Source organism: Gossypium arboreum, chromosome 13 (genome assembly GCF_025698485.1).
Source record: "Gossypium arboreum isolate Shixiya-1 chromosome 13, ASM2569848v2, whole genome shotgun sequence".
Taxonomy (NCBI): domain Eukaryota; kingdom Viridiplantae; phylum Streptophyta; class Magnoliopsida; order Malvales; family Malvaceae; genus Gossypium; species Gossypium arboreum.
This window is the reverse complement of record NC_069082.1, coordinates 12,235,542-12,368,683: the sequence shown is the minus strand read 5'-3', so window position 1 is coordinate 12,368,683 and position 133,142 is coordinate 12,235,542. Positions and strand designations below refer to the sequence as shown.

Here is a 133,142-nt window from a genome sequence, read left to right as displayed (position 1 = left end):
TACAAATTTTATTTAAGTTACCAAGTTGTTAAAATCGACGTTTTATGGCTTTACAGAAACCCTTAAACCTTAAACATTAAACCCTAAACCCTAAATTTTAAATCATAAAACATAAACACTAATCTATAAACTCCAAAACCCTAAACCCCCCCACAAAAAATCATATGGATCATGTTGATGTGTATATATATAGATATTAATGTAAAAGCTTATGTTTATAATAAATTGTGAAAGAAGTACTTAATATTGATTAAATTTATTTTTAGATTTAGGGTTTGGGATTTAAGGTTTAAAGCCTATGGTTTAGGGTTCAATGGTAGAATTAATATATATATTTTAAGTTTATGGTTTAGGCCGGTTCAGTGGTATAGTATATATATTAAGTTAATGGTATGGGCCGGGTTTGTTATCTTGGATTTGGGGTATAGTGTTTTAAATTAGTTTGTTGTTTGGGGTTTGGTACTGTTTTAAAGTATTAATTTAGGGTTTAGGGTCTTAATGTTTAAGGTTATAAGGGTTAGTGTTAGGGTTTAAGGGTTAATTGATTAAATGATGTTCTGGTTGAATCTAGGTTTTGGAGTGCTCGTAGTGTGGTTTAATTAAATACTTGATCTCATGTTTATACATGTATTTACGATGTATATGTTTATATTCCAGATAATTATGCATGGATTTAGTATTATACGAATATATATATATTTTATTTGAATTCATTTCATGTTTTAAATAATTATTAGAAATTATTTACCTAAAATTTAAATATTAAATATTTAAATAATAATTATTCAATATAATTTAATTTTTTTCAAATTAGATATATTGTTTGAAAGTAAACAAAATTACTTTAAAAGGAATTTAAGAAATAATTAAACTATTAAAATTTAAATGCATTAGTGGCGTTTTGTAAAAACGCATAAAAATTTCAAATCAGGCAAAACGAAGTCGTTTTATGATTTGTGTGCAGAGGCATTAGCGGCGTTTTTACAAAAACGCCACTAAAAAATATAGAATTAGTGGCACTTATTGAAAAAAGCCGCAAAAGAGCATCATCTTTTAAACAAAACGGCGCCGTTTTGTAGGATTTATTAGTGGCATTTTTTGTGAAGCGCCGCAATAGGTTTGGATTTAGCGGCGCTAGTGTATAAACGCCGCTAATATTATTTTGTTCAGATCAAAGTGTCGTCGTTTTGTTAGTTTATTAGTGGCGTTTATTTGAAACGCCGCAATAGCTTACCCTTTTAGCGGCGTTATTGCAAAAACGCCGCAAATGTTAAATTAAGTTTGTCAAAACATCGTCGCTTTTGTTGTCTTCATTTTTACTGACGATAACACTTAGAAATTTTGTCTAAGTCTCCCGGTTCATTTCCCCTCCCCTCTCTGCCTTACTCCCAAATCCCTAAAGAATCATCACATTTTTTCCCCAATTCGACATCCGAAAATAGCCCATTCTTCCCCAGTTTGAAATCCCTAAAATCCACCCTTCCCACTGGCCATTGATTTTCCATCTATAGAAAATTGGATTAAGAAAGGAAAGGTTTCAGAAGTTGGCTTCGGGGTTGAAGAAAACAGTTCAAGGTAAGAAAATAGTTCAACGATTAATGATTTTCAAAGTTTGTTTCTTCTATATTAATGATCGGTATTCGAAGTGTCAGGTGTCCTGTAGGCGTTGGATTTAGGTTTCTAACTATCCCTTTTGCCATTTTCGTTTACACCTGTAAGTTCTTCTCTGCTCATCTCCTCGATAATTTTTGGGTTCAACGGAAAAGCATATTTCTTTTCTGCTTCAGATTTCAATTTGACTGGTTATTTTCGTTATTTTCTATGTTATAATCTAAGTTCATTCAAGTTTATTATCTGGGTTTGTGTTGCTTGATTCAGTTTTGTACTAAGTGGAGTTGTATTTTCTTTTAATAGCTCCTGTTGGAAAACTGGAATTTGGAAATTTGAATCTTGTTCTTGGAAAGCTTAATAGGAGTTATATATATATATTTATCCGTGTGTGTGTTCTATAACTTAGTCAGGTTTAGATGTCGTCTTCATGATTGAACTTATATGAATTGTTTGTGTGTTTATATAAATACATAATTCTAAATACATAAATTCTGAAGTTTGTGAATTTTATGAATTATTTGTTTTACCCAAAAATTTTATACTAATAAACTAATATAGTAGGAACATTAGTTTTACTGAATTGAGTTGCTGTTTTTTTTATGATAGAAAATATAACTCAGGCCCAAAACAAAAATAATTACAATTCATCTTGCGAAGAGGTCTAACATATTGATTCTCAAATTGCATCGCATGCCCGGAAAGTCAACATGTAAAACTAAGCTAGCCCTCTAAAAGTCTGCCGATATTTCAAAAATTCGACAAAATCGATTTCACTTACCTTACATTACAAATGCCTCTATTTGTAGCGAAAATTACTATTGGAGATAGTGAGCTCTCTAAAGCACGATTCAAGTATGAAAAGCACTCCATATCCAAAGATATGCACTGCTAACCATGATTTAGGGAACATAAACATGCATGATGTGTAAAATGCTTTGAGCATGTGCAGGTCAAGACCTAAGAAGTATCTTAGATATACATTTGTTTGCATGCTTATTCGCATAGAAACATACATTGCGCCATGTATATAAAGGACATATATCGTATGCTAAAACAGCTCAACTAAAGAAAAGAACAAGACCTCATCAATGAATAGAACTCCGGTACAAGCTATGCAACACCTTCATCAATATACCGGTTAACTACATGTCACAAACAACATTATTTCAATTAAAAGGCATGCCATCTTTCTAAGAAACAATTGAGTATAGCGGTTGAAGTCAATCCCACATCATAAGCTGTTTCCAAATTGGACAGAAGTCCATCGACTCTAAAAGTTTAACCGTGTACTATATTGGTAGCTTCTAGGGAGCTGATCATAACAGGATTCATAGTAATAGTAGGATTAAACCAGAGATTAGCTGATAAGACTTCGACTCTTAAACTGAAGATTCCAAGTAATACTATTAATGTATTGGTGAGAGAAATCACAGCAATGGTAAAACAATACTGCCTATTGTCCATAAAAATCGTCATAAAATGGACCTCAAATAAACTAATATAGTATGCATATGATAGTTACACTTGAGTCTAAATAGCATAGCTTTTTAATTGTCCATTCAGCATTGCTGTGTGCTTTTCTGCATTCATATTACTAGAAAGTTTGAACCGTTTGTTAGCATTTATATGCAGGTATGTTGTTTCTGTTCTTGGTTATTATGCCATCCTTACTATTTATGCTTTGGTTTCTAGCTGTCAGTTGCACTTTGTGGTTTTACTACTTCAAAACACAAGATCTTCTAGAAATCTTCTTAAAAAAATCAATAAGCTAATGATACTCCAAGTGGGCATCAATAAGTTTAGGAACTCAATCATATGCTTCATCTTTCAGTTTGTCATTCAGTTGTCTGGTACATGATGTTTAGCTATATTATTGTGAATCTATGGATTCTTTTTGAGCCTTTAATTCTTAGAACTTATGAAAATATCCGAATACATAAAGCAAGTTTTTTTTTTCTTACATACATTCTAGGTAATGTCCAAGCACCTAAATTAATAGTTGTTGCAAATAAATACACCACAGCCATTGACATCTGTTCTAGGTACATGTTTCGTTGCTTAATTACTTAACTTATTTCTATGCATTTTTCCTTTAAATTACTTAACAAATACTATTTTTTCTGACTCCAGCCTCTGTTTCCTGGTGAGAGTGAAGTAGACCAGCTTGTTGAAATTATTAAGGTACGTTTTAGTTCAAAATTCGCATAAAGAATAGTTTCATCATGATGATTTTGAAAAAAATCATTTTACTTAGATATATGATTTGGTATGAAGTAATGATAAGTATGGTTTATAATTAGCTCATCTTGGTAAGATTGTTAATTGGTATGATATGCATTTGTGGTTGTTATTTTTCTGACTCAAGTGAATTAAGTATGGTTGTTGGATGTACTTTGGGTATGGTTTATTATTGAATTACATTTTGACTGTAATTTGTTTATTCAGTAGTTTCGGAAATGGCAGTGATGAGATGTTATATTTGGTTGATGATAGATAAATAAATACATAAAGTTAATGTTTATGAGTTTTGTGGAGTATGATTCTGCACATGCAAAGTTGGTTTGTTTAAAGCTGTGCATTTTCATGTTTACATACTAATGGTGATTCCATTTTTGTTTTTTAGATGTTCTTTTGGTCTATTTTCATGTTTCTATCCAACTTCTGTGTTTACTGTGCAGTTTTGCCATATTTTGCTAAGGTGTATAGCTTCATTGGCAGTGTCTTTGATCCTGGTACAAGTGGGCACTTGCAAAACTGATATAGGTAAAGTTTCTATATTTGCTTAAACTGAAATATATTTGGTGCTACTCTTATAATCTTACATCTGTTCTAGGTACTTATCTTTTATTTGCAAGAAACAGATTTAGGTAATGGAAGATGTATGCCTGTGTGGTTGTGTCTCTATATATGTATGTATTTGGTACTAGATGAAAGCTTTACTCCAGTTTTGAAATATAGACCAGGTTTTGCATACATTGATCATTTTCTGGCTCTTTTCCTTCGAATACATGGTTCTCTTGAAATTAAATACTCAGTACTTTCGCATATTCGTGATTCTTATTAGATAAGTTATAAATCAACATTATGTTAGTTTTGATCAAGGCCTCTGTAAACATAAAGTTGGTATTCGGTTAGGAGAAGTTAATGTTTATGAGTTTTGTGGAGTATGATTACGCACATGCAAAGTTGGTTTGTTTAAAGCTGTGCATTTTCATGTTTACATACTAATGGTGATTCCATTTTTGTTTTTTAGATGTTCTTTTAGTCTGTTTTCATGTTTCTATCCAACTTATGTGTTTATGTGCAGTTTTACCATATTTTGCTAAGGTGTATAGCTTCATTGGCAGTGTCTTTGATCCTGGTACAAGTGGGCACTTGCAAAACTGATATAGGTAAAGTTTCTATATTTGCTTAAACTGAAATATATTTGGTGCTACTCTTATAATCTTACATCTGTTCTAGGTACTATCGAGCACTGAATTAATATTTGGTGCAACTAAATACACCACGACCATTGGCATTTGTTCTAGGTAATGCATACAAGTTTCGTTGCTAAAATTTTTCCTTAATTCTATGCATTTTCACTTTAAATTACTTAACAAATATTACTTTTTGACTCGACCTCTGTTTCTTTGGTGAGAGTGGAGTAGACCAGGTACGTTTTATTAAGGTAGGCTTTATTTCAAAATTCTAATCAATAATAGTTTTATCATGATGATTTTGGAAAAATTAATATTTTGGGGTTGCGATTTTGTAAAGATTTAATTGCTAGTTCTGTTTGGAGTAGAACTATTTTGTTTCCAAATTAATTTTAAATATTTGGTTCAACTTAATTATTATTTGATTCAACTTAAGTATGAATAGGTATGAATTAATTTTATTACCGTGTAGCTTGCTTGTCCATTAAAATTACAACAATAGTGACTTTCTCTCAACCTTATTTTAAATATTTTAAAGATTCAAAGTATATAGGTTGTAAACTGACGGGTTGCCTTATATCGAGTCAAAGATATAATGGATCCTCCCTAGGTGTAACAACGCCACGTATGATGAATCTTAAAAAATTCAAAAAGACTTGAAAAAAGTTCTATCGAGCTCATTTACTATTGAATATTTATATAACCTTAATTTATTTCCAATTTACTTATAAAAATTAAACTACGATTCTTTTTGATATTATTATATTCAAATTACTATTTTTTATATTAATAATGTTTTATTTTAATATTTAATATTTTTAAATTTCTTTAAAAGTTATAACTACTTTTTATCAAAATTACAACAATAGTGACCTTCTCTCAACCTTATTTTAAATATTTTAAAGATTCAAAGTATATAAATTTGAAACTTTGACGGGTTGCCTTATATCGAGTGCAAGATATAATGGATCCTCCTAGGTGTAACAACGCCACGTATGATGAATCTTAAAAATTCAAATGTTTCAATTTAATATGTCCCATCTAATATACAAATATTTAATAAAATATTTTATATAGTTTTAACTTAAATTTAAATTATTATTGAAATATTCTCGTCCGTTTTATCACAAATATTATTCTCCGTTTTATTACAAATATTATCGTCCGTTTTACCATTTAAGTTAAACTTTTATTCAAACTAAATCATAGCTTTTAAGCTAAATACGGATGTCCACGATTGCTTTAATATGTACTTAAGAAAAGATGACTTGTAAAACATAAATTAAATTAAGTGTGGACTATTTTAACTGCACATGTGATTTGTCAAATAAAAGCGAACGACATGTATATTATTTAATTAAAATAATTTTTATAAATATTATTTAATTAAATATTATTTAATCCCGCTACTTACCTGTAGATACTTGATATTTGATATGTATTATCCATGTGATTTTCCACATCGTGAAATAAAAAACTTACATAATACATAAATATATTTGATATCATGATTTACATAACTTATATAACATTTATAACTTACATAACTTATATAACATACATAACTTATATAACTTATATAACTTAGATAAATATATAACTTACATAACTTATATAACTTAGATAAATATATAATTTACATAAATATATATCATATCATAAATTACATAACTTACATAATACTTAAATATATATCATATCATACATAACTAGTTTACGAAATTTACTTAACTTACATAATACATAAATCTATAGTCGAAAATCCTGCAACTTGCCTAAATTAGTTTATACCCATTAGAGACTTGATATTTAGTATAATGATATGATTTAAATCAATTGAGAACATTTAAGTAACTGTAATATGTTGTCAACTTTAGATTTCAAGAACTACAAAATGGATAGGAGTTGGATGAAATTGTCAAGGGTAAGCAATGCCTATCAAAATGGAGTACAAACTTTTCTAAATTTTGCATTTGCAAGCCAAGAGAATATGATTCTTTGCCCGTGTAAGAAGTGTGGCAACATCTACTGGCATTTTCGTGAAGTTGCCTACGAACATCTAATTGTTGATGGCTTTATTCGGGGGTATAAAAAATGGATTTTCCATGGAGAGTGTACAACTAGTGGAACTTCTTCAACGATTAATCCGACTTATCCCGATCATCGATTACCATCGAGATGTTAGACAAGATGACATGGAAGATATGTTGTGGGATGCATTTAATATGCGTAGTCATGGTGAGCAATCGTTTCCACGACTTTATTATATCGAGGATTGTAATATTGGTGGAAATGTTTTTTCGAAACGGAACAAGTGCACCTAATGAGGAGCCAAATGAAGAAGCGGCTAAGTTCTACAATTTACTTAATGAAATGAATGAAGAACTTTACGAGGATCAAAATATTCAAATTGTCCTTCGCATTCGTCTATTTCATTTAAAATGTTTGGGAGGGTGGACCGGAAACTCTTTTACAATGCTGCTAGAGTTTCTAAGAGAGATGTTTCCGTTTGCAAAAATTCCCCAGTCTTGTCAAGACATGAAGAGACTAATAAAAGATTTGGGCCTTGGGTACGATAAAATTCATAGTTGCCTAAATAACTGCATGTTGTACTGGGGTGATCAAAAAAACCAACAATCTTGTCATGTTTGCGGTAAGTCTCGTTGGATGAATAGTAATACAGAAGATGTGAATATGGATGAAGGTGGGGCACAGTTAAGAAAGAAGCCAGTCAAGGTCTTGCGATATTTTCCCTTGATACCAAGACTTCAAAGGCTTTTCATGTCCTCAAAGACAGCCGAATCTATGACGTGGCATAATGATCAACGGACCGATGATGGATTATTAAGACATCCTGCGGATTCTTTAGCTTGGAAATCATTTGACAGTAAATTTCCAAGCTTTGCAAGTGATCATCGGAATGTGAAGCTTGGGCTAGCAGCTGATGGCTTTAATCCATTTAAAATCATGAGTACTTCGTACAGTACTTGGCCTGTAGTGCTTGTTCCTTACAATTTGCTTCCATGGATTTGCATGAAGCAATCTTCATTTATTTTATCAATGATTATCCCTGGAGAGAAAGGTCCCGGAAATGATATTGACATCTATTTGCAGCCACTTATTGAAGAGTTAAAACAATTATGGCCGGGTGTTGAGACATATGATGTATTGAAAAAGGAGAACTTTAATTTACGTGCAGCTTTATTGTGGACAATTAATGATTTCCCGGCTTATGCTAATTTATCGGGTTGGAGTACTAAAGGACGTTATGCCTATCCTTGTTGTGCTGCGCAAACTTGTTCGAAGTGGTTGTATAATGGGAAGAAGTTCTCTTACATGGGCCATCGTCGGTGGTTAGATGGAAATCATAAATTTAGATTTCAGAGGACTCTATTTGACGGTACTGAAGAGTACAGAGGAGCTCCTCAGCAGACCGTTGGATCTGAAATCTTGTTTATGTTAAAAGATATCAACTTTAGTTATGGGAAGATGAATCAACCACCTAACACGAGATCAAAGAGAATATCGAGGGATGAATCTGATGATGAATCTGACGAAGAGGATGATCCTAATGAGGCACACTTGTGGAAAAAAAGAAGTATTTTTTTTGAGTTACCTTATTGGGAGCATAATATTTTACGTCACAATCTTGATGTCATGCATATTGAGAAGAATGTCTGTGAGAACATAATTGGGACAATTTTGAATGTAGATGGAAAATCAAAAGACAATCTTCAGAGTCGACTTGATTTAGTTGACATGAGAATTCAGCGTGATCTTCATCCTCAAGTACTTCCGAATGGGAAATATCGGTTGCCGCCTTCTATTTTTTCAATGTCAAAGGAAGAGAAAGAGGTGTTTTGTATGGTGTTGAAGGATATAAAGGTCCCAGATGCGTATGCGTCAAATATATCTCGATGTGTGAGTCTTAAAGATCGAAGATTATATTCATTAAAATCACATGATTACCACATCTTGATGCAAGATTTACTCCCAGTTGCTTTACGGTGCTACATGTCAAAAAATGTGACGTCCTGTATAATTGAACTATCAAATATAATGAAAGCTATCTGTGGCAAAGTTTTGAATGTCGAAGAACTTGAGAAAGTACAGGATCGAGCGGCTTTGACTTTATGCAATTTAGAGAAGATCTTTCCACCTTCCTTCTTCACTATTATGGTGCACTTGGTAATCCATCTCCCTCACGAAGCAATCCTTGGTGGACCGGTTTTTTATTGATGGATGTATCCTATAGAAATGTGCTAATTTATTTCTCAAGTATTCATTCATTCACCTCTATACATTTAGTTACTGACTTTTGATAAATATTGTATATCGTGTTTAGGTTCCTAAGCAAATTGAAGTCATATTATCGCAATAAGCGTTATCCGGAAGGATCAATTCTTTGAAGGCTACTTGGCGTAAGAGTGCATGACCTTCATTCTAGATATTTAGAAGATCTTTGAAACACGATTGAATAGACCAAGTAGAAATCTTGGGCTCAATGATAATGACTTGGCGAAACTTATTTATTTCAAAGTTATAGAGAACCAATCGGCAAAGTTGAAATTGTAGAATTAGATGATATATCGTGGATACAGGCACATCGATATGTACTTTTTAACCACGATTCAATTGAACCGTTGCGCAAGTAAGTTATAAAATTGTCTTACATATTCGTTGTTTTGATTTGTTTATCTTCTAACCAATTAAACTTGTTTTTAATATAGTGAGTACAAACAAATTTTGAGATCTCGTGCACGCTCTCGAAGATTACAACATCGAGAGATTAATAAGTTATTCACAGAATCTTTTCATGAATGGTTAAGTCAAACGGTATGTAACTAAAGTTAATAAGTTACATATAATCGCGAAATTTAGTTAATCAAATAAGAATGTTTTTACATAATACATTTTTAATTATTTAATTTACTTTCGATTCAATAGGTTTGGAGTGGGAAGGACGTCAATGACGAAGTTAAATGGCTTTCCCAAGGTCCGAACAGAGTAATAAAAAGATATAGTGCCTTCCTCATCAATGGATACAGATTTCATACAAAGTATCGCGAGAGAATGAGGAGAACTCAAAATTGTGGAGTTGTTAATTCTTCAATTACAAGTTATGCTAGTGCTAGGGATAGTAATCCGGTTGAGGGTAATGTGGAGTATTACGGACTTCTTACCGACATTATTGAGTTGGATTACTATGGCAGATAGAAAGTTATCTTATTTCGGTGTGATTGGGCAGATGTTAATACTGCTCGAGGAATTAAAAAAGATCAATTTGGTTTTACAATGGTGAATTTCTCTCGCTTGATTCACACTGGACAACAATTGATGGACGAGCCATATGTATTTTCCTCTCAAGTGAAACAAGTTTTTTATTCGAAAGATCCAACTGATGAGGGTTGGTATGTTGTACTCCAGAACACCCCTAGAGACTTGTTTGACATGGGTAATGGAAGTAGAGATGACATCGTCGAAAGATCGAAACATTACCTTTTCCGAACAAAACTTAGATGAAAATATCCTAGTACTAATACACAACATCAATGGGTTCGACATGATGTGGATGAAGATATTTACTGAATAATGATGTAGTAAGATTTTACAATTTTTAATTATATGTAATATTATAATTTTAATCTTTGTCATGTTATATAATTTAACTATTTTATATGTACTACTATTGTTGTAATTTGTTACTAAAACTTTAATTATTTTATGTGTATTGCAGGAAAAATGCGTAGAAGAAGAGTACAAGATTTAAGTATTATCCGAATACTCCAAATTCGAAAGAAAGAAATAGTGAACAATGAGACGGTTGTTGGATCTTGAATGTGCGGAGACATTTGATGAGCTGAAGAATTTCAAAGTAATATTATGTTCATTTTACATGTGTTGACTTTTATTATTGAATTATTTGTCAATTTTACTATAATAATAGTATATCATTTTTCAATTTGAAAGTGGTGGGATGGGCGAGTTCGAGGACATACGCTACTTAGAGATTTATCGACTTAGATCCTGTCGAGCGTGTTAAAGTAAGTAGAAATACTCATGGTCACTGTTGGATCTGAAGCTCGACTTTTAGCGAGCTATTTGGGCATTTTAGCACGAAATGCAAATATGTTGCCCATCAACTACGAATCATGGCATCACATGCCCGATAGCAACAAAACCAGGGCTCTCGCTAATATTAAGGTAACAAAATGTGAATGCAATTTATAATACTTTGGTTTAAGTTTCATTTATATTTACATTCTAAACTTATGTTTTTTAGGAGAGATTTGCTTTAGAAGTCTCCGATGATTATATCAAGAAGGCATTAGGTAAAAGATGGAGAGACAATAAAAGCACTTTAAAGAAACAATATTTTAAGAAAGACATAAGCCTCGAGGAAAAAGCGAGAAATGTTCCGCCAGAATCTTGAGGTATCAATGGGAAGATGCGGTTAGATTTTGGAATTCAAAGAAAGGAGAGGTATTGCGTGTTCCAAACTCTTATATATAGTGTTTACTATATACGTAATAATAATTTTATTATGTATGACCGTGAGCGAGTTGGAACAAGCGTGAGCAAAAACAAAAATTCACGCACATGGCGAGTCGAGAAGTTTTGCTTCGTGGTGAGGCCGAGGTATTATGAATTTATTAATTCTTTCAAATATTAATAACTTTCTATTATTAAATAATATTCTTACTACTATATTGTAGGAAGTCAAATCGGGACAAAAGTTGGGCGCCTTCAACTTTTTGAGATTACGATAGGAAGAAAGATGGATCTCCTATGACATCCAAGTGGAGAAATTATGGTATATTCACTTAATAATATTTGATTTATTCTAAATATTTATAATCTTTAATTATAATTGTTTAATTCAATTCATCATTAGTAGTTTTAAAAATGTTAAGTTATGTTGCATTTCTTTTATTATATATTTCGTTTCTAACTCTTTAATTGATTTTTAGGAGAAACTAAAGGAGAAGAAGGCGGAATATGAAGCGATTACTTCAAGTGATAGTTACATTAATCTTGAGAACATTGATAATGAATTATCACTTTGAAGTTTTGGGTCTGAAAGGTACAGTCGGGTTCGATTTCAAGGATCGGTGTTACCTCGACCCAATATTTTGGATCCGGCTCCCAACAATACATGCCTTCGGAAGTCAAGCTCAAGTGAAGTTTAGAGGTTAAGAGACCGATAGCTCGGATGCAAGCGAACACGGTTGAGCAAATTGCCGAGGTTCAACGAAAATATGAAGAACTCCAAGAACAACTTAGAGTAGAGGCGAGAAGGGAGGCGGTAATTGCAGCGAGAGAGCGAGAGGCACGGCGATGGTAGTAGAACGAGCAAAAATACGATGACCTCCACTCTGACTTCAGAGATGATGCATATGTTTCAACAATCAAAAAAGCCGTCTCTTAGACATTAGTTTTCTTGTTGTAAGAATGTTTTTAAGTTTTGTCACGTTCAACATTATTGTAAAAATATTTTAAATTATACTTTATTATTAATTATATCATATATCTTTAGTTAAATTTGAAGTATCATTTAGAATTAATATTTTTGGTTGTATTTTTATGTTAAATTTGTTGTTTTTGGTGCATTTTATATTATATTTGTTGTATTTGGTTGGATTTTAATGCGGGAAGAATTTGGATATTGGTGAAAAAATACTACAAATCTGCTAAATTTAGCGGCGTTTGTAAAAAAGCGCCGCTAAAAGCCTTGACGTTTAGCGGCTTTTCTCAAAAACGCCGCTAAAAGCCTTGACCTTTAGCGCTTTTTCCAAAAACGCTAAAAGCCTTGACCTTTAGCGGCACTTTTCCTCCAAACGCCGCTAAAAGCCTTGACCTTTAGCGGCGTTTTTTTCAATAAACGCCACAAATTTTAATGGCGTTACATATAGCAGCGTTTTTTATGCGGCGTTTAGAGCGCCGCTAAAAGTTTTAGTGGCGCCTAAAAGTGCCGCTAAAGGTTAAAAAAAGCGCCGCTAAAAGGCTGTTTTCCTGTAGTGAGAATAGTAATAATGTGAAATAAGAGAAAATATGGGCTAATATAAGCTTAGTAAAGGCTCAGCTAGGCTTGGGTAAGCAAGAAAATGCATGCATTTCATTTTACAAGTCTAAGGGCCAAAGTGCAAATATTGGAAAGTTTAGGGGTCAAAATATAAAATTTCAAAAGTATGATTAATAGACCCATTTGATCAATGTGAATAATAAATAAGTTAAATTTGACATTATAGATCAAGAAAAACGTGAGCCGGGACTTGATCGAGGAAGGAATTAAGTACACGATGATTAGGCTCGATTATCATCATTTTGTACTGAGGTAAGTACATATGCAAATAATGTGGTGTTGTAGTATGTTTTAATGCTTTAATATATTGTAATAATTGTTTTATTGTAATTATGAGTTATATACTTGCTAATTGTTATGAAAGCATGAATGTTATTATGGTCGTTATCCACGACATTACGAGCAAGTACGATGGAGATACTTTATGTAAGGGAGGAAAAATCCCGTTTGAACCTTAGAAATAGTTTAGGGTACAAGTGACATGTCACTAGGAACTAAGAAGTTCGAACTCGTTGAGTGGTTCTGGTTCGTGAGGTATGTGGTATTTGAGCTTATTGAGAGGTCCGAGTTCATTATGGATGCGAGCATCCGAACTCGTTGAGAGGTCCGAGTTCATTATAGATGTGTTACATGTTATGTGGTAGCCTCAGCTACGTTTGTATATGTGGCACTTATGTGCAAGGTTTCCGCGTATCCAATAATATTCCGAGTGTTCAACGGGTAATGTAATGAATGTAATGAGAGTCCCAATGAGGACATATGAAAGAGCTATGATTATGGATACTTTACGATGAGTACAGGTATGTATGCTAAACTCATGAGTAATGCATTGATAAAGAATGACTTATGGTGAGAATTTTATGTACATGTATATATATGAACATATGATAAGTATACAAAAAGGTTTGAATGATGAATAGTCTTTATGTATATGTTGTTATGTTTTTGTATATTAATTCCTTACTACTATTTCATATTATTTGTATGTGGACTTACTAAGCTTTAATGCTTACTCTCCTCTCTTTCCATCATTTGTAGTTCCACCAAGCTAGCTCGGGGATCAGAAGCTGTCGGAGTATTCGATCATACTATCAAAGGACTATTGGGTATAGTGAAATTATTATTTTGAGTGTGGCATGTATAAGAAACTTGGCCATTTTGTGATATGTGTCATGCTATTTGGCCAAATTGTGAAGGCCTATGATAATGATGATTCATTTTGTAATGGCCATATGATATGGCTCATATTTGATTATTGGGTTGTAATTTAATTACCCATGCATGCATGTGCTAGTGTTTTGATGGTAGAATATGTTATTGCTTGATTAGTGCATGGTAATGGAGTGATATGTTGTTGATCGATGAATGTATGGTAAAGTATGAATCTGGTGTTAAGGGATAAGGGGTGACCTAATAGTTTAAAATGACTATATGCATGAGTGCTCAATTTGAGGTTATGGTAACAAGTTTAATAATACATGAAATTGGTATGGAATGTCTCAAAATGGTGTAGGAAATGAATATGCAATAGGATGACATTATGAAAATGTGAGAGTGTCATGGTGTGGAACATTTGAGTACCTAAATATGTTATGTTGCATGTTATAAAGTATGTTTGAATGATGGGTGATTGTGGGTGACTATTGGCTTGGAAAATAGCCTTTAAGTGGTCCACACGAGCATGTGTCTAGACCGTGTGTCACACACAGTCTACCCCATGGGCATGTTGAATGGCCGTGCGTCCCCTGCACCTAAAATTTCTATGTTAGTATGAATGGTAGTAAACAAACAGGCAGAGACACGGCCGTGTGTCTCAACTGTGTGGAGGACACGGCCTAGCACACGGGCGTGTGCCTTAGCCGTGTGCCCCTAAATGAGCGATGACGTCATAAACAGAATGTCCAGGTTTTTGGACACTGGCGATGACACAGGCATGTCTAGGTCGTGTGAGGGACACGGGCCAGGGACACGGGCGTTTGCTCGGCCATGTAAAAACCCCTGTAGGTTCGAATTGAAAAACAAATTCTAGAAATTCCCCATGGGTATGGGACAAGCCACGGGCGTGTGCAGTACTTCCACACAAGCGTGTGAGGCCTAAAACCTAGAAACTTTGTTAGAATTTTCTTAAGTTCGCGGTTTAGTTCCGGATTGCTTTTAAATGTTTGTTTTGGACCTCGTAGGTCCATAATAAAAATAATATGACCTTTTTGGTCAGTTTTTAATTTGGAATGAAATTTTATGACCCGTATTTTTTGAAAATGCCTCGTACCTTATCCCGGTCTCGGGTATGGGTAAGGGGTGTTACATGTTATCAATTTGTAACCTGTCGTTTGTAAGATTGCTTGTTTAAATAATTAATTTCAGATAATGCAATTAAGACAATTTATCTTGCTAATACTGATGTGTTTATATCTCAATCTTTTATTGATTGAGTTTGAAAAACTTTTGTAAAAGTTTGTGCATTAGAGAAATTATTGATTAAACATCTCTGATTAATGTCTAAACCATTACTTATGAGAACTAAACTTCTTATTTCAACATGAGATTATGTTGATTTACTTGTTGTACGCATCAAGTCAATAAGTTATAAATACTCCCCATTACAATTGGTTTTTAATCAAGAGCTAAATAATTCTCATCTTTGAATTTTTATATGTGTGTATGTGTTCCAATTGCTCCACCATAACGCACAAAGATAAGTGTATCCTCAAAGAAAGTTGAAAATATATATTAATCACAAGTTTCTTTATATTATTAGATGTTTTGAATGTATCCAAGATTCAATTATGACATGACTTCTGATTACAATTTTGATCGATAGTTTTCCCGACATTAAGGGGAGAGAAATAATAACTAGTAATGAGTTAGGGGAGAGTAATTTGAACCAGAAGTTCAATAAGGATAACTCATTACAAGTTAATTGTTAAATGTATTTACAAACTTAATGAGATTAGCCAAGTGATATATGCCATCTAATATTTTATTTGAATCAAAGTTCCAGTAGGACAATCAGTTAGAATAAATAATAGATTGATCGGTTTCAAAGATGAAAATTCTTTTAGATGGTCATATAGTGGAGGTAGGTGCTTTAGAAAAGACTCAGGGCATAACTAATAAGTAAAACTTCAAAAGAGATTCAGGTACCTGAAACTGAATTTTAGAATGATGAAAATAAGAGATCTCGATAAGTTATGTTAATTCGAGAAAATGTGAAATCGAATAATAAAAATAGTCGACAGTGATTTTGCATGCAATATTATTATTGAAATAATGAAATAAAAGGAGGATCTTAAATAAATCTATTGAGAAATATAGATATGAAATAAATTAATCAAAATAGAAAGACGCAACTTAAGTATAATTAAATTTGTGGAGTTTTTGGACCAGTAGTCCAAATATCTAAAGGTATAAAGCCAGTGAAGGTACAATTGAAGTAGTTTTGCAAAAGTGGAATAAAAATATGATGTTTTTCGCTAAATCCTGGTATTAATTATGAAAAGATATAATATTCTTTTGTGGTCAATGCAATAACCTTTAGATATATTATTAAATTGACAATTCATAAAAGATTTAACTTATGCCTAATGGTTATTATTACAACCTTTTATAAATCACTATATAGAAGCATATTGAAATTCTCAAGAAATTGTTCATTTATATGAATTAAAATAATTTGAATATATGTGGTAAATTTGACTTAGTAATAGTAGTTGAAGGAGGATTATAAAATGATCCAAAATACCTATTTTGTTTTTATAAAAGAATCATTATTAAAGTTTGTTATGGCAATTATTGTTGAATCTCCTGAAGAGATCAAAATATACTTCCCCAAATTTCCCTCATTCGTGACTTTTGAAAGAATGGTAATATAAATGCTTAGCAAATACATTTAAATAGTCATTTGAAAAATTAGTATTTAAGATTTAATATGTAGAATATAAGAAAATATGTGATGTTTACATGAGGTGGAGTAAATACGCATTGCACTCTTTTTCCCTTAATTGAGGTTTTGTCCCATTGAGTTTTCCTAGTAAGGTTTTTAATGAGGCATCATATTATGCGTATTATAGATTGTGTACTATTTTTCCTTCATTAGGTTTTAGCGGCACATTATCTATCAATGTACATCTAATGGGGAGTGTTATGAATATCTTATTAAGTGGATGTCCATCATAATCAAGATAAAGTTTGTACTTAAAATTCTAATAGTTATTAAAATTAGATCTCTACTCCTTTTATACTTCTTATGCCTATAAATAGAGACTCAGATAAAGTATTGTAATCATCCCTTTTAATCAATAAAGTACATCGTCTATTGTTTTCATATTTTCTTTGTTCTTTATTCTCTCCATCTCTCTTTATTTTATAACAATTTTATTTTTTACATTTTTAATTTCATCTAATTTCTTTTCAATTATTTTATTTTTTAAATTTAAATTTTTTTATAATTTATGTTTTTTCTTATATTTTACATATAATTTTTGAAATTTTATATACTTATTTCTATTTATTTCTATTTTAATATGTATATACATTTAATAAAAGACATCATGTGAGGCTTTGTGATTGGTTGTAAAAAGAAATTTTAACGCCTATAAAAAAGATGAACTGAAAAATATAATGGAGGCATTCTTTATGTACCAAATTAAAAAAATTGAAGTACCAAAATGAGAAAATAAATATATCTTATAGGCCAAATCATGGATTAAGCCTTTTAAAAATATCTAATAATTTTTTTTGAAATTTGATTTTATAAAGTTTTCTGTTGGATTTTTATATATTTTTAAACTTTTACAAAAATTTATTATATTTTTCTATTTTTGAAAATTTTATTATATTTTTATATGTCAACAAAAAATCAATGACGTGACATTAAGAGAATATTTTTGTCATATGAGTCATATTAACCTCGGTAGTAACTTAAAGCTTAAAGAATAACCGAGATGAAAAAATTAGACAAAACTAATCAATATCGTTTCAGTGCATATATTATTTTTGTTCTTGTATTGGTACATATCGATGTCAATTTATTTTAGTGTAGCATTTTAAATTTATTGATATTTTTGTTTTCACATATATATATATATATATTTTATAGTCTAATATTCAACTTCTTAATAAATAACTAGATAATTTTTCACATGCTTATACGAATGAAAATCACGCATTTAGAACATAGAGGTGTTAAAAATAACATACAATAAATAATGAAACATATGATTTGTAATTGATTAACAAGACCACGTTAAATTTAAACACAATAATACATTAGATTAAAATACTAAATGGGTGCAACTATTTAATATGGTACTACCATTGATCTTGAACTAATATCAAGTTGTAACACCAATTTAATCAATAGCATTATTAATACTAAAAATTCTCGAGTTGCAATAAAATTATATATTTTTATATAAATATTTTCATTCTCCTGCATCGTAGGTATGATAAAACGACAGATAAAATCTATTAACATTCTATTTTGATTTAGTATGATAAAATATTTAGACCGATAATTTTGACAAGAGTGAAAAATATCTGAAAATATATATAAAATTACACAAATTAAACTAAGTTCAACAATCAAAACTCCGATATTTTGTGTTTAAATTTCATTATTTTAGATATAAATTACTTTTTATTAAAAAGATTTGTCATGTTGCAATTGAAACCCATCTACCTCTGGCTTCAATTTTTTAAGGATTAAAAACTTAACTATTTGATTAGTAGGGCACTTAGGAACTTGATGTATGATATATGAGAGAGAATAGAAGACAATGACACATTCAGTAATCTTAAAGCATGGTGTTGATGAATACAAAGGAATTTTAATGAATATGAAATCTCAGCATTGGTGCGTGTAGCCTACGACTATGGAACAATTTCATCATTTACTGTGTTCAAATCAAAATGCAAGGGATCATTATTTCCAATTTCAACTCAATAAACCTGATTTTTCATTCCTAAAACCAGCTTTGAACCTAAACTTTACCATCCCTTGCCTATGAGCCATAACCAGTCAAGTGTGACCCCTGCAAAGATACCTCCTAGGAGAAACAAAACAAGCAAATTCCCCAATGCATTCTGCTCAGGTCCCTTGTATCCCTTGGGTGCAGATGTAAGGACGCATACGGTGAGGTAACCATTACTTAAGCCTAAGATGCTAGTTAGCATGATCATCCAGCCTTGATCACCGTATTTGGACATGAAATAAAATGCCGGGACAAGTAAAACACGAGAAATTATCACCGTTGTCAGAGCTTTCCTTGATTCCAGCTTCAAAGGTTTTATGAGTGGAATGTATCTCCCAATAAGATCCCAAACATTATACATTGATATCAAAACAAGCGCATACCTGAAATGTTATGATAAACCCGGTGTCACTTAGTTATATCTACACACACTGAGAAGGAATAGCAGTGTTTCAGACAAAAAACATACCAGCTTCCTAAACTGTGTTTGCCGGTATCTTCAGACAAGAATCCAGGAAAAATAGATAGTGTCAGCGCATATATCAGGAACATGTCAATTGCATAATCAATATTCTGAAGTAGTAACTCTTTGTTGCTCAGCCTTTCTTGGTTTTTGGACTCTACATCATCCTGATGGAAGACATTGATTGTTGTTAGATAAATCAATTGAAATTTACTAGGATCTTTTTATTTTTATGGATGAATGACATACAGTTTCGGGTAATGCTTGAATGCCACCAGCAGCAAGGTCAGATGCAACGGTTTTAGATCCTTCAGAGGCTGCCTTTGAGCGATAGTACTTCACAACAGGTAATTTTGCAAATACATATGCATAGAGAAGAACACAGAGAAACTCGAAAAATGAAGAGATGGCAAAGAAGAGAACTGCATAGGGGTGAGGGTGTCGAGCAGAGAAAAAAATTATTAGTCTCAAATAAACCAAAACAGCGATAAATCAACATGAAAAATAGACAAACAGAGAGAGAGAAGAATTAAAAGGTTGAATTTGCATTTTTCAGTCAATTGCACTAACAAGAAATGCAAGAGATTGCAGCAGCATAAAGATTTGAAGGAGTAACAGCGTGTTTGCTACCGACCAAATATATGCCAAGAAAACCACATATAACCACTAAAGAACTAATTTTTGAATAATGATTTGAAGTAAAACCATGGAAAGTGATTATCATTCTTTATTGTATGATACACAGGAAATAGTACAAAGCATTTTAAACTTAAATTATTTGCCATAGTCCCAAAATCAATGGTTCATGGAGATAATATTATGCAAGCAAGGGATGCTAATGACTTGCAAGTCAAATAATTGTCAAGCTTAATTCAAATTTCAGATAATTAGACTATAATCAACAAACAAAGAAGGATGGCGATTAGAATGTACTGGCTCCTTTGCGAAGACCGCCCTGTGAATTCTCGAATGCTGCTTTTGTGATTAACCTCAAAGCAGAGGTTATAACTCCCGATGCAGCCAAACCAGCAACATATGACTAATAACAAAAAGAAAAACATAAAGGTTATTCATCAGATAATTCAGCCGAAAGAGAGCTCATTAACATGTAACAATGTTGATCCCTAATACTGACTTGAATAAATTCAGGTCTCATGTAAGAGAGATCTCCAACCATTCCACCTTGCACGTTAGCATCTGCAACCCCAAAAACACCACTGATGATACAAATTCCTATGAAAGTTCCAAGTCCTCCTTTACCAGACGTAGCTAAATCCAACTATACATAAAACGTAGAGGAGAGAAATCATAATCCTCTCAAACGATATAACTTTGAGTTAATGAAACAAAAACATACGATAGTTTCTGAGGATGAGAGAGCAGGCTTCAGTTGCAATTCTCAATGTAAACCTATCATGTACCAAATAAATTGCAAGGGAACTTACAACTAAAATTGCAAGGGAACTTAAGAAAAACAGTATATATCCAAATAAGTTCCTTCTTCTAGTGTTTATTTTTGCCTCATGGTAAGCCAGTATTGCAAGTGTTCCAAGCGCAAATGGCTGATAAACAAGAGTAAGGACCCTTGATGGGTGATAATTCTGCACAAGTAAAAAAAGGAAACTAGGTTACATGATGATAACTTTTTTTACTATCACTATACATGTTTTAAGCTAAAAAAGCAAGATATAATCAGAATATCGCAATCAGTTGAAAAGCTTTGAAATGAAAGGAAAAGCCTCATTCGAAAAGTGAGCTGCGGTATTAAATCTGGTAACAGGTTTTGCATTGTTAGAGTAGGCTATGCAAGTGTATGAGCCGGAAGTGTGAGCTGAAGGTTTAACATTCTGTTATGAATAGGTTGATAGTTTGTTAGGCAGTTTGTATCTAGCATTTATTGAGTTCATTTAGTTTTCAAAACCTTTACCTTGTATATAAAGAAGTTAGACATTCTTTAATATACTGAAAGAACTTTCTCCCTCTTGTTTCTATTGTTTTCTCTCTCATTTTCTTAGCTTTTCTGACGTACCAAACATCATGCATTCATGTTTCTAAAAAAGTATTTGATGAAAGTGAAACATACAGACTGACAATAAAATCTGTTCAAGCCCCAATGTTATGAAGCTCTTTATTGCAGGTTGAAACAAAATCAGGTGCAAATTTCTGTAGGTTAGAGCATCTACATAATCATGGAAGGCAATTAAATTACCACAACCATGAGGAATAGTTTGAAAAAAAAAAAAAGCAGCACAAACAAGTAAAATAAGGATATTGAAATTACCGGAAACAAATAAACATAGTAATCTTCTATTGTCAGCATACTGTTCCAAGAAAAGAGGCAGCCATTTCCAAGAAACCAACACACAACCATTGCTGTGTGCTTCCCCTATATGACAAAAAAAAAGATATTCATCCTGCAAAGTTTCTTAGTTAAGAGGAATAAGAAAAGCTGAATGATTAACCTCAAGCCTTTTAGAAGCTTCATCAGGGAGCTCCATAGTTGCTTTCTATGAAATGCCTTGTACAGCTACTTGGAGTCTAGGTTGCTTAATATCCAACTAACAGTGTTCCGGTTCAAAGCTGCCTACAAAATTATATATATAAAAAAGTCAAGCATTTATGGGGAATTTCCAGGGTATGAAGTGTGAATACTAATTATTTCTGCTTAAGTGTTCACACTTGTACAAATCGTTCTCATTTAATCCAAAAATTTTAAATAAAGACAATTCTAATAAACTCAATAATCTCCTAGCTGAAGTCAAATCAAATAACCCATCACTCCCATTGAGCGCAACACAGCAAATTAAAAGCCTGATATTCATATATCTCACAATCACAAAAGCAGTAGGCTAGGTAGTTCTTATGAACAGGAAAGGCTTACACAAAGCAATAACTATCGAATAATTAAAAACCAGAAGCACCCATGATCAAAATCTTCATGGGAAGAATGAAAAGCATGAGATGATTCCGTACACACAACTAAGACCAGTGTTCAAAAAAAAAATACAAACTTTGCAGAAAAGAAAAATATTGAATTGAAAAAGAAGGTGAATAGTGAAAAGAGATTGAACTTACCTATCGAAGAGATTCTGTTTCACGTTCGCAAGAACTTGGAATCTACAAGTCAGTTACATCAGAAATACAGAATTTTAAAGTAATAAAAACCAATACCATCAAACAGGAACTTGTGATTATGTAAAATTGAGGAAAAAGAAAGGCAGTTTATTTATTGATACTAAGTGGAAAGTGATGGAAAAGACACAGAAAAACCTGCAGGTATAGGCTATGGGGGGGTATTATTTGCTGCGTTGAATTTGAAGAGTTGTGGGTCATTAGTGATACTGCCTTATTTATCTACCTTTTACAAACATGTATTGCGGCATTGGATATGCATTGACCGAAGACTAAATACTTTTACCCACAGATATTATATTCTTCCTTTTCGATTCCACCAACTTTATAATTTATTTTAACAAACTAAAAATTAAAACTTTAAAATATTTTTCATTAGCATGAAGAAAGTTCGATTGCACTTTTGTTACTAAAAAGGAATTATTTGGCAATTTTAAATATAATATATATATATATATATATATATATATATATCTTCTAATTAAATAAGGTTAATATAACATTTGGTATCTAAACTTGATAATTTTTTTAATTTGGTACCTAAACTTTTTGTCTAATTTGATATCCAAACTTGACACTTTTCCTAATTTGGTACCTAAACTTAATAATTCTCTTAAGTTGATACTTAAACCTTTTGAGGATCTAATTTGGTACCTGAACTTGACTCTTTTTCTAATATGGTACCTAATCTTTTTTTTTGCTCAATTTAGTACTTGTTAAATGTTTTACAAATTATTCCAATATACTAACAATGTTATTTTTTTATGAAGCGGCAAAAATAATCAATGCATGATCGACATGTGATAAATGATATGATATTTTTATATTTTATATGTTCAATTATTTTTAGTTTTAATTAATTAATTTATTAATTGAAAATACTGAATTTCTTTTAATTTAGGGTTTTAATTTTTTTCTTATTTAATATTAATTTATTAAGCATAGTTCAATACCTATTTTTTTAGCATGAACTTCTTCTAATCTGGCAGTATTTTTGTAGCATAACAAAAAAATTAATTTGTGTAACATTTAATAAATTTAGGTACCAAATTAAACAAAAAAAAAGTTTAAGCACCAAATTAAAAAAAATGTCAAGTTAAGTACTAACTTGGGCCCAAAAATTTTAGGTACCAAAGTAGAAAAAAGGAGTGCAGGTATCGAATTGGGCCCAAAAAAGAGTTTAGATACCAAATTAAAAAAATATCAAATTTAATTACCAAATATTATATTAATCCAATTAAATATTAAGTTGGTGCAGGTTAAAAGGCGTATATCACAACACATTCTATTGTTATTCATACTCAAAACCAATGCTTACGATACTATATCTTCAACACTTGATTTAAGAATTTAAATATGCATGTATTTAAAATAATTTTAAAATATTATATTTTAATTGTATTAATTACCATAAAATAATATTTTTATTTAAATTATTAAAATAATTAAAATATATAAATTTATCAAATCAAATACCATAATAGAAAATTTTGAATAAAAATTAAAATAAATTTAATATATTCTACCCTAGAATATAATTTTATTTTATGTAATTAGTGCAAAGTAATATTATTTAAAATAATAACTAATCGATATTATTAACTCTAATATTAATAAAGTGATAATTAAGATGCTTAAAATTGTATATAAATAAGATCTCTATTTTACATCAATAAAATTAGCACAACTTTTATTAACTAATAATAGTAATTGAAATTATAATTATTTTTAAATGTCACTTCTATTTTATTTCCAATTTTAATTAATAATTCTAAATTAAATTTAATAATATAATATAAAATAAAAATTGTTGTTGTAAGTAACTCTTGCTTTAATATATATATATATATATATATATATATATAAATTATTTATATTTATCTGAAAATTTCAAATCAAAACAACATCCACTAATCATATATAATTTATATACGTTAAAATTAAAGTAAAAAGGTTCGTCTCTTTTCCGTTTCACATTTTAAAGTTGACTTCGATTTTTGTCATATTTTAAGATTGTATTCCAAACATGCACATGTATGCATTTAATAAATTTGTAACATTTGTTGTATTATTGATGTATAAATTTATATGTTGTTATGGTAGTGAATCACATAATATTATTTTATTAATAGTAATATATTTTTATACGCACAAATTTATTTTTATTATATCATATAAAATTCATTACATAAATTTGAAAATATATTAAGTATAATTTTTGGTAAAATTATTTCGGTAAAATTAAAATCATACGTGATAAACAACCACATTTATCCATTATTTGAATTAATGATTTTTTAATTTTGTTCATCATTGTTATACTTTTATGTCAAGTATCACCTATATCTTAGAAAGTGTAGCATCCCTATACCTGACCCGATTATCGGATTAAGTATAGGAATGTCACATTGATTGGCAGAGTAAAAGACTATTATGTTCTAACAATAGACAAAATGTTATATATTGAATATTTTCATTTAACTATAATAGTTATACTGGTATTACGGTATGAGATGAACTTGGATGAATCTTTTGAATATTTATACAATAAAAATAACTAACTTACAAAAAGCAGGGGCAAACTATAGATATTGGGCATGAAGTATCGGCACCATCGTTGTTGTAATAGCCCATTTTTCAGTGGTGTCAGAACTGCAAATCCGACGAGTAAGTTCGTAAATATTATTATTTAATATTTACGAGACAATTATAACAACATATTGAACTTTGAGTTGATTATTTTTGCTAAGTGAACAAATAGTTAGATACAACTCATTTGTCCCTAAAGTTAAGTGGTTTTGAAAAATGAGGTTTCAGGATCTCGTTTCTATAAACCGAGCTCGTAAATATTAATGTTTTTATTAAATATTTATGGAGTTACCATATAGGTATATTGAAACTTGACCTAGAAATTTTGATGTTGGGATAGTTAATTAAGGATAAATGACTATATTATAAAAGATGTAAAACTTAATTGTTATTGAATTTTATTGATTAAATAGCTTAATAAATGAAAGGGGGAGGACCTAAATTATAATTAGACCTTAATTGATATATGTGGATGGTTAATGCTTTGTTTTTATCTAAATTACATAGTATATGATGAAAGTGATTGATGATTTGAAAAGCTTAATATGTTATATGCCTTATTTGGTTAAATTTATATGTGTGTGCATTGCTTCACCTACTAATCTTGTGAGGTGTTGTGTATAGGAAAATGAAATTTGGATTATATATGGCTAAATGAAATCATTTATAGTTGTTTAATTAATGCACTTGGTAAGTCTAAGTTCCGTTATACAAAGTTGCTAAGCATTAGATGCTTACCTAGTTTATTTTCTTTGTTTCTGTAAGTCATCGAAAAGCTTGATCGGTTGAAAAACATCTCTTATCTATAAAAGGAACAAAATCATATTAAGTTAGGAGATATCACATTATCACAAGTTATAAAATGACATGTATTTTTAAACTCCAATCATGCTACGTTCAGTCTGATAATCGACTAAATCGTAGCTCTGATACCATTAAATATAACATCCCTAACCAATCTCCATCGTTAGATTAAGGTTATGGAGCATTACCATACAAACCAGAACAATTAACTTCAAAACAGATCAACAATGCCGTTTAATATTAATTACCAAAAACTCATTACAAACCTAGCAAACATACATATTTGGGCTTTAAATCAAGCCTTCGAGGCCCTAAAAACAACTAGGGAACAATCCGGGACTAATTTAAAATAATTCAAAAAATTTAGAAAAAAGTTAAAAAATTTGAAAACAAAGGTCACACGACTGCGTGACATAGCCCAAATCGTGTGGACATTCAAAATTAGGACACATGGTCGTGTCTCAACTAGTGTGTCCACCCGTGTGTGTATACGAAGTTGGGTCACACAGTCGTTTCGTCAGGCCGTGTAACTCTCTGAGTTGATATGGTTCACCCTGCACCTAAAATTTAAATGACCCACACACGGTCGTGTCACAGCCTGTATGCAGCAAAAGTTGCCCCTAAATCAAGTCATTTCAGGCCCAAAACTTGCACATAAAGATTTATCAATTCAACCATCGTTAACATATATAATGCATACTTTAAAACATCTATAAACATGCCAAAATCGCGTTCAAGCTATTTCTAACCAATATGCCATTCAAATAGCACCTCAATCATCATTTTATTCCATTCGCCCAAACATGCATTATAATTAAAACATATATTCCTATGCTCACACCATCATTATACCATTTCTACCACATATGAATGAACACAAATCACATATTTACAAGGCATATTAAGATGATCCAAAGTCACAAACATATACAAACATTTACATAACCATATTAACATATGCATAAGTTTGGTAGCAATCCAAACATACCAACTCAAACATCAAAATACTAAGCGGTAACTAGCCTATACATGCCAAATAACCATATCACAACATATCACACAATCATCTTCTTTCTACTCACATGAGGGTATGCATAGTTTCTATCATCTCATATGAATACACATAATTTATAAGCCTTCATTGAAAGATATGAAAATAAATGAACTTGGTACCATTTAAAAACAAACCAATTACCAAGACTACACTTATAACCCTATTACATGCCATTTACAACCATTTTCCAAAATAACCAAACTTTACCAATATGGATTGTTAGATAGTGTGATCATGCTTTTAGGAAATTTCCAACCAATCGAGCTTTTCGATGACCTACAGAAACAGAGAAAATAAACTAGGTAAGCAACTAATGCTTAGTAAACTCGTATAACAAAACTTAAGCTTACCAAGTGCATTAATTAAACAACTATAAATGATTCCATTTAGCCATAGTCCAAATTTTCTTTTCTTATACACAACACTTCACAAGATTAGTAGGTGAAGCAATGCACATATAAATTTAACCAAATAAGGCATATAACATCTTAAGCTTTTCAAATCATCAATCATTTTCATCATATACTATGTACTTTCATTTTCATTACCTTTCACACCTCAAATTTCATATATTATACATACTATAGCATAGTAAATCATAGCATATACCTAATAAGCATTTAGGTTTTATATATCATCCATCACACACAAATATATCCATTTCACATTCTACACATTTGAGTCTACATAGTTAGTAGATAATAAGTAAACATAATATCATGAAACATAACATATATTAAGAAATAAATTCCATGCTTATTTCATCTGTCACATGATAAATTCTCATCCTTTTCATTGCATATGTGCATATCCATCTTTCCATTTCATATGAATATTAGTACATTAAGTTTTTATACTTGCATTTCCATTAACCTTTACTTACCCATTGAACCATCTAGAATTTCATCGGATACTCGAGAATGCTCATACAGTATGCCTTTTCATGTAATCATAACATTTTTTTTTCAATAGTGCTCAGACGAGCGTAAAATGGGCCTACTCACAAGAGTTGTAGGTCGAAATGTTAGCTACACGATACTGCTCACATAAGCTATAGAGAATCCGTAACAAATGTAGGACCTCAGCTATCGGTAGGACATTCAAGACCAGCACCTGAAACCATATAAACCCTAATGACATGTCATTTGTATCCTAAGAATTCTTAAGGTTCAAATGGGATTTTTATGTCTTAAATCATTTACTTCCATTACATTATAACATTTTCATATATCATCACGATTTACACATTTCTCAATTACAAGTTTTAAATAAACTAACCTTACAAATCAAGATTTTAATTCAAGTAATTATTTATAATAACTCATTTAAAACATCATATAAAAATAATTTAACTCTATACAAACTTACCTGTACCAAACCGATGCCTTAACGTGATCCAACGACTAATCCGCTATTTTGGTTTTCTCACGATTAGCGTCCATTTGAGTCATTTCTTAATCTATATAAATATTTATATTCAACTAATCTTGTTCCAACATTTAAAATAATCAATTTAGCTTATAACCTTTAATAATGAAAATTTATGAAATTTCCTTCAAAGTTTCCTTTTATGCAATTTAGTCCCTAAACCCGAAACTTGCAATTTCACCATTTTTTAACCATACATCATGCTAGCTGATTTTTACCTAATCTTATAAAATCCCAAATTTATCAATAATTTACAATATTTTCCTTGAATTTTACCATTTTCATACATAAGTCCCTAAACCTTAAAATCATAAAAAATTACTTAACAACATATGCCTATTTAACAACCAAACTTAACAATCTACCATAAAACTTCAAAAACATATCAAATTTATCAATGACATGATTTAAAACATTTAATAGTTTTACAATTTGACCCCCGGACTAGCTAGATTAAGCTATTACAAGCTCAATGGCATAAAAATCATTAAAAACAGGATCAAAATCACATACCATGCATCATGCCAAGCTTGGCCGAACTTCCAACTCACAAAAATAGTGATTTTTTTCTTTGAAAATTCGGTGGTAATGCCTTTGGAAGATGACAACTTCATTTTGTTTAATTTTGTTTTAGTTTAATTTATTTAATTACCATTTTACCCTTAGTACATCAATTAACAACTAAAACAATCTTGTCCATAAATGTCCACTACCTATATGCATGGTATATTTACCATCTAGGTCCCTCAACTTACATTTCTAAAATCTTTTAACCTATTTAACTAATAAAAATCAACTTTTGCAGTTTTTACTACTCAGTCCTTTTAATTAATTAACTATCTAAACATTAAAATTTCTTAACCAAATTTTAATATGACTCTAATAACACTCTATAAATATTTTATTATATTTACGGGCTCGGTTTATGGAAATGAGGTCCCGATACCTCCTTTTCTAAAACCACTTAACTTTAAGGATTTACCACTTGAACCTAATTATTTGTTCAAATAACATAAATTATCATTATATAAAATTATTAAAATAATATTTTATCATTTAATATTTACGAATTCACTCGTCGAATTTGTAGCCCCGAAACCACTATTTTGACACTACTGAAAAATGAGTTGTTACATTGTGAGACTTGTGATATCTATAAGTTAATAATGAACTCATGATCTTGTTATGGTATTTAGTTGAGAAATTTTAAGTTACAACCGTTACAGTAAGTTAAAATTTATATTCAATACGAACTTACTAAGCTTTACGTAAGCTTACCTTGTGTTGGTTTTTCTTCTTTATAAATCGTCGCATTCGAGCTATCGATTGAATTGATTTTGGAGATCACACTATCCTAAAACTTATTTGGTAATTAATTGTTCATTTTGGTCCAGTTATAAGTGGAATGCAAATAATAGGGCTTTGGTGTATGTAGGTTATGAATATTTGGTTATGTTTTGTGCCATTTGAAATATGTAATATATGTTTTGATGTAAATTCTTAATGGTATTCTGGTTGGTTTGGTATTTGACAGCATAAAAGTGTGTTTGAAATATAATCTACTGTTGGTTTTTTGAATTGGCAGATACATGATAGGTTAATTTATAAACTTCAAATAATGATTTTGGGCATTTGGTGATATATGTTAATTTGGTGAATGTATAAGCATGGAAGCTAATTTGTTCAGGTTTAAATGGTTGATGTTTATGTTTATAATGTGGTACCAATGAGGGTACATTTGGTAGGCAATTAGGTTGAATGATTTGTTATGTTTCTAGCATGTTTGAATGCATTTTGAATAGGTGAAAATAGTTAGAAATGGTATGGCTCGGTATCTAAGAAATGGTGTTTGAAGTAGCTTGGTTTTGAAGTTATTTAGGTATACACAGCTTGTGACACGGTCTGCCACACGATCGTGTGTCCCACACGGTTGTATGACAAAGCCGTGTGGTTTTTTTTTGGTGCAGGACTTTTCACACGGACAATTAGTTACATGGCTTAAGGACATGATTGTGTGACCCTATTTTCGATTTCTACATGGTCTGAGCATACGGACGTGTGAAGTAGCCACACGACCATGCTTAGGGCTACACGGGCTGGCTTTTGTCACACGGCCTGGTTACACGGCCATGTGACCCTTGTTTTCAGTTTTTCTCATATTTAAGTTCCATTTTCGCATATATGCTATGAATAATGATTGACTATTGATTTATGATGATTAAATTAAGCTCTGGATTTTTTTTTGATTTATAATTGAACTAAAAATTTGAAAATATTGTAAATTAATCCTAGTTAAATTTTGGATGGTATTGTTGCATACATAAGCTCGTATATGATTTAAGAAATGACGTATTTGTTAATCATAAATTGAATTTACTATGTTTGGATTTTTTTGTTAAATTTGAGCAATAATTATGCATTTATAAATTATTTTATGTTTGTTTGAGATAATCAATGTGATTTGAATATGTTCTATACTGGTTATGACTGTAGCATTCCGTAACTGAGTTCGATGATCGGATCGGGTTATGGGTGTTACAGTTGTAGGTATCGATACCCTTGTCAAGTATTGATAACAATTTTAGCTTCGATATTTTGAAAATTATTCAACAAATTTAGTAGTACCAATACCACTGAAGAAGTATTGATACCTTTTACTAGATTATCAATACTCTAGTACGGTACTGATACCAAAATTAGTTTCTAAGTTTTAGAAAATCAGATTAAATTCATTCGTATCAACACTAAGGTTGAAGTATTTATACTTGCCACTAAGTACCGATACTTTAATTATGGTATCGATACCAAGATGGGTTTTTGTTGTTTGAAATGTAGGAAAACATGTCACTTTTCCAAAATTTATGCAATTAAGTTCTTCTATCTCAAATCATTCAATACACCCAACAGATTCATTGCCTCAAGCATATAAATCATACATTACAACATTAAGTCATATTTATCATTTTAAGGATTTAAGTAAGTTCTCAAATTAGATAAGGTTTACAAAGCTTGCATTTTAGTCCTACTAACCTACATATCATGCCACATTACCTATGTACATGCCAAACTATACCAAAATTTAGCAACATACTCTTCTTCAACTTGATGATGTGATGAGATGAGTAGCTTATGACCTCGTTCTAACTTGTCGGACCTAGCTTTTACGTACGCGTTAAAATAAGAACGTTAATCCAATGAAGACTTAGTAAGCACTACAAGAAATTTAAAATTTAAAATAAAAATTAAACTTAATTATCTAATATATAATTAAACATATAATAATTCCACATTTATGCGTTAACTACATGAAATCAAAATATACTTTAGAAGGTTTGTCGTCACTTGCTGTAATACTCCTATTACACCTTATATTCATATTTCATATCACTGCTCATAGTAGACCACGTAGAACACTCAAGATATACATAATAGATACATAGGTGCATTGATTTTCACTAACAGAATAGAGAGCACCAATGTGCTAAATAGAGAGCACTGATGTGTAACAGCCTGTTTTTAGTGAAATTGAAATAGTAGTTTTGGGACAACAAATTCGACATGAGAATATTTATTTTATTATTATTTTAATGTCTACAGCATGTTAGTATTACCGTATAAAAAATTCGTTAATAAATTTTACCGTTTGCATGCTTAAATTGATAAAAAGGAATAATTTGCATAAAGTGAAAAAGTTGAGTTCTAATAGCTAAAGGTATCAAATGGCTATAGAATCTTAAAGTATGAGTCTTTATGTGGTAATTAGACCATTAATGAAGATAATGGATGTACATGGCTTGGTATTAATGAAATTGTGAATAATTTTAAAGGATATTTTGGTAAATGGATAATTAAGTTAATTTGTTAAGTAATTAAAGACAAAAGAAAGATGTCATCTTCTTATTTCTTCATTTCCATAACCGAAATTCACCATTGAAGTAGCTAGGGTTCGGCCAACTTATTTCCAATTGCATGTAAGTAGTTTTTGTCTCGTTTTTAATAATTTCTATATTTTCGAGATCGTTGTAGCTTAATCTAGCTAGCCCGGGGACTAATTTGCAAAAATCTTAAAAGATTAAAGTTTTTCCATGAGTGAATTTATGTTTTTTTTTAAATTTTGATGGTAGAAAATAAATCATTGTTGTTAGATAAACAATTCTTGTTAAGAGTTTTTTGATGAATTTTTCAATTTGGGATTAAATTGAAAAATGTTAAATATTCATGGTGTAATTTGTGAAATAATGAAATGTGTAAGCTGCTATGAGCTTGTATGAAATTCGACTAGGCTTAGGTAGGGGTGAAATTGCATGAATTTCATTTTACAAGCATAAGGACTAATTTGTAAAGAAATCAAAACATTAGGGGTAAAAGTGTAATTTTAAAAATATGAATTTAGATTGAATTAAATAGAATAGTTATTAAATTGTTTAAACTTATTCATTTAGATCAAGATAGACCACGTACGGCTCAAGATCAAGGCAAAGAAAAAGCTTCGGATTAATCGACTACATTTCTACATTTATTATCGAGGTAAATTTGTACATTTAAATAATGTTTTAAATTATGTTTTAAATGCTATTATTTGATATTATCAAAGTGTGTCTCGGTGGAAAAATCCAACGGCGTATCGACGATTATTGACTAATGGAAAAGGATAGCTTTGGCTGTTAAAACAATGAAAAAGGATAGCCTCGCCTATCGAATTATGAAAAGGGATGGTGATGACCATCAACAATGAAAAGGGGTGGTGATGACCATCGAACAATGAAAAGGGATATCTTCAGCTATCGAATTATGAACAGGGATAGCTTCAGCTATCAAATTATGAAAAGTGATGGTGGCAACCATCAACAATGAAAAGGGATAGCTTCGGCTATCGTGCTATGAAAAAGGTTGGGGAAACAATCCTGATTTTACTCGTGTGAGCTTCGGTAAGAACTATCGATGCAATTTACCTTATTAATATGGAAGGTAGGAAGTATGTGTTATCCATGGCAATGAGAAGTATAATTTACTTGATTTAAGTTAATGAATCATTTATTCTCATGTTGGATTGATACATATGTATTTTAAGATTATGCAATGTATTGATATGCATAGTTTGTATACTACGAACTTACTAAGCATAACATGCTTATCTTGTGTTTATTTTCTATGTGTTGTAGTTAATCGGAAGCTTGTTCGGGTTGGAAATTGTCGGAAACCTATCACACTATCCATCGGCTATATCTGTAGATTTTGACATTTTTAAGTCTTGGTTATAATGGCATGTATAGGTATTTTGTTTGATGATGTAGCCATTTGTTTTGGCTTGTGTTTTTATAGCATTTTGGATAATGAAGTGGCATCAAGTTGGCATTTATATATTTGGCCTTGTAATGGTTTCTATGTTGATATATGTATGTGGCCTTATGATGGTTGATTTTATAGTCCTTATGATGCTTAGATGATGGAAATTGAACATGGTTAGTTTGGTATGAAAAAAATGTAGTTAGCACATATAGCTTATGATGCTAAATGTTAAAGAGTAAATTGGGTACTTATGGATGTGATTTTGATATGTGAATAAAGTGGTAAGTTTTGGTTAAATTGTGTATATAATTATACATGCTTAAATATTGTGTTTGAGGTGTCTTTGGGCATATTGGTTGAATGCTTATGTACCTTATTTGAATAGCTTGATTATACATGTTTTTAGTGCAATGTGAAGGTTTGTTCATATATGAAAATTTTATTGTAGGTATGTGCTTGAATGGGTGAGAAAAATGGCTTGAAAATGAACTACTTTTTGTCCACACTCATCTACACGGGTAGAGACACGGGCGTGTGTCTCAGTTGTGTGTGACACATGGCAAGACGACATGGCCGTGTGTCTCCTGTAGCTTACAAAGAGTTGCAAGTCAGGCTGTTACACAACCTAGCACTCGGCCTGGCACACGGGGGTGTGGCTTAGCTGTGTGACCCAAGTCAGTGAGTTACATGGGCACGAACACGGGCTGTGAGACAATCGTGAAACACCCCAAACCCGGCCTGGACGTTATGGCCGAATATGGAGGCGTCACATGAGAGTGCTTTAATAAAAGCTTAGTAAGTCAAAATCATTCAGATTATTACCTTTATTTAAATCGTGAAATCTTTATTCCATTAATTATTTGAAAACAGTTCTTTTACGTAGAAGCTAAAACATCATTAATTCATATAACGATAATTTAACAGTTTAAAATCCCAAAATATTTAAAAAAAAAATAGTTCAAGTCTAAAGACATAATGATAATCCCAAAATTTAATATTTAGAATAAATCAGATAAAATAAATGTTACTCAAAATCCATAAAGTGTCCAACAGTGGTCACCATCGAGCCCTTCGTCGCGCCGATCCATCTACTACTGAGGATTACCTGACAGATAAAATAAATAAACGGGTGAGTTTTCGCAAATTCAGTGTGTACATCCCTCATCCCAAACAGCATGCATACAAACAGATAACAGGATACAGATTTCGGCTTTAGCCATGCAGATGCATACAGATCAGATTAGATGTTAGAAATCAAGAATCATAAATCATGCCCACCAACCCTGCACACCATCTCCGTCCAACCCAGCACATCATGTGGGGATAAAATCGACCCACCCAGCCATACACACCAAGTATGGGGATATAATCGACCCGTCTAGCCCTATACACCAAGTGGTACCGAAATACAATACATGCAGATAAGTGCATCATCGCTGCCAGATAACAGGCTAATAGCCTTTCAGACTTCCTTCTCTTCATAACAACCCCACCCCCAATGCAATGCGTCATACATATCATGGTATGCTTATATATAGATAACAGATCAGATCTATCACATGGCAGAACAGATATACGTGCTTATAATCACATACTTGCATACATAACAGTAATCAGTCAGAGTATGGGGTCTATGTAACACTTATCCCCCCTATAAACAGGCCATAGTCGACTTAGGCGTCCCGTGCAACCTTACAGAACATTTCAGACAAATTGGGCTCACATGCCCGTGTGCCCTTCCCGTGTGGCCTCACACGCACGTGTGTCCCACAGGGCTTAACTTGGCTTTGCCCGTGTGGATCACATGTCCTGGCCCAAGACCCACACGCTCGTGTGGTTCACCCGTGTGACCCACACGCCCTTGTGGCCTACACGGCCCAAATGGTCGAGCTTGTGCCTCGCACACGGCCTCGCTAGTCTCACACGCCAGTGTCCATCGCGGCCGTGTGGCACGTACATGGCCTAGTTCGTCTGTCACACACTAGTGTCTCGCACCGCAGGCTACCACTCTGGCGGACCACACGCCCGTGTGGCATCGACAGTAAGCTTTTCGGCTTTCTTTGAAGCTTATTTTCTATGCAATCGGAGTACACACCTGGTTCATTTTCATTGCTAATCCAACCACGAGCAGTCCAAAGCCTAGGATTGACAATACCAAGCCCAAAATCAGTTACTTAAATCGTTTTACCTAAGTATGAACAAATTTCGAAACGCGAGATCTACTTACCTTCAACGAAGAATGGTATTTCCTCATTTGCTAAGAACTCGATTACTGATCTACTGAGCTTTGATTAATCCCTAAATAGCAACCAAAGTCACTCTTAACAATCTCCAACAGAAAACACTTAACTTAATTTAAACGCTACTTACCGAGTTGGCAGAACCGCTTGAACACGCTTAAACTTATCGAAAAAGAAAAGCAAAACGAAAGAGAAGGGAAAGGAAGCAGAGAATTTTTGGCACAAGGGAAATTGGGAAAAAAAAGAAAAACAGCAGAGAAAGCAACTGTTGACAGAAAAAAGGAAAAGAAGAAAACCTTAGGTTTCCCTTAAGCCCACAACTCAGAATTTACTAAAGCCAATCGCTTACTGGAACTTGCAGCAAAAATAATCCCATCGCTACTACAGGGAATCGAACCCCTGACCCTAAGCATAATCCCTTGCCACTTAACCACTAGACCAACAGGCCCATTCTGTTAAGTCTTTACCAACAACTCCTTAAAAGCCCACTGATCTCAAGTCAGGCTTTCTTCACTAAAAATTAAAATAACCAAAAATAACTCGAAACACAGATTCAGACACTTCCAAGCCCAACACTTACAAAAGCCGAAATTATAGAAATTTAAGGCGTTACAGGTTGTATGTCCCTATTTCGAATGTCCACACGGTCTGGCCACATGACCGTGTGACCCCTGCAGCTTAAAAATTTTTATTTTTTTCTTGAAAAATTCTATATGTTTTCGATTTAGTCCCAACTTGTTTCTAACGTGTTTTTAGGGTTTCAGGGGCTCGTATAAGGGACAATATGTATGCTAATGATTGACTTTGCTATGGCTGATGTTATGATATTAAATGTTTAATTTTTTTGGATAGTTTTGAAGTGTAATCTCCAGTAATGCTTTGTAGCCCTATTTCGGTGACAGATACGGGTTAATGGTGTTACATTTATTGGTATCCGAGCTATGATTTAGTCGATTCTCGGACTGAACGTAGCGTGTGCGTGTGTCTAGATATACATGCTATTGTGTAACTTGTGATAGCGTGATAACTCCCGACCGTTTTGAAACTTGTTTTACTTATAGCAATGACATCCAACCGAGCTGACTCTGATGAAGTTGAGAGTAACGCTCAAGCCTCTGTTCACGAAGTGGTGTCGAGCGATACAAGGCCAGTATTTGAAAGTCGGGAAGGAGAGGCTAAGGAAGCATTCTTCCAGATGATGAGTGAATGGTTCACCGAGTTTGTACGTACGAACCCAACTGCTCAACAACCTCTACCCCTCCTGTTCCCTAACCAGTCCCTGTTATTCCTCAAGGTTTAGAACTTTTACAAGTTAATAAGCCACTTATTACTAAGATTCATAAGTACGGGGTTGAAGAATTCAGAGCCACTACTGAGGATGATCTTGAGAGAGCAAATTTTTTGTTAGAAAACACTATTAGGGTTTTTTGACAAACTATCTTGTTCACTGGCCAAATGTGTTAAGTGTGCAGTGTCTTTGTTAAAAGACTAAGCCTACCATTAGTGGAATACATTGATTTCAGTTGTGCTGAGAGAAGTTATAAGTTGCAAATTCTTCCAAATCGAGTTTCGAAAAAAATACATAAGTTAGTGATTCCTTGATCAAAAGCGTAAAGAATTTCTCAAATTAAACAGGGCCGAATGTCAATGTCTGAGTACGAAAGAGAGTTTGTCAGATTGATCAAATATGCTTGAGAATGTATTCCAACCGAGGTCACTAAGTGTAAACGATTTGAGGAAGGGTTAAACGAAGATATGAAACTTCTTTTTAGAATTCTTGAGCTAAAAAAATTTGTTGTACTTATTGATTTAGCTCATAAAGCCGCGGAGCTTAGCAAAGAAAAAGGGAAGGCTGATTTTGAATTTAGAGAGTCAAGAAAGAGATCATCAGGAAATTCATATTAGTCGTCATTGAAGAAATCGAGAGAACATTATAACCATGCAATTACTTCAGTGGGATATCCTGATAGAGACAGAGGCAAACAACATGTAGGTTCAAAGATGCAAGCTATGTCTATAGCGAGTGTAGGCAGCGTTAAAAATAATAAGCCTGATTATCAACGGTGTGGACATCAACATTTTGGTGAGTGCAGGGTGAAAGATGGTGCGTGTTTCAAATGTGGTTTGTGTAAGCATTTTATTTGGGATTGCCCAAAAATATCTGAGAAAGAAAAAGTTCAGAATGTTCGACCCTGCAACATTGCCACGAGGGGTAGACCACTTCGTAATCCTAGAAATGTGAGTGTTAACCGTGGTGGAACATTTTATTTAAGATCTGAAGCACGAGTACTAGCTAGGGCTTATGCTATCCGTGTACTAGAGGAAGCTTCTGCGCTAGATGTTATTACTGGTACTTTTTCTATCTTTGACACTAACGTTACTACTTTGATTGATCCGGGATCAACCCATTCGTATGTATGAACGAATCTAGTGTCAAGTAAGAATTTACCTGTTGAGTCCACTGAATTTGTGGTTAAAGTGTCAAACCCCCTAGGTAATTATGTGTTAGTTGATAAGGTTTGCAAGAACTGTCATTTGATGACTCGGGGATACAATTTTCTGGCTAATTTGATGCTACTGCCATTTGATAAGTTTGATGTGATTTTGGTCATGGATTGGCTGACTTTGCACGATGCTATTGTGAACTGTAGACGAAAGTTTATTGTATTAAAATGCCAGAATGATGAGACGCTTCTGATTGAATAAGATAGTTTGAGTGGGTTGCCTATTATTATTTCGGCTATGTCAGCGTAGAGATATGTGAGAAAATGTTGTGACGCTTAGTTGCATATGTAATGGATTCTAAAATGTCTAAGTTGAAACTTGAATCAGTGTCTATGGTTTGTGAGTATCCTGGTGTGTTTCCAGAGGAATTACCCAGATTACCTCCGATCAGAGAGGTTGAGTTTGCTATTGAATTAGTACTAGGAACATCACCGATATCAGCAGCACCTTATAGAATGGCTCCTACTGAGTTGAAAGAGTTGAAAGCATAATTGCAAGAATTAACAGATAGGGATTTTGCTCGACCCAATTTTTCACCTTATAGTGCACCGGTTCTGTTCATTAAGAAAAAGAACGGGCCAATGAAATTGTGTATTGACTACTGCCAGCTCAATAAAGTTGCGGTATAGAATAAATATCCATTGCTGCAAATTGATAATCTGTTTGACCATTTAAAAGGTGCAATAGTATTCTCGGAGATTGATATTCATTCTAGCTAATATTAATTACGAGTTAAAGATTCAGATGTGCCAAAAACTGCATTTAGGACCAGGTATGGACATTATGAATTTCTTGTGATGCAGTTTGGTTTAACTAATGCACTAGAACAGAATTTTTAGGCCATATTTAGACAGATTCGTTATGGTATTCATTGACAATATTCTGACTTATTCACGAGATGAGGTTGAGCATGCCGAGCATTTGAGAATTGTGTTACAAACCCTGCGTGATAAGAAATTGTTTGCCAAATTTAGCAAATGTGAATTTTGTCCTTGAGAAGTCAGTTTTCTAGGACATATTGTATCGGCTGAAGGCATGAGAGTTGATCCGAGTAAAATTTCAGCAGTTGTTGACTGGAAACCTTCGAGAAACATATCCGAAGTTAGAAGTTTTCTGGGATTAGCCGATTATTATAGAAGATTTGTCAAAGGGCTTTTGATGATTACAACATTGATGATGAGACTTTTGCAAAAAAATGTGAAGTTTGAATGGTCTAAGAAATATCAGCAAAGTTTCAATCAGTTGAAAATGTTGTTAACTGGGGCATGAGTACTAGTTCACCTTGAATTGAGTAAAGAATTTGTTATATTCAGTGACGCATCTTTAAATGGTTTAGGCTGTATTTTGATGCATGAAGGCAAAGTGATAGCTTATGCTTTTAAACAGTTAAAGCTGCACGAAAAAAATTATCTGACACATGATTTAGAATTGTAGCTATTGTGTTTGCGTTGAAAATTTGGCAACATCATTTGTACAGTGGTAAGTGTCATATATTTATCGATTGTAAGAGTTTGAAGTATTTAATGTCATAGAAAGATTTGAATCTGAGATAACGTAGGTGGCTTGAGCTATTGAAAGACTATGATTTGATTATTGATTATTATCCGGGTAAAGCGAATGTACTTGTTGATGCTCTGAGTAGAAAGTCTTTATTTGCTTTGTGAGCGATGAGTAAGCAACTGATATTGTCTGATGATGGTTCAATTTTAGCAGAGTTGGAAGCTAGATAGATGTTTTTACAATAGATTTGTAAGACTCAGAAGTGTGATGACGTGTTGCTAGCTAAAATTTAAAGAAATTCGAAGATTTAAGCTTCAAATGGCTTGGAAATAGTGGTAGGACTTGTTTGGAATAAAAGTGAAAGTTGAAAATGATTAAGAAGGGAGTAACGTGAAGATGGAGAGAAAAATTGTATGATTTCTCTTTATCCTTCCACAATTTTCTTTTAAAATATCTAATTATTTTATTAATAAAAATAAAATATAATTAATTATTACAACTATCAAAGTTTTACAAATTTGTCCCTAATCATGATTATGTCTCTTAAAAATCTTATTTATTCATTTACCATTTTACCCTCTATCTTTTCCAGATTACCATATATGAGTCATTTTCTATTTTGGTAAAATTTCATCCTAGTCCTTCCGCCTTTACCATCAATTCCATAGATCCTATCCTAACTTTTAGCTTCTTACTTTGCGACAATAATTTCTATTCTTCTACAATTGAGTTAATGGCCTAAATTAAGTTTTCTCATCTAGAAAGCATTTTTCTAATCCCTATCAAATTTCACTATTTTTACATTAACACTCAATTTTTCTATTTCTTTCAATTAAAAAATTATCTAATATTTTCTAACCCGGCATAACACTGTACCCAACTTTAAGGCCTAACGTAGATGTTACAAAAAAAGTTTACACCGTTACATATATTTAATGGACAACATCGCAATACCATTACCACATTATCAAGAACAATCTTCACATCAAGTGCAATCTCATTTAATAGTCCCAACTTTTCAAGCTTACAAACTTTTAGGAAAGTCACATTCGACCCACTCCTTAGGCTTACCAAACCTAAATAAGGTCATATTCAATCCACACCTTAAATCGAGTCTAAGATTGATTCTACAAATAAGTCATCATGAGATAAGAGCCCACTCTAGGCTTCCCTATCTATAAATTCTCCCTTTCGAAAATGGGAGGAGCAAGAAAAGAAAAATATATTAAAACTTTTCTCTAGCATATTCCAATCTTTCCTCAGTTACCAAATCAAGCAGTTCTTCACACCCCCTACTGTGGGAACAACCATTAGTTATGTCTCTCTGTACTTCATAAAGAATGAATTGCCCTTGTTGCATTGTGCAAGACCTTGTATAACGATTGACATCATTTGTAGAAATCCAAGGAAAAGTTATGTTTCAACCCTTTAAAGGCTATAGTTACTAGAAGCAAAAAGGTTAGAGCGCTCATCATAACCAACACCAAAACATGTCTAGCGAATGAAGCTAGAACAACATGGTGGGGACCTACCACCCCTCTTACCCATAACTTTAATAGTGGTGTGGAAAACCTGCCCATTTTATATCTTTTAACCTCTAACAAACCACTAAAAAAAAGAATATTGTTGTGATCTTGAACAGGAAGGTGACATCCGGCCAATAGTACAACAATATTAAGAGCTATAAGCATAATTGAGTTTATTTGGTCTCAACTCTATGAATATGTTCAAGAAGAGAATCTAAGGAGCATGGAGTAACTTAAGGAAAAAGATCTATATTAAGACCAAAGGCAAATATTCCTGATGTCACACACAGTTTCTATTAGGTCCAAAAATTTAGAAATAATTGAGGGATTAAATTGAAAAAAGGCAAAATTTGACGACCTTTATTAAAAAGTCTGGAGGAGAAAGTAACCAATTTAGGATTTGGTTAAAATCTAAGGTCAGTTTGGTTGGATTTAAACCATCTAACTTGTAAGTGGGAAACATAATGGTTGTCAAAGGATGGATTTTACACGGTTGGAGACTGTGCGAGAAGGGCTATAAATAGCTGAGAGATGACTTCTGGGCGAGGGTTCATCTCAATTCTGCTTTATTTATTTTCATTCATCTTCTTTGTTGCTCCGAATTCGTGATGGTTACGGGAAGCTCTACATAAAGTAGAAGTTAAGAGGCCTAAGTCAGAAAATAAAGAATCCAGTAAGTTGGTAAGGTCTTGAATCCTTTTGTATATGTAAGATTAAGAAAGTAAAGTCAAGGATTCCCAGAAACCTTTCTAAGGATTTTGTATGTTTTTGGGAAACTGAAGCGTTAATTGAAGATGTTGAGTTAATTTATGGTCTTGACTGTGACGCTTAGCTGCCAAGAGAATGGAAGCTCTAGTGTTCAGAAAAGCTAAGCGGATGAGGTGAAAAAGCATCAAGTGAGTTTCTGATTTATAAATAGCATGAATGTGGTAGTGATACATGTGACAGTTGGTGTGTTCCATGTTACTATGTTTACATGATTATATGTCTATGCTTGCATGTGAATAATGTACATATGGCAAGAAACGTCGAAGCGTTAGTCAAAGTTAAGAATGGGAACAAGAGGTGATTCTGTTAGATACTGCCATACGGTATTGCTGAGTGCACCCGTGATGTGAGAAGCTTCGGGCCTTGCGAAAAGGACACTATAGTGTTCGAACACCAAAGTTAAAAAATGGTGAAATGAAGGAATGGATGGAATACAATGGGAAAGGTGAACAAAAAGATCATGGCTAGGCAATGGGTCCAATTGGAGGCTATACGCCAAAAATGAGTAAGGCTATTACTGAAAGACACTATGACATCATAATAAAGATAAGTACGACCATAGCTAAAAGATGCTATGACATTATGATAGAAATGAGTAATACCAGAGTTGAAAAACACTATGGCATCATATGACAGAGCGCCAAAATGGTAAAAAAGAATTAAGACCATAATTGAAAGACGCTATGACATTCTTTGGTAGTCCATTGAGATAGTAAATGTAGGTTATATTGTGTAAGGCCAGAGCTGAAAGAAGTTATGACATTATAGATAGTCTGTCAGGACATTAAACACAATAATTATGAGGTGTAAGACTATAGTACGACTATGACAACCAAGGGAGTTTACAAGATATTAAACATGGGGTATATTGTGTAAGACTATAGCTTGACTATGGTATTATGCGAGGTCTGTCAGGACACTAAACATGGGGTAGTTCGCCCAGACATTGAACATGAGACCCTAATACGTAAGACGATAGTTTTGATGTGGCAACATAAAGTAGTTTGTTGGGACAATAAAAATGGATGGTCAATCAGGATGGCAAGGGTGGAACATTTTGCAAACAAGGAGAAATGAACTACATGCACTTGTGATGGTTAATCAATGGGATGAACAAATTCACCAATAAATAGGGAACGAAGTGAAAATGAGAAATGGTTGTTGGAATAGTAGTTGTAAAAATCAGTAGGGCATATGGATGGTAACCAGTAGGAAGTAGTCACAAGAGTTGATGTCCTAGTGGAGCATAGTGTACAGGTAAACGAAGGATAGATAATGCGGGAACCACAAATAAAAATCCACCAATAAGAGCTGCCAAAGAATGCTTAGTTAAATTCAGTTTGTTAAAGGTTGAGTATGGCACAATGTTTAGTTCACAAGGAAAAGAGAGTTAAATAGAACCCATTAATTGAGAAAATTATACTAGAGGACAAATATGTTTGTCAAGACTATTCCTATTAAAGGGGGAAACCATTTAGAAAGTACTAGACAAATGGTTTGTTGTCTAAGAAACCAAAATAGTGGGAATTTGTGAATGCAGATGAACACTCTGAAGATAGCCTGTCGGGTATTGAAAGCTAAAGAGGTCCACATCTAAAGGACATGACACTGTTTTAGCATAGAATCTCAAATATGGTAGATTACGAGGAAATAATCCAGCCGCTATTCATCCCAAGTAGGACTTGATATGCTAGGGGACGAGAAATCTCAATAGTTATCATAAACTATGGGATGAAAGCAAGTCCTTCAAGACTAAGGTAAAAGAAAGAGTCCACCATGTAACACCCCTAACCTATATCTGTTGCCAGAACAGGGTCACGGAGCATTACCAGAGTTTACAAATCAATTACAGAAAATTTATGTCATTTACTATTCATATTCGAAATCAATCATATTGTCCCTTAATTGAGTCTTCAAAGCCCAAAATACATGTTAGAATCAAATCGGGACTAAACCGAAAACTCATAAAATTTTTCGTTAAATTTTAATATTTTTCTTAGGAGCAGGGTTCATACGGCCAAGACACACGCTCGTGTGTGTCTCAGCCTATGTGACCAATTCTAAGCATTTTGTTTCTCAATTTTTAAGATGTAGGGGACACACAGCCAAACCACACGCCTGTAAGTATGGTTGTGTGTCACACACGGTTGAAACACACGCCTGTGTGCCTACTCATGTGGACAAAATAAGGCCATTTCCAAGCTTTATTTCTCACCCAAATTTAGCCTTGTACCTACATTAATACTTGCATACATATACCAACCAATTCAAGATGTTAAAACCAAGCCAACATTAGCATCATAATTGATATATCATCACATGTATTTAAACTTACAATATTAGCATCATAATTGATATATCATCACATGTATTTAAACTTACCTTTTGAAAGACATATATGTTTACCATAATTCAATCTAACCATACCAAACACATATTTATTAACCATATTATAACTTCAAGTATATATTCACAAAATATACCATTACTAGTCATCCCAATGGCTAGATTACAAACAACTATTTACATGCCAACATTGGAAAAGTTAGCCTATACATGCCATTATACCAAAATAAGTTTCCTATTTATACCAAAACGTGCTGAAGGATAGTGTGATGATGCTCCAATCAATTCCAACCTTTAAGAGCTTTCAAGCACTATAAAACAGAGAAACAAAACGAGTAAGCTTTTCAAATGCTTAGTAAGTTTGTATAATAAGAATTTAACTTACCAATCATGTACATTCAAAATAAATATACAAACATGCATCCAAATCATTATGGCCATTTTCCTAAACATATATGATCTCAAGAAACTTGTTAGTCATGTATATCATGTAAACATCAAAAATCAAAGATGAGCTCATCATGTAATAACTTTCATAAACACGTGCTTTTCATATCATAATTCCATATAACATGTGTATTTCTATAATCAATCATCTTAAGTTCAATTCAACCATGTCAAAACTATTCCCGTTGAATTTATTTGAAAAATCGATGGATACACATGTTGTACACTCAAAGTGTACAAAACTGTAAACCGTCAACTCATATTCAGGGGTACCCAATTAGGCACATAATCAGGAAGCACTCTCTCGAGCCATATAATAGGATGCTTATGTGAGCCATGTAACAGGAAGTTTATCCGGGATAAATCAAGAAACTCATAAGAGTTTAGAATAGGAAGCTCATTGAGCTTAACAGGTAACCCCAAAGAATTATTATCAGGGACTTTCGGATATCCATATAATAGGATGTTCAAGCGAGCCATGTTAGGAAGCTCACAAAGAACCTATATCAGGGCGTTCATAAAGAGCTGCGTTTGTGTCCGCAATATATGCAGGACCACAACCGATCATATAACAGGACGCTCACAAAGAGTTGCGGTAGTTTGCAACACATGCAGGATCATTAACGATCAGGATGCTCGTAGGTGTGTCTGCAACATATGCTAGATCACAACCAATCGGGAAACTTGTATCCAATGAACTTCATTTATTCCAACAGGACTTATCATTTATTGGGCATTATCGAATATGTATTATATATGACAACTACATAATTCTCATACACAACATTCAATTCAAGCATCTAAATGTACAAAATTAGTTACACAAACTTACCTCGCCACTTGTTCGTATACGGAAATCTACTAATCTGACACTTTTTCTTTTCTTAGATCTAACATCGTATTTGAGTTATCCAGATCTATATAAATGAATTTAACATCAATTTAATCCATTTCATATTCAATTTAATTCAATTCACATCCTAGGAAAAATTACCATTTTGCCCCTATACTTTTCATAAATGATGATTTTGTCCTTAGGCTCGAAAAATGAAATTCATGCAATTTAATCCTTATTCCAAGCCTAAATTATTTTTACATATAACATTTACAGCACATATATTTCATAAAAATCAGAAATTTTCCATGAATTTTACATCTTTACAATTGAGTCCCTAAAACACAATTTCATGAAAATTCACTTTACAAAAGTTGTTTATCTATCAACAACCTTTCATTTTCTACCATAAATTTCAAATTTTCATCATATTCATCCATGACAAAATTTCAATACTTTAATATCTTTTCAAATTAATCCCAAAATAGATAGATTAGGTTATTCCGATCTAAAAAATATAAAAATACTAAAAACGGGACATGATTAATTACCTAATTAAGCTTGCTTGATTTTATTTCTCTTTCCTAGGGTTTCCATAGAAAAATTGGGGAAGATGATGAAATAAGATGATATTAGGCTATTATCATCTTTATTTATTCCAAATTCTGATTTAGTCATTTTCTTTTCTAAATTTCCATGGATGAATCATCAAAATATCTACTAACTTTTATTAATGTCTAATTACCATATAAGGACTTTAAATTTTGAATTCCATAGCTATTTGATACTTATAGCTACTAGAACTCAACTTTTTCATTTTATGCAATTTGGTCCTTTCTATAATTAAACATGAAATCGATAAAAATTTTTTATCAAAATTTTCATACGTCTTTCCTATCATGATGCAGACCATACAATATTATAAAATAAATTTTCTTTCCAACTCGAATTTGTGGTCTCAAAACCATTATTTCAATTTTACTGAAAACGGGCTGTTACAACTCTCCCCCTTAAGGAATTTTCGTCCTCGAAAATCTTACCAGTAAAGATGTTTAGATATTGCTTTCTCATGGCATCCTTCAGTTCCCAGGTAGCTTCTTCGATCCCATTTCATTTCCAAAGAACGTTTACTAAAGCTACCTTTTTATTTCTTAATTTTTTCGTCTCATGTGCTAAAATTTTAATCTGTTCTTCACTGTAAGTCATGTCAGGCTGAATCTCAACTTCTGTTGGAGAAATAATATATGAAGGATCTGATTGATATCGTCCCAGCATAAACACATGAAAAACATGATGGATTTTGTCAAGCTCTGGTGGTAATGCCAATTTGTATGCAACAGGTCCTATTCTTTCAATAATCTCATATGGTCCAATAAACCGTGGGCTCAGTTTTCCTTTACGACAAAACTGAAGAACTATCTTCCAAGGTGATACTTTTAAGAATACCTTGTCTTCGACTTGAAATTCTATTTCTTTTTGTTTAATATCGGCATAAGACTTTTGACGATCAGATGTTGCTTTCAAGCTATTACGTATCACTTTCACCTTTTCTCCAGTTTCACAGATCAAATCAACTCCGTGTATCTTATATTTATGACCAGATAGAGCCTCGTATGGTGCCATTTTAATACTTGACTGATAGCTATCATTGTATGAAAATTCAACTGAAGGCAAATATTTTTCCCAGTTACCTTCGAATTCTATCACACAACACCGATGCATATCTTCTAATATTTGTATCACACGTTAGGATTATCCATCAGTGTGGGGATGGAATGCAGTACTGAAATGTAACTATGTACCCAGAGCTTCTTGCAACTTATTCCAAAATCGAGATGTAAACCGAGGATCTCTGTTTGAAATAATAGAGACCGGTACTCCATGTAGTCTAACAATCTCATAAACATATAACTATGCTAATCTATCTAGAGAGAAATCCATACGTACTGGAATAAAATGTGCAGACTTTGTTAGACGGTCAACGATGACTCAAATGGTATTTTTCTTTTTCGAAGATAAGGGTAACCCTGATACAAAGTCCATAGTAACTCTTTCCCATTTCCATTCCGGTATTGTAACTGGCTGTAATAATCCCAAAGGTACCTGGTGTTCAGCTTTAACTTGTTGACATATCAAACACTTAGATACAAATTCAGAAATATCACTTTTCATTCCCGACCACCAGTATATCTTTTTCAAATCATTGTACATTTTGTTACTCCCCGGATGAACAGACATAACACCATTGTGAGTTTCGTACAATATCTTCTGTACAAGTTCTAAATTCTTCGGTACACATATTCTGCCTCTGAATAACAGACAACCATCAGATCCAATTTGAAATTCTGAATCGAAATTTGTTCACATTGTACCCGTTTAGCTTGTAATTCATCATCACTTTTTTGAGCTTCACAGATTTGTTGCAAGAATATTGGTTTAGTTTTTAACTCAGCTATGTATTTAAACTTACCTTTTGAAAGACATATATGTTTACCATAATTCAATCTAACTATACCAAACACATATATATTAACCATATTATAAATTCAAGTATATATTCACTAAATATACCATTACTAGCCATTCCAATGGCTAGATTACAAACAACTATTTACATGCCAACATTGGAAAAGTTAGCCTATACATGCCATTATACCAAAATAAGTTTGCTATTTATACCAAAACGTGCTGAAGGATAGTGTGATGATGCTTCGATCGATTCCAACCATTACAAGCTTTCAAGCACTATAAAATAGAGAAAAAAATGAGTAAGCATTTCAAATGCTTAGTAAGTTTGTATAATAAGAATTTAACTTACCAATCATGTACATTCAAAATAAATATACAAACATGCATCCAAATCATTATGGCCATTTGTCTAAACACATATGATTTCAAGAAACTTGTTAGTCATGTATATCATGTAAACATAAAAAATCAAAGATGAGCTCATCATGTAATAACTTTCATAAACATGTGCTTTTCATATCATAATTCCATATAACATGTGTATTTCTATAATCAATCATCTTAAGTTCAAACCATGTCAAAACTATTCCCGTTGAATTTATTTGAAATATCAATGGATACACATGTAGTACACTCAAAGTGTACAAAACTGTACACCGTCAACTCATATTCAGGGGCACCCAATTAGGGCATATAATCAGGAAGCACTCTCTCGAACCATATAACAGGATGCTCATATGAGCCATGTAACAAGAAGCTTATCCGGGCTAAATCAGGAAACTCATAAGAGTTTAGAATAGGAAGCTCGTTGAACTTAATAGGTAACCTCGAAGAGTTATTATCAGGGAGCTCCGGATAGCCATATAACAAGATGTTCAAGTGAGCCATGTCAAGAAGCTCAAAAAAGAGCCTATATCAAGATGTTCATAAAGAGCTGCGTTTGTGTCCGCAATATATGCAGGATCACAATTGATCATATAACATGACGCTCACAAAGAACTGCGATAGTCCGCAACACATGTAGGATCACTACAGATCAGGATGCTCGCAGAAACCATGTAACGGGAAGCTCGAGAGGGCTTATATCAGGATGCTTGTAAGAGCTATGGTGTGTCTGCAACATATGCTAGATCACAACTAATCAGGAAACTTGTATCCAATGAACTTCATTTTTTCCTACGAGACTTATCATTTATTTGGCATTATCGGATATGTATTCAATTTTCATATGTATGAAAACTACATAATTCTCATACACAACATTCAATTCAAGCATATAAATGTACAAAATTAGTTACATGAACTCACCTCGTCACTTGTTTGTATACGGAAATCTACTAATTCGACACTTTTTCTTTTCCTGGATCTAACTTCGTATTTGAGTTATCCGGATCTATATAAAATGAATTTAATGCCAATTTAATCCATTTCATTTTCAATTTAATTCAATTCACTTCCTAGGAAAAATTACCATTTTGCCCTTATACTTTTCATAAATGACGATTTCATTCCTAGGCTCGGAAAATAAAATTCATGCAATTTAATCCTTATTCCAAGCCTAACTGATTTTTACATATAACATTTACAGACATATATTTCATAAAAATAAAAAATTTTCCATGAATTTTATATCTTTACAATTTAGTCCCTAAAACACAATTTCATGAAAATTCACTTTACAAAAGTTGTTTATCTATCAACAACCTTTCATTTTCTACCATAAATTTCAAATTTTCAGCATATTCATCCATGGAAAAATTTCAAGACTTTAATATCTTATCAAATCGATCCCCAAAATAAATAGATTAGGTTATTCCGATCTCAAAAATATAAAAATTACTAAAAACAGGACATGATTACTTACCTAATTAAGCTTGCTTGATTTTCTTTCTCTTTCCTAGGGTTTCCATAGAAAATTTGGGGAAGATGATGAAATAAGATGATATCAGGCTATTATCATCTTTATTTATTCCAAATTCCAATTTAGTGTTTTCTTTTTCTAAATTTCCATGGATGAAGCATCAAAAATATCTACTAACTTTTATTAATGGTCTAATTATCATAAAAGGACCTCAAATTTTGAATTTCATAGCTATTTGATACTTATAGCTACAAGAACTCAACTTTTGCATTTTATGCAATTTGGTCCTTTCTATAATTAAACAAGAAATCGGTAAAATTTTCTTATGAAAATTTTCAAATGTCTTTCCTATCATATGCAGAACATGTAATAATATTAAAATAAATTTTCTTTCTAACTCGAATTTGTGGTCCCAAAACCACTGTTCCGATTTTACTAAAAACAAGCTGTTACACGCCATGGATTGAACAGATTTGGATTGACCGCCAAAGGGGAGATACCCAATGACCAGTAGAAGGGTAGACCGTAGGACTACCTTATAAGAATATGTTGAAAAGAAGGTTTCCACCCTGAGAATAAATAGAGAGACGAATACAAGTAAATGAAGGACAGAGTCCGCAGAAATGGCAAGATGTTTGAGAAACCTTCAAGATTGATTATAGTGTTTGGATTTCAACATTCTGACCATCACGTAATCTCATATTACAATCATCCTGTAATATAGGATGTCATCTTATTACGATCCATTCCTTAAGTAATCTTAGGTTACGGGCGTAATCTTAACTTTTGGATCAATTTGCCCTTTGTTTTATTATTCTAATCAATTAAGACTCTTTTTGTAAATAAATTTTAAGACTAATTAAAAAATATTTTTTTCTTAATAGTGAACCAATAGATATATACATTATAGTTATAATAATTATATTTTATTTAATAATTTATTTAATAATATATTAATTATGGTTATAACCATAATTATGGTTGGTGTTACAATCACTTTTCATGAATTATTATAGTTATGGTTTATAAATTTATTTCAACACAATATATTTACTTATTAATATATAAATTGTAATAAGAAGTAATAATTGTAATAATTTATCATAATTTTATGGAAACTGAGACTAAAAAATATTAAAAGAATTAAACTTGTTAAAAAAAAAAACAAATTCTATAACAAGGACAATTGAGTAAAATGTGCTTCTAAACAATCTCACATTCCGTTAATCAAACATCTGATACATCCCAGTCAAATGAACCGAATATGATAATTTCACATTTCACTTGTAATATTAAATTCTTGTAATTCTATTACAGAATATAATCTAGGATTTGACGAACCAAATGCCTCCTAAAAATTTACAAATACAATAATAAATAATACACATATAATAAATTAAAACTAAAATTAGAATCAACTCAAACTATTCATGAATGGTAAGACTTAAATTTGAATTATCCTTAAATAAAAAGGAATCAAAGTAGTTAGAAAGATGACTTAATTTCATTTCTATAGGTATATATGTTATACATTCTTATATGAAACTAGTTATCTGATTACCATCAACCAAATTGTCTAATTATCCAAAACAAAGAAAAAATCTTGCTATCTGATTACTTATTGATACATCAGCATAAATTAGTGACTTCATCATAACCTTGGCTGGCTCCTGTTCCGAAGAAACATGATTGAATACTATAAATTGGTTTTTGATTTGGTCACAAATACAATATGTTGAAAAATGGACCACCAGCTGCTGGGGCATTGTCACATTCTGATCACTATTATTATAATTTATATAAGCTGAGAACATATAGTATGATGATGTTATTTGCCTGGTGGTATGGCGTGAAACATGCACTCATTATGTCACTGCATGTGCATGTGTTTTTCCCTTTATTGTCTCTTATCCATACACATTATTATCATTGCAATTTCTCCCTCTCATCCCCCCTCCTTAAAATTCTCAGCCTTTTCGACAATCAAATCATTCAATTTGTGTATAAGCTTATTAACATTTGATTACTTGTAAATGAATAATTATTGTTCCATAATATTGATGTGCACATAAAGAGGAGGGGAGAGGAAGAAAAGAAAAGCAAAAGGGCTTCTTATGTTTGGTGCCTAGAAATAATCTATTATGTGTTTTTTTTCATTATTAGATTGAATGATAAAGAATTTAATATTTTTAAGAAAAATTTGAGCTTAAATTTTAATAAATAAAAAATTTAATTTTTTAGGATTTATAATTACTCTTACTAATAATATTATTTTCAGAGTTTGAATATGAATTCTTTCTTTAAAAATATAATATGACTTATCATTTCACGAAAATTTTATCTCAATTAAATTCTTCCATTTTAATTTGCTATTAAAGTTTATATTATGGGTACCTACTGCCTGCCAAAAATTTTATTTTAAAAAAATAGATATTTTCTATATTTATATAAAAATGAAATTTAATTTATCTGGAATATAATTTTTTTTTGGTAATATATATTCATATAAAAGTTCAGTTTAATTATATGTCTACCTGAAGATTTATAACCTGGCACTGCAATGTTACCAGTTTGGTGCAAGAAGGGGAACACAATTCAGAGGTGGCCAGTTCGCCACTGTTTTTTTTTTTTTTTTTTGTAATTTGTACATAATAAATACTGCATGGATTGGAAGCTCCACCTGGTATTAATTACATCTTTCATTAATATGGGAAATGCATAACATTATGAGGTAATAATCCTTCCTTTACATTCAATTATATAAGTACCAGATTTCTATCTTCTGCAATTGCATAAAGTCCCACTTCTCTTGGTAAAATGTAGGTACAGATACAGATAGATAGTAGCTATGCAGTGCGCCACTAAGCTAATGAAGTTCAATCTTGAAAACCCATTAACCAACTTTAATACTATCCCTTCCCTCTTCTTGCTTGAATCCGATCATATGCCCACACTCAAAGCTACAGATGATGTTTGTTTCAGAGAAGAAGCTATTTGTTTAATCTCACAGGTAAAGTAAATGACCAACACTCACTCACTTTGTTTATTTCATTTGTGATCTCAGTTTAGTTTTTGTTTCAGTTTTCTTGCAAATTCCACCCCTTTATATCGTATCTTGCTGTTAATTATCTCGACCGGTTCTTATCAAGCCAACCCATGCCGGTAACGTCTTCTTAGCTTCGTTCTTTGCTATTAGTTAAAACACCATTTATTCAGTTCACAGAGCTGTAACTTTGACGCTGCAGCAAAATAAGAAATGGGTTCTTCGACTTATTGCAATCTCTTGCGTCTCTTTGGCTGCCAAGATGAACAGAACAGACTTCTCTCTCGCCGACTTTCAGGTAAAAATTTGTAACATGGCCAGCAACCTAAGACCGGTTTTAGGTTGATGTGTTTTATTTGGCATTAATGTAGGGCGATGGAGGTTTCATGTTTGATGCACGAACAATAGAGAGGATGGAATATTTAATATTGGGAGCACTAAAATGGCGGATGCGTTCAATTACTCCTTTCTCTTTCATCTCCTTTTTCATTCCATTTTTGAAGCTCAAAGACCCTGCATTAAGGCAAGCCATCAAAGCCCGAGCTGTTGAAATCATCTTCAAAGCTCAAACTGTAACAAAGCTTTTAGAGTTCAAGCCATCGATAATTGCAGCGTCGGCACTTCTCTTTGCCTCCCATGAACTGTTCCCATTGCAATTCCCCTGCTATCACAAAGCAATTTCCAGCTGTTTATATGTACATAAGGTACTTGAGAACATTGCAGTAGAATAAAGTGCAAGTATTATATTTTAATGTTTCGGTATATGTACAGGAAAACCTGTTAAAATGCTACAAATGGATGCAAAAGATAGGGAAGGAGAGAGAAGAAGGGTCAATGATGGACATGGCTTCCAGCTGGGACACGGCAGTCAATGTGCTTGACCAGCAATTTTCATGTTCAGAAAGTGGAAATGGAAGCGCCATTACTACTGCAGCTCCGGGTGTAAGAAGGGAGAGAGAGATGAAGAGAAGGAAAATGAATGGTTACCCCAACAATGAAACGGCCCACCTGTCTCAGGTCCAGCACTGTTGATGATGGTGATACACCATATGAGTAAGCATTTAATCAATGAATGGCCCATTTGTGAGAGTGACCCCTTAGCTATGAAACAAACATCTTTCCTTTATAGTTTTTGTTTGTTCAAGGTATCATCAACACAGAGACAAATTCACTTCATAGCTATTTCAAGTGTAGGGTTGGATTTTTCTTTTGTTTGTGTGTTGGGTGTAAATGTGGTTGTCTCTTAGTTTTCGGAGAATATATAGTAATAGTGACAATACTAAAAATACAACAATAATCACAATAATATATATATATATATATGCATGTTAATGTTTTTCATCTTTACATTATTTTAATAAAACAAACCACCAATGCTTAATAATAATAATAATAATAATAATAATATGATGTTAGGAGCATACTATAAGCTGGTCTAAATTGGTTCTGTGTGATGTGGTAAATTTTGTTCAATATTAGTGACATGCAATGGGTGGACTTAGAACATATTAAAAGTTATTGAATAATATTACACGAAAATGATAGGTTTGTTTTATTATTTTCAGTGTTAATAGATCAATGATTGATACTCACCCTTTTATTTAACAATTTTATATATTCACTCTATCTAATACAAAGTAACATTTATTTTGTAAAGCTAATTATATTTTTTCCAAAAAAATAATAATAAAATCACTTTAAGCCTATAGATGGTAATGTGTTCCATCATTTTTCTTTTCGATATTTAACTTTTAATGTTATTATATTGTTACATTTTAAAAGAACAAAATAAAATATATGTCCCATAGCCATTGCAAATATATATCTTAGCCTGTGGAAGTGAAAATAGTCACATGGAATCCAAGAGAGAAAGAGAAAATGTTAAAGCCATAATGAGAAGCTTCCAATACGTGATAAATGGGATTGTTTTCAGAATTAATCGTACAAATCGGATCGGTTGAACTGATTTTATTTATTTTTAATAATTTATTTAATTGAATTAGATAAATTAAATGGTTTGTATTTATTTTTAATAATTTATTTAATTAAATTGGATAAATTAATCTGTTTGTATGTGTATTGCAACTTTAGTTTTTTTAGGTTGGGGTCTAAATGTTGTGGTAGCTACCTCTCTGTCACCTATTCGTACACATTGTTACCCTTTAAGCAATAACACCATTCACTAATCATCTTATCACCATAGCCAAAACACCTCGCTGCTGCCTTAGCTTTCAGTTTTCAGATGAGGATTGCTCGTTGCTGCACCATTAACCACATACGAGCTTACACCATTTTTCTTTTCGGCGGCTTAACCAGTTGGGCTGAAGGATCCATGGGGACCCTCACTAGGCTTACTTAGAAACATACAAAACTTTCTAATTTGGACATTTCTTTTATCTTATGCTAAAGGTAGTCATGGATTTAGCCCAACATATGGACGGGTCCAAAGCTTCAACGTCCTACCACTAATTGTTGAATTGTTGATAAGTAGTTTCGTAAATTTGAGGGATTTGTTGAATCTGGATTCTTTTTATAAAATTTTCACTTCATTTGGAGTTTAGGATTATTTATGTTTTGATTGTTTTAGATTTGAGTTATTTAAATTTTTGAATTGGTATAATGATTTATTTGACCTCTAATTTTATATAAAAAATTATTTTAGTCATTTATTTAATTTTTGTATTTTTAACCTTTAAATTTATTTTTTGTCAAATCAGTCAAAAATGAATAGAAAAGTTAATGTTTTTAAACTTTGTTGGCGTTGCATATCGTGGATTATCACGTGAATGACACGTAAGTATTCAATTTATTTTTAAAATTTGAAAAATTTGAAAACAAATATAAAACTATTTTTAAAAACTTAAAATTATTAGAAAAATCTTGAAAAATATTTAAAAAATTAATTAAATGATGTCGCATGTATGTGATTATCTACGTATATGTCAATAAAGTTAACAAATATTAACTTTTGATTTGACAAAAAGATAAATATAAAGCCTAAAAGAATCAAAAATAAAAGACTAAAACAAATGTTTTTTATAAAATTAGGGGTAAAAAATTATTATGCCTTTTGAATTTGATTATTATGGATTGAAATAATTTTAGATTTTGGTCCATGACAGATATATATAAAAAAAAAAAAAAAAGAGGAGGAGGAATTAAGAAAGATGGGGTTATCCAAGTTTATATAAAATATACATTTGACATTTCTCCCGTTTTACTCTTAAATCACTTACTAATGCAACCTTCAAATTTGAGTAGAAAAGCTAAGGATGTTCATTGAAATGGAGTAAAATAGGAATTAAATAACTATTCGGTGGAAATAAAATAGACACATAATTTGTATGTAGTTTGGTTCACTAAATGAAATAGGTAAGTAATAATATTATTTTGTTTAGTTGGATAAAGAGTACGTATAAAATGATATTATTATCCTTTAATTAAAAATCAATTTACCTTTATGGTTATAATTTTATTCAAAATTAAATTAATTACATTTAAAAATTATATATATATATATATATATATTTATAAAAATTATTATTTTTAAATATTGTATTAATTTATTTTTATATTTATTAATAACTATATCAATAGATTAAGCTTAAAATTATTATAAGTATATAAAACAATATTCTTTCTAATATAAAAATATAATATCTAGATATTAAAATAATTTATTTTTTTATTATTAATATTTTTATTTTCATATTCATTTTGTCATCTCTCACTTAGGTTTTGTTTCTCATTGCTTTTTAAAAATATTTTTGGGATCAACAACATTTTTAGAGTCATAAGTAATGCTAAACAAACAATTATTGAAGTTAAAAATGTTTTCGATTAAAAGTGCTTTTGGACCTAAAAGCAAAAGCTACAATATGTAGCTTTTGTGTTTGAAAAAAAAAAACACTTTTGAAGTCAAATGATGTTTTTAACCCTTATTTATAATTCAATGTATTTTATATAATATTTATATTGTGTATGCAATTATTTCTCTATTGAAATTTATATAAATTATATATTTGAATTTGTAATGGTTATATTCTATTGTTTAAAATATAGTTTATATATTTAAATTAAAATTTACAAATAATTAATATTAATTTCTTAAATATATTTAAATTTTTATTTTATTAAAATATTAATAATGGGATACAATAAAATTTTTATTTTTTACGAAACATCATAATATTAACAATTTTAATATAATTTAAATGCATATATAGTTTGCTTTATAACATTATATTTAAAATTAACATTTTATTTCTTAAAATATTTTTTATAATAATATTAAATAGTTAAATCTTAAACTAAAATTTTATAAACACTTTCCTTCATGTCACTTTCAAAAGTAACGCTAAAGTAGCCTTTAGTCTAACCCATTATCTGCTTTCTCACTCTCACCCATATGCAATAAACCAAAAACCCATAACCAGCCTTCCTTTACTGTGTTCACCACTGTCTATTGCTAACCATGAATACAATACGCTAACTTTCATCATATCCCCTTTCGCTTCTTTTGGAGTTTGAAATCTCACCTCCCACGCTCCGAAAAGAGTGTTTCTTTCATTTTTCAATGTTTTGATGTGTTCTTTGCGTTGAATCCTTTGTTGGGATGTTTTGTATGAGTTTTTCTTTTAATTTTTGGGTTTTAGACGATTTATTTGTGCATGGGTAATTTGGGTAATTTTTTTTTTCTATTTTAAGTAATCTTGAAATAGCCATTTAGAGATTGGTGTGCTGAATGGCTATAACGGGACTTTACTACTTAACTCAAAGTTAGATCATTCTATTAAATGAACATTCAATCAACTAAGCACTTGAAACATTGTAACGAACTAAATATGCCCGAATAATTTAGTCATTCTGGGGGATCAAACGTAGTATGGATCTATAGATAAACAAATCTCAGTCTCTTCCTTTCATTTTCCTTTTTTTGATAATCAAGTGTTAAACCAAGCTTTATTTGACAATATATTTTGAAAAAAAAAATTGAAGTGTTATTCAATAAAAGTTAAAATTGAAAAAATTTCAAAAGATAAAACCGAAATTGTCAGGGGGTGAATTGCCTTTTAAATTTTTTTGTAAAAGATAAAGAGAAATGATAGAAAAGTGAACATAAGAATTTAGAGTGGTTCGACCCCGATTGCCTATTTCACTACCTTAACTTTCCACAATTAAGGATTTTTCCAAATTCACTAATTTAATCAACCTTTGAGGACAATGTTTAACCTTACAACTCCCTTAAGATTTCTAGCCAAATCTTAGACACTAACCCTCTCAAAGAGATACAAAGAAGCAAACAAAAAAATAATCCTTACAAGATCTGAGAGTTTGCAAATTAAGCTCAATTACAATAAAAAAACACTTGAGCAAAATAATGAAAATAAAACTTACAAGTGTATGAAAAACAAATATGGAAGTATTTGACACCAAGGTTGTTTGATTGATGATTTTTGTTTGAATATTTTTTCTTATAGTTGTAGGATCTTTGGAAGCTGGTATTTATACTCTTGAATTGAATTCCAACCATTGTGATTGTTGGAGAAATGAATAGAGCCGTTGGGAATATGAAAACCAAAACATTTAATTCACTTGCAACAGTGAGTATCGATATCAAACAAAAATGTATCGACTTTTTTTTGCAATAAATGCTAAATTCAGTGACTGTTGGAGTTGAAATAATGATACCAGATAGATTTTACCGATACCATATAAAAGGTATCGATATCGGATTGACACTTCACTAAATTTTTGAAAAAAGAACATCAATTTGGTACCTTTTTTTCTAAGGGGTATCGATAATTTGAAAATATCAATACTTGGTTAAAAAGTATCAATACTTTTTGACTTGCAGCTGTTTTGACTTGTTTCAAAAATGGTTTGACTTGTTAAAAGAATTTTTACTTGATTAAAATCATTTTAGCTTGATTTTAAAGTTGATTCAATTTTTTTTCTAAGAGTTTAAAGTAAAGATTTAAAATTTTGTCTCTTAGACTTTAATTGAAAAATTATTTTGCCAATGTTGTTCAGTTCTAACTTTAATTCCAAAACACTTCAATTTGTTATATCAAAACATATTGCCAAATAAAGCTTAATTTAACAATCTCCCCCTTTTTGATATAACAAAACATTTGGTAAATTTGTTTTTGAATAATTTGCTCCCCTTAATAAAAGTTATTTTCAATTTAAGGCCCCCCAAAAATTGGCATATATTTTTAAAATTTGACATTCATTTTTATTTTAAAGAAAATTGTCACATAAATTGCATAAGGTTAGCATAATATTAACCAATCACTTCTGTTATGACGCTCGCAGTTGGATCTAGCGAACGGGTCGAGTGATGGTGTTACATCTGGGACTAATGAATTAGTGCCCAATAAGATCTCCTTTTGGTCTCGCTTGCTTAAATGTTCTCTTAGGGTTGTCAATCCTAAGTTTTAAAGTTTATTGAAATTAGTCCACTTTATTACGATTTGGTCATTCATCAAAATTTAGCTCACGACATCTCCATCAACCAACCTTCTTAAAGGTTTAACTACTCATGCTGAAATTAAAACTAACAACCATGAAAATGAAAAACAAAGCTTAAGAAAAAGTTAAAAGTTGGGATTTTTATGCAAGAAAACTTAAATAGCATAAAAAGAAAGGCATTCAACAAGAAAACCTAAAGCAATAAATATAAAAAAAAAACAAACTTTAATAAGTGCAAAGTGAAAGAAATTGAAATACATTAAACTAAATCTGAAAATGTCTTACAACCAAGGTATAGGGGTACAAATAAACCTAAGCTATAGTGATAACTAACTTAATTAAAACTAAGAACAACTAAAATAAGAATAAAAGCTGCTGGGAAATGTAAAATCTACAACTAAGGAAATAAAAATAAAAAACCTTAGAAGAAGAGGAAGAAAACCTAAGAGAAAACCTAGAGAAAACTAAGCCTAAAATAAGGTAATGTGGCTATTTTTTCTCTTTCAGCCAAATTTTGGCTGATATAGCAACTACTTTGACCCAATTCTTGTGTCCAAAATACCTTTGAACGAGCCTTCAATGATTGGTGCTTCGGGTGGAAAAATGCTACCCTTTTTTGTCTATTTTCCCCTCACGATATTGGTATCGCGATACCAAGGAAGAGGATATCGCAATACCTTAACCAATTTTGAACTTGGGGGACTTCTTAGAGGGAGGATATCGTGATACCCAAAGTGGATATCGCGATACCACTGAAGGGTGGTCTTTATTCTTGGGTCTGTCGAAGTTATCATGATTTCAAGGTTTGGATATCGCAATATCCTCTCCTTTGGTGTCGTTCTCACTCAATTTTAGCCTCTAACATGTCTCTATATCACTCAACCATATGTTAAGGCCCCCAATGGCACTATTGACCAAATTGGGTCTCAAAATAAGTAAAAATAAGGCATTTACACTTATTAAATTAAAATGTAAAATTGCTAAAAACTATGGGAAATACGCTACTTTGCTTGAGAATAAGCTCCTTAAGTATATCAGGAAAGCCTAATTTGCCATATCAAATTACGACAAATCAGTAAGTGTTTGGGTCTTGTTCCCAAGGTTATATACGGCCCAAAAGTTAGAAAAATCTTTGGACAAGCTCTTGAACACCATATCAATTTGAGTGTTTTGGTTCAAATTAGCCTCATTATTCGTGGCCTTGGCAATGTATCCAATAAGAGTAATCATATGGTCTTTGGCCGCAATGTCAAGCTTTTTCTAGGCATACATCAAACAAGTAATACTCGACTATCGAGCTAAGGCAGATTGACCTCCGAACATGTGTTCTAGTTTTTCTAGAATCGTTTTGGCAGTCTTACAACTCTCCAATTTCTTATAAAGTGTTCTAGTCACTCTTTCCAGCTTATAGCAACGAGCTATCTCATTAGACTCCTTCCAGCGTTTTCTAGCCTCAGCTTCAGTGGCCGGAGGGTACTTATTATCAAGAACTGTTTTAAGTTTCTCACAACTTCGGACAATCATCAGGTTCATTTTCCATTCCTTATAGTTATTTCTGTTCAGTTTGTCCATAGTGAGAATATTTAATAATGGAGTAGGTGTCATTTTCGAAATGAAAATAAAATATTCATTCATGAATATATTTGCATTAAGCAAATATTTAAAAACATTTCGCAACATTATGATTTGCCTTAAGATGATGCATGTGAGCTATATTAAACCTTGAAACTATTTGTAAGTCGTTGCAACCATAATTTCTACACCCATTGAATCAAGCCATCATGGAGTGATCATGATCAACTAGTAAGAACATGAATTTTCATCCAATTAGTACATGAACCTAATTCCTTAGGCATTTACACGTACTAATAATCATGTAATGTTTAACCATCATTCTAACTTAAGTAGAGTTTCATAGGAAGTTACTTAACTTCTTTAGTATATAACTATCAACTCAACACCTATCACTTCATGAACCACAAATGAGTCATTGTAAGATAATCTCATCGAGTAACATGTTGTGACTAGTTGTCCTATTTGAAGATAGAACTTCTTGTTATATCGCATGATAATACCTACCACAAAGATGTGCCCAACTATCATACGATTACAATACAATTCTTATTACTTTCAAAAAATCACCTCAATAAGATCAACATGACAATTCTACCGTGGGGTAGTTAAATTGCCATGCTGTTACAAGAGAAATTCTTTCACTTAATATTTTAAAAAAAATTCAAGGTTTTTAATATCTTGTTTCAATAATGAATAATCAATATATGCTTGACAAGTACATGTGGCATTCTTTCTTAAACTATATAGCATACTTATCATACATATGCATGAACATACATTCGCTATCAAATAAATATCATCATGCTTATCACATAAATAAAAGGATAAAAATTTAAATGACCCTGACCATCTAAAGTTTCCATGATTCCATCTTAGAAAAAAATAAAAAATTACAAAACTCACACTAAAGCATACTTTGGGTCTTCTATTTTGCTACAATGGACTTCTACTGCAGTATCGGTTCACGTTTCCATCATCGTCGTCTTTTCACCTTCTTTTTCGTGTCGTTACTATTGTCGGCCATTGCCAGCCGCTATCAAATTACTGTTGTCAGCTATCGCTGACCACCATTGTTAGCTGCCACTAGCCATTATTGTTAGCCACCGTTGTCGACCTCCGCCAGTAGACCTTGCCGTCAAATGTTACTGTCGGACCGTTGGTAGCCTTCCACTATCAGATCACCGTTGGTCTCACATCAGTTTGGCTGTCTCGATCGACTTGGATGGGTCTTGATTCTCTAGGTTCTGTAAAAAAATTTAGATTACAAAATTTATATGTCTGTTTTCGAATCACATATTTTATTCTAAAATAATAAAATTAAACCCTGCATAGAGATGATAGTCCATGATCTAGAATATACTTGCCCGAGAAATTAATAAATTACATTTATTTTTAAGAATCAAAACTTTGGTAAAATTACTTTATCATACATAATAATAAAATAATATCATAAAGTCATTTGCATACATTCCCTAAACATGTATATAATTACAATAATGTCACATCTTATCAAAATTAATCACACATGAAGAAGAGAGAGAATTTCGGTATCAATTTATACTATAAACATAGAATAACTTGGTGTTGATACCAATTTTAGGAAAATATCTGGTTTGAAAACAATTTTCCTACATAACGAAAAATAAAATTTTTGAAAATCAAGCCAATTTTTTATATTTTTAGCAATAACCCCTTTATCGAAATCACACATATGTTTTCGGCTAAACGAATCCTTGTCATTCTTAGCTTTCAACCGAACAGCCTTCTCCGCTATTCTCGTATCACGAACTACTTCGAGTGTGGGCTTGAACAGTTCGAATCAAATGCAGAACCAGAAATATTTTTTTATTTACTTTTAGTGTGAAAGCAAAATTCTTCTCAATAAAAATCGGTAGAATTATTATTCTGGTAAATAGATTTAATACTTAGAGAATAAACTCTCACGATTTTTGGGTAGAATAGCAATATCTTAGAGTTTTGTATATAGTCCTACCGATGCCATTTATTTATAAGGAGAAGAAGTAAAACCCTTGTTGAATTATAGAAGTCTATTTCAAATAGAAAAATGAACTCCTAGTCTAACCAGAAGTATAGAAGGTGCAACCTTAGTTAAACAAACTAGGGTTTTCCATCTTTTTCTTAAACATGAGGGGCTTTTAGGCCTCTCTCATATCGGGTCCAATTACAAGGACTTCTTGGATTTTTAAACCCAATACTCATAATTTGATCCAACCCGATATTTGTTTTTCTATTTCCTAAAATAAATATTTTACTAGTTAAATAATTTCCTCAACCCAATTCTAATTCCTTTAAAATCATAACGACTTTATCGTAAAAGAATCTATGAGAAAATATATTTAAATATTTCTACATTTAACGAATTTACTATCACCCAATGATTTATTTCCATTTTTCAAATATCATTTAATTCGAAAACCATAAATTCATTTCCAAGTCACTTTCATTTTGGAGAAAACCACATTCATTTCCAAATGTTTCTCATTTCTCTATTTTTTCTATTTTTTTCCATTGTTGTTCATTTGATTTAACATGTAATTCATTTCTGGTTTCAATGAGCCAGTAGAGGACTGATTGAACATATGCGATTAAGGCTCAAATAATTTATAGTTAAGTTCCAACTTTTTGCTTATTAATTATAAACTAATTTAGTCATGAAGTTATTCCACATAGTATTGTGGCTGAGCTCTCTCCAACGACATACCATTATGAAAGTTACTTGATCAAAGCTCACCCAATGATCTTGTCATAAGTGTGTTACCCTCATAGGATATCCTTAATCTCTTTGGAATAAACCTATGCTCCTAATATGCTCCTATTTTATCTCATGATAACCATTAAATCTTCCTTCATGAAAAGTCAATTACCATCAAATAGTAATCAAATCATTCATCATAAAGATTAATGACCTGTGGCCATGTTTACTTTTCATCAACCATGTAATGCCAATGAGAGGATATCATCTACCCATATCTCGGGCTATGAATTCCACTATTGTGAATGACGCTACATACTGCAGAAGTCGTATACCCAATGCACCAGCTTTTGATCCCTTATCTATTTGAACTCAGGCTTTTACTTATATCAAAGTATATGAGTCATGCATACATAGTCCGTCATCCATTCAGGATTTAGGTATGCCACACTATTAACGTCACAAGTGAATAAATCCAAAAACGAATTTAGGATATATTCTTCTTTAGTCTAGTATGATGTACTGTCAGTCTAGTCAGTCACATCTATGTCTCTATCTTCTAGGAGTCATTCGCTCCAATGCCCAAGACAAGACATCTCCCCAATTGGACTTGATAGACGTCATATTAGTCTTTCAATCAGTTTGCTCATTTTTTATTAGACTAAGGACTTGTTTAGATTTGTCTACTAATATAAGTTATCTTTCTGTATTATGATTCGACCACGTAATACCGCTTAATATTAGTTAAACATTAGACAACCAACGAGATAATATTTGCTTCTATTTTTCTTTACATGCAAAAACCATGTGAGAACAATATACAAAGGGTATTAATGTAATTCATGAATAATTTAATTAACAAATCTTTCAAAAAAAATTACAGGTGTATATAGACAAAAATACTACACTTATGGTACTAAATTCTATATTTACACCTCTCCACTACCTACGATCTTGAGACTAATAGAGAGACTAAGGGTGCTTAATAGATGCTTAAAGGGATATCTAAGGTGTATAACAGGTGAGAGACCTAGTGACTAGTTGCTTTGGCTTTCCTTGGCTGAATGGTGGTATAACACCACTTTCCATTCAACCATTCAATCAACTCTTTAAAAGGCTTTATATGGCCAAGGGCCTCCTTATCATCTATCTTACCTAGTTGGGTCATCATTTGTGGAGACTGTTTATAAAAGCCTCTAGTAGAGGGAAGTTGCAAGGAAACTCCTTAAATTTCATCTAAAAAGGGCCCAAGATAGAATAAAGCAAGCAACAAACCGCAAAAGGAGTGAGTGAGAATTCTAATCTAGGGGCTATGTCTACCTTTTGCAACTATACAAATAACATATAGTTGTCTCCTAAGGTTTTTTGGGCTTTATGCTGTTGAGGCTAAAGTGGGGAAAATAACTTATCGATTAAAGCTACCAACAGGCTTGAGGATTCACCGAACATTCCATGTTTCCCAACTTAAGGAACATGTGGGTAAAACACCAAGGTAATCGACTCTGCCGTTGGTAGGTAATAATGGAGCCATGACTAAAGAACTAATTCAAGTGTTGGACAGCTGAATGGTGAAGAGAGGGAGCCATGCCATCACTAGAATTCTGGTCGAATGGGCTAATACATTCCCTGAAGACTCAACATGGGAGGTGCTACTAGAATTACAATAGAAGTTTCCCACTTTTATGAGGTACTTGAGGACAAGTAATGTGCAATGTTTTGGTTAAACAAAACGTTATCAAAATGACGCATCTTAGTCTATCCTGTAAGCCAAATGAAACAGTGCATTTTTTGTTTATGTTTTTAAGTCCTGTACTAATGAAACGATGCGTATGGGAAGGGAGCTACAACTGTCAACTAACAACTACTGTAACCAACCCAAAAATGTTGCATTATTTCCATTTTTAAGAGAAAGAGGTGTAGGGAAGAAACGGTTATAAAAATTTAGAAAATGATTATGTTTCATTTCTTCTTCTTGTCTCTGCTCTTTTCTTCTCTCTTCTTCTTCTTTAGAATGTCCGTAATAGTTACGTTTGGTTTAGGTGGTGAGGCTATAGGTGAGTAGTTAAAGATGGTGGTGCGATTGAGGGGTCTGGTTTTTTTTTTTTTTGTTGATCTTTGTTGGAGACTTGGTTTATGATTTAAGGGTGATTTAGGTGTTTGGGAAGATGATTATGGCAGGTATAAGGATCCAATTAAGGTGGTGTTGATGGAGGAAGAGAGATTTTGGGTATGGTAAAAGGTATGGGCTAAGTTTTTTTTAGGGAGGTGAGACTTGATGGTTCATTGGTAATGGGAGAAGCAGGGGCCAATGGTGAGGTTGGATGGTGTTGTTGGGGTTGAGGGTGAATGGAAAAAAAAAAAGAAAAAGAAAAGGAAGGAGGTGACGACTAGGGTTTTTGGTTAAAAGAAAATAAGAAAGTGTAAAAAAAATTCAAAATAAAGAAAAAAGAAAAGAAAAGAGAAGAAAAGAAAAAATAAAATAAATGAAAAGTAAAAAATACGCGAGCAAGCGAGAAATAAATGAGAAAAAAAATAAATAAAGAAACAAGTGGTGGGATCCAGAATAAAAAGCCTTTAAAAAATATATACATGGCATTCACGTAGCCATTTAACGATTAAAATTTTGTCACGTGATTTTCGTCTCATTTTTAATAGTAGATAAATGATAAGTGACCAAATTGTTATCAGTCGATAATATCAATGATTACATCGTAACAATTGAAACATCAATAACCAAAATGTAAACTTAAAGAAACACATGCGACTACTTTGTAGTTTACCCTTAAAATATTTATTTATGCAAAATAGAGATGACAAAACCTAAATCGCTCCATAGATTTCGAATCAATTCGTTCCAAATGGAGTGAATTTTTTTTGTTTGAAAAGTAGATGCGGAGCAGGACAGGGTGGACTTTTTTTTCTTTTGGATAGTAGGTATGAGAAGGTTATGAAAATTACTTGCCTTGAACCGACTTGCTCTACTATATAAAAATACTATTTATCCTTGTAAATATAAACTATTAAAAAGGGTAAAAATGTAATAAAATAATATATAAAAATAATATATTTTATGTTTAAATATTGATTTGACTTTAAAAATATTTAAAAATTAATAAAAATAAATTAAAATAGAATAAAATGGGGCAATAATGGATGCATTCAACATCTATAATGATTTTTAAAATTATATATTTATAGCATAATACAACAAAAGAAGTGAATTGTAAAACTATAATAAATTTAATAATATTTGCTATATTCCATTGCGATCCCTAAGAAAAGTTGTTACTAACAAAAAAAAGTGGGTAAGGGAATAGTTTGATATTTATAATTACAAATTAAATGAAAGATGGAATTTGATTCATTAATTTGCTCAACTTATCCACCCAACATTAAATTATTTGTGGATCATTCTTGTAGGTTTTATGTGTCAACCCTGAATTTGCTGCTCTTCAGTGTCATTTGTTATTTCTTCAATATCCTTGAATTTGCAGCTGCTCTTGCCAGGGCTTCCTGCTTTACGTTTGGTGATTCTGTTGCTGTCGTTGCGTTGGGTTGTTCCATTTTCCTCTTTTTGAATAATATTTGTACAAAACCACTTTTCAATTTTCTATTCAAAGCATAAAAGAGGTATTAGGTTAATTTCCAAGTATTCTTTCTTAAGCCCTAAATTAAGTGTTCAATTTATTTATTTATTTTTACCTCAAACTCAAATAGCCCTGAATAAGGGCAAATTACCAATAAAAGCCCTTTTTTTTTAAATTTACCGAAATGGGCCAGATCATAAATTATTTACCGAAATGGGCCAGTTTTTACAAAACGCGTCCACGTCAGCGCGTTGTCAGGAGAAAAAGCAGGAAAATGCTTCCTCAAGGAAGCGCTTTGCCTGCGTGGACAGAAAATGCTTCCTTGAGGGCACACTTTCTGTCCACGTAGGCAAAGCGCTTCCTTGAGGAAGCATTTTTCCCGTGTTTTTATTAGGGTTTTCTGCAATTAGGGTTAGGGTTTTGGGAATTTTGGGTTTTTAAATTTTAGGGTTTTAAAGAAAAAATTAAATAAATTAGCGTTTAGTGTTTGTTAATTAAATTAATTACTAATTTTAAAAATTAGATTATGGTTTAGTGTTTATGGTTTTAAGGAAAAATCAAATAAATTAGGGTTTAGAGTTACTTGAGTAAATTAATTATAAATTTAAAAAAAATTAGATTAGGATTTTAGGGTTTAGGGTTTTAGGGTATTTAAAAAAAATCAAATAAATTAGGGTTTGGGGTTTAGGGTAACTTAATTAAATTATTTGTTAATCTAAAAAGCTTCTATGTGGACGCTCTTTTGCTACATAGTCTCTCGAAAAATAAATTTGAGAAGACGTTCTGCAAAAATAGTGTCAAACTGCTTCAAGCGGGATGTATTGTCGACAAAAATCTTGAAAGAAGCTCCCACGTGGGCGCGCTTTTGCTACAGTAGTATCTGAAAAAATAATTTTGAGAAGACGTGTTTGTGCAAATAGTGTAAAAAACGCTTCAAGCAGGATGCATTGTCAGCAAAAGTACTGAAAGAAGCTTCCACGTGGACGCTCTTTTGCTATAATAGTCTCTGAAAAAATAATTTTGAGAAGACGTGTCTGCGCAAATAGTGGTAAAAATGCTTCAAGCAGGATGCATTTCCAGCAAAATTACTAGAAGAAGCTCCCACGTGGATGCTCTTTTGCTACAGTGGTCTCTGGAAAAATAATTTTGAGAAGACATGTCTGCATAAATAGTGTCAAAAACGCTTCAAGCAGGTTGCATTTTCAGCAAAAGTACTGAAAGAAGCTCCCACGACGCTATTTTGCTACAGTGGTTTCTGAAATAACTTGGGCTATAAATGAACCAAATTTTGTTCTCAGGTTGCATAACTTACAACAAAAAAAAAAAAAATAAAGAGGCTAAGAAGGATAAAAATTAAAGATGAGTGAACGCATTAGTGCTATTATTTACTATGATGGTGAGGCTCATCACATCGAGAACGGTGTTGTTTTTTTTTCGAAGAATACAATACGACTGGTTTTTAACTAGAACATAGATTTGACAGAACTTCGTAAAAGGATTAGGCGTAAAATATTCGGAACGACGCCAATGAAAGTGTTGTCTATTAGGTATCAATTTTGTTCTTCTATTGATCTAGTAACATATGACTCGTTCAATATCAAAGGTGCTCGTAGCTTGGAGGCAATGGTGCAGACTCATCTTACTAGTGGAGCACCATATATTGAGTTATATGTACAATTTGCATTGCTAAATGATACATTTGTGGCTACTGTTTGAGAGGAGTACACGACCCCTGCCCGACACTCCGTTAGTGGGTTACATAACACGGAACCGCCGGTTTTTAGTAGCGGTATGGAATACACAACCCCTGGACGACACTCTGTTAGTGGATAGGACATGCACCTAGGTGGGTCGATGTTTGATGCTGGAAATACGTACTGGGGAACAACATCAACTTATAGTGCTTGGCAATCTACATCCAATTGGGGACGTTATGAAACGCCCAGAAGAAAGGATGATGTACTCCCCATGATGTCCACCGGTGAGGGGACCTCATACGTCGCAGATGATGGTGGGTTAGATGATGAGTCCGATGTGGATCCACCTCGAGAGCCCGGCCGCGATGGTACAGAAGTTGGATTTTTTTCTGGATCGGAGCCTATTCCAACTGAACCTGAAGATGCTGAAAGGGGTTCAAATGAAGAAGAAGATCCACGATTCAGGGCATACTCGCCACCAGCCCACATGCATAATGTTGATCTATCTGCAGATGATGCATTGGAGTTTCCAGATCTACCATACAAAACGTGTGATCATACAAGTTCGTTTTTGGATTCGAGTGAATTTGAAGTTGGTAAGGAGTTTTCCAATAAGGATAGTTTTCTTGGTGCATTGAAACAACATAGCATCAATAACGGTGTTAACTACCACGTGGTTAAATCTAAATCCGATAAGTTTGAGGTGAAGTGTGCAGTGCAAGATGAAAGTTGTTCATGGAAAATCTACGCCTCGTTGAGGAAAAGGACAGGGTTGTGGGAGATAAAAAAGTATAAAGGTCCACATACATGTGCTGCAGGTACAGTATTTAAGGTTTTTGAATAATACTGTTATTATGTAATGTTACATTATTTAATGTACTTCGTTGACAGGTATTTCACAAGATCATCCCAAGATGGATTCAGCTATGTTACCTAACTTAATACTACCCACGGTGAAGGCAGATCCTAAGACTTCAGTGCCAATCTTAATTGCCAATATTCGTAACCAAATGGGGTACACGCCCTCTTACCGCAAGGCTTGGATAACTAAGTAGAAGGGTTTGGAGAAGATGCATAGTGGGTGGAACGCTTCATATAATGAAATATGGTAGTGGTGTCAAGTGCTAGAGAGATACGTCCCAGGTTGCATAACAGACCTTCAAACAGAACCTGCATACTACAACGACCAATTGCTCCGTGGATGCCAAGTATTTAAGCGTCTCTTCTGGAGCTTTAAGCAATTCGAGACGCATTTGCATATTGTAAGCCATTGGTACAAATTGACGGTACCTTTATGTACGGTAGATATACCCATCGGCTATTGCTAGCAGTCGCACAGGATGGTAGTGGAAGAATCCTTCCAATTGCGTTTGCAATAACACCGGGGGAGTCAGCTGATGACTGGGATTTCTTTCTTTCTAGGTTAAGGATGCATGTTTGCCCCCAACCTGATATATACGTTATATCGGATTGAGGCACCGGGATACTAACTACAATTGAGCGACAGGGAAGCTTATGGCATCGCACACACCATCGGTATTGCCTAAGGCACATTGCTTCCAACTACTACAGGTAATATCCATCTAAAAGTGAATGACGGGAAGTGGCCAACATGGGTATTTAACTTTATCTCTATTAATATAATTTCATTTGGAATATTGAATTTATTTTAAATGGAAAAGTTGTATGTAATTTTCGCTATCAACTTATATTGGCAGGGTATGAGATAAGTAAGGACCGTTTTCATGAGATGTTGGCAGTTTTCCATTCAGTTAACGAAGAGGGCCATGACTACCTATGTAATATACCTTTCGAACAGTGGACACAAGCATATGACGGCGACTTACGATATGGTCAAATGATGTAATGAACCGAAAGTTACGGTATCGGAAATTGAGTCTTGAGTCTTGCTTTCAGTGAAATTTATTCATGAATATTTATTAGAAATATTTATGAATTATAGTTGAATGGTTATTTAGTGTTTAATTAAGTGAAGTAGCTTGAATTTAGTTTAAATGATTAAATTGCATAAGGAATAAAAGTTTAATTATAGATTAAAGAAGTAAAAGGGACTAATCTAGCAATTAGACCCTAAGTGCCATGTGTGTGAATGTATGATATAACATGTGTAATAGTTGGTATATATGTGTAATAGCTATAAGATATTTTATGTTATAGCTATTACACATGTTAATTTATATTTTTATAGGTTAATAATAATATAATATAGTATAATGAATAAATAATAATGAGTAAAGAAACATAGAAAGAGTTACAGAGAGCAAACGTGAGAAAGAAAGAAGGAAAGAAAGAAAGAAAAGAAAAGGAAATTTGAGGATTAAGGCCCTAAAGTTTAATTGGTAAGTTGTTTTAGCTCATTTTCTTATGATTTTTATGTTTATGGATGCCTAATTCAAAGTTCTACATGTATGAGGTTAAAATGAAGAAAAATAGAAAATTTTAGATATTGATTTAGTTGAATAAATTGAGGTTTTATGGGTTAAATTGATAGGAATTGAAGTTAGAAGTGAAAATTGAGTGATTTATTAAAAGAATTCTAAGTTAGGTTTAAATAGGGATTAAGTTGAATAGAGCTCAAAATTTATGTTTTATAATGAATTTTATGAGTTAGAAATTGTTAATGAGTTGATTAAAAGAGAATATGAAGCTTAAGTTAAAGAAAAAGATTAGTAATGGAAAAAGGACGAAATTGGAATTTTTGTAAAAGTTTGATAGAAAGTGAAAATGTGTTTTATGAATTAGTATATTGATGAATTTTAATTGTATGATTGTTAGTAGCAAACGTAGCACCGGATACGTCATCAAAGAAGGAAAAGAGAAAGTGAACGAAGATATCGATTAAATTCGATAAATAGTGGTTTGTATTTCTATAAACCGAGCTTAATCGTTATTGCTATATTTGATATTTATATTGTATGAAAATGTGAATGAGGTAAGTATTTTTACCATATTGAAATGAATGTGATTTTGAATACCCTATTAACGATGTCGGGCTAGTCGGATATAGTTGACATGTCATAGGAATTGGAAGTATTGGGATATTCCGACATTGAGTCGATGAGACACTATGTGTCGACTCTTCGTTAAAGTTCGGATTTGTTCCGATGAAGTACTTTGTGTACTATAATGTTAAAGTTCGGATTTATTCCGATGAAGCCCTATGTGCTTATCCGGAGTGTGGGTTGGATCCGTGTATCCGTCGGTGTCCGAGTTATGTTAATAAGGGTAAATAAAGTAAAGGTTATTAAAGTCTTGATTGATATTGAATAATAGCAATAATGTGTTTGAATTACCATGTTTTAAAGTTGATTAAGCTATTGTTTATAGAAATACCACTGAGAGTATTCTCGATTATGCGGTTTTTCGTCTTGCAGCTAGGTACGAAAGTATAAGGACTCAAAGATACAAGCCGATCCCCAAACTCAAATTGGTGAAGTTTCTATCTTTTTGGAAAATGGCATTGTACCTAGGATGTCTTTTGGTTATATTGAAAGTATCTAAGTTGTTAAATGATATTTTGGTATGTTTTGTAAATGTTACCAAAACCTTAAGAATGGTATGTTTTGATATGTTAGTGAAGAGTAATAAGAGGAATTGTTGGTAAATGTTGTAGAAAGAAGAAATGAAGATGTTATAAACTTAGTTATCAACATTTTATACTAAAACAGATTTGGACAGTAACAGTAGTCCAACTTTGAAAATATACCAAAAATAGTATAAAGTGAATTAGATGATGAATAAAATATGTAATTGAAGCTTAATGAATCTATTTTTATATGGAAGAAACAAAAGTGGTAAAAGAGTTGTATTTTATGAGATATTTACGTTTTGGTGAAACAGGGTTAGAACAATTTCTGGATTCCCTATTCTGACTTTAGAAATTCACCATAAATTGTGTATTAAGAATTAGGACTCAAACTTTATTTGTATGGATTCCTTATTGAGTCTATTTTTTAATTGAAACAAATGGAATAGTCATTGGATTTCTGTACAGGAAGAAATTTGATTCAGTAGTGCACAAGGGTCAGAGTAGCTGAACCCTGAAACAGGGAGACTTCTTATAATAAACTGTACTAATTGGCCTGACCAAAATTCTAGAAAAAATTAGTAACTAGATATATGAGTCTAGTTTCAGGAAAATTTACGGAATTGGATTTCGAGTTTCGTAACTCGAGATATGATTTTTTAGCGACTGTGACGCAGATGGATAGTTTACTACGAAAACTGTTTAAGTGCTAAGATAAGTTTTGTAATGTCTCCGCTTGACTCGGCAACGGTCTCGGGTAGGGGGGACGTTACAATATTGATTGGTATCAGAGATATTTAGGTTTAGTCGGTTCTAGGACTAAATCGAATGTCAATGGGAATCTAGAGGTACATGCCATTCTTGAGTCAAATTTGAGTTGGGATTGGATCTTGATATGTTTGTTGAATATTTTTGTTTTATAGCATTAAGAATGTCGATAAAAGCATTGAGGATACTGATCAAGAGATGTATAGTGAAGATGATGAACCGTATAATGTGAATGAATCGAGTCTGCAACTCCAAGTGTGAATCCAGAGGAAATCAACCGAATGTTGGAAGTGACAATCTCAAGTCTTTAGAATAATCGCGATGCCCTTCAAAAGCGGTAGGAACTATGCTTGCTACGTCCTCTATCCCTACTACCGAAGAGCTCCAATTAAAGAATTGAGAAAATATGGAGCTACAGAATTTTTGGGTGCCAAGGAATTGATTCGACTCTCGCTGAAAATTGGTTAAAGACTACAAAGAGAGTTCGAAGCAACTTGAATGTACACCACAAGAAAGCTTAGTGTGTGTTGTCTCATTACTGCAAGAGGAAGCTTTAGTATGGTGGGAATCGGTGATTCGAGAATGTACTTGAGGAACAGATAAGTTGGGACTTCTTTCAAAAGAGTTTCAAAATAAGTATTTGGGAGAAATGTACATAGAAGACAAAAGACAAGAGTTCTTAACACTGAAACAAGGTGAGATGCTTATAGTGGATTATGAACGAGAATTTCGAGATTGAGCGAGATATGCCATCGAGTTTGTACCGATGAAGCCGACCGATGTAAAAGATTTTAAGAGGATTACGTGATGAATTTAGACTACAGTTGATGCCTCTTAGAATCACCGAGTTTATGGATTTAATGGAAAGAGCTAAGATGATTGAACAAATTCTTAGAAGGGATAAAAAGTCCAAGTTGCTCATTCGATGAAAAACGTCCCGAATGGTTAGTTCAAGTCCGCAACCTAAGCGGTCAAAGGAATCACGAGGTAATTGAGATTTAGTTCTCGATCGAAAGGAGTGATCGAGGTCGGAAAAGACAGACTCATCATGTCTCTTGGCGATATCCAAGTCCGATTCGAATCTGAAATTCCAATATGTGAGCATTGTGGAAACCGACACAAAGAGGAGTGTAGAAAATTGACTGGAGGTTGTTTCCGTTGTGGAGCTACCGATCACTTTATTAAAGATTGCCCAAAGATATCCGGAACAACATCGACAAGAGTGCAAAGATCTGAATTTGCTTCCAGAGGCGGGATCAGTCCAAGTAGTTCGTTTGCTAGGGTGGTACTAGAAGAACTAGTGAGAGTGCTACACAACAATCTGAAGCTAGAGCTCCAGCTCGGCGTATGTTGTGAGGACTCGAGAAGAGAAAGATGCTCACGATGTGGTGACAGTATATTCTTATTGAATTCAAGACCGTTTATGCTTTAATAGACCACGGTCATCACATTCATATGTTAATACGAAAGTAGTTGAGACAAAAAAATTAGAGTTTAAATTGTCTAAAGTTATAATAGAAGTGTCTAGTCCACTGGGACAAACTACTTTAGTGAACCATATATGTCAAAGATGTTCGTTAATGATTCAAGATAGAATATTCCTGTTGATCTGTTGATTATGCCATTTGGCGACTTTGATGTTATTTTGGGAATGGACCGTTATCGAACATGGAGTGATTTTAGACCGTTATAAGAAGAAGTTTATTGTTCGAATGAAAGTGAAGATAGAATTGAAGTAAATGGTATTCGGACTAGTGGATCAATTCGTATTGTTTGACCATTAAAGCTAGCAAGCTTCTTCATCGAGGTTGTAATGCTTTCTTAGCATATGTGATTAATTCGGATTCAGTTGAAAGTCGGTGTAGTAAAATTCAGATCAGTATGTGAATTTTCGATGTATTCCCGAGGAATTACCCGATTACCCCGATCGAGAGGTAGAATTTGTGATTGAAGTCTACCTGTGCACATCCCAGATCGATACCTCCGCACTGTATGGCACCTCTTGAGCTAAAGGAATTAAAAGTGCGCTTGCAAGACTTATTGGACGAGAGGTTTTATACGACCTAGTACATCACCATGGGGAGCTCTAATGTTATTTGTTAAGAAGAAAGATGGGTCGATGCGATTGTGCATTGATTATCGACAACTCAACAAATTGATTGTCAAGAACAAGTATCCACTTCCCGAATAGATGATTTGTTTGATCAACTGAAAGGAGCTTCCGTATTTTCAAAGATTGATCTAAGGTCGGGATACTATCGCTTGAAAGTAAAAGAGTGCGACATATTGAAGACGGCATTCCGCATGCGGTATGGGCATTATGAATTTTAGTGATGCCATTTGACCGACAAATGCCCTCGCCGCTTTTATGGATCTTATGAATCGGATTTTCAACCATACTTGGATCGGTTCGTAGTAGTTTTTATCGACGATATTTTGGTGTATTCCAAGTCGAAAAAGATCATGAGCAACATCTCCGATTGTTTTGCAAATACTACGAGAAAAGCAATTGTACGGAAAATTGAGCAAGTGTGAATTCGGTTATCGAAGTTGTGTTTCTTGGTCATGTCGTATCGTGGATGGAATTAGAGTGGATCCAAAGAAGATTGAAGCGCTTATTCAAAGAAAAGTTCCTAAGAATGTATCGAGGTACGAAGTTTTCTCGGATTGGTGGTTACTATCGAAGATTCACAACGGATTTTCAAAGATAGCCTTACCGATGACCAAGCTACTACGTAAAAATATTCCATTTGTTTGGAATGAGCAATGTCGTAAAAGTTTTGAAGCATTAAAATGAATGTTAACAGAGGCACCGGTGTTGACTTTACCAGAATCAGAAAGAGATTTTGTAGTGTACAGTGATGCTTCATTGAGTGGACTGGGATGTGTACTGATGCAGAACGGGAAAGTCATTGCTTATGCTTCACGGCAACTGAAACCGCATGAACGCAACTATCCAACTCATGATTTAGAATTAGCAGCTGTAATTTTGCCTTGAAGATTTGGAGGCACTATCTTTATGGTGAAAAGTGCTATGTTTATACGGATCATAAAAGTTTGAAGTATCTACTTTCACAAAAGATTTGAATCGAGACAAAGGCGTTGGATAAAGCTTCTAAAAGACTATGATTGTGTCATAGACTATCATCCGTGGAAGGCTAATGTAGTAGCCGACGACCGAGTAGAAAAGTCGCGATTGAATTACGAGCAATGTTTGCACAACTTAGTATCACCAAGATGGAAGCCTTTTGACCGAATTAAGAATAAAGCCGAATAATGTTTGATTGGATCGGATCAAGACGCTTAGAAGATGATAAGTTGTTAAAGAAAAGAGAGATGATTCGAATGGTACAATGAAAAATTTTAGCATTGATGGAAATGGTTGCTTAAGATTTCAAAATCGACTTTGCATTCCGAATAATTCTGAGTTGAAAGAGTTAATTCTTCGAGAAGCTCATAATAGTCCATTTGCATTTCATCCCGGAGGTATGAAAATGTATCGTGATTTGCGTGAATTGTATTGGTGGTCGGAATGAAAAGGATATAACGAATATGTGGCAAAGTGTTTGACTTGTCAACGAGTGAAGGCGAACATCAAGTTCCATCGGGATTACTTCAACCCATCAATATTCCCGAATGGAAATGGGACCGAATAACGATGGACTTTGTGACGGGATTACCGATGTCTACAAGTAAAAGAATGCTATTTGGGTAATAGTTGATCGACTTATGAAGTCACTCATTTCTTAGTGTGAGAACCGATTGGTCGTTAAAGAAACTTGTTGAGGTTTATGTTCGGAAATCATTAGATTATATGGTATTCCAAAATCAATAATTTCTCGACGGAGATCCAAGGTTTACGTCAAGGTTTTGGAAGCAATTACATGAATCTTTCGATTTTCGACTTCATTTTAGTACGACTTTTCATCCACGGATCGATGGTCAATCTGAACGGTAATACAAATTTTAGAAGATATGCTTGAGCTGTATGATTGATTTTAAGTCTAACTGGAATATTATTTGTCATTAGCCAATTTGTGTATAATAATAGTTTCGATCAAGTATCTGATGGCACCGTATGAGGCTTTGTATGGACGAAGATGCCGATCACCCGTATGTTGGATGAATCGAATGAGAAGAAGATGATTGGACTGAATTGGTTCAAGAAACGGAAAGTACGATTAAGAAAATTCGGAAAGATTGAAAACGCTTTTGATAGACGTAAATCGTATGCGATTTGAAACGACGGGATATTGAATACTCGATCGGGGATAAAGTATTTTAAAGGTTTCACCTTGGAAGAAAATTCTAAGATTTGGTCAAAAGGAAAATTAAGTCCTCGTTTTATTGGGCCTTACGAAGTTATTGAGAGAATTGGACCAAGAGCGTATCGATTGGCCTTACCTCCCGAACTACGTAAAATGCACGATGTCTTCCATGTTTCTATGCTAAGAAGATATCGATCGGATCCTTCACATGTTATTACGACCGAGAATGTAGAGATTCGACCGACTTATCGTATGAAGAAGAACCGGTTGAGATTCTAGCACGAGAGGTAAAAGAATTACGTAATAAACGTATTCCTTTAGTAAAAGTGCTATGGCGAAGTCACGGTGTTGAAGAAGCTACATGGGAACCGAAGAAACGATGAGATCTCAATACCCCATCTCTTTTCGTAAATTTCGAGGACGAAATTTATTAAGGGGAGACAATTGTAATGAACCGAAAGTTACGGTATCGGAAATTGAGTCTTGAGTATTGTTTACGTGAAATTTATTCATGAATATTTATTAGAAATATTTATGAATTATAGTTGAATGGTTATTTAGTGTTTAATTAAGTGAAGTAGCTTGAATTTAGTTTAAAGGATTAAATTGCATAAGGAATAAAAGTTTAATTATAGATTAAAGAAGTAAAAGGACTAATCTAGCAATTAGACCCTAAGTGCCATGTGTGTGAATGTATGATATAACATGTGTAATAGTTGGTATATATGTGTAATAGCTATAAGATATTTTATGTTATAGCTATTACACATGTTAATTTATATTTTTATAGGTTAATAATAATATAATATAGTATAATGAATAAATAATAATGAGTAAAGAAACATAGAAAGAGTTACAGAGAGCAAACGTGAGAAAGAAAGAAGGAAAGAAAGAAAGAAAAAAAAAAGGAAATTTGAGGATTAAGGCCCTAAAGTTTAATTGGTAAGTTGTTTTAGCTCATTTTCTTATGATTTTTATGTTTATGGATGCCTAATTCAAAGTTCTACATGTATGAGGTTAAAATGAAGAAAAATAGAAAATTTTAGATATTGATTTAGTTGAATAAATTGAGGTTTTATGGGTTAAATTGATAGGAATTGAAGTTAGAAGTGAAAATTGAGTGATTTATTAAAAGAATTCTAAGTTAGGTTTAAATAGGGATTAAGTTGAATAGAGCTCAAAATTTATGTTTTATAATGAATTTTATGAGTTAGAAATTGTTAATGAGTTGATTAAAAGAGAATATGAAGCTTAAGTTAAAGAAAAAGATTAGTAATGGAAAAAGGACGAAATTGGAATTTTGTAAAAGTTTGATAGAAAGTGAAAATGTGTTTTATGAATTAGTATATTGATGAATTTTAATTGTATGATTGTTAGTAGCAAACGTAGCAATCGGATACGTCATCAAAGAAGGAAAAGAGAAAGTGAACGAAGATATCGATTAAATTCGATAAATAGTGGTTTGTATTTCTATAAACCGAGCTTAATCGTTATTGCTATATTTGATATTTATATTGTATGAAAATGTGAATGAGGTAAGTATTTTACCATATTGAAATGAATGTGATTTTGAATACCCTATTAACAGGTGTCGGGCTAGTCGGATATAGTTGACATGTCATAGGAATTGGAAGTATTGGGATATTCCGACATTGAGTCGATGAGACACTATGTGTCGACTCTCGTTAAAGTTCGGATTTGTTCCGATGAAGTACTTTGTGTACTATAATGTTAAAGTTCGGATTTATTCCGATGAAGCCCTATGTGCTTATCCCGGAGTGTGGGTTGGATCCGTGTATCCGTCGATGTCCGAGTTATGTTAATAAGGGTAAATAAAGTAAAGGTTATTAAAGTCTTGATTGATATTGAATAATAGCAATAATGTGTTTGAATTACCATGTTTTAAAGTTGATTAAGCTATTGTTTATAGAAATACCATGAGAGTATTCTCAGCGTACGGTTTGTTTCCGTCGCAGCTAGGTACGAAAGTATAAGGACTCAAAGATACAAGCGATCCCCAAACTCAAATTGGTGAAGTTTCTATCTTTTTGGAAAATGGCATTGTACCTAGGATGTCTTTTGGTTATATTGAAAGTATCTAAGTTGTTAAATGATATTTTGGTATGTTTTGTAAATGTTACCAAAACCTTAAGAATGGTATGTTTTGATATGTTAGTGAAGAGTAATAAGAGGAATTGTTGGTAAATGTTGTAGAAAGAAGAAATGAAGATGTTATAAACTTAGTTATCAACATTTTATACTAAAACAGATTTGGACAGTAACAGTAGTCCAACTTTGAAAATATACCAAAAATAGTATAAAGTGAATTAGATGATGAATAAAATATGTAATTGAAGCTTAATGAATCTATTTTTATATGGAAGAAACAAAATTGGTAAAAGAGTTGTATTTTATGAGATATTTACGTTTTGGTGAAACAGGGTTAGAACAATTTCTGGATTCCCTATTCTGACTTTAGAAATTCACCATAAATTGTGTATTAAGAATTAGGACTCAAACTTTATTTGTATGGATTCCTTATTGAGTCTATTTTTTAATTGAAACAAATGGAATAGTCATTGGATTTCTGTATAGGAAGAAATTTGATTCGTAGTGCACAAGGGTCAGAGTAGCTGAACCCTGAAACAGGGGAGATTTCTTATAATAAACTGTACTAATTGGCCTGACCAAAAATTCTAGAAAAAAATTGGTAAGTAGATATATGAGTCTAGTTTCAGGGAAAATTTACGGAATTGGATTTCGAGTTTCGTAACTCGAGATATGATTTTTTTAGTGACTGTGACGCAGATGGATAGTTTACTACGAAAACTGTTTAAGTGCTAAGATAAGTTTTGTAATGTCTCCTGCTTGACTCCGGCAACGGTCTCGGGTAGGGGGGACGTTACAAATGACCTCAAACCTGGTCGAATGTATAAATTCTGTTCTGAAAGAAACACGTCATTTACCAATAACATCAGTTGTGCGAGAGGCATATTTTCGTTTAGCGGTACTATTTTCGAAACGAGCAGCGAGTTATACAGGCCAAATGCAGGGAGGCCATGTATGGTGAGCAAATGTATTGCAAGAAATTAAAAAGGCGAAGGCACGGGCGAACATTATACACATAGTGTGTCACGATCGAGACAACTTATAGTTTCGTGTGACAGAGTTTGACAAACCGCACCAAGGTATTACTGGGGGGCAATATCGTGTACACTTAAGAAATAAGACTTGCGATTGTGGGAGGTTTGACGCACTTCGTTATCCATGCGCTCATGTAATTGCAACTTGTCAAAATCTTCATCTTGATCCCATGAGCTATGTCGACGACATGTACAAATTGGAATACATGTACAACGTGTGGAGACACATATTCCCACCGGTTCCAGATGAGCGTAAGTGGCCCTCTGTATCGCTTGCTCCGTTTAAGCTGTTACCGAATAGAGAGTTGCGGCGTAAACCAAAGGGTCGACCTTGCTCGACTAGAATACGCAACAATATGGATATCCGAGAAACAACCAATCAACAGAAGTTATGTGGATGATGTAGGAACCCAGGCCATACAAGTAGATCATGTCCAAATCGCAATAGTTGATAGTTGTTGTAATTGTTAATATGTTGTATTATTTATATTTTATTACATGAAATAATATAAAAATATTCAAAATATTTCTTTATTTAAAATAATTTTCATTTTATTAAAAATATAAAAGTAAATTATAATTACTTTATTTAAAACAACATTTTATATTATCACATGAAATAATATAAAAATATTCAAAATGTTGCCTTATTTAAAATAATTTCCATTTTATTAAAAATATAAAAGTAAATTACAATTACTTTATTTAAAACAACCTTTTATCTAATTACATGAAATAATATAAAATATTCAAAATGTTGCCTTATTTAAAATAATTTCCATTTTATTAAAAATATAAAAGTAAATTACAATTACTTTATTTAAAACAACTTTTTATCTAATTACATGAAATAATATAAAAAGATTCAAAATGTTTGTACAAATATATTAAAATAAAAATCAATGTCCGTGCCAGTCAAATTCATTGCCACATGGAGGTCGTCGACGGTTACACGTTGGATTCCTCCTTTGTCCAGTTTCCGGCGGGGTTGTGCTTGCTCCGACGAGGATTCTGGTTGTGGGTGTTGGGAGGATGACCCGCCTTGATAGAATAGTGACTGTGGAGGTGTTTGCATCATTAATGGCGGAGGTGTTTGAAACCCATAAGGTGATGGGGATTGGTAAAAAGAAGAGCTCCCCGACGGCCCCTCCTGCGATCCCTCGTGCGACGGCTGCCTATAGATCAGTGGTCCACTCGGAGTAATCGGAAATGGAGATGAACCAGGCCATACATTCCAACCTGCCATAGGACTAGAAAAAGGAAACATATAAGGGTAGGATACATAAAGGGCTAGGATACGCACTGCATCATCTCAAGAGGTTGTGCTGTGGGTGTCGACGGTTGAACTGTTGGGCCCGGTGACTATGTAGGTCCTGTTGCTGGGCCGGGTGATTGTGTGGGCACTATTGATGGGCCTGCGTCGTCGTCCCTTCTTCTAGGATTTAAAGGGCCACGTCGTTCTCTTTGGACACGCAATTGCCGCTACCTCTCCTCTTCTGACAATAAATATGGCTTGCCATGGATCCTAAACCATGGCATGTATTCCGGCACGCACGCCAACTCTGGAACAATGATCGATTCCCGAGTAGGTATATAATCATACTGATCTTCCCACATTTGGATATAGTGTAACCAGAATCTCGGTCAATCTGTATGCAATTACCGTAAGTCGATTTTGTGATGATCATCCAACACCTCAGGTGCCACAGGAATCGGTTGTCGGAATCCAAATTGTCGTAATACTCTGTCTAATTGGTGTATCTCCACAATAGAAAAGTTGACCAATGAGACCTTTACGTGCCAAGCGTTCGGATTTTGCAAGTATTCATCCGGAATTACTGCCCGAATTGCCGGATCCTCGTATGGTGTCCATTGAAACTATATAAAAATGATGGAAATATTAGTTAAATAAAAAATACTAAATACTAAATACTAAATACGAATCCACTATTTTATTATGTATGTATATATATTTTTTTAATACTTATTTGTGCTTCCGACCGTTGCTCTAATAGAACCCGTATATCTTCAAGACAGGCAGGTAATCGAGCATAACTTGCCGAATGGTTCCACCTAATTAAATAAATTTTTAGCATACGATTATATTTTAAATCTACGTAACAATTGTAAAATCTAATATAAAATTTACCTCGTTATGAGTGAGAATGTATATGGGTGGTCCACTCGAGGACATAAAAATGGAAAGCGAAACCGTGCCCATGATTGCAATAGTGATAGGCAACCTCAGATTTTCGCTTTATTCGGTCGCGTATCCCCGCACATCTCCCGGTATAGTGTTGCCAACACGGTAGACCCCCAACTAAATTCACCAGCTGCTCTAAAATCAACGAGTTTCAGCAGTCATCTCAGATGTACAAGGTTTCGTGACAAGTCCGGCATCAGATAACCTCCAATTATCTGAAGAATGTATGCTCGAGCATATCGAATTTTTTCTAGTTCGGTAGAATCATCATCAGGCTCCGGAAATGTGTCTCGTAACCAGCCCATCTCGATCCGACCTCCGTTAATATTATCCGGAATAGCACCCAAAAGCTCGTAGCATACCGCTCCCCAATCAGCAGAATGAACGGACCCAGTGACTGCGTCCCCATCCACCGGCAATCCTAATTGCAAATGCACGTCTTCCAAAATGATAGTGCACTCTTCACATGGAAGATGAAATGTGTGTGTCTCGGGTCTCCACCTTTCTATCAACGCATTAATAAGTTTCGGGTCCAACTTGCACCCCTGGCCTATCATCGCCACGTGTCAAAAACTCGTTTCTCGTAGGTAATCCTCTATCAACGGTGATGGAGGACTAGTCATGTTACGGATATAGCATTGCAATATCCGATCTATAGACTTTTATAAGAAATAATAAAATAAAAATTATTTAAATTTGCATAAATGACAGAAATCTTAAATAATATTTAAATATTAAATTTAACACTTACCATTTGCATTTGTTCGACGGATATGTGTTTATCATCGAAGCGAATTAATTCTCCGGCCATTGCTAACACGATCAAATTTTTTTATTTTAAAAAATAAATTTAGAAAAAATAAAATTAGAGCTTTTTTGAAAAAATTAACGAGAGTTTTGAGAGGAATTTAAGAGAAATTTGAGAGATTTAAGAGAAATTTGAGGGAATATTGAAAGATTGCAGATTGAAAGGATTTAAGTGTGAAAAAAAATCAAAGGGGTGGGGGGTTTTATAGTTTTTTTTTTTGGACCGTTGGGGGGGTTACCAACGGTAAAAAAAGTAGTCGTTGCTACTGTTCAAACATGGGAAAAACGCTTCCTCAATGAAGCGCTTTGCCTACGTGGATAGAAAGCGTGCCCTCAAAGAAGCGTTTTCTGTCCACGTAGGCAAAGCGCTTTCTTGAGGAAGCTTTTTCTTGCTTTTTCCCCTGACAATGCGCTGACGTGGACGCGTTTTTAGTGGACGCGTTTTATAAAAACTGACTTATTCCGGTAAATAATTTCTAGCCTGACCCATTTCGGTAAATTTAAAAAAAAAAGGACTTTTATTGATAATTTGCCCCCTAAATAAAAATAGAGCATTCTCGAAACAAGCAAATAGATTATCTGAATCAACAGTAGACAGAGCAAAGTATAGGCGATCATTGAATTGAAACCAAACAAATGGAACTGAATTCTATTATTCAATACATTGTGTCAGCATCAAAAGGACGAAAAGCAATTTTATGTCCACAATCCACAAAGCAATTCAGCAAAATCGTCATAACCCATGTCGTCCTAAGGTAATGGCAACTAAAAGACACCCTTTTCCAAGGATGATGTATTGTCTGTAACCAAGGGCTGACTCCAGAAATCTCCACTGCTTTCAGTTTCATATATTTCCAAATAAGGAAGACGAGTATCTTCTCGGCGGCCAACAGCATTTAAGCTAGACATAGATCCGCTACTTGTAGATGGTGATGGAGACGAGGGTGGTGAACTCCCTAACGTCATGTTGTCGATGCTATTGCTTTCAGCTTCACCTTCACAAATATTCTCATTCTGGGTGGTTTCACTTTGCCAACTACTACACTTTTCTTCCTCGTCTCCCTTTGTACTCTTCTTTAGATGAGAGTGCCCAGTGGTTCTTTATTTCGTTGTCTGTTCTTCCTCATAAACTTTTAGCTATGGTGGACCATTTGTAATGTATACACATTATTAGAGATTGTTGGTTAAATAATATTCTTAATTAAACCCGCAATATGATGATGATTTAATTGGATATGTATGCTAAACCTGTTTCCGAATTGTTCATGTAACTTGGTGATCAATGCATCTTCTTCTTCAGTGAAGTTGCGGCGTTTTAATCCAGGCCGGAGGTAATTCATCCATCTCCACCTGCAACTCTTTTCGCACCTTTTAAGACCTAAACATAAAAAAAAATAATAATAAATGAAAAGAAAGAAAGAAAGAAATTACTCCATAAAATCACAAGAATACGCTAAGTGCCACAGCTTCGTTTGCTTGTCAATAAAATATTTTTTAAAAAATGATTTACTTTTGTGAAAAATAAAATAGAATAAAATAAATAAAAATAAAGAACACATAAATTTTACGTGGAAACCCTTTCGGGAAAAAAACCACGGGCAGAGGAGAAGAAAATTCACTATGTCAAAAAATTTTTTACTCAAATACAAGAGGAATAGACTATGTCTATTTATAGGCTTGCAAAGCCATATTCTAGTAGGATTGAAACACCTTATCCTAATCAATATAAAATAGATGGAGTTTAATAAGGTTTAAAACCTTATTCTAAAATAAAATAAAAGAAGTCTAGTTCTATATGGATTTTACTTTTATTTTATTTTCCATCGTATTTTATTTAAATAAGAATTTGGGTCACTTAATTCTAACAATCTCCACCTTGACACAAATTCTCAATGAACAAGTTCTTCATCGCGAACTTTCAATAAACAAGTTCTTCACCTCTTCCAAAAACCCCTTAAGGGTTTAACTTCAACAATGAACACCAACCAAGTCTAAGCAATGCTCAAACTTGGTTATAGGAAGTGACTTAGTCATCATATCTGCAGGATTTTCATGAGTGCTAATTTTGCTCACAACAATATCACCACGAGCAATAATATCACGAACAAAATGATACCGAATATCAATGTGTTTTGTTCTCTCATGAAACATTTGATCTTTTGTAAGAAAGATGGCACTCTGACCGTCACAAAATCATCGTCTGATTTGAAGGTCTTCATTGAGTTCACTAAATAGTCCCTTCAACCAAATAGCTTCTTTACAAGCCTCAAGAATCGCCATGTACTCACCTTCATTGGTAGACAAAGCGATCGTAGTTTGCAAAGTGGCTTTCCAACTAATTGCACAACCTCCGGTTGTAAAGACGTAACTCTGTGAGAGATCTTCTTCTATCAAGGTCTCCAAAAAAATCAGCATCAACATACCCTATAACTCCATCTTTAGTTCTTCCAAACTGTAAGCAAACATTAGTAGTGCCTCGTAAGTATCTTAAAATCCATCGAATCGCTTTCCAGTGTTCTTTACCGAGATTCGCCATGTATCGCTAACCGCACCGACCGTGCATATGATAAATCGGACGTGAACAAACCATAGCATACATGAGAGATCCTCTGCACTAGAGTATGGAACATGTGACATGTACTCAATCTCATTATCGATTGAGGAGATAAGGCCGATGAAAGTCTGAAATGGGTCGCTAAAGGAGTAGTAATGAGCTTAGCACTCTGCATATTGAACTCGCAAAGAACTTTCTCAATGTACCCTTCCGACTTAGGTACAATTTACTTGCTTTTCTATCTCGAGAATCTCCATACCAAGTATCTTCTTTGTTGGTCCTAAATCTTTCATCTCAAATTCTTCACTTAGTTGGGCTTTAACCTTTCTTATCTCTCTTTATCTTTTCTCGCTATCAACATGTCATCAACATAAAGAAGTAGATACACAAAAGAACCATCACTGCTTTTCTTAAAGTAGACACAACTGTCAAAACTACTTCTTTTGAAATCATGAGAAGTCATAAAGGAATCAAACCTCTTGTACCACTTGTCTTGGTGATCTGTTTCAAACCGTAAAGGGACTTTTTCAAAGAAGCAAACATAGTCCTCTTTTTCCGAGACTATAAAACCCTCTCGTTGTTGCATGTAAATATCTTCCTCAAGTTCTCCATGCAAAATGCGCTTTTACATCTAACCGCTCAAGCTCCAACTCATGCATGGCAACAATACCAAGCAAAGCTCGAATCGAACTATGCTTAACAACCGGAGAGAACACATCTGTGAAGTCCACTCGGAATTTGATCAGAACCCTTTGCAACAAGCCTTGCTTTATATCCGGTTCTTCAACTCCTGAGTCCCTTCTTTCTTTTTAAACACCCATTTACAACGAATGCCTTTTTACCTTTAGGAAGTTTTACAAGATCCCATGTTCGCTTTTTGTGGAGTGATTCCATCTCCTCTTGCATAGCAAACATCCACTTTTCGAGTCTTCACACTAATCGCCTCGAATAATTAAATGGCTCTTGATTCGCATCTATATCTTCACCACATTTAAAGCATAAGCAACTAGATCAACCTCGGCATACTTCTTTGGAGGTTTAATTTCTCTTCTTGTCCTGTTTTTGGCGATAGAGTATTGCGGTGAAGAAGCAACTCTATTCTCAATTTTGTATTGGCTTGAGGAGTTGATTCGTATTAACTGATGCTCCACCGCTTTTGGTTTTCTTTATTGGAAGAGTCTTTAAGAGATAAGTTAGGTAGCATAGCGCTTTCATCAAAAACAACATCTCTGCTAATCACAACTTTTCTATTTTCGGACACCATAACTTATAGCCTTTTACACCACTTTATAACCAAGAAAACGCATTTAATGGATCTCGGTTCCAATTTTCCATTATCAACATGAGCATACGCAGGACACCCAAAAATCTTTAAATCGAATAATTAGCGGATTACGGACCATACCTCTTGTGGAGTCTTTTCTCAATGGCAACGGATGGAGATCGGTTGATCAAAAACATGCAAGAGAGGTCGTCGCCCAAAATGACTTCGTAAGTTGGCATTTGACAACATACATCGAACCTTCTCCATGATCGCTCGTTCATTCGCTCGCAACGCCGCTTTTCTTTGGAGTATGACGAATCGTCAAGTGTCTCATGATCCTTCGACTTGCACAATCTATTAAACTCATCGAATGTAACTCTAAGCCATTGTCTGCACGGAGGTATTTTATCTGCTTTTCCGTCTGCTTTTTCAATCATAATTTTCCAAGACTTAAATGTGGAAAACACATCGCTTTACGCTTCGGAAGAACGCCCAAACTTTTCTCGGAAAAATCATCAATAAAGGTTAGCATATAATTAGCTCCACCTCTCGAAGGCACTCTAGACGGCCCCCACGATCGTAATGGATATACTCCAACGCTTCCTTCGTGTTATGGATTCCTCTAGTGAATCGAACTCTCTTTTGCTTCCCAAAACACAAGTGCTCACAGAAATTCAGCTTTGCAAATTCCTTGCCCATTAAGAAGTCCTCTTTGCTTAATTCGCCATGCCATTCTCACTTATATGCCCTAGGCGATATGCTAAAGTTTAGTAATATCATCATCGACAAGGAAGAGGAAGCGGCAATTGATCACCAAGAATGATAGAACCTCAGAAACATATAACTTGGCAATCTTTCTTTGCCCTTTCATCACAACAAGGGACCCTTTGAAATCTTTAAAACCCCACTTTCACCGTGTATCTGCATGCCTTTTGAATCAAGAGTACTCAACGAAATTAAATTTCTTTTCAATTCGAATATGCCGCACGTCACTAAGTGTTCGACAACTCCATCAAACATCTTAACTTTAATTGTTCCAACACCGCGATTTTACATGAAGCATTATTTCCCATCAAAACAACACCTTCAGACATCTTTGTTTCATAAGTTGTAAACCAATCCCGATTGGGACTCATGTGGAAGGTGCAGCTGAATCAAGTATCCACTCTCGCTTACTTTAGAATCATTGATGAAGCAACTAGAAGTTCACCATCGCCGTAGTCTTCTACAACATCGCCTTCACCGAATTTTCCGGTTGTTTTCCTTTTGATTCGCACCTCCCTTTTAATCTTATTTTGTAGCTTATAGCACTCAGATTTAATGTGCCCTTTCTTCTTGCGAAGTTGCAAGTTTTACCTCTGCTTGAAGATTTCGATCTACCCTTAGATTTACCACGAGGATTCCGTTCTGTGTTCTACCACGATCATCATCAACATTCCGGTCTTGTCTCCCACGAACAATGAGACCCTCTCCCGAGAGTTGGGTTTAACCACAAGATGCTTCATCTTATCATACGAGGTTAAAGAATCATAAACCTCATCAACTGTGAGAGACTCATGGCTATATAAAATCGTGTCTCTAAAGGTTGAATAAGACGGGGCAACGAACAAAGTAGAATCAACCCTAGATCTTCCTTATCATATCGAACCTCCATGGCCTCCAAGTTTGAGAGAATTTCTTTAAACACCATTAAGTGTTCGTGTACGACGCACCTTCCTCCAAACGATGAGCATAAAGACGCCGCTTCATATGCAACTTGCTTGTTAGAGTTTTCGACATACATATTTGTTCTAGCCTCTTCCATAATGCAATGGCGCTTTTCTCTTTCATCACATCCTGCAAAATTTCGTTGGACAAATGCGATGTAATTGTGTTAATGCCTTTCGATCCTTACGCTTCTTCTCTTCATCTCGTTAATGTCGAAGGCATCTTATCTATCCTAGCGGGGCATCCTCTAGATCCATCTGCAAGAACGCTTGCATCTTAATTTGCCACAACGCAAATCGGTGTTGCGATCCAACAATGAATTTCATACTTCAAAGACGCCATTACCGTGATCGAGATGAATAACCCTAAGCTCGATACCAATTTGTGAAAAATAAAATAGAATAAAATAAATAAAAATAAAGAACACATAAATTTTACGTGGAAACCCTTTCGAAAAAAACCACACGCGAGGAGAAGAAAATTCACTATGTCGAAAAATTTTTACTCAAATACAAGAGGAATAGACTATGTCTATTTATAGGCTTGCAAAGCCATATTCTAGTAGGATTGAAACACCTTATCCTAATCAATATAAAATAGATGGAGTTTAATAAGGTTTAAAACCTTATTCTAAAATAAAATAAAAGAAGTCTAGTTCTATATGGATTTTACTTTTATTTTATTTTCCATCGTATTTTATTTAAATAAGAATTTGGGTCACTTAATTCTAACAACTTTTCTAGTGTTTAGATAAATCTATATAAAATATTTTACGTTATTTAATGATTCTAAAATATTTCAAAAAAATATTTGAGAATTTAATTGATTTTATTTTATATCTATCAATAAATTTATATTTTATATTATTTTTATATATATTGCAACCACAATATCATTTCTCACCTCATTCTTATTTATTTATTTTCTAATTTAATTATAAAGACAAAATTCTAATTTTTGAAGGTTTCAGTTTTGAATATAAAAATAAATATCCATTTAATAATTATATTTGAGTGTGATTATACATGGTTGGTAACTTGTAAATACACTATTTTTAGTTTTTCACTTTACCCATAATTATTTATTAAAATAATTATATAAATATATAATTTTAATAAAAAATATATTCATTCTGGAGTATTATTACCTTATAATATCCACATACATGTTATGGCTTAGGTTTGGATAATATTAGACTTTGGATTAACAGGAACGAGAGAAGAAATTGATGTTGTCAAGTTACACCATAGAAACTATCATATTCCCCTCCAATGTAAACAAAACCAAAAACTACTTTTCTATTGATAAACCACTGCACAAGTAGTGTGTATTTCTTTTGTTATACATATAAACACAACTCCGCATATATGAATTATCTACCAAATACTCACGGAAGGCTTTTAAGAAAATATTAGTTAGTAAAGCCATCCACGAGGGAATATGCTACTAATGTGAAACCAGCAAAATTACGTAGTAAATATGTCTTCATGAGACTGCTGTATTTCTTTAAGAACCAGAAGAACTATTAGTGAAGGCACTATAGTTTATTGGCTCAACTCTTTATCCCCATACCTCATTGTGCAATGATAAAAGTACATCAAGCAGGGATTTATCCCTCGCCATAAATATATCTCACTGGTCTTTGCCTTAAACAAATTTCTCGAAACACAACTTTGGAATTTTAATATTTGGAACTCCTAAGCTACCTGAAATAACAGTAAGTTACTATGACTAAAGTGTATACATACATACATATATAAAAGTTTCTCAAGCAATGATAAGATAACTAATTGCTAAAAATCTTTATTGATTTTGTAAAGAGACAATTAAACAAGTCATGTTAGATTAATAATGGGACAAAAAGGTTTTCTCAACTTTTAAAGTTATAAATTCATCTATCAGGTTCAAGCATTTCCAACATCTAATTTATGACTTACATCTCAAAGCAAAGAATGCAAAGTATCACGCTTAAAGATCATAATATGCACAACAAATGTAGTGGCCCTGCAAGGTCTACATCATGTCATGCATGCATAGATACATTACATTACTACAAGCAAATTTATAGCTTTATCATTTTATAACATGGTAGCATAATCAGAAACTATCAACATGTCAGAGCGTGCATGCCAGAATGGAAGTACAAAGGCAAAAATATGCAGGTTTCTTCTCACTGTAGTATAGAAACAAATTTTTATTGCCTGCTGATAATGCTCTAGAATAACATATTTTTATGTATTAATCATGTGTTTATTCTGAGCTTGATCATACTAATTTGAGCTATTTATGTCTTTTTATCTTTTAGGGATTGATTTGGAGGCAAAAGCAAAATTAAGGGACAAAAGTGCGAATTTGGAGACACAATAGGCTGATATGCGACACAGGAAAAAGATTGTGCCAAAAGTGTGAGCATGGAAGACATAAGGACTAAAAAGCAAAAAGAAGAGATTTTATTTTATAAGACTCCATTTTATTTATATTAGGATAATTAATATTAAGATAATTATTAGGATTATTTAATTTTAGGATTTTATTTTAATTATCTTTAGTTATCTTTAATTAAATGTATTTATCTTTTAGAATTAAAGTTAAATTAGACTATCTTCCTAGCACTATAAATAGGGGGTGAGGTGACTATTTGGGGTGTTCATCTTTTTTTTGTAAACACTTCCCCCCTAAAAGTCTAGGCTTTTGTTTCTTTATATTTTCTTTCAATAAAATTCCTTTTTCCATTTTTATATTTATTTTCTTTTCCATCATTACCATGAGCCACTAAAACCCATCTAGCCGAAAGTTGTCAATATTCCCCAAAAAGGGTTCTTGAGGCCTAGAATCCGTACTTAGCCTTCTCGCCAAGTATTCATCGTTTCTTCGCACTACGGGCTGACGCTTCAGTCCATGTCCCTTAAGAAGTAAGCTTTTCAGCACATGTAAAGGCGGCCGCTTGTATGTTTTGGAAGGATTGCACAGTCGGTTCGTTAACTTACTGCGTCAGAGGTTGGCGAGCCAAAGAGACAAAATGGCATGGGATTCGCCATTGAGAAGTGTTGATCTAGCATAGATTAATCTTTGGAGCTAGTGGTCGTAGACGTCCTCTTCCACTATAACAGGCTTACTTGAGTTGAGGAGGGTCATTTAAAAGCCGAGGATCGAACCCAAGGCGGAATGAGACTACTGGAGGCTGGAATCTACCAATAAGAATTTCTTTTCCTTCAACTCTCTTTATTATTTTTATTATTTTCGTAATCAAAATTTCAGTCAACTTTAGATTCATTTTTTTTTATTTTTTTTCCAAATCAAATATTTAATTTTGTTATTTTTTTTTATTTCTTTCTGTCACGCAGGTTTTCTTGGGCATGATTCTGCCTAGGATTTTGAGAAACAAGCATTCGTATACTACAGGAAAACAGACTTTTAGCGGCGAGCGGCATTTTTAAGCGGCGCTAATACTTTTATCGGTGCTTTTCCAAGCGCGCAAAAAACGTCGCTATATGTAACGCCACTAAAGACCAGGACTTTTAGTGACACTTTTTATAAAAACGCCGCTAATTTGCCCAGTTTTGCAATATGTATGTTGCACCTATATCCAACCCTCTTGCAAGAAATTCAACCAAAAACAGCAAATATACCATGAAATCCAACCAAAACCTGCAAATTTAAATAATAAAAAATTATGCGAAAAATATATTATATAAATTGTAAATGAATATTCAAAATATTCTTACAATAATGTTAAAAGTTACAAGAAAACAAATGTCTAAGATGGCGGATTTTGAAATTGCTGGAACATAGTCATCATAGACTGAAGCTGTAGCTGGAGTTCATTGTATTTTCTGTTCTGCTCCGCCTCCCTCGCTGCTGCTTCCGCCTCCCTCGCTACTGCCTCCGCTCTAAGTTGAGAAATTTGCTCATCTGAGCTAGCTTGTATCTGAACTATCTGATCTTTTAGCCTCGAACTTCACTTGACTTTGACTCCGGAAGGCATGTATTGGTGCGAGGTGGATCCAAAAATTGGGTCAGTTAACACGGATCCTTGAAATCTAACGACCATACTTTTCAGACCCAAAACTTCATTAATAATTTTGTTATCAATATCCTCAAAATTAACAGAACTATCGATCAAGCGATCGCTTCATACTCTGCCTTCTTATCTTTTAGCTTCTCCTAATAAATCACTCAAAGAGTTAGAAACGAAATATACAATAAAAAGGAATACAACATAACATTATTTAAATTAAACTAATAAAAATGACGAATTAAAACATTAGAATTAAATATTATAAATATTTATAATGAATCAAATTTTATTAAGTAAATATACCATAATTTATGCAGCCTCAGATGTCATCGGAGTTTCATCCTTTTTCCTGTGCGTAATGTCAAAAAGCTGAAGGCGTCCAACTTTTTGACCAGATGAGGCTTCCTACAATATAGTAGTAAAAATATTATTTAATAGTAAAAAGTTATTAATACTTAATAGAATTAATAAATCCATAGTACCGCGGCCTGAGCTACACAAGCAAAACTTCTCGACCCTGTCATGTGCGTAAATTTTTGTTTTTGCCTGCTGCTTGTTCCAACTCGCTCACGGTCCTACATAATGAAATTATTATTACGTATATAGTAAATACTATAAACCGAAAATTTTATAAGAGTTTGCAAGTATATAATACCTCTCCTTTCTTCGAATTCCAAAATCGAACCGCATCTTCCCATTGGTACCTCAGCATTCCCGGTGGGACATTTTGCAATTTTTCTTCAAGGCTTATGGGTTTTTTAAAATATTCTTTTTTTAAAATGCTTTTATGGTCTATCCATTTTTTACCCAATGCCTTCTTGATATAGGCATCAGAGACCTCTAAAGCAAACCTCTCCTAAAAAACACAAGTTTAGGAAGTAAATATAAATGAAACTTAAACCAAAGTATTATAAATTACATTAACGTTTTGTTACCTTAATATTAGAGAGAGCTTGATTTTTATTTCTATTAGGCATGTTATGCCATGATTCGTAGTTGATGGGCAACATATTGGCATTTCATGCTATAATGCCCAAATAGCTTGCTAAAAGTCGAGCTTCTTGTCCAACAGGCTAACCATGGTTGTTTCTAGTTACTTTGACACGCTTGACAGAATTTAAGTTATGTAAATCTGTTAGGAGTGTACGTCCTTGACCTCTGCGCCTCCCACCATTTTCAGCTGAAAAATAATATATTATTACTATATTGAAATTTAAAAATAAATCAGTAATAAAATTTAATACAATTTGTAAAATAAACTTGACATTACTTTGAAATTCCACAGACTCGTCAAGTGTCTCCGGCACGCTTGAAGATCTAACAACTGTCTACTGTTCAGTACTTACTTCTTCCGAATTTGTAGTATTCTGTACCATACTAAGATCTCTTAATCTTCTTCTAGGCATTTTTTCTGCAACACATAAAATAGTTAAAATTTTAGTAAGAAATAACAACAATTGTAAATATAAAATAGTTAAATTATATAACATGACCAATGTTAAAATTATAACATTACATATAAATAAAAATCATAAAATCTTACTACATCATAAATCGTAAATATCTTCGTCCACATCCCGATTTAACCCATTGAAATTGTGTACTAGTACTAGGGATATTTTCATTTAAGTTTTGTTCGAAAAGGCAAAGTTTCGATCTTTCAACGATGTCATCTCTACTTCCATTCCCCATGTCAAACAAGTCTCTAGGGGTGTTTGAGTACAACGTACCAACCCTCATCAATTGGATCTTTCGAGTAAAAACTTGTTTAACTTGAAAAGAAAATACATACTGGCTCGTCTATCAAATGTTCTCCAGTGTGAATTAATCGAGAGAAATTCACCATTGTAAAACCAAATCGATCATTTTAATTCATGAGCGAATTAGCATCACCCAATCACATCGAAATAAGACAACTTTCCATTTTCCATAGTAATCCAACTCAATAATGTCGGTTAGAAGTCCGTAATACTCTACATTTCCCTCGACAGGATTACTGTCCCTAACACTAGCGTAACTTGTAATTAAAGAATTAACAACTACTCCATAATTTTGAGTTCTCCTCAATCTCTCGCGATATTTGGTATGAAATCTGAATCCATTCATGATGAAGCCACTATATCTTTTTACTACTCGATTCGGACCTTGGGAAAGCCATTTAACTTCGTCATTAACGACATTCCCACTCCAAACCTATTGAATCAAAAGTAAATTGAGTAATTGTAAATATTATAAGAAAATATTATTATTTGTCAATAAAATGTTGAGTTGCATACCGTTTGGCTTAACCATTCATGAAAAGATTCTGCGAATAACCTATTAATCTCGCGATGTTGTAATCTTCGTGAGCGTGACTGAGATCTTAAGATTTGTTTGTACTCACTATGTTAAAAACATGTTTAATTCGTTAAAAAATAAAAAAATAAAAAAAAGATGAATATTTATCATATTCTAGAACTTACTTGCGTAATTGTTCAAGTGCATCGTGGTGGAAAAGAACATATCTATGTGCTTGTATCCAAGATCAGTCATCTAATTCTGTAATTTCAACTTTGCCGATTAGTTCTCCATAACTTTGAAATAAATAAGTTTCGGCCAAGTTAGGATCATTGAGTCCGGCATTTCTACTTGGTCTATTCAATCTTGTTTCAACATTTTCTAAATATCTAGAACAGAATGTCATACACTCCTCTGCCAAGTAGCCTTCAGTAATTGATCCTTCCGGATAACGCTTGTTACAGCAATAAGACTTCAATTTACTTAGGAACCTAAACACCATATACAACATTATCAAAACTGGTAACTATAGGTATAAAGATGAATGCCTTTGAAATAAATTAGCACCTTTCAATTGGATACATCCAACGATAGAAAATCGGCCCACCAATTATTGCTTCACGAGGGAGATGAATGACAAGGTGCACCATAATAATGAAGAAGGAAGGTGGAAAGATCTTCTCCAAATTGCATAATGTCAAAGCGGCTCGATCTTGTACTTTTTCAAGTTCTTCAACATTCAGAACTTTGCCACAAATTACTTTCATTATATTCGACAGTTCAATTATATAGGACGTTACCTTCTTTGACATACAGCACCATAAAGCAACTGGAAGTAGATCTTGCATCAAGATGTGATAGTCATGTGATTTTAATGAATATAGTCTTCGATCTTTAAGACTTACACATCAAGATATATTTGATGCATACATATCCGGAACCTTTATATCCTTCAACACCGTGCAAAACATTTCTTTCTCTTCCTTTGACATTGCAAAAATTGTAGGCGGCAACCAATATTTTCCATTAGGAAGTACTTGGGGATGAAGATCACGCCTAATTCCCATGTGAACTAAATCAAGTCGACTCTAAAGATTATCTTTTGATTTACCATCGACGTTCAAAAATGTCTGGATGATGTTCTCGCAGACATTCTTCTCAATATGCATCACATCAAGATTGTGGCGTAATATGTGATGCTCCCAATAAGGCAACTAAAAAAAATACTTCTTTTCTTCCACAAGTCCGCCTCATTAGGGCCATCCTCCTCGTCAGATTCATCATCAAATTCATCCCTCGATCGTCTATTTGTTTGCCTATTAGATGGTTGATTCAGCTTCCCGTAACTGAAATCCATATCTTTTAACATGAAAAAAATTTCAGATCCAATGGTTCTCTCAGGAGCTTTTTTCAACTCTTCAGTACCGTCAAATAAAGCCCTCTGAAATCTATAGCTATGATTTTCATCTAACCACCGACGATGCCCCATATAGCAGAACTTCTTCCCATTATATAACCACTATGAACACGTTTGAGCAGCACAACAAGGACAAGCATAACGTCCTCTGGTACTCCAACCAGATAAATTCGCATATGTCGGGAAATCATTAATTGTCCACAGCAAAGCAGCATGTAGGTAAAAGTTATCCTTTCTCAATACATCATACGTCTCAACACCCGCCCATAATTGTTTTAACTCTTCAATAAATGGCTGCAGATATATGTCAATATCATTTCCGGTACCTTTCTCTCCGGGGATAATCATAGATAATATCAAAGAAAGTTGCTTCATACAGAGCCATGGAGGCAAATTATAAGGAACAAGGACCATAGGCCAAGTACTATACGAGGTGCTCATGATTTTAAAAGGATTAAATCCGTCAGATGCTAACCCGAGCCTTACACTCCAAGGATCACTTGCAAAGCTTGGAAATTTATTGTCAAATGATTTCCATACTAAAGAATCTGCAGGATGCCTTAATAATCCATCATCCGTTCGTTGATCATGATGCCACGTCATAAACTCGGCTGTCTTTGACGACATGAATAGCCTTTGAAGCCTTGGGATTAGCGGGAAGTATCGCAAAATCTTGTTCGGCTTTCTTATTGAATGTGGCCCATATTCATCCTCATTAACATCTTCTGCATCTCTATTCATCCAACGAGATTTACCGCAAACATGATAAGACTGTTGATTTCTCCGATCACCCCAATACAACATGCAATCATTTGGGCAACTATGAATTTTGTTGTACCCAAGGCCCAAATCTTTTATCACTTTCTTCATGTCTTTACATGATTGAGGGATTTTTGCAAACGGGAACATTTCTCTCAAAAGCTCTAACAGCATTGTCAAAGAGTTTTCGGTCCACCCTCCCAAACATTTTAAGTGGAAAGGCGAACACAGAATGACATTTTCGAAAATTTTGATCCCTCATAAAGTTCTTCATTCATTTCACGAAGTAACGTGTAGAACTTCACCGCTTCTTCATTCGGTTGTTCATCTGGTACACTTCTTCTCGTTTCCATAAAAGTATTCCCACCGATATTATAATCATCAAATGCAACATAGTTTGGTGGAAATGATTGGAAACCTTCACTCCGCATATTAAATGCATCCCGCATCATACCTTCAATGTCATATTCTCTAACATACTGACGGTAACCACTATAAGGATAACCCGGATTAATCGTCGAAGAGGCTCCACTAGGTGTATACTCTCCATGGAAAATCCATTTTTTATACCCCCGAATGAAGCCATCAACAATTAGATGTTCGTAGACAACTTCACGATAATTCCAATAGATATTGCCACACTTCTTACACGGGCAAAGAATCATATTCTCTTGGCTTGAATTGTGAAATGCAAAATCTAAAAAAGATTTCACTCTATTTTGATACTCGTTGCTTGCCCTTGAGAAATTCATCCAAGTCCTATCCATTTCGTAGTTGTTGAAGTCTAAAGTTGGCAATAAGTTACACGAGTAAGTTGTTTATTATGTAAGTCTTGATATAATATATTTTTATGTTTTATGTAAGTTATGTAGATTATGTAAGTTATGAAATTTGAACTTTAAACTATATGCTTTTAAGGAAATTATGTGAGTTATGTAAGTTGTTATGTAAATTATGTAAGTTATATGAGTTATGTAAGTTATCTAATTTATTTAAGTAATGATCAATAATTAATACTATTTTGATAAAAATTAGTTATAACTTTTAAAGACATTTAAAATTATTAAATATTAAAATCAAACATTATTAATATAAAAATAGTGATTTGAATATAATAATATCAAAAAAGAATCGTAGTTTAATTTTTATAAGTAAATTGGAAATAAATTAAGGTTATATAAATATTCAATAGTAAATGAGCTCGATAAAACTTTTTCAAGTCTTTTGAATTTTTAAGATTCATCATACGTGGTGTTGTTACACCTAGGAGGATCCATTATATCTTCTGACTCAATATAAGGCAACTTGTCAGGTTTCCAGCCTATATACTTTGAATCTTTAAAATATTTAAAATAAGGTTGGAGAGAAGGTCAGCTATTGTTGTAATTTTAATGGACAAGCAAGCTACATGGTAATAAAATTAATTCATACTTATTCATACTTAAGTTGAATCAAATAATAATTAAGTTGAACCAAATATAAAAACTTATTCATACTTATTCAATTCAATTAAAAAGAAAACATATCAAATTAAAAACTTATTATAGTGTAACTAATTTAAAAATACTTTCAAAAGCCAAAATTTAAAATTAATTTGGAAACAAAATAATTACGCTCCAAATAGAACCAGCAATTAAATTTTTACAAAATCGCAACCCCAAAATATTAATTTTTCCAAAATCATCATGATAAAACTATTATTAATTTCCAGAAATAAAACGTACTTTAATAATTTCAACAACCTGGTCTACTCCACTCTCACCAGCAAACGTACCTTAATAGTTTTTCTTTCAATTTTCTAAATGAAATTCAAGAAAAGTGGTAATCCTCATATTAGTGTTCAACTTTTTACCTTTATTTGATATAACAAATGGGGTTTGGACTTCTAGCCCAAGTTCTAATGTATGCCTGCAAATTCTCAAACCATGATGATTCTAAAATGTGTAATGTGGCAGCCATTCAATTTTTTACCAACACAAATGAATAAAGAGATCGCAAAGGGATTTGATAAATACCAAGAAACTAAATGTAAAGACAGCATAAATTGATAAAAGGTAAGCATTTCATGGTAATGTCTACCAGAATTGCTTGAGACTACTTTGAAGAGCTAGATTTGGGCAACATTCATTAAAGTTCATTCCCTTTTACATTTCAACGTTTTCTTTAAATAATATCATTTTAAAGTTTAAAACTAGCTTTATTTTTTTAGTGTGCAATTTGCTGATAAAATTTTCAATATTTAATATAAAATAAATCTGTTCTACTTAAAAGAGTTGAATGGACCTACTGTGCCATAAATAGCATGGTGGAATATATGCATGGATATGATGATAATATTTCTGCTACAATGGGGACAAGAGAAACAATTTTGCAAATATACATACCTCTTAAAAATTGTAATTTGGATGGTAGAGTCGATTAAAATGGATGGCAATTTAAATTACACCTGCAAACAATGAACAGGCACGAAATTGAAAAATAATCTAAGGATAAACAAGAATAGTAATTTAAAAAATGAAAAAATAAAAGAAAATAAAAGATTAACTAACCTTTTCGCTATCTAGGCTTTCTATGTATTGCTTTAGTGTATGAAAAGAGTAGCAAATGCAGGTCCTGATAATTTGATGCCAAACTGCTAGAAAAGAGCCAATCAAATTGGTTTTCTATGCCTGCCCTCGAATCACCTACAACATCAAGGAAACAAATATGTAAAAATTAGGGTTTGTTTTAAAAAATGTGGGGTTAAAAAGATCCAAATAAATCAAGCTAGATAGACTATATATACAATCAGATAAGCAACAAGGATTCAAACTAAAAGGAAAATGAAGTAGATTTTTTAGGAGTAAAACTCAAATGAAGACCACCGGATTACTTTCTGACCAAAGTGTAAACTTATTAATATTTCATTGACCACGAGTGCAATTCACCCAAATTTTTATAAATAAAATTATTTACCACCGACATCAGATAATATCTCATAAACATTCTTAATATTTAGAAAAGAAGGAAAATTGATGACTTCATTACTATGCACCACCTAAAATAGCTCAAACAGTAACTGTTAGGGGAAAAAAAGAAGACAAAAACAACCACAATCACCTACATCATCCTCAAAATAAGCATGCAAAAAGCAGCAAAGCCTGAAATTACATGAAGATGAAAGAAGTGAAGAATATCATTCATTCATAAATAAACCATGCAGTTCGAATGACAAAGTAAAGAGAAAGCAAGAATTATATGTAGGCATCTTAATAAGCTCTGTAAGCAGAGTAAACACTTTTTCAATAACATTATGCCATACCATGGAAGGTTTTACTAGACCAACAACATCCAAGGAAGAAACAGCGACATCAGAGATGAAAACCCAAATATGCAGAGAAACAGGAGAACAAAGGAAGTTACCAGAGGATTTGCTTCCAAACTTTGGAACAAGGTCAAGCAAAGGTTTTTTAGGAGTTCAGAGATGCATAATCAAGAACTGCGGTTAAATATCTTATCATGAAACCTGGTGTTCTAACTCAGTTGATTCATGTTTTATATGATGACATTCAACAGATATCAAGTTCGAATCCTTGAACTTGTAATCTCTTTTGTGAGTGTGTGTATGTATATAAATCATATTATGCAAACAATATAATTGAAGATGTGTGATCGACTATAGTTAAATTTCATACTGTAAAACCCAAGATTTCCGCTTATTCTCCTGTCTTAGAATAGGACAATCTCATATCATGCATAGGGCAGCAGATCTCGGATTTGAACCCCAATATCTATAATTGCATATAAAATTATTGTATTTATCCATTCCATTATTAGCAAAATAACAAGAAAAAAAAAGCAAATGTTTGCATGAAATGTGAATTAAGCATCTTATAGAGCCTCGAGTGTTGAACCCTTTCAAGCAATGCCACTATGGTTTTAAATCTTCTAACTTAGAACTACTACAAAAATTTATAACATAAGGCAAAGCAACATAAACAACACAAACAGGAAACTAAAACATATCTTAAATATTTCATTCAAAAGAGAAGGCTTAGCCGAGGGCGATGAAGCAGTGGTAGGGTCAGATTCTTACCGATTGACTGCAACAGTGGAGACTGATGACAACCCAGCAGAGGGTTAGCCGAGGATGATGAAGCAGTGGTAGGGTTAGATTTTTCACCAGCGGATCGGTTGGGATTTAGACTTAGGGAAAATTTAGGGATTTGGGGGGAATAGCCTGAATTGGGGAAATTTTGCTAAGGGAAAAAACAAGAAGTATCGGGAGAATGAATTGGAGTTAAACGAATGAAAGCAAAACGACACAGTTTTGGATATCAAGAAAATGACATTTGTGGCGTTTATAAAGAAGCGCCAGTAACTCAGTTTTTTTGCGGCGTTTTTAGGATAGCGCCACTAATTCCTAAACCGTGCCACATAAAACGACGTAGTTTTCATTCGATTTCTCATATTCTTAGTGGCGTTTATAAGGTAGCGCCACTAATTTCTAAACCGTGCCACATAAAACGACGTAGTTTTCATTCGATTTTTCATATTATTAGTGGCGTTTATAAGATAGCACCACTAAAGCCACTACCCACGAAATAAAACGACGACGTTTTAATACAATTTCTTATACTTTTAGCGGCGTTTATGACCTAGCGCCACTAACTCCACTGTCCATCCAAGTAGAACAACGCCGTTTTCATTCTTTTAATCATATTTTTGTGGCGTTTTTTAATAAGCGCCACTAACCGTGCCACTTAAAACGGCTGCATTTTTATTCAATTTCCCATATGTAAAACCAATACGGCGCCGTTTTGTTTAAATTTAAATGTTTTTTTTGCAGCGTTTTAGACTAAAACGCCGCTAATGCCTTTGATTTAAACACAATTTTTAATAAGTATAATTAATCCCAAAACCAATACACTAAACCCTAATACCCTAAACCCTATAGACTAAACCCTAAACCAAATACACAATACCCTAAACCCTATAGACTAGACCCTAAACCCAATACCCAATCCTTAAACCTTATAAACTAATTCTAAACCCAATACCCTAAACCTTGAACTTAAATTTTAAACCTTAACCCCTAAATCCATGCACCCTAAATTCGTTTGATTTTTTCTCATTTTTATCAATACTCCTAATTGTACCTTAAAACCATAATACTCTAATAGTCCCTAATCACTAAACCCACTAATAGTCAAAAAGAACATAACTATTTTTCAACTTTTTGCTAACCATAATTTAAGTGAGATAATTATTAATTTCAAAAAAATAATTTTCATAAACATAAACGTAATCTTCAAATATATGTTGGATTGATATTCCATTTGCCAAATGCATCATTTTGCCATTTCACTTTTTTTCCCTCTTTCATTATTTGTATTTTGTTTTTTGCTTTTATATTAATATCTATATACACATTAATATTATATTAAAATTTATTTTTAAGATTTTAGGGTTTATGATTTAAGAGTTTAGGATTTATAGTTTAAGGTTTGAGATTTAAGGCCCATAGTTTATGGGTTTAAGGGTTAGGGGTTAGGAGTCAGGGTCAATGAGTTAGGATTTATGGGTTAGGGGTCTAGTGTTTAGAGTTTTAAGGGTTTAAAGGTTTAGTGATTTAAGGTTTTAGTGCATTAGGGTTTAGATAAAATCATAACATTGATTAATTTAATTAACAACTTGGTAACTTAAGTTATCAAATTGTAATTTTCATAATTAAGTAACTAAAATGAAATTAACTTTCCCATAACTAAGTGAATGGTGTAGTTAATTTATATTGTTAATTTATAAATTAGTCGAGTTTAGTTATGATCAAATTAAATAAAAGCGAAATCAAAATAAAAATAAGACCTTATTTAATTTATTATAATTTGTCCTATCTAAAATAGATAGTTACCTATCCTTATCAATCATTACATTTTTATTTAGATAAAATAGATAATTACCTAAACCACAACCATTAAACCCATATCAATCCCTAAAACTTAAAATAGTTATCGAGCTTTAGTGGCATTTATCAAAAAGCGCTGCTAATACTCAATCTATTGCGGCGTTTTTCAAAAAGCGCCGCTAATGCCACTATTAGCGGCACTTTTTTAAAAACACCGCTAATGCCATTAAATCCCAAAGTAAAATGACGTCGTTTGGCTTAATCTTTTAGCGGCGCTTAATCAAAAACGCCGCTAAAAGATTGAGTTTTAGCGGCGTTTCTGATCAAGCGCCGCTAATGCCACTAAAGCTCAATCTAAACGACGTCGTTCGGATTAATATTTTAGCGGCGTTTGAGAAAAATGCCGCTAAAGGTCAACCTATAGCGGCGTTTTTTTGTAAACGCTGCTAATACTCTATCTATTCGCTTTTTAGTGGCGTTTTCTACTAAAGCACCGCGAAAAATGCCGCTAAAAACCTATTTTCTTGTAGTGGTATAATCCAATCCCTGAGGATTCGACCCTACTTCCCTTTTATTGTTCTTTTTCATTATTTTGTAGGGAATATGATATTTTTTGTGCTCTCAACGACGCATCGAATTTTGGCGCCGTTGCCGGGGATCGGTAACATACTAATCTTGTTTTTTGTTTCTTATGACCAGATCTGCTCCAGGAACTCTTGCATTTGATTCAGAGATTGAAAAGACTACGAGAGCTAATCGCAAGGAAACAAAGCTAAGAAAAAAGCAGTCAGCGGTGGTTGGAACTCAGAGTAATCCACCGCCAGAAATCAGAATCGACGACGAAGCAGAGTCTAGGGTTAACGAAAACCCTACTCAAACTTTTGAAGGCAAAAAAGTAGAAGTCGATTCCTCAGAAGAAGTGTTTAACATTAGGGTTGACGAAAACCCTAATTTAGCATATCAACCTATGGCTCAGACAATTCGGCAACTGGCTGAAGCGCTGACAGAACAACCACTACTATGTATCGCGTATCCTACTATGGATACTAATTTTGAATTAAAGTCAGGCTTAATCCAGCTACTGCCAACTTTTCGGGGTTACAGAACGAAAATCCCCACAAGCATTTGAAAGAATTCCATATGGATTGCCTTAGTATGAAACCTCAGGGGGTAACTGAGGATCAAATTAAACTGCGTGTTTTCCCTTTTTCCTTAGCAGATTCTGCTAGGGAATGATTATTTTATTTACCTCCTGGATTTGTAACGACTTGGGCTGATCTGTCTCGTTTATTTCTCAACAGGTTTTTTTCAGCATCACGTGCAGCCGAGTTAAGAAAAGAAATCGTGGGCATAAGGCAAAAAGACGCAGAGACTCTGTACGACTATTGGGAGCGATTTAAGAAGTTGTATGCAAGTTGCCCACAACACGGTATAATGGAATAGTCTTTGCTCCAGTACTTTTATGAAGGCCTGAAACCCATGGAGATGAATATGGTGGATGCCGCGAGTGGAGGAGCGTTAGTCAACATGACTCCATAACAAGCAAGAGACTTAATCTCCACAATGGCTGCAAATACTCAGCAGTTCCGAGCCAACCCTGAACCCCCTAAAAGGGTTCATCAGCTAAGTAATTCGACCTTAGAAGATAAAGTTGATAGAATTGCTAATATTTTGAATTCTCTTGTTACAGAAAAAGCAAAGACAGCCCGATTATGCGAAATTTGTGCTACCTCTGAACATACAACTGATGCATGTCTCAGTTTGAATGATGGTACTATGGCTCATTTAGATGCTGTGAGAAATTTTCCTAGACCACCATAAGGGCGATACGACCCTTACGCTAATACCTATAACCCAGGATGGAGGGATCACCCTAACTTAAGTTATGGGGCCAACCCACGATACAACCAAACATACCAGAACCGAGTTCCACAATAGCCACGAGATTCAGGTAATTCTCTAAAAACTTTGATCAATAAATTAGCGGCTAACATGCTTGATTGCGGCTAACAACCAAGCCCATACGAACGAAAGAATTCAGCTGGAACAGCCCCAATACTAATTGGGGCGTCAAGCTAGGGGCGTTAAACAAGCGCTTATTGGGAGGCAACCCAATTTTTATTTTTATTTATTTTATCTTATTATTTTATTATTTTTAGATATTAATAAATTCTCTTCTTCTAGGTAAACCGAAACGAAGATAGGGAGAAAGGAGGAACGACAAATCTGCAGCCAAACAGCCCCTACTCGACACTTTTGGCCAGCAACTAGCGGATCTCATTGCCATCATACGCGAACAACAGTAATAACACGGGGAGTTCCTCTACACCTTTTTCTCCTATTTTATTTATTCTACATCGAGGACTATGTGTTTTAAGTAGAGGGGAGGCATTCTTCATTATTTCTATCATTTTAGCTGCTGATTTGGTTGTTGCTGCCCATATAATTTTTTTAAGCATATTTTGCCTCTTTTCTTGCCCAAGAATTTGACCACGACTTGCCTACTATTTGACCCACATGCATGAGTCTTATCTACTGAGTTAATTATGATTTTGCTTGATAGATTTCATCTCCATTGTTTTATTTCTTTTAGTTTAAATAATTATGATTAATGGAGTTAACCCTATCTTGATTTTGGTAAATTTGATTAAGTCTAAGTACAAAGAGGACACTTAATATAATTGCATGCTTAAAATATTTTCATGACTATTAAGGTGGCTACTGAAACTTATTTTTGACACTTGATTGTTTTTCCTAAAGTCCTCCAAAATTAAAATTTCGTTTAATAATAATGTTTCCGTGGTTATGAGTGCAGCTTAAGACGTGATAGCTGAGTAACCGGGGTAGGGTGCTTGGGTTGTCATCCTATTTCGCTTCAAAAGGTTGTGTGACGTGTTAGGTAAAACTCCGCTAACCGGAATTAATTTTTAAGAATGTGTTAATGAGTAACCGGGTGAGGTGCTTGGTGTCATCTCTCTTCGCGTCAAAAGGTTCGATATGTTCTTAAGAAAAATAAAATTAGGAATGTGTTGAATGAGTAACTGTGGTGGGGTGCTTGGTCATCATCTCTCTTCGCGTCAAAAGGTTTAATATATCCCTAAGTAAAAATAAATAAATAAAATTAAAATTCTATAAAAAAAAAAGAAAAAAGTCATATTAATAAAATGTGAGGACTGAATGTAAAAACGAATAAGATGTCTTGATAGGTTTGGTAAATTACACTTTTTCAATTTTACTTAAATCAAGCTAAATGTTCTCTTTATTTTTCGTATGCATTTTGACTAATTTTTATAAAACTTTGGAGTAGAATTTCTTTTATGGTAGAACCTAATTTTCATAGTGGATAGGAACCATACGTGAGGGCAAGCATGGACTAAGTAGGGGGAATTTGATAATGCTCTAGAATAGCGTATTTTTATGTATTAATCATGTGTTTATTCTAAGCTTGATCATACTAATTTGAGCTATTTATGTCTTTTTATCTTTTAGGGACTGATTTGGAGGCAAAAGCAAAATTAAGGGACAAAAGTGTGAATTTGGAGACACAATGGGCTGATATGCGACACAGGAAAAAGATTGTGCCAAAAGTGCGAGCATGGAAGACATAAGGACTAAAAAGCAAAAAGAAGAGATTTTATTTTATAAGACTCCATTTTATTTATATTAAGATAATTAATATTAAGATAATTATTAGGATTATTTAATTTTAGGATTTTATTTTAATTATCTTTATTTATCTTTAATTAAATGTATTTATCTTTTTAGAATTTAAGTTAAATTAGACTATCTCTCTAGCACTATAAATAGAGGGTGAGGTGACTCTCTTTGGGGTGTTCATCTTTTTCTGTAAACACTTCCCCCCTAAAAGTCTAGGCTTTTGTTTCTTTATATTTTCTTTCAATAAAATTCCCTTTTCCATTTTTATATTTATTTTCTTTTCCATCATTACCATGAGCCACTAAAACTCATCTAGCCGAAAGTTGTCAATATTCCCCAAAAAGGGTTCTTGAGGCTTAGAATCCGTACTTAGCCTTCTCACCAAGTATTCATCGTTTCTCCGCACTATGGGCTGACGCTTCTGTCCATGGCCCTTAAGAAGTATGCTTTTTAGCATATGTAAAGGCGACCGCTTGTATGTTTTGGAAGGATTGCACAGTCGGTTCGTTAACTTACTGCGTCAGAGGTTGGTGAGCCAAAGAGAGAAAATGGCGTGGGATTCGCCATTGAGAAGCGTTGATCTAGCATAGATTACTGGCTAGAGTCAGGTTCCTAAAAATCGTAAGTCTAATCTTTGAAGCTGGTGGTCGTAGGCATCCTCTTCCACTATAACTGGCTTACTTGAGTTGAGGAGGGTCATTTAAAAGCCGATGATCGAACCCAAGGCGGAATGAGACAACTGGAGGTTGGAATCTACCAATAAGAATTTATTTTCCTTTAACTCTCTTTATTATTTTTATTATTTTCGTAATCACAATTTCAATCAACTTTAGATTCTGTTTTTTTATTTTTTTCTTCCAAATCAAATCTTTAATTCTGTTATTTTTTTATTTCTTTCTGTCACGCAGGTTTTCTTGGGCACGATTCTGCCTAGGATTTCGAGAAACAAGCATTCGTATAATTCTATCCCTGAGGATTCGACCCTATTTCCCTTTTACTATCCTTTTTCATTATTTTGTAAGGAATAGGATATTTTTGGTGCTCTCAATGACACATCACCTGCAAAATGGAAGATGCTAACTCAAGCCTTACAACAGTGCATTCATCACAAGCAGCATGCGAGCCAAAGGCGCCTCAAGAGACATGAAACTTTACACATTTAGAATCTTCACATTTACCCCAAAAGTTTAGACTTCAAACAACAAGAAATGATAGATGAACTAGCTTTTTATAGTGTCAAACATGTGCATTGCAACAAAATATTCAGATTGATCTTCTCCGATAAAACAAAAGGTTAGCATTTAGAGTTTAAAATAAACGGAAAATGAAAATCCAATTGGAAACAGACTATTAAACAAATGAAAAAAATGAAAAATAATTTCCAATATGTATATGCTAAATAAAAACCCAAAATGACAATCGGCATTGAATCCTATTCTCTTAACAATTCAAGAAACAAATTCCCATTCCAAAAAATCTCAGTCTCTTAACAAAACAAAAACCAAATATACCGAATACCCTTTCCCCTACACGCAAAAGCTAATTCAAGAGATTATAAAAAAATAAAAAGAAAAAGAGAAAGGCTAATTCAAGAACCAAGCTTGAAAAACAACCAAAACCCCCCAATTAAAATCTTGGTTAGGGTAAAAATCACATAGAAAGAGAAAAAGAGAAACTCACATGTGGCCATGGAGAAAGCAACGAATTTACAGAGTAACCAAAATACAATAGCTTTGAACAACAAAAATAATTAGGGAAATAGCCAAAGAGAAAAGCAACAAGTTAAATCCCATTAAGGAAATTCCAACTAGTCATTTATAGAGTAATCAAGATAAAAGATAGTGATATACCTTGATAGGATTGAAAAGCTAGATTTTGGGGTTTCTTCAAAATGCAGACTTAGAAAGGACGACGAGATGACGAGACTTGGATTTGGAGGTGAGGCCAACGAACAGAGATGAGGAGGAGAGGCGGAGGCTGATAGACAGAGAGGAAGGAGAACGACTGTTGTGAATAGAGTGAAGGAGAACGACTGCTGTGATGAGAGTGGAGAAAAATGGAAAATGTCTTATAGAAATAAAATCGGTAAGACTGTTTTCAGTAAAAAGCCATTTTATTTACCCATATTTTAGAAAATATCTTCCAATAGAAATTTATTTTTCACTAAACAAACACTGTAAAATAAGGAAAATATTTTAAGAAAAATATTTTACTGGAAAACAAATGAAATTTAAAATTCTATTCCGAGTATTAATCCAATATAGTAAGATAAAGAATAAAAGTAACCAGCAAACTTAGGAAGTTGATGCCAGTTCCAATGGCCATATTTCTGGACATAAGTTCTTAGTTTATCATCTTCTTCAGCATTCCATTCACCCTTCTTCATTCCATTGTTATCATAGAAGGTAGCTCTCACCATCTTCCAACTTCCACCTCCTCTACCCCTCTTCAAAGAAAAGCTCCAAGCTGGATCTGGAGTACTACTACAGATTAAATACTAGGCAAACAGGGTTTCATTTTTTTTATTACTTTTTTAAAGGGTAACGTGGAGGATTCTTAGAAGTGTCACATGAGACAAGAGTGGAGCTGTATTATATATTAAATTCAGATACTGACAAAGAAAGATCAGATAAAAATCTCTAATTTGGTAAATTGATTTCTCACTTGTCTATCATAGGTAACATATATAATAATGACTATCTGATATAGTTTTTTGTTTTTGTTTTTTAAATATGGTAGAACTTGATCATGAAAATATATTTTATAATAACACATGATAAAAATGTAAAATAAATACTTTTTAATTAAATATTAGTATTTTCTCAGCCACAATAAAATATTATTAAAAAAATCCATAAAGGTCTAAACTTAGCAAACAAAAGCTTACAAGACACATGCAACCAAAATTAATCACCAGGAAGACAAACAAAATAAAGAGATACAAAGCACCTAACCACATAGACACCAAGCTTCATTCTTGAAAACTCAAGCACTCACTAAATCAACAAATCGAAGATAGTATCTTGATGAACTGAACTTCACCAGCAGGAAAAAAAAAGAAGACCCACATTGATTTCATCAAAATTGGTTCAGGGTCAAAATCCTATTCCACAAAGAGGGAACATTGCCAAAGCAATTAGTTTCAGTAAAACGTCCAAAGCAACCCAATATTTCAAAATGATTTTTGAATGTTAAAACCTAAACCCTAAAGAAGTCATTAAAAGCTGCTAAATGTTAACTTCATATGCGGGAGTAAGATGCAAAAGAAAATGCATTATTAGCGTTTAATAATTTGTAAATTTGGTAATTATTCTTTTTTAAAGTTAAATTTATTCTTAATCTTTAAAAAAAGTAAAATTATTATTTTAAATAAAAATATTGACTAAAATATTAATTTTTTACCGACGTTAGCAAGGCAATACATGTAGTCATCCATGTATAATTTATGTTGACATGACACTGCTTATATTATTTACTAAGCCAACAAATTATTTAAAGTTTATAAAAAAAACTCCAAGTTGTGGCCTATTAGTTGAGCGTTCACCATTTCCAGGAATAGCGTGGGTTTTCGAATCATCACTGTACTAAAAGAAATTATATTTTTATTCAAAAAAATAGAATAGAGTTCATTATTGCCATGCAAGCTACCATGTTTAAAAATTTAGTGTTTTAACCAAATTCCCGTTAAAAAAAACCAACAGTTAGATTCTTTTTAAAATGTTGATAGTTAATTTTGACCCTTTTTTGAAAAATATTGAGGGTCAAATTAAGTTAAAAAAAGAATAAGGGTCAAAATAATAAAATATGTAAATGTTTAGGGTTAAATTTGGAATTATGCGAAAAACTTATGTAAGAATATATTTATAAAAATTATAGTAAAATAAATGAGATTTTAGTTGAAATGGATCAAGATACTTCTTATGTATATAATACGACTTTGAAGAAGTACAATTTTATTTCATTTATACTTCTTATGTATATAATATAGACTTTGGAGAAGTATAGTTTATTTCATTTATGCTTCTTATGTATTTAATATAGGCTTTGGAGAAATATTGTAAATATGCTTATTGATTAATAAAATAGATTCTCTTTTGCTATTTTTTGTTCTTTATCCTCTTTATTATTTATTTCATAACACGTTATAAACACAATACTCAATTTCTTTTTCATGATTCTCTACTTTTTTTTTATATTCTCAATTGCCTTTCTCAATTTCCCTCCTACTTACCTTGTCCCATTCTAGAGGAAAGAAAAAAAAATTATCATAAGCACATAGGGCTAAAACACCAACCCCACCATCTTCCTTACCCTAGCCAAAATAGTAACAATAACCCAACCATGTCCCTTAAGATTCAAACTTGAATCCCTTTATTTCCAAGGTATTCACAACATTTGTAAGCCACTCAACTAGCCTTAGATGATCAACATTTTTCGTAATTTTTTTTATAAACTTAATCTCGACTAGAGAAGAAAAAATCAAAAAATCACAAGCAGAGGGATACAAACTTGCTCCCTCTAATATTAATGGAAGTCTTTTACCACTCAACCACCCTTCAACTTCTAAACCTTATCCACAAAAAAAGTTTTAAAACCTATCTATCCGTATCTAATAAAATTTATTTATCTGAGAATTAAGATCAGATGATATGGATGGGCGTAGGATAGGATCATAAGTTTGTCCAAGTTGCAGATTTGGCCTAGTGCTCTAGACGAATGAAAGAGAACTTGAAGTTTGACACATCTTGAAATGCAAACAAATCCAAGTCAAATTTAAGAATTAAAAGGGTAACAATTAAAACAAATAATTAAGATAGAAAAAAAAACATGAAATCCAAATAAAAAAATTAGAAACAATTAAACAAGAATAGAACATAATAGAATAACAAAGAAACGAAACAAGATAAATGGAAAAGATGAAAAGTGACATGTAGAAGTCCTTAGGAGCCTTAGAAACCAAATGAATCCACAACCCCCTTCAAAAGACTCTAATTTCCCCTCCAAAAAAGAAAACTTGGAAAGAAAAAGCTTGAAGATAATCCCCACAATTTGAAAAGATTGTTAAAACTCTTCTAAAAGAAAGCTCAAGGGAAATTCTAAAAGAGAAAAACTCAAAGAGAGAAGTTGTTGCAAGAATTATGAATTGTCTATAATGAATAGGTCTTTATATAGACTAACTAAGTATATCTTAATAAAAATCTCCAGTATATTGAAACTTTAATTAACCTAAGCAAGAAGTAATTTTAAACTAAACTTTCTTGTTAACATCAACCTCCAAAATAACTTAAAATACATAAAAAAAAAAACTATGGAGCGTGCCTCGCATTTTTTTGGCCAAAACAGAGTTGACGTCCTAACGAAGATAAGTGTTGTCTCGACGATGTGACCACCGATGTCACAACAAGAAGATTCACTACGTCGATGAAGGGCGTCCTGACAAGGCAACAACCATGTCATGACTTGGCGACCTTTAATGCAATTTTCTCAGTTTTCTTCTTCCAATCAAATTTTGATTATTTATCCTAGTCGAACTCTGATTAGTGTAGATTAGTTTAATATTCTTTGACCTACGAATTTAACCTATAAATAGACATTTTTCTACCCTAGAAAAGAAGTGAACCCATTACACATTTAGGTATTAGATTTTATAAGCTTTCAGAGAATTTTGTATTTACGTTTTGAGGGTTCTTATTTCAGATTTCGGGGTTTAGTTTTATCTCCATCTTTGTACTATTTGTTTTTTTTGTTATAGTGAAATTATCTTTTCACGTGGTTTTTTATCATCTTCGGAAAGGGCTTTCACGTAAAATATATGTGTTCATTCTTTTTAATTTTTTATTATTTTACTTGTTCGTTTCTTAATCAAGTTTATTCCTAACAAACTAGTATCAGAGCTAGTTCGATTTCAACATTCAACCTGTCCAAAGATGGCAACAATAAGGTTTAACATTGAGAAGTTCGATGGCATCACATATTTTAATCTGTGGTAAGTTCGAATGACAGCAATACTGATCCAAAATGGTTTGGAAAAGGTCATTACGAGGAAGAAGCCAGCGGATATAGAACAGTCAGAATGGAACGAGCTTAATGAAAAGACCCTATTTGTAATTCAGTTGTACCTCTTGAATAATGTATTGCAAGAGGTGTTGATGGAGAAAACAACATACACCTTGTGGAAAAGCATAGAAACCCTTTACGTGACAAAGTCTCTAACTAAGTTATTGGCGTTGAAACAACGACTATACATGTTCCGCATGAACGTAGGTGAGCATCTTAAAGGTCATATTGGTCAATTTATTAATCTTTTGAATGATTTAAAGAATGTTGAGGTTCAAACTGATGATGAAGATCAAACTATGCTATTATTGTGCTAGTTACCCTATCCATACAAGTCTTTCAAGGAGACTCTGATTTATGGTAGAGATAAACTCTCATTCGAGAATGTGAATGATTATCTATTGCGCAAAGATAAACTCGACAATGAGTTTGGTTCGAATAGCAAGTTAGATAGACAAGCCTCGGTTTTGGTAGTATCAATGAAACGAGACAAGAGATGTCACTATTATAAGAAGTTAGGTTACGTCAAGGTAGATTGTTACAAACTAAAAAATAAAAAAGCTACTAAGAGCAACGAAGAAGATTTAGCTAGTGCTAATTTGGCCGATGACAATGGTGATGATTTCTTGTTGGTGTCAATAAGTGAAAGCTCCGAGGTTACGTCCGAGTGGGTCCTGGACTCAGGGTGTTCTTTCTACATGTGTCTTAATAAGGGATGGTTCTCCACATACAGTTCAGTTGGAGGTGGAGTTATGTGTATGTTGAATGATTCACCCAATAAGGTAATCAATATTGGTACTTGTAACACCCCAAACCCAGCCTAGACGTTATGGAGTCAGAGAATGTCATAAAGAATGGGTTTTGAAAACTAAGTTATTTTGATTAACCATTCAACTTTTATAACTCGTATTCATTCATAATTATTACTGAAAACATCATTTAATTGGTTCATTTACCAGAACATAATTTACAGCGGAAGTCTTAAAACCATTATATTTTAAAAAGCCAGTTCGTGTTTTTAGAAAACCTTTATTTGCGTATAACCGTCATTTTCATAAAACATTTTGTCGAAGCATGCAAATTATCAGACAAACCAAATCAAAATCAACAGTTAATAAAAACCATACAGTTCAGAGAATCCCAGAAATTACAAAATCTCAATGAATCTAGAATTTTAAATACCATAAATTATTAAGTTTAAACAGTTTATGGTCAAGTGGTCACCGCTGAGTCTCCGCCGCACCGATCGGTCTAAGACTGTGGATTACCTGAACATAATAGACAAACAGATGTGAGTTTTTGTAAACTCAGTGTGTAACCCAACAGAAATAGACATAAAATATATACAGAAATCACATATACATTCAAATTCAGATCGGACCCAAGTCCTTTACAAAAATAGATAACAGAATCAGGTATACAGAATCTTACCCCCAATTTCTACACACCATCTCCGACCATCCCAACACACTATGTGAAGTTAATAACACCTACCCATCCCTACACATCGTATTGTATCATTATGACACGTATCAGATAATATACAGCCAAGTTGGCAGAATAAAGGTGAGGGTCGCCTTTCAGAACATTTCCTCCATATATACAATCCTACCCTAAAACAGATAAAAAATAAAAATTTGAATACAGATATAACATGCTTATCATACTTGTGTACAAATATCAGATATACATATATCATAATAGTCAGACATGCATAAAAGTGTCCTACTCAGAGCATACTATCAGATTATCAAATCACATAATCTAAGGTTTGATTAGCCCTTATGACCCTACGGTAGGCCCACAGTCTATTGGAACGACTCGTGTGACTCTAAGGAAAGTTTTAGAAATTTGGGCTCACATGCCCATGTGGATTGCTCGTGTGGCCCACACGCCTAGATTGGCCTTGCTAATTTGGCCCACATGGCCTGGCCTAAAACCCCCACAACTAACTTGGCCTAACCCGTGTGGCCTACACGACCACACTCACACCACTACACGGTCGTGTCTTGCGCATGGCCATGTCTTCGTCGACTACACGACCATGTCACACACACGGCCAACCACATGAGCGACCACATGCCCGTGTGGCATTGACAAAATAGTTTTTTAGCTTTCGTTTAAACCTCATTTTTCATATTTTGAGAGCACACCTTGCACGTTTAAGACGTTACAATAATCCCGAGCTCTCCGAAACCTAAGAAATAGCATACCAAAAACTGATTTAGCGGCTAAATTATGAATTCAACAACAAGAAATTATCACGAAACTGACTTACCGCCGATGACAATCACCGCTAAAGCGTACTAAATCGCTGGAGCACTAACCAAAGGTTCCCCATCCACTCCTGCACAAAACTTTCTCACGAATTGCTATCCTCATAGATTATTCCATCAATGAAAACCCAATGAATCGAGTAATCCCAAACAGTTAACAGAACAGATGAGGATATTGCTGACGCATCAAGTTCTCAGGTTCCCATGTGGCTTCCTCAGTGCCATGATTCTGCCACAAAACCTTTACTAACGGAATGGACTTCCTCCTCAGAACCTTAATATCATGATCCAAAATCTGAACCGACTCCTCTTCAAAAGAAACAACGTGAGATGGATCAGATCGATACTGCCTCAATATCGAGACGTGAAATACATCATGGATATTGTCCAACTCTGGAGATAGCTCGAGCTGATAAGTGACTAGTCCCACACACTTCAGAATCCGATACGACCCAATAAACCTAGGGCTCAACTTGTCATTACGACCGAATCTTAGAACTTTCTTCCACAGAGAAACCTTAAGAAAAACAAAGTCACCCACAGAGTACTCGATATCTCTTCTCTTTAAATCCGCATAGGACTTCTGCCTATCAGAAGCCGCCTTCAGAAAATCCCAAATCAGTCTAACCTTATCCTCAGTCTTAGAAACCAACTCTGGATCCAAAACCTGACGCTCACCCAACTCAGTCCAACACAGCAAAGTACGACTCTTACGACCATACAAAACCTCGTAAGGTGTCATTTAAATGCTAGACTGAAAACTGTTATTGTAGACAAACTCGGCTAGCGGCAAATAATCCTCCTAACTACCTCAGAAATCTATTACATAACTCCGAAGCATATCCTCTAGTATCTGAATCACCCTTTCAGATTGACCATCAGTATGAGGATGGAACAGAATACTAAAGTTCAATCTCGAATCTAGAGCCTCGTGTAATTTCTTCCAGAACCGAGAAGTGAAGTAAGGATCTCTATCATAAATTATTGAAACAGGAATCCCATATAGTCTTACAATCTCTGAAATATAGAGTTTTGCTAACTTCTGCAGAGAGTAATCCGTCTGAACTGGAATAAAATGAGCAGATTTGGTCAATCGATCCACGATGACCTAAACAAAATTCTTCTTAGTGGGTGTCAAGGGCAACCTACTAACGAAGTGCATCGTTACCCGTTCCCATTTCCATAAGGGAATCTTAATGGGTTGTAACAAACCTGAAGGTAACAGGTGCTCAGCCTTAACTTGCTGGCACGTCAAGCAACAAAATCCGTAACCTCACGCTTCAAACCTAACCACTAGTACAACTCACGAAGATTATGATACATCTTATTCTACTATGCGCCTCTCTCAGAATTCACTACCTCAGATCAGAATCATTTGGCACACAAATCTAACTTTAAAAACATAGAACCCCATCCTTATTCAGCCCAAAATTAGAAGTACTGCCACTCTTATCTGATGAAACTGCAAACCTAGAAACTCATCCCTTAACTGTTTATCTCGAATCTGATCAATCCAAATCGGCTTAACTTGCAACTCGGCTAACAGACCCTTATTATCAAATAGATTGAGACAAGCGAACATCGCCCTCAAATCAGTCATCGCTTTACAACTGAGAGCATCGGTCACCACATTGGCCTTACCAGAATGATACTCTATCGTGCAATCATAATCTTTGAATAGCTTAATCCATCGACGCTGCCTAAGATTCAACTCCTTCTAGGTAAGGAAATACTTGAGGCTCTTGTGATTAGTGTAGATAATACACCTTTCACTATACAGCTAGTGTCTCCAAATTTTCAATGTAAAAACCACAGCAGCCAACTCGAGATTATGCGTCGGATAGTTCCCTTCATGTGCCTTAAGCTGACGGGACACATAGGCCACAACTTTACCATCTTGTATCAATGCACATCCCAAACCGACGTGCGATGCATTACTATACACCACAAACTATTTACTAGATTTAAGCTGTATCAGAATAGAAGCATGAGTCAGAATAGACTTGAGCTTCTTGAAGCTTGATTATTGCGCATTAGTCCAAACAAAAAGAACACATTGCGCAGAAGCTTAGTTAAAATAATTGGGATTAGAGAGAACCCCTCGACAAACCGCCGATAATAACCCGCAAGATCTAAAAAACTACAGATTTTAGATACATTCTTGGGCTGTTTCCAATCAAGCACCGCCTCAATCTTTCTAGAATCAACTCGATCCCGTTAGCAGAAACCACATGAGCTAGAAAAGTCACCTCATGCAACTAGAACTCATATTTACTAAGCTTAACGTAGAGCTATTTCTCTTAGAGTATCTAAAACACTCTCTAAGTTGATGGTATCATGCTCTTGGAGTATCTGAAGCGTTACTCTTGGAGTATCAAGCTCATCCTTGGTCTTAAAGTAAACCAAAATATTGTCGATGAAGACCACAACGAACTGATCCAGATATGGCTAAAAGACTCGATTCATCAGATCCATGAATGTAGCTGGAGTATTCGTCAGACCAAAAGGCATAACTAGGAACTCGTAATGTCTATAATGAGTCCTAAATGCAGTCTTATAAACATCAACTTCTTTAACTCTAAGTTGATGGTACCCAGAACGGAGATCTATTTTCGAGAACACTGAAGCCCATAGGAGCTAATCAAACAGATCGTCGATTCTCAAAAGTGGATACTTATTCTTTAACGTCAGTTTATTCAGTTGTCGATAATCAATACACATCCTCATGGTCCCATCTTTTTTCTTAACAAACAAAATTGGTGCCCCCACGGAGACATGCTAGGACAAAGGAAACCACAGTCCAGAAGCTTTTGAAGTTGAGCCTTAAGCTCTGCAAGCTCCTTTGGTGCCATACGGTACGGAGCCATAGACACTAGAGCTGTACCCGGTAGAAGCTCAATACCGAACTCAACTTCTCGATTCAGAGGTAAACCCGGTAACCCTTTAGAAAAGACATCTGAAAAATCTCTCACTGTTCAGATATCCCTGATAAAAGAGTCCCAAGAAGTAGAAACACTAACATAAGCCAAATATACCTCACACCCTTTCCGAACCAGTTTATCAGCCACAAGAGCGGAGATCACATTGGACAGATAATCTCATCGCTCACTGATCACAACCACCTCCTTATTATCTATAGTTCTTAGAACAACCCTTTTAGTCTCACAATTCAAGCTAACTCAGTGCTCAACCAACCAGTTTATACTCAAAATCAAATCGAACTCCCCAAACGGTAACTCCATCATATTTTCTAGAAATACAACCCTTTGCACCTCTTATGGAACATCCCTATAGAGTTTACTAACCTGGTCAGACTGCCCTAATGGACTCAATAAAGCAATCTCACTAGAAGTGCTCTCAATAAAAATCTCTAGGTTTTTAGAAACAATACTAGTTACATAGAAGTGTGTAGAACCTATGTTTATCAAAGCAGTATGAGGTACATAAAAATAAAGAACGTACCCATGATAACATCAATACCATCTCTATCCTCTCGGTGTTGAGCAGCATAAATGAGTGCAGGCTGCCTCGCATCTGTTTGACTAGCACCTCTGCCCGGTGCTCCCTGTCCACGGCCCATACCATTACCACTAGAAGTGCTCTCAATAAAAATCTCCAAGTTTTCAGAAATAATACTAGTTATATAGGAGTGTGTAGAACCTATGTCGATCAAAACAGTATAAGAACATAAAAAATAAAGAACGTACCTGTGATAACATCAGGAGCATCTCTATCCTCTTATTGTCGAGCAGCATAAACCAGTACAGGCTGTCTCACCTCTATCTGACTAGCACCTCTGCCTGGTGCCCTCTGTCCAAGGCCTATACCATTACCACCCCTAGCCGATCCACGACCCTTAGGTGGCTGCTGAACTGTCCTTTGAAGCTGTACAGAACCCAGTCCTGAAGCTTGCATCTGATCAACCCACTGTGAACACTCTCTAATACGGTGCTCTAAAGACCCACATCTCAAAAAAGCCCCCAACCTCCTCCAACACTTGTCAGGATGGTGACTACCACAATCTCTACATGGTTGAATCCCAGTACGAGCCATATGAACCCCCACTCTAATCAGCCCATCAGATCTGACCATTTTTTCTTGAGCCTCTGAACAGAACTAGAGGGCTCCGAATCCTTCTTATTCTTGCCTCTCTCACGTCCCCTACTCTGGTGCTCTACGCGCTTAACTTCTTTGGCGATCTTCGCATTATCTACTAGAACAGAAAACTCGTGCTCCCTCTGTGGAGCAATCAGTACTCTTAAGTTATCCCTCAAGCTATCCTCAAAGTAGACTCATTTATCATATTCAGACACCACCATGTCTTGCGCGTAGCGACTCAACCTTAAAACTCAGCCTCATACTCGGCCACTGATCTATTAGCTTGTGTGAGATTCATGAACTCACGCCTACAAGCATCCACATAGCTCACTCTCACATATTTTCCTTAAAAGGAAATCTTAAAGAAGTCCCAGTTCAGATGATTAGGCTGAGTACCCTTCTCAACTGATAACCACCACTGATAAGCCTCATCGCGAAGCAAAGAGACTGTACCCTTAAGTTTTTGCTCGGGAATACAATCTATATCATTCAGAATCCTCTCAGTGCCCTCTAACCAATACTCAGCCACAGTAGGGGCGACTCCAGTAACACCCCTAAACAGCTCAGCTCTATTGGACCAGAGTAGTTCAGTTACTAACCCACGACCCCTAGATCTAGAATGGAGTCCAATGACCCTCTCCAATATCCTCAACATGGCTTGGGACAATGCGTCATCCCAACCAAACGGCTTTGAGACCTAGTCTCAGTAGCAGGTGAAACTGGTGTCTCACTCGTGTCTAAGTTTGGCATACTACTAAAAAAGGAAAACTCAGCTCGAGCCTTCCTACGACCTCTACCGCGCCCACGAATACCATAACCTCGAATACCATAAGCGCTCATCGTATAATTTAAATTTTTTCTACATTATAAAATTTTATGCATTAGTTCCAGTATTTATTAACAGATATTTTATGCATAAATTATCAGAAGTTCAAAAATATTTTCAGAGGTTTTAGTCTCTAACTAACTCAGTACAGTTTCAGAAAGGACCGGCGCCGGAGACTCGATGTACCACATACTTTCTTAAATTATTCAAACTATTTAAAAATCAATTCTTTTTTAAATAGAATTTTGGAACCCAAAATTCACATCTAGAGTCTTGAAACCTGGCTCTAATACAACTAAATATAACACCCCAAACCCAACCAGACGTTATGGCTGAGTTAGAGAGTGTAATAAAGAATGGGTTTTGAAAACTGAGTTATTTTAATAAACCATTCAACTTTTATAACTTGTATTCATTCATAATTATTACTAAAAACATCATTTAATTGGTTCATTTACTAGAACATAATTTATAGTAGAAGTCTTAAAACCATTATATTTAAAAAGACAGTTTGTGTTTTTAGAAAACCTTTATTTGTGTAAAAACATCATTTTCATAAAACAATTTGTCGAAGCATGTAAATTTTCAAACAAACCAAACCAAAATCAACAGTTAATAAAAACCATACAATTCAGAGAGTCCTAGAAATTACAAACTCTTAATGAATCCAGAATTTTAAATACCATAAATTACTAAGTTTAAACAGTTTACGGTCGAGTGGTCGCTGCTGAGTCTCCGTAGCACCGGTCTGCCTAAGACTGTGGATTACCTGAAAATAACATACAAACAGATGTGAGTTTTTGTAAACTCAATGTGTAACCCAACTGAAATAGACATGCAATTTATACAAAAATCACATATACTTTCTGATTCAGATCAGACCCAAGTCCTTTACAGAAACAGATAACAGAATCAGATATTCAGAATTCTACCCGTATTCTTTACACATTATCTCCAACCATCCTAACACACCATGTGGGGTTAATAACACCCACCCATCCTTACACATCGTATTGTGTCATTACGACATGTATCAGAAAATATGCAGCAAAGCTGGCAGAATATAGGCGAGGGTCGCCTTTCAGAACACTTCCTCCTGTATATCCCACCCCAAATTAGATACAGAATATAGATTTGGATACATATATAACATGCTTATCATACTTCTATACAAATATCATATATACATATATCAGAATAGTCAAACATGCATAAAAATGTCCTACTCAGAGCATACTATCAGATTATCAAATCACATAATCTAGGGTTTGATTAGCCTTTACCGACCCTACGGTAGGCCCACAGTTGATTGGAAGGACTTGTGCGACCCTAGGGAAAGTTTCAGAAATTTGGGCTCACATGCTCGTATGGATTGCCCGTGTGAGCCCACGCGCCTAGATTGGCCTTGCTTGTATGGCTCACACAGCCTAGCTCAAAACTCACACGCCTAACTTGGCCTAACTCGTGTGGCCCACAAGGCCACATTCACACCACCACACGTCCGTGTCTTGCCCATGGCCATGCCTTCATCGACTACACGGCCATGTCAATCATAAGGCCAACCACATGGGTGACCATACGCCCGTGTGGCATCGACAGAATAGTTTTTTGGCTTTCATTGAAACCTAGTTTTTCGTATTTTGAGAACACACTTGGTACGTTTAAGATGTTACAGTAATCCTGAGCCTTCCTAAACCTAAGAAACAACATACCAAAAACTGATTTAATGGCTAAATTACAAATTCAACAATAAGAAATCATCACAAAATTGACTTACAGCCGACGACACCTACCGCTAAAGCGTACTAAACCGTTGGAGCACTAACCAAAGGTTCTCCATCCACTCTTGCACAAAACATTCTCATGAATTACTATCCTCTTAGATTAATCTATCAATGAAAACCCCATGAATCGAGAAATCCCAAACAATTAACAAAACCAAAACTTGCAGTCAAGCAAAACCCTCACTTACCAAAAACGCATGAAGAACCGTATTAACGAAACACAAGATTGTGACAGTAGAGAAAAGAATATAACTGTTAGAAAAGGAAGAAAAAGAGAAGATGGTAGAGAACAGAGAAATATTGACGTTAGAATATGTAACATCCTATTTTCAGTGAAATCGAAACAGTGGTTTCGGGACCGCAAATCCGAGCCTGAAATAAAATTTATTTTTATATTTTTGCATGGTTAGTATTTTGATAGGAATGTCATAAGAAAATTCTGATAAGAAAATTTTACTAATTATGTGCTTAATTATGGAAAGGACCAAATTGCTTAAAATGCAAAAGTTGGATTCTAATAGCTAGAAGGATCAAATTGCTATGGAATTCAAAACTTGTGGTCTTTATATGGTAATTAGACCATTAAAGAAAAGTTAGTAGATATTTTTGGTGATTCATCCATGGAAAAATTAGAAAAAGATAGGGACTAAATTGGAAACTAAAATAATTAAAAGATGATAAATAATTAAAAAGAGAATATCATCTTATTTTATGTCATCTTCTTCTCCAAATACATGGCAACCCTAGGAGAGAGAGAAGAAAGTAATCAAGCTTAATTGAGTAAGTATTCTTGTCCCGTTTTTAGTAATTTTTATATTTTTGAGATCGGGATAATCTAATCTATCTATTTTGGGGATTAATTTGAAAAGTTATCAAAGTATAAATTTTTTTCATGGATTAATATGTTGAAATTTTGAAATTTATGGTAGAAAATGAAATGATAGATAAACAAATTTTACAAAGTGAATTTTGATGAAATTGTGATTTAGGAACTAAATTGTAAAGTTGTGAAAATTGAAGAAAAATTTTGAATTTTATAGAATACATAAAATTCTGAATTTTATAGAATACATGTGCTGTAAATTTTATATTGAAATTTTGGTTAGGCTTGAAATAAGGGTAAATTGCATGAATATTATTTTTCGAGCCTAGGGACGAAATTGGAATTTATGAAAAGTTTAAGAGCAAAATGGTAATTTTCTTAGGATGCAAATTGAGTTCAAGTGAATATGAAATGTGATAAATTGATGATTAAATTCATTTATATAGATCAGGATAAAACAAATTCAAAGCTAGATCGAGGAAAAGAGAAAGTCTCGATTAGTAGATTTTCTTGTACGAATTATTATCGAGGTAAGTTCGTATAACTTAATTATACATGTTAATATGTTTCAATTGAATGTTATATTCGATTTGAATGTAGTAGATGTTTATGTGATTTATATGAAAATTATAAATACATGGTATGATTACATGAATGGAAAGGTTATTAAAATATTAAATTCTGTTGGAATAATGAAAATCGATGGATACGTATGATTTTCCCTATATGAATGAGATTCTGCATATGTTACAAACGGGATTTAGCTCGGACAAGTAATCCCGATATAGACTTTCGAGCATCCTGTTATATAGTTCCTGCGAGCATCCTGATCGATAGTGATTTTGCATTTGTTGCACATTACCGCAGCTCTTTGTGAGCATCCTGTTACATGTTTTGATTGGTTGTGATCTAAAATATAATGCAGACACAAACTCGCTTGATCTCTCTATTATCTTATCCGAAGCTCCCTGATATTATCTCTTCGGAGATATCTGAAAGGCTCTATGAGCTTCCTCAGTAGAAACTCTTATGAGTTTCTTGATTAGCTCGGATAAGTGTCCTGTTACATGATTACATGGCTCGTTTGAGCATATTGACATGTGGCTCGAGAGTATGCTCTCTGAATAAGAATTGACGGATTATAGACATGTACATTTTGAGTGTACTATTTGAGTATCCATTGATATTTCAATAATTCAACGGATAACACTATTGATATGAGAAAATGATGAGATAAATAGAAATATGCCCCTAATGTATTTGAATTATTTGATGAAGAATTATATGATGAGCTCATCTATGTTTAGTTAACATTTACATGTATTATATGACTAACTTGCTTGATTGAGTATATGTGTTTAGGTAAATTTGTCAAAATGGTGAAAGCACGTTAATTGTATGCTTAGTGTTGTTAAATGTGATTGGTAAGTTTCAATTCCTGTTATACGAACTTACTAAGCATATAATTGCTTACTAGGTTTTATTTTCTCTATTTTATAGTGCTCGAAAGCTCGCGAAGGTTGGAGATCGGTTAGAGCATCATCACACTATCCACTAGCTTGTTTTAGTATAAATAGTAAACTTATTTTAGTATGGCATGTTTAGATAACTTGGCCATTGTTGGCTTAGAAATGTTATTTGTAATCTAGCCATTGGAATGACTAGTGATGATTATGTTTTGGTATATCTATTAAGGTTATGTTATGAAAAATATCTATGTGTTAACTATGTTGAATATAATTGATCAAGATATGCTTAACATATAAGTTAAACAAAAGTAAGATTATAATCACAAATGCATATGATAAAATAACATTTTAGATGTTAGAATTGACTTGGATTTAATGCTTGTGTTGGTTGGTATATACTTGTAAATTTTGATGTAGGTTATTGACAAATTTGGGTGAGAAATAAAGCTAGGAAATGGCTTTATTTTGTCCACATAGGTAGACACAAGGGCGTGTGTCATGATCGTGTGTGACACACGGCCTGGTACATGGGTGTGTAGTTAGGCTGTGTGTCCTCTGTATCTTAAATTTGAGAAACAGAATGCTCAGAATTGAGCACACGGGTGTGTCTCTTAGCGCTGTGTGCTACACGGCCCAAAACACGAGTGTGTGTCTTGGCCGTGTGAACTCTGCACCTAATTTTTGAAAATTAAATTGATCACACGACCTACTCACATGGGCGTGTGGCTAGCCGTGTGGCACAAGTTAGAGAGCTACATGATTTTGAACATGGCTTGTGGCACGAGCGTGTCTCAGGGTCACACGGGCGTGTCCTTGGACTATACGGGCATATGAGCCCTGCATCTAGGAAAATTTTAGAAATTTTGTAAAAAAAATTCTGAGTTCCCGATTTAGTCTCGACTTGATTCTAATACTCATATTGGGCCTCGAGAGTCCATTTAAGGAATGTTATGAATAATCTTAAAAAATGAATAGTAATTGACATGGATTACCTATAAATGTTATGAAAATTCCAGTAATGCTCTGTAACCCTGATCCGGCGACGGACACAGGCTAGGGGTGTTACAGAGTAATTCTAGGAGGAAAGAGAAAATTTTGAAAATAAAAATAGGAATAAAAATTAAAAATAAAATATTCTGATAACTCCCCATATCCCAACTCCCCACTATCTTCTGAATCAAATCCACTTCAGGATTCTATCTCTATCCAAGCACTCTCAAACAACTGGAGCAAAAATAAACCCCCTCGCTCACGCAGAGATTCGAACACAGGACCTTCAGCATAACAATCCCCTTACCACTTGAACCAGCAAGCTTATTCTAATATGAATTAACAAACAATTTAATGTAAACCCACTCCACAAGGGAAAGGCTTGGATTAAAATTTTTTTTTTTGCAAACATGGGGCTTGAACCCAAGACCTTACACACACACCCAGAACACTTAACTACTAAAGCAGATACTTGTTTGTGTCAAGCTTTTACATAAACAGAAATAAATTATTCAGGGCGTTACAGTACTGTTAAGATCAGGATGCACGATGGGACAATCAAGACATTGTCAGACGTCAAGTATGTATCTGATTTAAAGAGAAATATCATCTTTTTGGGAAATTTAGACTCGAAGTGTTGTAGAATTAACATCGAGTCAAGCGACATTAAGGTATCCCGTGGGGCTCTTGTTTTGATTAAAGGTAAAAGGCTTGTTAGTCTTTATGTTCTAGAAGGATCAATGGTGATCAGTGAAATAGGATGCCCCTTATCTATTAAGGGGACAAAGCCAACTCGTTTGAAGCAGAGGCAACTTGGTCATAGGAAGGAAAAAGGGATGACCGTTTCGTATAAGAAAGGTTCTCATTTGGGTGCAAGTTTTGAAAAGATTAGGCACTGCATTCGTGTAAATCAGACCCGAGTCAATTTTGATTTGGTAGTGTACAAGTCAAAGACTAGAAGTCTTTTAGCTTAAAGTTCAAGCACATATTTGAATCAGTTAATATCCTGCATAGTTAAAGTTAGGCCCGTAGCGATATTTGGCAATATTTATATGATGGTTGAAATAAACCTTATGAAATAAAAGTTTGAATCAAATTATACGCACATTATTTTAAATACCAATTCATCTAAAAATGACAAAATACCTAGTAACTTAGATAATGTATAAAATTTAAAGTAATTATAAAATACATGATAAGATATAATATACATAATAATTTCATAAAACCCATATGTATATATAAATTTGGAAATATTTGTTTATAAAAAAATGACATGAAATTGATAATGTATGAAAAATTAAATAAATATATCAATAATACATAAGCAAATTTAAAACATTAATCATATACTCAAAAAAGGGTAAAAAAAACATATTTACAAAATACTTAGATTAGTGATATATATCTATGTACCTATATTTAATAAGAGAACTTTGAGAACAAGTATAATATAATCTTATATGTAACAAATTGATTTGGGAGTGATGGAACATATAAATAATATATACATAAGGATAATAAAATATGAAAATATATACGATAAGTAAATTGTACAATTTAAAATATGGTCCTTAAAATATATATTATACACATGAATAAATTTAAAAGATGATATATACATAAAAAATATTTACATAAGTTATACTGAAATTAATAATACGTACTATAATAAAAATAGTTTAATATGTGTTATATACATGTGAAGACATTTTAAAATAATTGAATATTAAAATAATATAGAATAAAAAATGAATTATAAAATTAACTTAAAGTTAGTATAAATTATATATATAATAAATAACATAAAAAATACACTTATATACAAATTTGCTAAAATTATATGTATATAGAAAAATATTGCTTTGATAATGTATGCAGGTAAAATATAAGTTTAATAATAATTTAAATGATATATAAAAATAGATGAAATTCTCCAAAAGATTATAAACCTTAAGATATTTAAAAACATAGAATTAATAGCATACACAAACCAAAATAAATTTTACTTCAAATAATACACTCATTATTAAAATAATAGAACAAAAACAGAAAAGATTACAAAATTTAGCTATCAAAACAACACAAAATATCACAACCAATGATTAAGCATGTAAAAAAAAAATGTATGTGCGGTAAAATAAAGAAATGACTTAATTGAAGAAAAATTGAAACAGGAGAAACAATTTACAAATGAAATAAAATAAAAATAGGTCTAATGTGCCATGCACACAAATATGTGGGGACTGGTATTGAAAATATCCCATGCCCATAATGCAGCAATGAACCGCGGATCCAATTGAAAAAACGCATAAATTAGAAGGTCAAATTAAAAAACAAAATAAATAAACAGGATGCGATTGAAGGCTCCACGCGAAGGAAGGACCTAACGCGAAAATTGACCATTTAAAAGGGCAAGGCGCGGGTCCGGGTATTCCAACAAGTTAGTGCGCGGATCCTTAAAGCATTTTAAAACCCTTTTTCCATCCTTTTTTCCCAACTGCTGCCAAAACATTTCAAACAAAGAACCACACCCCAAAATTGAATCTGCTAGGGTTCTCAACATCTGCCAGATTCATCATTTTGTGTACCACCATGAATAGATCCATGCCTCATCCATGAAAATGTGGTAAGATACTTTCCTTTTTCTTTTTCTTTCGCAAAACATTTGAATCCATTATTTTTTCTTTTTTCTTTTTTTGAAAAAAAAACTTTAAATCTAATATGGTTTATTCGAAAAAAAGGCTAAAAACATTTGATTCCATTTGACCCTCGTCCAGATCTCAATATTACTGAGATATTTTGGATTTCATGGGCATCGATTCACATGCTGAAAAAAAACTAGCCAACCAAGGAAATTAATCAGAGAAAAAAAAAACTTGAGATCACCTTTAAAAATTCTCTTTCGAAATTTTCTTTGTATTCTGTATGTGTAAAGTGTGCGTGTATGCGTACAGTGTGAGTAATCTCTTTTTCTACATAGTACATTCAGTCCCTTTTTATAGTTGAAAAATGAAAATAAAATAAATAAGAAAAATTGAATTGCTTTGCTGTAATCTACTGTGTATTCTGTTACTTGTGCCTTCTCGTGTGTTCCATTTGCAGGTGTGGAGAAATGGCAATGCAGAAGAATCCGCTCGTGGAAGCCGTGCATGGGAATCACTCGTGGGATCGATCTGTTGCTGCTCTAGCGTCTTCCAGAAACTCCTAGGGTTTCTGGTGCTTTCACATTATTGGGCTCCTTTGGGCCGTTTAGGAATTGGGTCAGGGATTAAATTAGGGGTTTTGGGTGTAATGGGATTTTGGGTTGGTGTTTTGGGCCTTTATTATTTTTTTGGGTTAATTGTAAATGGACTTTTTATGGACATTTATTGGATTTTTGTTATTTTATTTTGTTATTTTTTGGTTTTGGTATGGGCCTGGGCGAAATGGGCTTATTACATGCGTAGTAAACTAGAAGTTAACTAGTCCAATTATATTAATTAGTCGGTGTAACATACTTAAAACCCCCTCAGTCGAGAGTAGTGTTAGTACAAGTTGACATATGTTAAGATTTTCAAAGGAAATTTAATAAGAACTATTACTATTAGTAAAGAAGGTAGCTAGATATTGAGAGAAAATTAAAAAGAAGGGTATTAAGAGGAATAAATTCGAGGTATTGACTAAAATATAAAGATATAAAAAGTTTTGAAGTTAAAGTGTAAATATTCAAAAGTTAAGGGATTAAAGTAAATATCAGAAAGTCAAAGGACGAAAAGTGAACATGAAACAAAGTTTCTTGTGACACAAAATTGGTAAGCATGGACCAAGTTGAATAAGTGGAGAAATATGAGGGATTAAATTGTAATTTTACTAAATAATTGGATGATTCAACAGAGGAATTTTAGAAAATGATGAGGGGTAAAATAGTCATTTCTCAAATAGGATGATTATCATGATGATTATGGGCTAGGTGTTAAGTTTTGATTAGGTAAAATTATTTAATATTATTTTAGTTATATTTTATTGATATTTATATTAATTAAAGTAAATATAAACAAAAGAAAGATGAAGAAAGTTCTTCATCTATCACATTTGTTTCTGCTAAACTAAGTTTTATTTGATAATATGTTTTGATATATTAAATTGAAGTGTTTTTGAATAAAATTTAAAATTAAACAAAATTAACAAAATGATTTTTCAGTTAAAGTCTAAGAGACAATTTTAAATCTTTTCTTTAAACTTTTAGAAAAATTTTAAATTACTTTAAAATCAAGTTAAAATGATTTTAATAAAGTGAAAATCCTTTTAACTTGTCGAAATAATTTTCAAACAAGTTAGTACAGTTCTAGGCCAAAAAGTATCGATACCTTTTTGTCCAAGTATCAATATTTTTGAAAATATTGATACCCCTCGGAAAAATGGTACAAAATTGACATTTTTATTTCAAAAATTCAGCTAAGTATCGATACCTTTTATATGGTATTGATATTTCAACTTCAACGGTCACTGAATTTAGCGTTTATTGCAAAAATATTGATACCTTTTTATCTGGTATCGATACTCGCTATTGCAGGTGAATTAAATGCTCTGGTTTTCACATCCCAACGATTTTATTCATATCTCCAACAACTACAAAGGTTGGAATTCAATTCAGGGGTATAAATAACAGCTTCCAAAGATCCTACAACAACAAGAAAGTATACTCAAGCAAAAATCATCAATTAAACAATCTTTCTGCCAAATACTTTTATATTTTTCTTTCATACACTTGTAAGCCTTATTTCTATTCTTTTGCTCAAGTGTATTTTCATTGTAATTGAGCTTAATTTGCAAACACTTTGATCTTGTAAGGATTATTTCTTTGTTTTCTTCTTTGAAATTCTTTGAGAGAGTTTGTAATTTAAGATTTGGGTAGAAATCTTAAGGGAGTTGTAAGGTTAAACCTTATCCTTAAAAGTTAATCAAATTCGTAATTTTGGGGAAAATGCTTAGTTGTGGAAAGTTAAGGTAGTGGAGTAGGCAATTGGGGAAAAATCACTCTAAATTGTTGTGTTCATTTTTCTATCTTTTCTCTCTAGCTTTCCTAAATTTTTTAAAAGCTAATTCACCCCCCTCTTTTCAATTTCGATTTGATCATTTGAGGTAACAGTTTCCAACTTACATAAGAAATGAAGAAGAGAGAAACTTTCTTTTTTCTAAAATTTAGTCCTTTTCAATTCACATTTTCACTCAAAATTCTTGAGTTAGAATATCTATTAAAGAAATTAGAACTGAGAGTGGAGAAAGTTGTGGAAAAAGGGAAGAGATTAAGGAGACAAGGTAAGAAATTCAAGTATTTCTTATAGAATTTATGTTTAATTGAAGTAGAGACATAAGAAAGTAATTTTAGTGTGATTTTTATTATGTATTTGATGTGTTCATGAAGTAGAAAAAGAGAGGAAATAATGGAAGTGTTGGAAATAAAGCAATGATGATGAAAAAAAGCAAGGAATGAAGAGAATTAAAGGCAAAATAGTGAAGTCCTAACAAAAGAGAGGTAAGTACTTCAAAATTTTACTTTACCTATTAAAATCTAAGTATGAAATATGTGAAATTTTATATTAAAAGTTCTTTGATTAATTTAAAAATATTTGTGTTATTATTTAATTTGAAAGTAATTAAAGTTTAGTGAAAATATTTATTTAATTTAAATTTCAAAGTGAATTGATGTTGTGTAATGAAAGCATGGAATAAGGGACTAAATTTAAAAGTGTACAAAAGTTTATGTATAGAAAAAATAGGATAAAGAGTTTAAATGAAGTGTTAGGTGTTAGTGAGTTAAATACAAAGTGATATTGAAGAGATATTATAGTGGTTATGCAATTTCATATGGCTAAGGACTAAATTGTAAAATATTCAAAAGTGGCTATGTGTACTAAAATATTGTAATAAAATATTTGTGTGAAACGACTATGGAAGTGAAATGTATGTAGAAGCGAAAATATAGTGATTATTGAATTATATGTTAAGAAGGACTAAATTGGAAAGATTGTAAGTCAAATAAATGCAAAGGAGATTAAGTAGCAAAATGACCAAAAATTGATTTGTGTAATAAAGTATTATTGGATAATTTTAATGAAGTGATTATGGTAGTAAGTTTCAATGCAAAGTGAGATTAAAGTGACATGTCAGTGAATATTGATTGTTTTAAATTAATGGTTAAATTGCAAATGTGTAGAAGTAACATGGGAAATATAACAATACTCTGATAGTGGATATGGAATATTATAAGTCAATGTGTTATATATTTCATGTGTCAAAGAAACATTACTACCGTGTTTATTGAGATTTTATAATAAGAATTGAATTGAAAAGAATGTAAAAGTATATAAATTCTGTTATAAAATGTAAAAGCGAAACTAAATTTGATATATTTTCCCAAGTAGACAAGATGTGAACTAGTGGGATATAGATGACATGCCATTAGGAAATTTTTAACGTGCAAATTGAAAGAGGCAGTCTGGTGCAATTGAAAATGTCACTTTGGGGCAAATTAGTGATTGTCCCGTATATCCATATGTTCCATTGAATCTCTAATAGGCAAAACAGAAAGTGTTAAGTAAAATCGATAGTGAATCAGTAAGTGAAATGTGGTAAGATTATAAGTAAAAATATACGTTTAATGATTATTTAGATAAATTTGTTATGCTACTTTTAATTATTGACATTTTAAATTTAATTAAGGAAATGATAAGTTTAATTCTTGATGTACTTACTAAGTTGTTATAAGCTTAAAGCGCTATTTTTCAATGCGTAGGTGGTAGAGGATTGAATTGAAGCTTTAGAATGAAGATACAATCTCATCTCATCATACCACATTTGAAAGCTTGGAAGAGGGTATGGTTTTGATCTTTTGATAATAGATTATGACATGTACTTAGATTTAAACAAAGTATGTGTGTAAGATTTATAATGAAAATACTTGATGAATTTTGATTGAGTTATATGTTGAATATATAATGCTAAAGGTTGAAAATATGCATATAAGAATGGTATATTGGCTAAATTGATTGAAATATAGTATATGAATATTGTTTTAAGTGTTGTGGATTGATGCATATGAATTTTTTGAAAACAAAATTCACGTCGAGACTT

General features: G+C 33.2%; 2 protein-coding genes and 1 long non-coding RNA gene across 5 annotated transcripts; 2 read left to right on the top strand and 1 right to left on the bottom strand.

The window, feature by feature from the left end:
• Nucleotides 1-18,939: 18,939 nt before the first annotated feature.
• Nucleotides 18,940-22,947, bottom strand: LOC108461557 (equilibrative nucleotide transporter 3-like). 2 transcript variants are annotated; one of them, XM_017761428.2, is made up of 10 exons: nt 22,819-22,906; nt 22,624-22,665; nt 22,011-22,132; nt 21,830-21,934; nt 20,994-21,149; nt 20,684-20,827; nt 20,482-20,587; nt 19,798-19,970; nt 19,555-19,715; nt 18,940-19,468 (listed from the first exon to the last, which is right to left on the bottom strand). In XM_017761428.2, the coding sequence occupies exons 3-10, from the start codon at nt 22,044-22,046 to the stop codon at nt 19,102-19,104; spliced, it is 1,248 nt and encodes a 415-aa protein (XP_017616917.1). In that variant the 5' UTR covers nt 22,047-22,132; nt 22,624-22,665; nt 22,819-22,906; the 3' UTR covers nt 18,940-19,101. The 2 variants fall into 2 exon arrangements, with proteins under 2 accessions (XP_017616917.1, XP_017616916.1); XM_017761427.2 differs by having other exon boundaries at nt 22,624-22,947.
• Nucleotides 22,948-52,908: 29,961 nt separating this feature from the next.
• Nucleotides 52,909-54,681, top strand: LOC108462945 (putative cyclin-D6-1). Of its 2 annotated transcripts, XM_017762860.2 has the most exons (6): nt 52,909-53,072; nt 53,165-53,351; nt 53,423-53,503; nt 53,587-53,682; nt 53,756-54,088; nt 54,156-54,681. In XM_017762860.2, the coding sequence occupies exons 2-6, from the start codon at nt 53,190-53,192 to the stop codon at nt 54,414-54,416; spliced, it is 933 nt and encodes a 310-aa protein (XP_017618349.1). In that variant the 5' UTR covers nt 52,909-53,072; nt 53,165-53,189; the 3' UTR covers nt 54,417-54,681. The 2 variants fall into 2 exon arrangements, with proteins under 2 accessions (XP_017618349.1, XP_052879858.1); XM_053023898.1 differs by having other exon boundaries at nt 53,060-53,351.
• A 73,698-nt stretch (nt 54,682-128,379) lies between these two features.
• Nucleotides 128,380-129,424, top strand: LOC108462869 (uncharacterized). The gene is made up of 2 exons (XR_001867955.2): nt 128,380-128,655; nt 129,132-129,424. It is a non-coding gene; the product is annotated as an uncharacterized LOC108462869 (long non-coding RNA).
• Nucleotides 129,425-133,142: the final 3,718 nt, after the last annotated feature.

Bases quoted from the DNA above. Each gene is read 5' to 3' on its own strand.
- LOC108461557 (XM_017761427.2), bottom strand. From the start codon at position 22,046: ATGGAGCTCCCTGATGAAGCTTCTAAAAGGCTTGAG. The intron at 21,935-22,010 runs GTTAATCATTCA...TTTGTCATATAG, and splicing joins AAGCTTCTAAAAGGCTTGAG to GGGAAGCACACAGCAATGGT. The intron at 19,469-19,554 runs GTATGTTTTTTG...ATAACATTTCAG, and splicing joins AAACACAGTTTAGGAAGCTG to GTATGCGCTTGTTTTGATAT.
- LOC108462945 (XM_017762860.2), top strand. From the start codon at position 53,190: ATGCAGTGCGCCACTAAGCTAATGAAGTTCAATCTTGAAAACCCATTA. The intron at 53,504-53,586 runs GTAACGTCTTCT...TTGACGCTGCAG, and splicing joins TATCAAGCCAACCCATGCCG to CAAAATAAGAAATGGGTTCT. The intron at 54,089-54,155 runs GTACTTGAGAAC...GTATATGTACAG, and splicing joins GCTGTTTATATGTACATAAG to GAAAACCTGTTAAAATGCTA.